The following is a 144,179-nucleotide window of genomic DNA, read 5'->3' as shown; positions in this document are numbered from 1 at the left end:
GGTCAGCTGCCAACTTTATAGACTATGATATTATGCAGGAGAACAGAGACGCCAAAAGGATAAAAGGAAGCTAAATGAGCTTAAAAACCTAATTCTTGGTAAATAGAGGAGGTAGTAGCCAGGCAGGCTCTTCTACTGACCACATATGCTATTGCCCCGTTGTTATTGCCTGATAAAGCGGGATCAAACCTGCGAAACGCGTTGCATATTTGGAGTTCATAAATAAAATATATTGACTGTGTTTACTACAGTCGTTGTGTGTCTACTTGGAGGAGGTAAGTCCACCACTACCTGCTCTATTTACCAAGAATTTGGTTTTTAAGCTCATTTAGCTTCCTTTTATCCTTTTGGCGCCTCTGTTCTCCTGCATAATATTGAGTCCACCCTGGGTGGAGGGTTGAACCACCTTTTTCTCATCTACAGAGAGCGACTTCTTATTCCTGAGTGGGGTCTGGAAAATCTCCCCACCTGCCTTTACAGTGGTTGCCTAATGGTAACCCTGGTTTGTGAGTATTAATATTTACTCTATCTAGTAACCATTTACCAGTACATATTACACTATTGGGGCTCTTGGTGTTCCTTGATTTTATAGACTATGAGTTTGTGGGGGGTTGGGAATTCCCATACATCCCTTGGATCGGCAAATAGTGGTTACCGCAATCGACGACTCCCCATTACAGTATACACAACCCCTCATTCAGACTCCGATCTTGTCCTGCACTATAGGCATTTTACACAAAGAAAAGTTACAATTTCAATTTCTTGTTCTGCGCATGACAACCTCCACCATTGTCCTCGGAATGCCCTGGCTGCAACTCCATTCCCCGCAGATAGATTGGGCATCTGGTCAGTTGCTTAGTTGGTCACCTTTTTGTCATCGCCATTGTCTAGAGAAAGTCGCTATCTGTGCCACCAAGTTAGAGGTAAAAGGGGTCCCGATACAATACGCTGAGTTCTCTGACGTATTTTGTCCTATGTCAGCGGACAAACTCCCACCACATCGGAGTTTTGACTGTCCCATAGACTTAAGATCAGGTTGTATGCCCCCTAGAGGACATCTTTATAATTTGTCAGGGCCAGAGAAACTAGCCATGTAGGAATACATTAAAGAGAATCTGGAAAAAGGGCTTTATCCGTCCTTCCCGATCCCCGGCTGGGGCCGGATTCTTTTTCGTACAAAAGAAAGACGGTGGTGGTCTCAGACCGTGTATTGATTACAGAGGTCTAAACAAGATCACCGTAAATAATCGCTACCCTTTGCCTCTGATAGACGATCTTTTCGCTCAAATAACCCATGCCAGTATTTTTTCAAAAGTAGACTTGCGTGGGGCATACAACCTGATCCGCATCAGGGACGGTGACAAATGGAAGACGGCCTTCAACACGTCCGACGGGCATTACGAGTTCCTAGTTATGCCCTTCGGGTTGTGTAACGCCCCGGCCGTCTTCCAGGAGTTAATAAACGTGGTTTTCAGGGAAGTATTGGGAAAGTTTGTCTTAGTTTATCTTGATGATATACTGATTTTCTCTCCAAGCCTGGGAGAGCACCGTAGGCATGTCAAGTTTGTTCTAGAGAAATTAAGACAGAATTCATTGTATACCAAAATAGAGAAGTGTCTCTTTGAGGTCACTCGAGTTCCTTTCCTGGGTTATATTATTTCGACTGCAGGTCTCTCCATGGACCCAGAAAAGGTCTCGGCTGTTTTGGAGTGGCCTCAACCGGTGGGCTTGAAGGCACTCCAGAAATTTCTTGGTTTCGCCAACTACTACCGGAGATTCATCAAGGGATTTTCTTCGGTAGTAGCCCCTCTTACCAGTCTTACCAAGAAAGGGGCTGACCCATACCATTGGTCATCGGAGGCTCAGGCAGCCTTCAATACCCTGAAAAAATCATTTTGTTCTGCGCCCATACTGAGACACGTCGATGTCACTCTCCCCTTCTTGGTAGAGGTAGATGCCTCAGAAATCGGGGTGGGGGCTGTGTTGTCTCAGCGTTCAGGTCTGCAGGGCAAGACACATCCTTGTGCCTATTTATCACGCAGGTTTTCCCCCACAGAGAGAAACTATGATGTGGCAACCGGGAACTTCTGGCCATCAAACTATCCTTCCAGGAATGGCGTCATTGGCTTGAAGGTGCCGAACACACCATTACTGTATATACTGACCATAAGAACTTGGAGTACATTGAAGGGGCCAAGAGGCTTACTCCTCGACAGGCTCGCTGGTCGTTATTCTTTTCGCGTTTCAGATTTGTCATCACATACACTCCAGGTTCTAAGAAGAAGAAGAGTTAGCAGATCTCTTCATACAACACATCTTCCTGTTACACGGAATTCCGGATGATGTGGTGTTGGATAGAGGAGTCCAATTTGTATAAAAATTTTGGAGGGCCTTTTGCCGCAATCTGGGTATGAACCTGTCCTTTTCATCTGGGTATCACCCACAGACAAACGGGCAGACCGAAATGGGTTAATCAGGCACTGGAACAATTCCTTAGATGCTATGTGATGCTATGTGGCAGATGCGCAAACAGAATGGGTTAAGTTTTTACCCTTTGCAGAATTTGCACACAACAACCTGAAAAGCTCTTCAACGGGCTTGTCCCCTTTTCAGGTTGTGTCAGGAAGGTCACCTAAATTTTCCCCATTGCCGGTGTGTTCCTCGCCCTTCCCAGCCCTGGAAGATTGGCAGAAGGTTTTGAGGGAACATTGGGGACAAGTAAAGAAAAATTTAGGAGCAGCCTTTCAGAATCAGAAGAAACAGGCCGACAAGAGACGGTCTGTTGAGTGGCATTTTGCCCCAGGAGACATGGTGTGGGTGTCGACGAGACATTTGGCACTTAGACAACCATCTACCAAGTTGGGTCCTAGGTTCATAGGGCCTTATCCGGTGGTCAGAAAGATTAATAATGTCTCTAATGTGGTCAGTCTCCCATCCAGCATGAGAAGTGGGAGATCCTTCCATGTCTCTTTGTTGAAGCCAGCAGTGTATGTGGATTCCCCCCCCCCCCCAGTGGTAGTAGAGGGCCAGACAGAGTATGAAGTTGGGAAGATTTTGGATTCTTGTCTGGTACAGAATTCTGTGCAGTATCTGGTTCATTGGAAGGGGTATGGGGTGGAAGATAGATCTTGGGTACCAGAGGATCGCATGCATGCTGAGAGATTAAGAAGGAGGTTTCATCAGTTACATCCTGAGAAACCGGGTAGGAGGTGTCCGCAGTCCACTCCTCAAGAGGGGGATACTGTGAGAGATAACGGAGCTGCCGCCACAATGCACATGGTGGCGGACTCCGCATCTCGGACAGGGGCCTCCGTACTCCTGCCGGCGGGTGGAGTAGGGCAGGCGGCGGAGTCTGTGAGCTCGGCGGACTCCGCCGCACAGTTGCTGTCTGGGGGGTCGCCCGCTCTCTCGCCGGCTCGGAGTCTGCACATTACGCGCGCACGCGCGAGGAGACAGGAAATTTATTGTTCCAGAAGAAGAGTCAGCTGACCAGGCCGGTCAGCTGACTCCAGCAGTACTCTGGATTGGCTGGGGCTCTGGGGCGGCTCTGAGTAGCTCTCTGGCTACAAATAGGACTTGCTGGTCAGTAGCAAGTTGTCTGCTGTCGTGAATACTTGTGTAAACGCTCAGACCTTAGCTCAGCTCCTAGGTGTTGATACCAAGGACGTCACACCTTAGTTAGGATTATATTGTATATTTATCTGTGTTTTGACTCTGGCTATCCCTGACTACTCTCTTCTCTTGCCGATCCTGTACCTCTGCCTATCTGATTCAAAGTTGCCGACCCTGCCTGTTTACCGACTCTGAATCAGCCTTCCGTTCCTGTACTGTTGCCGTCTCTCTGTTGCCGACCCTCTGCTTGTCTGACCTTTCTCCCTCCAGTGGAACGTCTCCCACTGGTGGGCTATCTCTGAGGCTTGCCTCTCAGAGACGCCGTCCCTAGCAGACGATTACTGCCAGGGGCTGAGAATCCTCTCTCTGCCTGCCTGAGGATCTCACACACGGGGTTCCCATTCAGAGGTAACCACACCTCTGAGGAATTACCGTGTGGTGGATATTTTCACATACGTATGAATTATTATTATTGTTGTCTCATTTTCAATTGTTGTATTGGGCGTCCAGAGGTTAGCTGCGCTTGTATTATTGGTGATTCTGCAGATCATCAATAATCAGGTGACATCTATATTGTTGGTGATACTGCAGATCGCCAACAATCGGATTCTCTCTGGTTGCTTACACCGATCCTTACAAGCGCGGCATAAATGTCAAAGTAGGCCTCCCTCTACCTAAAGCCTTCTGTTTTACTCACCAGAACCCAAAATATTTAAGCAATGTCATCATACTGACCTTCTGAGTGGGTACCTGTATTATTAAATCTAGTGACAAGTGATCCAGTCATTCTCTTTGCCTCTACATGTGTTGGAAGATTCTCATTTTGATTTGTACATTGGTGGGCCAGAACACAATGGGGGTTAGTGCCTCTACATTGGTGGGCCAGAATATGATGTGGGTTAGGTGCCTCTACATTGGTGGGCCAGAACATTAAATGGGTTAGGAGCCTCTACATTGGTAGGCCAGAACATGATGTGGGTTAAGTGCCTCTGCATTGGTGGGCAAGAACATGATATGGGTTAGGAGCCTCTACATTGGTGGGCCAGAACATGATGTGGGTTAAGTGCCTCTACATTGATGGGCCAGAACATGAAGTGGGTTAAGTGCCTCTACATTGATGGGCCAGAACATGATGTGGGTTAGGAGCCTCTACATTGGTGGGCCAGAACATGATGTGGGTTAAGTGCCTCTACATTCATGGGCCAGAATATGATGTGGGTTAAGTGCCTCTACATTGGTGGGCCAGAACATGATATGGGTTAGGTGCCTCTACATTGGTGGGCCAGAACGTGATGTGGGTTAGGTGCCTCTACATTGGTGGACCCTTTATCTTTTAAATCATACATGATATGGGTTAGGTGCCTCTACATTGGTGGACCAGAACATGATATGGGTTAGGTGCCTCTACATTGGTGGGTCAGAACATGATATGGGTTAGGTGCCTCTACATTGGTGGGCCAGAACATGATATGGGTTAGGTGCCTCTACATTGGTGGGCAGGAACGTGATGTGGGTTAGGTGTTCATGAACACTTTCACTAGTTGGTATACTGTCTAGTAAATGGGACCTGTTGGGAATTACTGCAGTGCTAATTTGCAGGTGTGCTGTCATACTTTATAGCTTTTATCATTAGGCTCAGTAGTAGAAATAGAAGCATATTGGTTTCAAATATTCCAGGTTGAAATTCAACAGCCTGTTATATTTATAAATTGTTTTCATTATATGCTGAATTCGGGCCCTCAAATTGTTTTGAGTGTGGTGGATTATCTCCTCTGCTCCTGATTGCTGCTCGTGTAACCTCTAAATAGATCAATTCAGAGGAAGAGTCGCCTCAAACTTTTATCCTTTATCAAAACCATTTTCTGCATTCCAGCTGCTGCTGGAGAGATATGCAAAGAGCGCACTTCTCTTACATCAAACTGGCCGTGACTGGCAGAAGTGATGGGACCCGGTACCGAAGAGGGAGAAGACTGAGGATGGCAGCGTGGGAGCGATCCATGCGCATGGAGCTGGAGGAAGCCCTAGGTATGTATAAAATTTTTAATTTAATCCAGCTCTGGTACACTTTAAGCCACCAGCAACCAAGAACATTCTCAAAATAATTTTGACAATACTCTTTCACCTACTTTGTGGTACTTTTTAAATTGCAGACTGCTGAAAAGTTATTTTAAACAGAAGATGAAAAATGATCTCCTAGGAGAAAACTTACGAGAAAAGGTGAATTGAATCTAGCCCTTTATCTTTTAAATTATACAACATTTGTGTGAGAAAACGCGGAAAAGCCGGTGTGTGTACTAGCAGCAAGGCGGCTGATTTCGCGTCCAACGCGGTGGTCTGCACGCAGAAGCGTGCATCTAGTGACATGGCAGAACGCGGAAAAGCCGCCGCATGTATTGATAGCGAGGCGGCTGGTAGTGTAGCTGAGCCTGTTAGTTCACATAGGTTTAGGAATACACGTGCGTGCACTGAAAGGCAGAACTTTTATGATGGCCAAGGGGGGATCAGCTGACCAGGCCGGTCAGCTGATCTCAGAGCTGGTAACCATTGGTTGATCACTTTAGGGCGGCGTCAGAGAGCATTGCTCTATATATGGTTACTGCTGGCCACTCTCAAATTGTCTGCCGTTGCGATCTCTACGTGGAAGCACTTAGACCTTAGTAAGATCCAACAGTGTGTTTGAACCAGGAGGACCTGGGAATTCACACTGAGCCAGATTACTTGTGTTATTATTCTGTTATACATCAGACTAGTTCCAGGGTGTAGAGACCACGGACCTCACACCCAAGACTAGGGAACTTGTGTTATCATTCTGTTATACTTCAGACTAGTTCCAGGGTGTAGAGACCACGGACCTCACACCCAAGACTAGGCATTGTTTGATATTTGTTATGACCTGTTGCTTTCCTGACTATCCTTCTGCTTTCTAAATTCGGTACCACGCATATCTGATTTCCGTTGCCAACCCTGCCTGCCCTGGATACCGAATCAGTCTTCTGTCTTTGTACTTTGTCTGTCCGTGTGTTGCTGACCTGGCTTGCCCGACCTCGAGAGCTATCTCTCTCCACTAAAGAGATAGTCTCCAGATCTGTCAGTGACATCCACCTCCAGGTGTCACTCACTCTCTGGTCCTTCCTACCTTCAGCCTGACTCCACCCCTTGGAGAGTCTCAGGCTGCTGGAAGGTTTCTGTACTCTCTATAGCAGTACTTCCTGTTTTGCCTAGGGCCACCTGTTCTTCAGGTGGGTTACTCAAAGTCAAAGTCATACTGTTACACCAAACACTCAATATATATATTTAGAGGTGTCCAGAGGTTAGCACTATATCTGTATTAGTGGTGATTCTGCAGATCATCCATAATCCGGTATAGATCTGTATTCTTGGCGATACTGCAGATCACCAATAATCAGATTCTCTCTGCGAGCTGACACCGATCGTTACAATTTGGAGTGTGTTTGGAGCATGTCATGCTGGCATAATATTAAGCTCTTTGATTCAGTTAGTTATTGTATGCAGACTTTTTCCAGTTTGTTTCTGTGCATGTGGGATGTGAATGTTCCCATTTTTCTGCCCGCTAACCCAGGCTGCCTATTTTAGCTGGTCCTGGAAGTACATCAGTGTAATCAGAGTCACCAGGGTTGCATTTACCGTAAGGCACTGTAGGCGCATGCCTACAGGCGCCTTATGTGGCAAAGGGCCTTCCTAAATGTCCCCTCTCTCAGCAGAGCCAATGGGTGATGTCACTCAACCCCCAGCTCCAATCCGGCAGCTGCAGGCACATAGTTAGGGGCAGAGGTCCGAGGCTTAATCGGTGCTTCCTGTGAAAGTGAGAGTAGTGTGGTGGGCTGTGCAGGTTTTGAATCCTCCTTGCACCTCACCAGCTGTAGCACAGATCAGCTATGCACTCTGGTCACACACACTGCCATTTGCCACCTGCTCTTCTCATCTTGGTGGAGGTGGGCTTGAGGCAATGTAAGGTGATGACTTAATTGTGTGTAGCCCTGCCCCCAATTTTGTGGTGCCAGTTTTGTGTGGTAATTAGGGCCAATTTTGTATTATTAAAGTAGAGGGGACATTGTCCAAGATTTAGCTGGGCAGGCCCACTTTTTGATTTACACTGCTGCTAGGTTCATGTACATTTAGCTCTTTATGTGATCAGAAAATAAGGGCCAGGATTGAAGGTGTGGCCTGCGTTGAGGGGCAGAATTTAGGACGCCTGAATCTCTGTGCCTACAACCTCCTGAAGTGTAAATCTGGCCCTGAGAGTCACACGGATATCTCACTGCTCATCTTACCAACCAAACACACTATAAAAGAGTCATACTCATGCAGTTTGTGGTTTGAGGAACAGAGTAACCAAGCAGCTTGGGGTGACCCAAAACCACTATCATGTCAAACTTCTATGCATCCCATTTAATTCAGCTAGGGAAAGTTGTCTACTCATTATCTACTGTCATTATGAGTAACTGAATACGAGACACATAGCAAGCTGCACTTTAGATGTCTGGATATTATTAGTAGCATGGCAACTGGAAGGATTGTGTGTAATATCCCATAACAACAAGCCAGAAATCACATATTCTTCGTTTCCCATCTGATGTTTATACATAGCTTAATTCATAACTCAGTAATGATGAGTACTTACACAGCACAATCCCCACAAACCAGTTTTGGTTTGAAACTCATAAAGTGGCATGTTTAATCTGATGGTGCTGTGTGCATGCAACTACCATGTTAATTAAGGCAGCAATGATATAGCTCTATCATGCACAGATGGTCACCTCATTTGCAGAGCAATATATTCTGTTTTACTGGATGAATGAATATTGCCACAGGTGACAGCTGCAGCTACAGTGCTGTACACCAAAGGTTCTCAGTACATGGCACGTGTACCCCAGAGGGTACTTCTTATGAGTTTAGGGGGTACTTCCGCTTGTCAGTTCATCATAACAAGTTTTAATTTATGAAAGGCAAAGAAGCATATGGAAATCCAACTAAGCAACCCTTTGTAGGGTTATCAAAGCCTAAAGGAAAGTGTTTAGACACAGTTAGTCAGTACTATCATAAATATATATTATCATGGGATGGTTGAGATAATGTGAGCCACACCAGGGGGGAAACTTAGGAAATTCTGACTTGTATAAAAAGTTGTGCAATTAGCAAATGGTGAGTAAACAGTTAGGGCTTGATTCACAAAGCGGTGCTAACCTACTTAGCACGTGTAAAGTCTTTAGACGTGCTAACCAGGGTGCTAAGTAGGTTATTTCTCAATCAGATCGTGCGCTAACTTTGCGTGCGCAAAACTTTACGCGCGCAAAATCCTATGCGCGCTAAGTTCCACAGGCAATGGACACTTCGCGCGGAGCGCCCTGCGCTCTGTGCAGTGCGCGCGTAAAGTTTTACGCGCGAAAAGCTCGTTTAGACGTGCTAAGGGGGTTTTCACAGGCGTGCTAACAGTTAGCACCGCTTTGTGAATCAAGCCCTTAGTGTGTCAGGAATTCAAATGTGACATTGGAGACAAGGGTGGCTTATAGAGAATATGTACTCTAAAATTCTTACAATGCAAAGCATACCATTCTATTTATTATGTACTCCTGGGCCCCTCTGTGCTGTTTCTGCCACTCCCTGCTGCGATCCTGGCTTGTAATTGCCAGTTTTAGGCAGTGTTTACAAACAAAAGAGGGTGATAGGCTGAGAGGAGCTCAGTCTGTGACTCACACAGAGCCTGCAGGGGGCGTGGAGAGGGTGTGTATAGCTTCTATCCTATCACAAGCAGACCAGCACATTCCTGCCTGAGTGCCTGAGCCCGACAAAGCCGTCAGAGGAAAGAGGATTAGATTATATAACAGAGATAATACAGCCACTGTGCAACTAGGAAAGGCTGCAGTAAGACAGACCACATTAGAACAGGTATAGGAACTTATAGGATAGAAGAAATAAGGCTGAAAAGTTTGTTACAGAGTCTCTTTAAAGAGGAACTCCAGTGAAGATAATGTAATAAAAATGTAGTTTATGTTTACAATAATTATGTACAAATGATTTAGTCAGTGTTTGTCCATTGTAAAATGTTTCCTGTCCCTGATTTACATTCTGACATTTATCACATGGTGACATTTTTACTGCTGGCAGGTGATGTCAGTGGAAGGAGACACTGCTTGTTTTTGTGGCAGTTGGAAACAGCTGTAAACAGCTGTTATTTCCCACAATGCAACAAAGCTCCCACAGTGTGATGTCAGAACCATGGTCCTGACATCACACTGTGGGAGGGATTTCACCACAATATCAGCCATACAGAGCCCCCTGATGATCATTTTGTGAAAAGGAAAAGATTTCTCATGGGAAAGGGGGTATCAGCTACTGATTGGGATAAAGATCAATTCTTGGTTACGGTTTCTCTTTAAGTAGTGTAGTAAAATTTTGATGGGGCCCCAACTAGGTAATGACACCCTCCATTTCCACATCTCCAGATTCTGTATCTGTGCATATCAATTAAATTCCCATTGCCAACATTGCATCCATTCCAGACTAGCCTGCCTGAGCTCCACCACTTTATTTTAATACAAGTATCTGGTCATCACAGGATAGAGAAAAACTAAAAAAATAAATTGATGAATTAAATGAACTCATTAAGGACTAAATGGGGCCCATAACAGCTGCTATGGCTATTGCTACGCCTCCAGATGGTGACTCGAAGATGTTTTAAACTATTAAGACAAGACAAATAGCATTTACATTGTGCTTTTCTCCTAGTGGACTCAAAGCGCTTGAGCCGCAGCCACAGGGGCATGCTTAGTAGGGAGGGGCAGTGTTACGGAGTCTAGCCCAAGGACTCCTTACTGAATAGGTGCTGGGGTGGGGGGTAGGGCATAGGTGAACCAGAAAAAAGTTTGGCTGTGGTGGTCTGGAGGGTCTGTGCCTCCTCACTCTAGAGTGAAGATGTGAATCAGCATTGGTGGTGGGGCCAGTGCCAGCCTAGCTCTACCCCCCCCCCCCCACCAAATGAGTGCCAGTTTAATATCGTTATTACGTGGTGCTCCATGCTCCTAGAGGAGATCAAAGTGTTGAACTTTGTCCGACACTTTGATCCACATGGGGGTCACCATTGTGCACCTGATCCGGCAGGGGCACCCCTACAATGGAACAAAATGCTGTGGAGCGCTGGGGCGGGATGACAGGCACAGGAGCAGGAATTGGCTGGTGGCAATCAGAGTGTTGGATACAGATCTGTACAGGATGGCCGTACCGGATTTTATCCGGCAACAGTGTCACCTAGCGGCAGCAAATGTTACTGTGTTGAAATATGTCCTACATAGGAGCTAGCAGGAAAATGGCGATATTGGACACAGTCCAACACAAGAGCATAAAGGGTTAACTATGTGGGCCAGTACAATGAAAAAAGGAAATACATAACTATCTTTGTGTGGCAATTGAGTGTGATCCTTAAATATGGTTGCATACTTTGGAAAAATTAAGACATATGAGAGGTCTGTCAAAGACTGGAAGACTTATATAGAAATACACTGATGATGTACCTTTAGGGAAACATGTGGCAGCTTTGTTTAGTATGATTGGGGGGGAAACATACAGCTTTCTGCATAGCCTAACAGACATCTTCTAAAACCTTGAAGTAATAATACAAACTGTGCAGGGGCAGCTATCGCTGAAGGCTTTCATCATCATAGCCGTAAGGTTCAGATTCCAAAAATGAACCAAAGAATGTGACTGCTTCTGTTTTGCAGGAGTACATTGTCATTGCAAAGAGGGACTGAATGGTGCACATTAGACTCAGATTTGATTGTGGGTTACGCAGTAAGAGGATATAGGATGAAATGGGATGCTGATGGGATATAGTATTACTGTTAAGAGAACTATTGAAACTGCACTAGACTAAAGACACTCAGAAACTAGAGAACAAAAGTAAAGTTAAATCGGAGCTGACAATGACTACAGATTTATTTTCACTAAATCCAGTGTGGGCCACAGCAAGGACTACAAATCAGAATACTGCTACAGATGTAGAAAAGACTTTTTCAGTTTTCATACATGACCTTGATCATCACATTCTTGCTAACTATGATGAACCAGAATTACTAAGTACTGATGTTTACAAAACATGCTGCTGCCAGTGACCGTTCTATTGTCTCCCTGACATCAAAAGTACCCATAATTTCTATTTAGATGGAGTAAGATTCTACATCAGCAGTCTCAATAATTAAATATTCAGAATAAACAAAAATAATTTGAAGACCTATTATTCCCCCCAAAAAAACTAAACTGTTCCTAAATAAATATATTGGGGAGAAAATACTATCGCAGGGTGTGGCAGAATACAGCTATTCCAAATGCACACTGGATTTCTGCATCATAGTGCTTGTTATCCCTGCATTGTGGAGTCGGGAATAGTCAGAGAAAATAGAAATCATCTGTAAATTTACTAAAGTACACTTGAAGTGAAAGGAACCAGAATCAGAAACGTTTATTTCGCCGAACACGACTGGGTCATGCCCAGAATTGGGTTTGGCATATACAGGGCTAGTGTGGAACAGGACATACAATTGTAACGATTGTGGAACTTTCTCCGTGATCAGCGCACAACGCGTGCGCTGACACGACGGAAATCCTCCACAAGCGTGTAATTGCAGTCACCCAGCAAAAGGTGCTACGCACCTGTAGAGGGAAATTCCTGTCGGCAGATGGCGCTGGGGAGTGCAGAGGAACCAATCCTCTGTACCTCCACAAATGCCAGAAAGGAATTGTACGAAGCGCAGAACGCAATCGCAAGAGAGGCGATTGCGAATGAGAACGAGCAAAGGGACAGGTTGTATGTGTGTGCGCCAATCCAGTCGCCACCCCGCGACCGCGCACACACAACAGCAGATATGAAATAGGAACGTGATCATGAGAGGTGCGATCGCCAGACGTGACACAAGGCAGATCAGAATAGAATACGAGGGTAGCAAAGGCACAGCAAATAATACAATGAGAAGATGCGGAAAATAACAAACGCTAGCTAACCGCGAACACCGCACTCATTCGCAACAGTGCACGCGGTTATGCGCGGTCTCCACGTGATAAGCACAATAGAGACAAGCACGCCTAAATAACCATCGACAGACAAACATGAAACAGGGGACGCGAACGCTTGCTTAACGGTTACCTCACCGAGCCTCCAGCAAGCGGTCGTAGCAGACAAGACAGACACACGAAAACAGGGACAAGCGAGAGATAGGATCCACAGCACTAGCGAAAAGTGGCTAGCGCGATCCAGGTACAGAGTAGCAGAACAGAAGGATCCACAGCACTAGCGAAAAGTGGCTAGCGCGATCCCAGGAGACAGAACAGAAGGATCCACAGCGCTAGCGAAAAGTGGCTACCGCGATCCAGAGAGGCAGAACAGAAGAGATAGCTGGTAGCAACCACTGCACCAGCTATGCTCCAAGAACAGAGATCAGAACGACTTCCTATCGACCACCGCTGGGACAGGACAATCGCAACAGACAAACAAAACAGATAAACAATCCTAACTGCACTAGGGAAATCTGCCTAGCACAGTTTCCAGGAATTACTCTAAGCTGATCTTCAAACAGAGAGTAAGGCTGACACCCCACCAGGAGTGTTACATAGGACGAAATCCTTATGACCAGCGAAGCATTGTGGGAAAGACATAGTACTTATAGTACATGCCTCCAATGAATGTGGCCAGGCAATTTGCATGACAACGTATGCAAATTCCTCTGCAAGCACAAGCTGCAAAACTGACAGAAGCTCTTCTTTACAGAGTCCTGCAGCATGCAAACCTACACAATGGTCAAAAGGCTGCCTGCCTGCACAGGCAGCTGAGCAAATCATCACAACAATACAATAAGACTACAAATACAGCAGTTTAACCATAAACATTAAGATAGAGTTCGAGCTGAAGTATGTAAAGTGTCCAGCAGTGCGATCACGTGTTACCGAATGCTACTTGTAGGGGGTGGATGAAGAGAGTTCATAGAGTTCAAAGAGTTGACAGTAAAAAAGCAGTTCCTGTGTCTTGCGGTCCAGGTGTAGATGGACCGGAATCTCCATCACAAAGGGAGCTGACTGAAGAAGTGGAAGTCTGGGTGAGACAGATCATTGAAAATCCTCAGAGCTCTGGAGCACAGTCTGGAGCTGTAGAGTTGCTCCAGTGAGGGAAGTGGTTTCCCGATGATTCTCTCCGCTGATCTTATGACCCTCTGGCCCATATGCAATTCACTTTTTCACCTGAGTTTTCATCTAGGTGAAGTTTTCAAACTTGTCAATAAAATGCCCTTTAAACTACCAGCAAGCAAACAAATGCTCAAAATAATTTTGATAGTACTTTTTCTTGCATTTTTTGGTACTTTTTCTATTGCAAAGTGCTAGAAAGTTATTATAAATCGAAGATGAAAAATTATCTCCTAAACACAACTTAAATTGGAAACTTTAAGGCTAGCAACTACTGACGATAAACTGTCTCATAATAATCTATTGCAATTATAGTAATCTGCTCATGATGGAAATTTCTTTTGGCTACATAATCTATCATTGTTTATACTCTGTTTCTGTTTCTTTCCCTTTATTTCGTTGTTTCGTGTCAATCAGGTTAGCAAAGATAAGGTTATACTTTACTATTCATTGTTCCATTACTAGGTACCACGGTTTTCTTTTATATACGTATTAGCACTGAACTGGAGAAGGCCCTATGGGGGCCACCTGCTTCCACCAGTTAATGTATTTGCTGTGCACCTCACTGCCTACCTCCACGGTCTAGTAAACGGCAGGTAAGAGGTATACTTGGTACATAGGAAGTTACTCTGATTACTGTAAAGGTTATTTATAACAACCGTTTGGAACAATTTATGTTATGCATATGTTATGTACACCTTCTTTCAATAAAAATTATTTTGATGGAAAAAAAATTATCTCCTAGGAGAAAACTCAGGAGAAAAAGTGAATTGTATACGGGCCTCTGTATTCTGTGTCTGTCGCTGGTGGAGGAGCCAGCGTACCAGACCAGGATGAAGGAGCAGAGGAGAGATTCAATTGTGGCAGTGCAGAAGCTCCCGGGCCATCCCAAACTTCTTCAGTTGGCGTAGGAAAAGTAGCCTTGCTGGGCTTTCCTCTGGCTGGAGGTTGTGTTGGCTTTCTAAGTTAGGTCCTTGGAGATTGTAGTGCCTAGGAAAGGGATGTGGAGGCTTCCATATTTATGTTGTGTTTCTGAATGACGTCTGACTGGATTTGCTGCATGCTTGTTTCTTGTGTGTTTCAGACTCTACTGCAGCCAAAGAGATCAGCAGGGCTGCCAGACAACTGGTATTGTTGAAAAGGAAATAAATATGGTAGCCTCCACATACCTCTCACTTCAGGTGTACTTTAACTACCATTGCTTTGAGTTATAATTTGTAATTATATTTGTGCATATAAACAACCATATTTGCTGATTACAAGAAAGCTTGCAACATATTTTGGTGTTATCTTCATTTTCATGTAAAATAGACTCTTGCTTTAATTGTACAAGATATATATTCCCTACCACACCCCATGAGCCTTCACATTTATGCTTACGGTGGAAAAAGAAGAATGCAGGATTTACGACTCACCAATAACAGTCTTTAAGTTAAACACAGCTAATGCATATCAGATACAATATTGTACACCTGAGGAACTAAACTGTTTGAAATGTTGGTAACATAATAAGTGAAAATAACGTACAAGATGTTGAATTGTATGTGTAGTACGAGTGATGAGTAGAACATTAATAATATAGAAAAGAGTCTGATATTATTATTTTCAGTTTTAAAGGTTAATAGACTGTCATAGTTGCCGTTTATAATCAAAACTCTGCCTTAAAAGTTGAAAAAGAAGCAGAAGTAATGATACTTTGAACTTTCCTGCACTAAAACGTTATTATTTGTCTTCTCTCTGTAACGATTGGTGTCAGCAAGAACAGATTTCTCTGATTATTGGTGATCTGCAGTATCACCAATAATACAGACGCTATACCTGATTATGTGTGATCTGCAAAATCACCAATAATACTGGTATAGCCAGGACCAGGACATCCAATGTGAGGGTATGTGTTTGGTGCAACAGTAATGATATACATACTTGCTATTCCCAGAGGAGCTGGGAGATAGGAGTATATCTATGTAACACAGGAATGCACACTCCAGCAAGCTGGAGATACAGACAATAGTGAGATAGTCCACCCGAGGAGCGGGTGGAACTATGTTACAACAAGTGTACTGATCACCCGAGGAATGGGTGATTCAGACTGTACTGTAGCTATTACCTGAGGGGCAGGTAGAGAGGATAGTACTGTAGTGACTATTCACCTGAGGAGCAGGTGATTCAGACTGTACTGCAGCTACTGACCACCTGAGGAGCAGGTGATTCAGATAGTACTGCAGCTTGTAATCTCCTGAGAAGTAGGTGATTCAGACTGTACTGCAGCTACTGACCACCTGAGGAGCAGGTGATTCAGATAGTTCTGCAGCTAGTAATCTCCTGAGAAGCAGGTGATACTGGCAGAGAATCCCTCACCAGTGACTAGGCTCACTGGTGAGGATAGGAGAGTCAGACAAGCAGGTTTGGCAACGAGCGGACAGATACGGTACAGAGACAGAAAGCTAGATCAGAGTAGTGTTTCAGGCAGAGTCGGAAACTATATCAGATAGGCAAAGGTACAGGATCAGTAAACAGAAGAGTAGTCAGGCTAGCAGAAGGTCATAACAAATAATACAATTCAATTAGTACTTTAAGCTATCAACAGAATCTGGCTAAGTGTGGATCCCCAGCTCCAGCTGGTTCTAGCACACTTTGGGATCTGACTAGGTCTGAGTGCTAACACATAGCATATGCAAAAGCAGACGCGAAACAACTGACAGTCAGGTCCTATATATACTAAGTGTGCTCTATAGCGCCGCCCCAGTCACTCAGCCAATCCAGAGCATAGCTGGAGTCAACTGACCGAGTGATCAACTGACTCCCCTTCTAGATGCATAAAGGTCCTTTCACTCGGCAGCCCTTAGTCTATGAGCGATAGAAGGACCAGGCAAAGCACCAGCATGTAACTGTGCGGCGGAAACTGCCGGCTGCGACGCGGAGATAGCCACCATGCCGCTTGCTGTTGCGGCGGTATCTCTGCTATCCATTACACTCTCTAAGATTTAACAGGCTTTCAGTTTCTATTTACTTTTTGTGAGAAAACGCGGAAAAGCCGCCGCATGTGCTCAGAACAAGGCGGCTGATTCCGCGTCCAACGCGGCGGTTTGCACGCGTGGGCCTACATCTGTCAGTGTGGCTGAACGCGGAGAAACCGCCGCATGCCTTGATAGCAGTGCGGCTGGCTCCGCGTCCAGCTCGGCGGGTGGTGCGCAGGACATGTCTGGTGTGGCTGGGACTGATAGTCCACACAGGTTCAGAAGGACGCGCGCGCGCGTTGAGAGGCAGAACTTTTATGACAGTCAGAAGGGAGTCAGCTGACCAAGCCAGTCAGCTGACGATTGTACCAGTTCCCATTGGTCCAACACTTAGGGGAGGCACTGGAGAGCGCTGGGCTATATATACTGGGTGCTGGTCATTCGCTGGTTGTCTGCCGTTTCGATCACTACGTGGAAGCACTCAGACCGTATTGTCAGAATCTGTGTTATCATTCTGGTATACTTCAGATTAGTTCCAGGGTGTTGATGATCAAGGACCTCACACCCAAGATTAGGAATCTGTGTTCTCATTCTGTTATACTTCAGACTAGTTCCAGGGTGTTGATGATCAAGGACCTCACACCCAAAATTAGGGACTTGTGTTATCATTCTGTTATACCTCAGACTAGTTCCAGGGTGTTGATGATCAAGGACCTCACACCCAAGATTAGGGACTTGTGTTATCATTCTGTTATACCTCAGACTAGTTCCAGGGTGTTGATGATCAAGGGCCTCACACTCAAGATTAGGGACTTGTGTTACCATTCTGTTATACTTCAGACTAGTTCCAGGGTGTTGATGATCACGGAGCTCACACCCAAGACTAGGCATTGTTTATTATCTGTTATGACTTTCTGCTTTCCTGACCACTCTTCTGTTCACTGATTTGGTACTTCGCTATATCTGATACTCTGTTGCCAAACCCTGCTTGCCTTTGGATTACCAAATCAGCCTTCTGTCTTTGTACTGTGTATGTCCGTGTGTTGCCGACCTGGCTTGTCCGACCTTGAGAGCTATCTCCCCAGTTAAGAGATAGTTCACAGACCAGTCAGTGTCAGCCTCTATTGGTGTCACTCTCGCTCTGGTCCTTCCCTCTCCCAGTCTGACTCCTCCCTGCGGGAGAGTCTCAGGCTGCTGGAAGGTACTTACTCTAGCAGTATTCCTTACTGCCTTGTACCTGTCTTCCTGGTATTGTTCTCAAAGTATTACTGTTGCACCAAACACTCATATCTCTCAGGTGTCTAGAGGTTAGTAATATATCTAATTATCGGTGATACTGCAGATCATCAATAATCAGGTATATATCTGTATTTTGGTGATACTGCAGATCACCAATAATCAGATCCTCTCTGTGTTACACCGATCATTACAGAACGGCACACCACCAAAAAATGCAAATGGACGCACTCACCAGCCGTCTGGGCACACTTACCACTTCTGTGGAAAACATCAATATAGTGCTGGGCATTCACCAGACGGTAATGGATGCTTTGTCTGGATCTTTACAAACCCTCCAGATGGCAGTGAAGGATGTGCGGTCTCCTCTTAGCACAGACATATGTATGCCTGTACCTGAAAAATTTTCTGGTCACAGATCTGACTTCCGAAATTTTAGAAGTAGAGTGTTATCATACTTTGAGTTAAGACCTAATTCTTCAGGAACTGTGGCCCAACGGGTTACCTTTATAAAAACCTTGTTATCTGGCGATTCTCAGACCTGGGCGTATAGCCTTTCCACCAGTCACCAGGCCCTGACCTCTGTAGAGGATTTTTTTTTAAAGCTATGGCTATAATTTACGACGATCCAGACATTGCCTCGACTTCTGAGCGGAAGCTCAAACTTTTACGTCAAGGCAAGAGTCCGGTTGAAGATTATGCTGCTGAATTTAGGAGATAGTCAGTATCGGCCAGGTGGGACACATTTGCCCTTTTTGATTGTTTTTTATCAGGGTTGTCAGACGAGGTCTCCAATCTTATGTTAAATCAGCCGGAACCTAAGTCCATCGATGAAGCCATTTCATCAGCCATCAGGATAGATCGTCGGCTGCGATATCAGAGACAGACCCGGGGTAAAAACCATGTGAGAATGGTGTCCCACACTGCTCCCCCAGTGAATCCACTTCCACCCGCTTCACCTCCACCGGAGCCAATGCAGATTGGTCGGTCAAAGTTGTCTCAAGTGGAGCGGAAACGCAGAATCTCAGAGCGTCTCTGTCTTTATTGTGCAGAGGGGGGCCATAGAGTACAGAATTGCCCTAAGAAGTCGGGAAACGCTACTGCCTAGGTGTAGTCGGGGGTAATACTCTAGGCATGCAATTTTTACCCCTAGATGATAAACGTTTGCTTCTTCCCTGTACTATTTCATGGGAAGATAGGTCTGAAGTCACTGAAGCCTTCATTGACTCGGGCTCAGCGGCTAATTTTATGGATTTTGAATTTGCAAAAAAAATGGGTATCCTGGTCACCCCGGTAGAACCACAGATACAGGTTACTGCAGTAGATGATTCCCCTCTGCAGGGTAACAGTCCTCTGTCACAGACTCCAGAAGTGGGGGTCACTATCGGGGTGTTGCATAGGGAAAATTTGTTTTTTTTTTGTGTTACGTATGACAACCTCCACGATCATTCTTGGCATGCCTTGGTTCCAACTTCACTCACCTCAGATTAACTGGGCCACTGGTCAGCTAACGAGCTGGTCTTCCCAGTGTTCATCATTGTTTAGCGAAGGTAACCTTGGGTGAGACCAAGATTCATGTGGAAGGATTGCCAGATCAGTATTCTGAGTTTGCAGACGTGTTTTGTCCTAAATCGGCCGATAAACTTCCTCCACACCGCCCTTTCGATTGTCCTATTGATCTCCGGTCTGGTTGTATGCCTCCTAGAGGTCATCTCTACTATTTATCTGGGCCCGAAAAATTGGCAATGCAGGAATACATCCGTGAAAATTTAGCTAAAGGGTTCATTCGCCCTTCGCGGTCGCCTGCTGGTGCAGGTTTCTTTTTTTGTAAAGAAAAAAGACGGAGGCCTTCGGCCGTGCATTGATTATCGGGGCATGAATAAAATCACAGTTAAAAATCGCTATCCATTGCCTTTGATAGACGATTTATTTACTCAGGTCACCAATGCTAAGATCTTCTCAAAATTGGATTTGCGGGGTGCATACAACCTGGTACGGATCAGAGAGGGCGATGAATGGAAGACGGCCTTTAACACACCCGATGGGCATTACGAGTACCTGGTGATGCCCTTCGGGTTGTGTAACGCCCCGGCCGTCTTTCAGGAACTCATTAATGAGGTGTTCAGAGAGGTTTTAGGCAAATTTGTCCTAGTATATTTGGATGATATACTAATCTTCTCAGCCAATCTCTCAGAGCATAGGGATCATGTCAGGTTTGTGTTGCACAAGCTAAGACAAAACATGTTATATGCCAAATTGGAGAAATGCATTTTTGAGGTAACATCTGTCACCTTTCTGGGGTATATAATTTCTACCTCAGGCCTTTCTATGGACCCTGCCAAGGTCTCTGCTGTTCTGGAGTGGCCTCAGCCCGTGGGTCTGAAAGCTCTCCAGAGATTCTTGGGGTTCGCTAACTATTATAGAAGGTTCATAAAGGGGTACTCCACAGTCATCGCACCCCTTACCAGTCTCACAAAGAAAGGGGCAGATACTAACCACTGGTCCTCCGAAGCTCTGGCTGCTTTCTCCACCCTGAAGGAATTGTTTTTTACTGCACCCATTTTAAGACACGTTGACATCTCTTATCCCTTTATTGTGGAGGTAGATGCCTCAGAGGTTGGGGTAGGGGCTGTGCTGTCTCAGCGTTCTGGGTTGCAGGGAAGGTTACACCCGTGTGCCTATTTCTCTCGTAGATTTTCACCCACAGAGAAAAACTACGATATAGGCAACAGAGAGCTCCTAGCCATTAAATTGGCCTTTGAGGAATGGCGTCATTGGCTAGAGGGAGCAGAACATACGATTACAGTTTACACTGATCACAAAAATTTGGAATACATCGAGGGGGCTAAGAGATTGAGTCCCCGACAGGCTCGGTGGTCACTGTTTTTCTCGAGATTCAGATTTATATTCACGTATACCCCGGGTAGTAAAAACATTAAAGCAGACGCTTTATCCAGATGTTTCGAGCCAGAGACAGCACAGCCCTCAGACCCAGAGACTATTCTCCCACAGAAAATGGTGTTGGCAGCCACAGAGACCTGGAGGAATTGGACTGAAACTTTAAGTCCTTTCCAACAGGGGTCATGTTTGTACCGCTGCCATTCCGCCTCCAGATTTTGCAGATGTTCCACTCCCACAAGAATGCTGGACATCCTGGTGCCATCAGAACACAGGATCTTGTTGCTAGGTGTGCATGGTGGCCTTCATTGGCAACTGACTGCAAGGAGTATGTGAGAGAATGTGCAGTATGTGCAAGAAGTAAACCCTCCCGACAGGCACCTGTTGGAGCATTGCAGCCTTTACCCACCCCGAGTGAACCCTGGACCCATTTGTCCATGGATTTTGTGGGCGAACTCCCGAAGTCTGAGGGCATGTCGGTCATTTGGGTGGTAGTCGACAGATTCAGTAAAATGGCACATTTTGTGCCCCTGAAAGGACTCCCCTTGGCCCAGGAGTTGGCCGATCTTTTCATCCTGCATATTTTCCGGCTACACGGTATTCCGGAAAATATAGTGTCTGATCGGGGAGTCCAATTTGTTTCTAAATTTTGGAGGGCATTCTGTCATCAGTTGGGCATGGAACTGTCGTTTTCGTCGGGCTACCACCCACAGACCAATGGTCAGACCGAGAGAATTAATCAATCTCTGGAACAGTTTTTAAGGTGTTATGTGGCGGATGCACAGACTGATTGGGTCAAGTTCTTGCCGTTTGCAGAATTTGCACACAATAATTTGAAAAGCTCTTCTTCTGGATTCTCTCCATTTCAGGTGGTAACAGGAAGGTTGCCTAGGTTCTCCCCATTGCCAGTAGCTTCTACTCCGTTTCCAGCTCTGGAGGCTTGACAAAAGTAATTTAAAAACATTTGGGGAATGGTGAAAAATAATCTCTACAGAAGGCTTTTCAGAGTCAGAAAGGACAAGCTGACAAGAAACGTTCCATAGAGTGGAAGTTTCAGCCAGGAGACTTGGTCTGGGTGTCCACTCGTCATTTGGCCCTAAAACAGCCTTCACCCAAGCTAGGACCCAGATTCGTGGGCCCTTTCCCAGTAACCAGGAAAATCAACAATGTTACTTATGCCATTGATCTTCCTGCCAGTATGCGGGGTGTGAGATCATTCCATGTATCCCTGCTTAAGCCAGCAGTGCAGGTGGATTCCACTCCTCCTCCCCCTGTGATGGTGAACGACCAACCTGAGTATGAAGTGGAAAAGATATTAGACTCACGTATTGTACAGAACTCAGTACAGTATTTGGTTCACTGGAAGGGTTATGGCATTGAGGAAAGAACATGGGTACCTGAGTGCCGCATGCATGCAGATGAATTGAAGAGGGAGTTCCACACCCTAAATCCTGAGAAACCGGGTAGGAACTGTCCGGAGTCCACTCCTCGGGGGGGGGGGGGGGGAGTACTGTGAGAAAACGCGGAAAAGCCGCCGCATGTGCTCAGAACAAGGCGGCTGATTCCGCGTCCCACGCGGCGGTTTGCACGCGTGGGCCTACATCTGTCAGTGTGGCTGAACGCGGAGAAACCGCCGCATGCCTTGATAGCGGTGCGGCTGGCTCCGCGTCCAGCTCGGCGGGTGGTGCGCAGGACATGTCTGGTGTGGCTGGGACTGATAGTCCACACAGGTTCAGAAGGACGTGCGCGCGCGTTGAGAGGCAGAACTTTTATGACAGTCAGAAGGGAGTCAGCTGACCAAGCCGGTCAGCTGACGATTGTACCAGTTCCCATTGGTCCAGCACTTAGGGGAGGCGCTGGAGAGCGCTAGGCTATATATACTGGGTGCTGGTCATTCGCTGGTTGTCTGCTGTTGTGATCACTACGTGGAAGCACTCAGACCTTATTGTCAGAATCTGTGTTATCATTCTGTTGTACTTTAGATTAGTTCCAGGGTGTTGATGATCAAGGACCTCACACCCAAGATTAGGAATCTGTGTTCTCATTCTGTTATACTTCAGACTAGTTCCAGGGTGTTGATGATCAAGGACCTCACACCTAAGATTAGGGACTTGTGTTATCATTCTGTTATACCTCAGACTAGTTCCAGGGTGTTGATGATCAAGGACCTCACACCCAAGATTAGGGACTTGTGTTACCATTCTGTTATACTTCAGACTAGTTCCAGGGTGTTGATGATCACGGAGCTCACACCCAAGACTAGGCATTGTTTATTATCTGTTATGACTTTCTGCTTTCCTGACCACTCTTCTGTTCACTGATTTGGTACTTCGCTATATCTGATACTCTGTTTCCAAACCCTGCTTGCCTTTGGATTACCAAATCAGCCTTCTGTCTTTGTACTGTGTATCTCCGTGTGTTGCTGACCTGGCTTGTCCGACCTTGAGGGCTATCTCCCCAGTTAAGAGATAGTTCACAGACCAGTCAGTGACATCCTCTATTGGTGTCACTCTCGCTCTGGTCCTTCCCTCTCCCAGTCTGACTCCTCCCTGCGGGAGAGTCTCAGGCTGCTGGAAGGTACTTACTCTAGCAGTATTCCTTACTGCCTTGTACCTGTCTTCCTGGTATTGTTCTCAAAGTATTACTGTTGCACCAAACACTCATATCTCTCAGGTGTCCAGAGGTTAGTAATATATCTGATTATCGGTGATACTGCAGATCATCAATAATCAGGTATATATCTGTATTTTGGTGATACTGCAGATCACCAATAATCAGATCCTCTCTGTGTTACACCGATCGTTACACTTTTCAGGAAAACAGATTGAATTCGGCAAGCTTTTTGACAAGCTCTTTTGCATAAATACCAGAGAGGGAAGGCTGGTACTGCTGTTCAAACATTTATTGAAAAGATGCACTTACCGTTACTTGTAAATGTTGCAAGCAAGGCACCAGGATCTTCTGTGAATAAACGCCGAGGGCACGAAACAGCTGATTGCAGGGGATCATTTGGCGCCCACCTAGCCACTGATTGCAACATTTACAAGTAACTGTATCTTATTCTCTTCAATAAATGTTTGAAGAGCAGTGCCAGCTTTCCCTTTCATCTTCTAAGTAATACATATATGTATTTGTTTCTTGAGCTTGAGCACCCCCCATCAGTTCATGTACCGCACTCCAGCAGGCATTGTGGTAATATGGAACAGTCTGGTCTCCTGCATTAGAGACTGTGGTGTGCCAATATGCTTTTTGCCTTTCCTCAAAGTACCTGACTCAAGTTTTTTCTTTAACTCTTGCTGTACCGGAAAACCGAAAGGGACTTCAGATATTTTAATAGTAGGGCTTTTACTATAAGTGTATAGGTTTATCTTATTGTCACAAGTCACTTCAAGTATGCTGCTTAGATGTGATTTCTGAATGAGTTTCAGATCCTCATTCAACAGAAAACTCTTATCAGCAGCATTAACAGCAAAATATTATCAAAGGCAGCAGCCAAAAGCTTTGCTAGGTTCAGTTTCAGTCTATTTTCGAATCAGTGGAGATTTGCATGTTAGCAGAACTCTTTTTGCTGATTACTATGTGATTTCTTTGTGATTCAGATGAGTACATAAGTATAAAAGAGGAGAAGGGGGGCACACAGTGATCGTCATGCTTAAGACTTTATTAAAAAACTAGATATAAACAGGTAATTTAGAACATGACTTAGCCCATGTTTCAGTCAAAAGCATCAGTGTGCATACATTGAGATACAGCCAGGCTCGGACAGAGCCGCCGAACCACCGACGGTTCCATCGGTGGGCCCCGACCCGACTGCCCCTCCTCCTGACCTGGGGGCCCCTAGAAGGCGTGCGCTGCATGGGAGAGCCGGGGAGGGCAGCCCGACTGGTTTTTTTTTTTTTTATGTCCCTTAAAAAAAACTCTTTTCCCCGGGGGGGCCCCCTCCTATCCTCCCCCTCCCTCACCTCGGAGGGCCCCCCTCCTGTTACGAGCGGCGGGTACAGCAAACTTCCGGAGAGGTAAGGCAGAAGATAGAGGTCCAGCTGCCTCTCGGGCTACGCTGTCTCCTCTATGCCGCTCGCACTGCTTCCTGGTTTAGTGCGAGCGGCATAGAGGAGACAGCGACTGGGAGGCAGCTGGACCTCTATCTTCTGCTTTACCTCCCCGGAAGTTTGCTGTACCCGCCGGCGCCGCTCGTAACAGGAGGGGGCCCTCCGAGAGTCCGAGGTGAGGGAGGGGGAGGATAGGAGGGGGCCCACGGGGAAAATAGTTTTTTTTAAGGGAAAAAAAACCCCCAAAAAAACAGTCGGGCTGCCCTCCCCGCGGCTTGTAAGGAGGGGGGACACCCAGGTGAAGGGGAGCATAGGAGTCGGGGCCCCCACTGGCTACCCACCCGGCTACCTAACTGCCCACCCTTCTGCCTACCCTCCCACCCGGCTACCTAACTGCCCACCCGGCTACCTAACTGCCTACCCTCCCACCCGGCTACCTATCTACCCACCCGGCTACCTAACTGGCTGCCCACCCGGCTACCTATCTACCCACCCAGCTACCTATCTGCCTACCCTCCCACCCGGCTACCTAACTGCCCACCCGGCTACCTAACTGCCTACCCTCCCACCCGGCTACCCTTCTGCCTACCCTCCCACCCGGCTACCTAACTGCCCACCCGGCTACCTAACTGCCTACCCTCCCACCCGGCTACCTATCTGCCCACCCGGCTACCTATCTGCCCACCTGGATACCTATCTACCCACCCGGCTACCTAACTGCCTACCCTCCCACCTGGCTACCTAACTGCCCACCCGGCTACCTATCTACCCACCCAGCTACCTATCTGCCTACCCTCCCACCCGGCTACCTATCTGCCCACCCGGCTACCTATCTACCCACCCGGCTACCTATCTACCCACCCAGCTACCTATCTGCCTACCCTCCCACCTGGCTACCTAACTGCCCACCCGGCTACCTAACTGCCTACCCTCCCACCCGGCTACCCTTCTGCCTACCCTCCCACCCGGCTACCTAACTGCCCACCCGGCTACCTAACTGCCCACCCGGCTACCTATCTGCCCACCCGGCTACCTATCTACCCACCCAGCTACCTATCTGCCTACCCTCCCACCTGGCTACCTAACTGCCCACCCGGCTACCTAACTGCCCACCCAGCTACCTATCTGCCCACCTGGCTACCTAACTGCCTACCCTCCCACCCGGCTACCTAACTGCCCACCCAGCTACCTATCTGCCTACCCTCCCACCCGGCTACATAACTGCCTACCCGGCTACCTATCTGCCTACCATGCCATGGGCGTCCCTACATAGGGCAAAATGGGGCATGCGCACTCCCCTGGCTAGCTGCTGCCCCCCCCTAGCTACCCGGACGTGGCTGGCCCGCCCGCCCTGGGGTGGCAGCGGAGAGAGAAAAGAAGCGGCAGGCACAGCGGCGCTGCCTGCCGCATCACTTAATTCTAAAGGGGGGAGCGAGAGAGGGGGAGCCCCAAGGTGAGGGAAGGGGGAGGGGGAAACGTCCTCCCTTCCCCACCGCTTCTCTTCTCTCTCCGCTGCCACTGAGGACACCTATAGATCTGGCTATTTAAACTGGGGACACCTATAGACCTGTCTATCTATACTGGGGGGCTCCTGTCATACCTAAACTGGGGGTACCTGTCACTAACTGAACTGGGGGGGCGCCTGTCAATACCTGAACTGGGGGCACCTGTCACTACCTGAACTGGGGGGCACTGTCACTACCTAAACTGGGGGCTCCTGTCACTACATACCCTGGGGGGCACCTGTCACTACAAACACTGGGGGCTCCTGTCACTACATACCCTGGGGGGCACCTGTTACTACCTTAACTGGGGGGCACCTGTCACTACAAACACTGGGGGCTCCTGTCACTACCTAAACTGGGGGGTATCTGTCACTAACTAAACTGGGGGGCTCCTGTCGCTACCTAAACTTGGGGGTCCTGTCACTACCTAAGCTGGGAGGCTCCTGGTGCTACCTAAACTAGGGTGCACCTGTCACTACCTAAACTATCCAGGCCAGCCCAGCATCACCACCAGCCAACCAGCCCAGAATCACTGTCAAAAAGGCCACAGCATCACCACCAACAGTCAGGCCAACATTTACTTCAACCAGCCAAGTACAGCCCAGCATCACCGCCAGGCCGGCCACAGCATCACCGCCAGGCCTTTCAGCCCACACATCATCCCCAATCCAGCCAAAAACAGTATTGCCTGGCACAGCAGCCAGTAGAGGAGAATTCAGAAGCCAGGTGAGAGGTGTATACCATATTAAGTGGGCATTCTGCCTATTTATGTGAAATGCTGTTTATTTATGTGCCTCATGACTGCTGAATTTGTCTTGTTGGGGGCCTCATGGTTACTGAATGTCTTGTTGGGGGCCTCATGATTGCTGAATTTGTCTTGTTGGGGGCCTCAAGATTGCTGAATTTGTCATGTTGTCATATTTGTCATATCTAACCTATGCTGAGGGAAACTATTCTGGCTACCTATATTAGCCCACTGCCTTACTGTTACAGTTACATTACAATTACCCCCCACCCATGTGATGTCATGTCCACACCCATTTTTTTTGTCGCTGCGCGCTTTGCTTTTTTTGGGGGGGGGGGGGGGGGGTGTTGGTAAATTATCCGCACCGGGTGTCAAACACCCTAGCTACGCCACTGGAGGGGGGCACAGCTTGGAAGGGGGGGAATTGGGCACAGAGCGGCGGGGAGGGGGGGAAGCGTCCCCCCCTCCCTCACCTAGGGCCCCCCCCCCTTCCGCGCACCCCCCTCCTCCAGAAGTGCAGCCAGCAGCGAGCGGAGAATAGCTACAGAGATGATGCTATCTCCGCTCCGAGTCCGCATGCCGCTGCCCTGCTGGTCTCTGACTGTAGTGTGTGACGCTGTCCAATCACGTTCTCGCAGTACTTCCTGCTAGAGCGTGATTGGACAGCGTCACTACAGGAGACAGAGACCAGCAGGGCAGCAGCGGCATGCGGAGCGGAGATAGCATCATCTGAAGCTGGTAAGCTATACTCCGCTCGCTGCTGGCTGCACTTCTCGAGGAGGGGGCTGCGCGGAAGGGGGGGCCCTAGGTGAGGGAGGGGGGAGGCTTCCCCGCTGATCTGTGCCCTCTGCCCCCCCTTCCAAGCTGGGGGGGACTTGCATTGTGTGGGGGTATCTCTGCCACCAACCTGATTGCATTGTGTGGGGGTATCTGCAGCCAACCTGATTGCATTGTGTGGGGGTATCTGCAGCCAACCTGATTGCATTGTGTGGGGGTATCTGCAGCCAAACTGATTGCATTTTGTGGGGGTATCTGCAGCCAAACTGATTGCATTTTGTGGGGATATCTGCCGTCAACCTGATTGCATTTTGTGGGGGTATCTGCCGTTAACCTGATTGCATTGTGTGGGGGTATCTGCCGTCAACCTGATTGCATTTTGTGGGGGTATCTGCCACCAACCTGATTGCATTGTGTGGGGGTATCTGCCGTCAACCTGATTGCATTTTGTGGGGGTATCTGCTGCCATTTGACTACTTGATGAATGATCATGAGGCATGTAACTACTTGAATATACAATGTATCTGGTCGGACCTAATCTCTGTGAATAACGCCGCTACTTATTTTGTGTTTTGTATTTTTTTTTTTTAAGTCTGCCCATGACTCATCATGACCACGCCGATGTTCCAGTGCATGGTGACACCCATTTAGTTTCGCATTTAGACATATCCCTATTGGAGACTGTCCTCAGAATTGCTCACAATCTATTCCCTACCATAAAGTCATGCAAAATTTCTAAAGTACATGTGTATGTGAGCCCAAAATGGGGGGGGGGGGGGGGGGGGAGGGAGTAGGAGGAGGAGAGGGGGGTGGGCCCCAGGCTGAAACTTCCTTGGTGGGCCCTTGGTGTCCCAGTCCGACCCTGGATACAGCAGTGTGATATTTACCAGAGGTCACTATCTCAGGGCATTAAATTCTCTAATCGAAAAACATTAAAATCAAGAATGAACACAGATAGCCTACCAACAGCATTCCTAATGGTCTACAAGGAATGTCATACATAATCTGTGCAAGATTCCGTCAAGTTAAATCATATCATTCAATGTTCCAAATCATGACACAACACAGATGGAACTGAGATAGATGCCATTTGCAGCCTCTCTGGTCATACTCTGTTCATTTACTTTTTTTTCACTTTTAGGAAAGTCGGGACAATTCTGAGTTTACAATTTTTTTGTAATCACTTTTATGGTTATTTATTGCAATCAGCGGCGCTCTTTTAGACGGCTAAAATAGTTATTTTTTCACAATTTGTACTTTTTATGGCCATATCTACACATATACATATACAAAATGGACAATAGTAGGAAATGGACCTGGGATTTGTATTCACTGTCTGAAAAAAATGTACAATGGACAAATCAGACACAGTGAAAATGGGACATGTGTGAAAGGGCTCATGGGGAAGCATAGGTCTGTTCTGCATGTCCATTGGTCAACTGCTATGCACTCCAGTGGACCTGGTGTGAACCAAGCCTGAGGCTACGTTCACAGTGCTGCTTTGCGGAGTGGCATAATGACTGCTTTGTAACGCGGTTTTCTGCACTGCAATGCACCACCTATGTGACGTTCACAGTACTGCTGGTGCAGTGCGGCACAAGTACTGCATGCATGCAGTGTGTTACCACAAAACTTAGTCCTACTTGGCGCTAAAAATACTCAACACTAAGGGCCCATTTCCACTAGGGTTGAAAATTCTTGATTTCATGAACACAAATACGGATCTGGAATCTCAGCCTATTGAAATCATTAGGCTGCTTCTGAATTTGTGCGCATGGAAACATTATGAAGCACTGCTTCAGAATTCTGGACAATGCGTCTGAATCCCCACAGCCGTGGCACGGCTACAGGGATTTGTATGCATAATTGGCATGCACAGGTGCCAGCATCCGTCTCGGAGACGGGTGGCGGGTAGAGATGGGCCGAACCTCTGATTTTAGGTTCGCGAACTTCCGCGGAAGGTTCGGTTCGCAGAAAAGTTCGCGAACCGCAATAGACTTCAATGGGGAGGCGAACTTTGAAAAATAGAAAAAATTATGCTGGCCACAAAAGTGATGGAAAAGATGTTTCAAGGTGTCTAACACCTGGAGGGGGGCATGGCGGAGTGGAATACATGCCAAAAGTCCCGGGGAAAAATCTGGATGTGACGCAAAGCAGCGTTTTAAGGGCAGAAATCACATTGAATGCTAAATTGCAGGCCTAACGTGCTTTAAAACATCTTGCATGTGTATACATCAATCAGGGAGTGTAATTAGAGTACTGCTTCACACTGACACACCAAACTCACTGTGTAACGCACCGCAAATAGCTGTTTGTTGTGTGTTGTGACGGCCGTGCTGGACTACTACGCAACATGGCGAGATTGCTCTTCCTCAGTCACTCAGTGATGTCAGGTAATGTATGACTTCCTTCTCAACTTTCCATGGCACTGTTAAAAAGCTTACGTTTTGTTTTTAAATTACATTTTCTACTTGCTGTGTACTTGTTCAGTACCGCTACAATGAGAATCCTATGAAGTCTGACATTGTGACCCCGGGTAAAGGCCGGGGAATGAGGGATGGAATCCGGTGTGGAGCCTGAGCAACGCTACACATCCAAGGAGGGCAGCAGGCAGGCATGCACGCCCACCCCGAGGTAGTGACCAAAAATAACAATACAGGAGGTATATATGCAGTGAGGTGAGTTCACTCTACAGAAAAGGTAGATATGCAGTGAGGTGAGTTCACTCAACTTAAAAGGTAGTTATATGCAGTGACGCAAGTTCACTCAACACAAAAGGTAGATATGTGCAGCGAGGTGGGTTCACTCAACACAAACGTAGGTGTATGCAGTGATGAGGTGGGTTAACTAAACACAACAGGTACTAGTAGTAGGTAAATGCAGTACTGGGTAGGTAGTACAATGTGCAGCTCCCTGTCACACACACAGGTGTCACTGAATGTGTTGCTGAATGCTGGTGGGCTGCTGGCAGTGGGACACACACATTATGAATTAGCAATGCTGTCTAAGCAACACAAGTGTATTACACACACAGGTAGTAGTCACTGAATGTGCTGCTGCTGCTGGCAGTGCCAGTGGGACACACAGTATGAATTAGCAATGCTGTCTAAACACCACAAGTGTCAGTTTCAAACACAGAAAAAAAAATTGATCACAGCAGGATGAGCTCTGAAAAGAGCTTTTCTGGGGCGCTATTATAGCAATAAGATTCAGCTAAGCAAGCTAAGAAGGCAAGAGCCTGACTTATCTGTCCCTAGGAGAACAAGTCTGCAGCAGCTGTCCCTATTCTGTCTCTAGCAGGCACACGAGTGAGGCTAATGGCCGCCGGAGCCTGCCTTATATAAGGGGGGGGGGGGGGGGGGGGCTCCAGGGCTTAGCGTAGCCTGATTGGCTACAATGCGCCTGCTGACTGTGATGCAGAGGGTCAAAGTTGACCCTCATAGAGCATTATGGGGCGAATCGAACTTCCGGGAAAGTTCGCCTTCGCCAGTGAAGGCGAACCACCCGATGTTCGCCTGGAACCGTTCGCCGGCGAACCGTTTGGCCCACCTCTAGTGGCGGGCACTAGTGGAAACCCGTCCTTGTGGGACTATTGTGGAAGACAGCTGGTGTATGCCAAAACAGCAGCTAATTAAGAGATTTCTGTAATCTGAATAAAGATATTATGCCATACTTACCTTGCATAATTCATGTTTTTTATTTTTATATTTATTTTTTTATCATTATTTATTTTTAATTTATTGCTGTATTATGTTATTCTTTGACAATTCTTTAAGCTGGCTGAAACAACAGAATTGATTGGTTCGTGGTTTGTCAATTGTCTTTTTTACAAACTGGCTTTAGTATGTAGGACGTGTTTGTTGGGGGAGGGAGGTGCCACTGCAATATTGAGCAATAAAATAAGTGCAATTTTTCTCCCTTCCTTCCTTCTCCTTCTGCCATAATCACCGGCAAGAACTGATGGCCAACCATCCTGGGCCACATTTTCCGGATCATATATTTTGTGCGCTGTCTTGCAAACAAAGTCATGTTTGTTTTGAAAGTGGGATAACAGAATTTCTAACCAATAAATAATAAAACGAGCACAAGTGCGGTACGTCATAACATCCCAGTGCCACAGAGATTTTTTTTGAAAGCGAATGAAAGCATAAGCAGTTTTATAGCTATAGAAAAATTCGATTTAATATATTGCTTTCAATTGCACCCTTATTTTCTCATGTGGTTGCAATATTTCTTGCGAACATCATATCGGCTTTCAAAATGATTTTCAGAGTATATAAATAAATCATTTCTTTCTTCCCCTGTTTTCTTTAGAGCCATTCCACATCATATCCTTTGCTTAAAGTCCATGTATACCCAATAGCGCATTTTAAGCTGAAATAGACTAATTGTCCTGGAGCTCTGAGGCATGGTTTGGTATAATATGCCTGAGTCGTTTTGTCTACCATTGATTTTATGATCACTGGTTTATTTGTTCTGTAAGTCAGTGGTGAAGCTAACTATTTTGCTTCCTCTAAAAGCATGACGGGGATAGCAAGCTGGCAATAAAACATTGTAGTGTAAAATAACATCCAAGCTTATAAATTGCACTTTGCCAGAACTGGGAATCGGGCAGTTTGCTGTGTGCACACCCCACGTTGGCTGCTGCCTGCCTCAGCTGCTCAAAGCACTTTGAATCCTATGGGAGAAAAGCTTTAGACAAATGTTAGTAGTTAAAAAAGGATTGAAGAGTCATCTTTCCCAGATGTAAACTTGTCACTTTAGTTTGATATTAAATCTCAGCTTACAAACGTCAGGCTAATCCAACATGTATATAAGCTGTGTCATTTCCCCCATACAGTGCATTGAAGGCTATGCAGAACTCCTGGTTTAGTTACCATTTGGAGATTCAGCAGATGACAGTGTGGAGGGTTCCTAGGCAAATAACCATAATTACCTGATTTTGCCTTTGAAAGCTCTTCTTTAATGCTTATCTGAAGTTTAAATTTCTCATGGGCCTTGTGTGGATCTGATGGCTTCATAGCTTGCCAAAGAAGGCCATGCATGTCTGCCATTTCTTAAATGAGGTGTCGTTCATCCCTTAGTGTAGTAGAGTGTATTACCTAACACTGGTGAACTCAAACCACCTGAACCTACTCCTCTTCCTTCCTTTTCAGAGGGCAATTAACCACTTCAGCCTGTGGGTGGGTTGTTTTCACCTTAACGGCATAAGCAATTTCCCCCTGTCTGCACTCCTCCCTTTTATTCGACAATAACTTTACCACTACATATCACATCTAAATGATGTATATCTTGCTTTTTTTCCACCACAAATTAGGCTTTTGGGGGTGATACTTCTTTTCAGTAATTACTTTATTTTCTATAAATTTTATAGGGAAATACAAGGAAAAATGAAAAAACACACCATTTCTACAATTCCATCCCCTATAGTCTTAAAATAAACAATCCTATTATAGATAAAATTCACACATTCTATTTGCCCCTTTGTATCACAACATCGAAATGATGTTCCTACTACAATGGTAACACTACTTATCTGGAAATGAAGATGTATTTTGTTGTGCTTGTACCCTATCAATAATTACAAGTACTTATTTGCTAAAATAACAGTAATATACCCTCATGACATACATATAAAAAAACCTCAGACCCCAAAACTTTGCGCGCGGGAGTTCGCGCGAATTCCTTCAGATCACGCCTAAATTAAAGGGCTTTTCACAGGCGTGCAAAGTGTTTGCACGGCTTTGTGAATCAGGCCCTTTATATTGTTCTGAAAATGAAAAGGTGGAGGACTAACTCAGAGAAGAAAAGCAGGGTGGGTTAATGTCTGAAGTCAGCCCCCCAAAAGCCATGCCAGCAGACGACAACTGCATTTTTGCACTAAGACAGATGTCAACTTCTTTTGATTACTGTGATAATAAGGTTAGTTAGGTAGAGGAGAACCAGGATGTAGTAGATGACATGGTGATTGACACAACATAGGGTGAAGGTTCAGACCAGTAGAGCAACAGGATGGGGGAGGATGAGGAGGAAGTTGTGCAGCAGCAGTATTGGGAGAAAGGTGAACTAAAGCATAGGGGTCACAGTGCTGTAGTAATTAGTTAGCAGCCACAGCAGGCAGTCCTCATTTGTCAACAAAGATATGCAGGTGTGACCCCTGACAGGATTTATCATAGGGCTTCTACCATCTGAGACTTGGCATCTTACAAAAGCCTTGTCATTTAGAACATCTATCACAGCATTTAAAATAGTGCAGGCGCATGTACAACCAGTGCACCCATGTACAGTAAAAGCAACCATGAAGGGCCCATTTCATTTGGCCAGAGACTTAAGCAGCAGTCCCCATTAACTCTTGCACCACTGTGGCTGTATTTTTCTCTTAACCTCTGTTCTGTTCAGACAACCTTGCCTATAGGGTTTTGCAGTAATGTGTTGTTCTTTACCTCCAGTAGTAATGAGGAGTAGAGAGGAGCAGATTTAGAAATCCAGGTATGGGAAGTGGATGCTGGAAATGGAGCAATAGCCTTCCCCAACATTGTCTTCCATACCAAAATCTGCTGTATCACTGGTTCATTCCTTACTTGATTGAAATGGAACAAAGCTCAGTCCTAACCACCCACAAATCCAGTATCTCTAACCAATGTTGCACAGCTGCCAACTTGGCAATTGCTGCCATAACGTCTAGTGGTTGTTTGTCATGGTCAGTTACCTGTCCAGGTGAGGTGGCTGGCACAGACAGATGCTAGCGGTCGTCAGGGGAGGACTGGCCAGGGGGGAAGGAGTGAGATTTCCCCCCAGGCTGCCTCTCCCTTAATGATTTAGGGCTGGCCGTTCCACTAACTGCTTCGATAATTATCCAATCGGATTAAAATCTATGCCGCCACAAGCATGCCCAATCAACAATTTGACTTATTTCAGGTGGAAAGTAGTTGAATGTATCAATCTGAGATCCTGGGAAATCTCGGGCCGATGTATTCGATAATAACAAACTATGTACGCAATGGAAACCCTGGCGTTTTCCCTCAAAATGTATTATGTACCCCACGATGCCTGTGCATTTATACTTTACCTGTCATGCTGTCCCTCGAGTATCCTTGCTGTATTTCTGCATTGGCATGACCATGTGACTACCGGTATATAGCACATTGGGCGCATGTGACGTCATTTGGGCTGGGGCTGCCGTGAAATCGGGCCTCTAGTTTGTGTTTTCCCTCCAGGCCAAAAGGTCCCAGTCCTCCCCTGGCGGTCGTCCTGGGGGGCCTTGGCGGCATGCCTTTCGGGGTGGTCTGTCGGCGCTCACCAGTGCAACGCGCACTGGTGAGTGTTGCACGGTGGAAACATTGGTGCTGCAAGATGCTAGTGTGAATGCTGGGCACGCGCAGGGACGGCTGCTTTATGCATATCTGCTTGTTTTGCGTGTGTGCGCGTGCGTGTGTTTGCGCATGCGCACGTGACACGTTGCGCTGTGCGCACGTGACGCACTACGCTGTGTGCGCGTTGCGCGCCAAGAGGCCTATTTAAGCCTGGAGAGCCATAGCAGCTTTGCTGTAGTATTGCAGCTAGTTGGTTCCCGTGACCTGACACTTTGTTTGCCTGTTCCTGATCCTGCTCCATGCTGCCCTTGGCTCGTCTGACTTCCCGCTTGGCTTTGACCTATGCTATGTACGACTACCCGCTCTGTTGCCGAACCTTGCTTGTCTGAGAACCCGCTCTGTTGCCGAACCTTGCTTGTCTGAGAACCCGCTCTGTTGCCGAACCCTGCCTGTCTGACTACTCACTCTGTTACCGACCCCGGCCTGTCCAAGGATCTGCTTCTGTGTTTAGTCTCTACAGAATCTGCGTGTCAAGACCATCTGCAGTCCTACTGGTGGACGGGTTATTGCACTACCAGACCCGTCCTGCGGGAGTCTCCAGTTCCTGTCTGCTCCAGCTACTGGTTCTGCGAGCACTCCTGCCCCGTGTTAACTGGAGGACCCTGTTCCCAATCCAGGGCCTCTGGTTGATAAGTCGCAGGGGTTGCTGCCCTCAGCAAATCGGTCTCCTCCGCTACAGGTATGTGACATTGCTGCCCACTTCTGTCACTTTGAGGCTTGTGCCATTTCCTAATACCTCATGCCAAGCTACCCTTTATTTTCCACTCAAGCCGGCCCTGACCTGCACAGTCACATACCAAGAATATGAATGTCTAATTGGCCACTATGCTGCCTGTTAAAAATTATAAAATGTTTCCATAAAAATGCATTACAATTAAGAACAACTCTTGAACATTACAGATGATACTATCTGAACATTATTTTCTATAAAAAGACTAGAAGTTAGCGGGTTGGCACTACTGCAGATGCAGGAAACGAGCTTAGCAAAAGGTGGTTTGTTCAGCTGGCCCTTTAAATCAGCTATAAGCGTGCTCTGGTGTGATAGTGCATAGCATTTCCAAACACAAAGAGCAGGAGGAACCGGCACTGCTAAAACGCTGATTTATGTATTGTCAAACAATTCTCAATCTTCACATACATGTACAAGACAATCCAGTGCTGACTGGTGAAACATAAATAAAGGCTTGGCACCCAGCACCCACCGCACCCTATCTTCAGCTTGCACCCCAATGGTATGTTATTTCAAGTCAGCATTGGACTGCATATTTATGTTTTACCAAGTCAGCACAGGATTGTCTTGTACATCTATATGAAGATTAAGAATTGTCTGACAAAAAATAAATCAGCATTTTAGCAGTGCTGGTTCCTCCTGCTCTTTGTGTTTGGAAACATTATTTTCTATTGTCTGATATATCAGTAATGACACACTAGCTTTATAATTATGTCCTCTGTAACCCCATTTCTTAAAACAAAAGAGGCACTATTTTCTCTGTGCTGGGGTCACATGATTATGCCTACAAGAAGTTACCAACTCAGATGCATGCTGGGATTTAAGTACAGTGTTAACATAGGGTAAAGTTCTTTTCCAGCATGCAATTTAGACACAAAATATATAATGACTAGAGTTACTTTTTAAACTGTTTCCTAAAATCCATGATAAATTTGTCAAAGATATCTGATATTTTTTGTACCACATCATAGAAAACTCCTCATAGACTGAGATTATGTTATTTTAACAACATCCAGTATTTCTTCCAGAGTAAAATGAGTTTCAGAAAGTTTATAATCTATATAATCTCAAAAGTATTTTCATTATTCAGATCATTTTGATATTTTGTTTCTCATAGCATTCATGTTCAGAGTACCTGGTCAAATTAGGGATTACCATATTTGTTTTGGCCTGAAGAGCCCCAGAATCCCAGTATTAAAAAGAAATGCTAAGTAATATGTTGCTTGCTTAGAACTGAAGGCAATTTTTACCTTCACAAGAATTAGAAGTAACTCTAATAAAGCATCACTTCAGGATCGTGGTTTGAATGTTCACATTAAAGGCGTAAAATAATAATTAGCATATTCCAACCACCTTCCTAAAGAGAAGCACCATGGGTGATACTTCCTGTTCATGTAGCACTTAAAACTGAAAATACACTGACCCATATGCAATTCACTTTTTCTGCTGAATTATCGCCTAGGAGATAATGTTTCATCTTCTCTTTAAAATAACTTTTTCAGTACTTTGCAATTGAAAAAGTACCAAACAGTAGATGAAAAAAGTATTATCAAAATTATTCTGAGTATTTTCTTTCTTGCTGGGGGCTTTAAGAGCATGTTATTGACAAGTTCTGAAAATTTCACCTAGGAGAAGACTCAGGAGACAACGTGAATTGCATATGGGCCACTCACTCACTGTGTTTTAAAAAGGGAAAGGTATACTATTTTTCTTGGTTTTCCATAGACTTACAACAAAGGAATCCTAGTGACTCTGGTTTTCAATAACTTAAAGGGACACATATGGCTCGAAAAAAAAAAAAGTTTTACTCACCTGGGGCTTCCACCAGCCCCCTGCAGCTGTCCGGTGCCCATGCAGTCTCCATCAGAGTCTCCAAACTCATTGGCCTCAATTCACTAAGATCATGCTAGAGATAATAAAGCAAGAGAAAACTTACCTCCACACGTGAGAGAGTTATCTTACCTCTTCATTCCTTAAGTTACCTCTCCTGTAGTTAATGTACCTCCTCTGTAGTTAATTTACCTCCTCTGTAGTTATTTTCACACACAGTTAATTAACAGCCTGTCTTTAACTCTGGAGTTATTTTAAGGATTGGAGAGTTAATTTAAAGACAGAAGAGTTAACTTTAGGCTTGCCTGAGGTAAAATGTTTCCTGAATACTACATGCCTTATCACCATGGTAACAACTCTAGAAGAGTTATTAAAGACAGGAGATAAGCTTAGTGAATTGAGGCCATTGGCCTCAATTCACTAAGATCATGCTGGAGATAATAAGGCAAGAGAAAACTTACCTCCACACGTGAGAGAGTTATCTTACCTCTTCATTCCTTAAGTTACCTCTCCTGTAGTTAATGTACCTCCTCTGTAGTTAATTTACCTCCTCTGTAGTTATTTTCACACGCAGTTAATTAACAGCCTGTCTTTAACTCTGGAGTTATTTTAAGGATTGGAGAGTTAATTTAAAGACAGAAGAGTTAACTTTAGGCTTGCCTGAGGTAAAATGTTTCCTGAATACTACATGCCTTATCACCATGGTAACAACTCTAGAAGAGTTATTAAAGACAGGAGATAAGCTTAGTGAATTGAGGCCATTGTTTTTTTTGAGTCTTAAGTGTCCCTTTAAAGTGTACTTGCGATGTGAATAATGGGTGTATTTATACTTACCTTGGGCTTCCTCCAGCCCCATGAGGTGCGTGGGCATCCTTGCCATCCTCTATGGCCCTCACTGCACTCCTGTGCCTGGGAGCATTCTGCTCCTGCACAGATGCAGAATGGTCCCAGCTGCGGGAGCACGATGGGGAATGTGCATGTGGTCTGAGCTGCACATGTACAAAAGAGCACGGCCAGCCAGATTCCCGGGGGGATAGCAAAAGAACGGAGTGCCTGGAGATTGTATATAAGGAACAGAGGCGCCAAAAGCATAATATTAGATTAAAGGATCTTAAAAACCAACTTAATTGGCAAAAATGAAGGAGGAAGTGGTGGTCTTACCTTCCTCAAGCAGACACGACAACGACTGCGATTCAGACAGTCAAACACATTTATTAGAAACTCCCAAAAAAATTGCAACGCGTTTCGCAGGCTCAATCCCGCTTCATCAGGCAATACAGGGAGGAGTATCAAGCGATCTGCACAAGGATTCAAGTTAAGCGCTTAACTTGAATCCTTGTGCAGATTGCTTGATACTCCTCCCTGCATTGCCTGAAGTGGGATTGAGCCTGTAAAACGCGTTGCAATTGTTTTGGAGTTTCTAATAAATGTGTTTGACTGTCTGAATTGCAGTCGTTGTCATGTCTGCTTGAGGGAGGTAAGACCACCACTTCCTCCTTCATTTTTGCCAATGAAAGTGTTTTTTAAGCTCATTTAACCACTTAAGGACCACAGTCTTTTCGCCCCTTAAGGACCAGAGCCTTTTTCTCCATTCAGACCACTGCAGCTTTCACAGTTTATTGCTCGGTCATACAACCTACCACCTAAAGGAATTTTACCTCCTTTTCTTGTCACTAATACAGCTTTCTTTTGCTGCTATTTGATTGCTGCTGCGAGTTTTAGTTTTTATTATATTCATCAAAAAAGACATGAATTTTGGCAAAAAAATGACTTTTTTAACTTGCTGTGCTGACATTTTTCAAATAAAGTAAAATTTCCTATACATTTGAGCGCGAAAGTTATTCTGCTACATGTCTTTGATAAAAAAAAACCATTCAGTGTATATTTATTGGATTGGGTAAAAGTTATAGCGTTTACAAACTATGGTGCCAAAAGTGAATTTTCCCATTTTCAAGCATCTCTGACTTTTCTGCGCACCTGTCAGGTTTCATGAGGGGCTAAAATTCCAGGATAGTACAAATACCCCCCAAATGACCCCATTTTGTAAAGAAGACATCCCAAAGTATTCAGTGAGAGGCATGGTGAGTTCATAGAAGATTTTATTTTTTGTCACAAGTTAGCGGAAAATGACACTTTGTGACAACAACAAAAAAAAAAAAGTTTCCATTTCTTCTAACTTGCGACAAAAAAAAATTAAATCTGCCACGGACTCACTATGCTCCTCTCTGAATACCTTGAAGTGTCTACTTTCCAAAATGGGGTCATTTGTGGGGTGTGTTCACTGTCCTGGCATTTTGGGGGGTGCCTAATTGTAAGCACCCCTGTAAAGCCTAAAGATGCTCATTGGACTTTGGGCCCCTTAGCGCAGTTAGGCTGCAAAAAGGTGCCACACATGTGGTATTGCCGTACTCAGGAGAAGTAGTATAATGTGTTTTGGGGTGTATGTTTACACATACCCATGCTGGGTGGGAGAAATATCTCCGTAAATGACAATTGTTTTATTTTTTTTACACACAATTGTCTATTTATAGAGATATTTCTCCCACTCAGCATGGGTATGTGGAAAAATACACCCCAAAACACATTATACTACTTCTCCTGAGTACGGCGATACCACATGTGTGGCACTTTTTTGCACCCTAACTGCGCTAAGGGGCCCAAAGTTCAATTTAGGATTTCACAGGTCATTTTGAGAAATTTCGTTTCAAGACTACTCCTCACGGTTTAGGGCCCCTAAAATGCCAGGACAGTATAGGAACCCCACAAATTACCCCATTTTAGAAAGAAGACACCCCAAGTTATTCCGTTAGGAGGATGGTTAGTTCATAGAAGATTTTTTTTTTTGTCACAAGTTAGCGGAAATTGATTTTAATTGTTTTTTTTCACAAAGTGTCATTTTCCGCTAACTTGTGACAAAAAATAAAATCTTCTATGAACTCACCATACTCCTAACAGAATACCTTGGGGTGTCTTCTTTCTAAAATGGGGTCATTTGTGGGGTTCCTATACTGCCCTGGCATTTTAGGGGCCCTAAACCGTGAGGAGTAGTCTTGAAACCAAATGTCGCAAAATGACCTGTGAAATCTTGAAGGTACTCATTGGATTTTGGGCCCCTTAGCGCACTTAGGGTGCAAAAAAGTGCCACACATGTGGTACCGCCGTACTCAGGAGAAGTAGTATAATGTGTTTTGGGGTGTATTTTTACACATACCCATGCTGGGTGGGAGAAATATCTCTGTAAATGGCAATTGTTTGATTTTTTTTACACACAATTGTCCATTTACAGAGAGATTTCTCCCACCCAGCATGGGTATGTGTAAAAATACACCCCAAAACACAATATACTACTTCTTCTGAGTACGGCGATACCACATGTGTGACACTTTTTTGCAACCTAGGTGCGCTAAGGGGCCTAACGTCCTATTCACAGGTCATTTTGAGGCATTTGTTTTCTAGACTACTGCTCACGGTTTAGGGCCCCTAAAATGCCAGGGCAGTATAGGAACCCCACAAGTGACTCCATTTTAGAAAGAAGACACCCCAAGGTATTCCGTTAGGGGTATGGTGAGTTCATAGAAGATTTTATTTTTTGTCACAAGTTAGTGAAAAATGACACTTTGTGAAAAAAACAATAAAAATCCAATTTCCGCTAACTTTTGACAAAAAATAAAATCTTCTATGAACTCATCATACACCTAACAGAATACCTTGGGGTGTCTTCTTTCTAAAATGGGGTCACTTGTGGGGTTCCTATACTGCCCTGGCATTTTACGGGCCCAAAACTGTGAGTAGTCTGGAAACCAAATTTCTCAAAATGACTGTTCAGGGGTATAAGCATCTGCAAATTTTGATGACAGGTGGTCTATGAGGGGGCAAATTTTGTGGAACCGGTCATAAGCAGGGTGGCCTCTTAGATGACAGGATGTTTTGGGCCTGATCTGATGGATAGGAGTGCTAGGGGGGTGACAGGAGGTGATTGATGGGTGTCTCAGGGGGCGGTTAGAGGGGAAAATAGATGCAATCAATGCACTGGGGAGGTGATCGGAAGGGGGTCTGAGGGGGATCTGAGGGTTTGGCCGAGTGATCAGGAGCCCACACGGGGCAAATTAGGGCCTGATCTGATGGGTAGGTGTGCTAGGGGGTGACAGGAGGTGATTGATGGGTGTCTCAAGGTGTGATTAGAGGGGGGAAATAGATGCAAGCAATGCACTAGCGAGGTGATCAGGGCTGGGGTCTGAGGGCGTTCTGAGGTGTGGGCGGGTAATTGGGTGCCCGCAAGGGGCAGATTAGGGTCTAATCTGATGGGTAACAGTGACAGGTGGTGATAGGGGGTGATTGATGGGTAATTAGTGGGTGTTTAGAGGAGAGAAGAGATGTAAACACTGCACTTGGGAGGTGATCGGATGTCGGATCTGCGGGCGATCTATTAATGTGGGTGGGTGATCAGATTGCCCGCAAGAGGCAGGTTAGGGGCTGATTGATGGGTGGCAGTGACAGGGGGTGATTGATGGGTGGCAGTGACAGGGGGTGATTGATAGGTGATTGACAGGGGATCAGTGGGTTATTACAGGGAATAACAGATGTAAATATTGCACTGGTGAATTGATAAGGGGGGGTTTGAGGGCAATCTGAGCGTGTGGGCGGGTGATTGGGTGCCCGCAAGGGGCAGATTAGGGTCTAATCTGATGGGTAACAGTGACAGGTGGTGATAGGGGGTGATTGATGGGTAATTAGTGGGTGTTTAGAGGAGAGAAGAGATGTAAACACTGCACTTGGGAGGTGATCTGATGTCGGATCTGCGGGCGATCTATTGGTGTGGGTGGGTGATCAGATTGCCCGCAAGGGGCAGGTTAGGGGCTGATTGATGGGTGGCAGTGACAGGGGGTGATTGATGGGTGGCAGTGACAGGGGGTGATTGATAGGTGATTGACAGGTGATCAGTGGGTTATTACAGGGAATAACAGATGTAAATATTGCACTGGCGAATTGATAAGGGGGGGTCTGAGGGCAATCTGAGCGTGTGGGCGGGTGATTGGGTGCCTGCAAGGGGCAGATTAGGGTCTAATCTGATGGGTAACAGTGACAGGTGGTGATAGGGGGTGATTGATGGGTAATTAGTGGGTGTTTAGAGGAGAGAAGAGATGTAAACACTGCACTTGGGAGGTGATCTGATGTCGGATCTGCGGGCGATCTATTGGTGTGGGTGGGTGATCAGATTGCCCGCAAGGGGCAGGTTAGGGGCTGATTGATGGGTGGCAGTGACAGGGGGTGATTGATGGGTGGCAGTGACAGGGGGTGATTGATGGGTGATTGATAGGTGATTGACAGGCGATCAGTGGGTTATTACAGGGAATAACAGATGTAAATATTGCACTGGCGAATTGATAAGGGGGGGTCTGAGGGCAATCTGAACGTGTGGGCGGGTGATTGGGTGCCCGCAAGGGGCAGATTAAGGTCTAATCTGATGGGTAACAGTGACAGGTGGTGATAGGGGGTGATTGATGGGTGATTGATGGGTAATTAGTGGGTGTTTAGAGGAGAGAAGAGATGTAAACACTGCACTTGGGAGGTGATCTGATGTCGGATCTGTGGGCGATCTATTGGTGTGGGTGGGTGATCAGATTGCCCGCAAGGGGCAGGTTAGGGGCTGATTGATGGGTAGCAGTGACAGGGGGTGATTGACGGGTGATTGACAGGTGATTGACAGGTGATCAGGGGGGATAGATGCATACAGTACACGGGGGGGGGGGTCTGGGGGGGGGGTCTGGGGAGAATCTGAGGGGTGGGGGGTGATCAGGAGGGAGTAGGGGGCAGATTAGGGACTAAAAAAAAAATAGCGTTGACAGATAGTGACAGGGAGTGATTGATGGGTGATTAGGGGGGTGACTGGGTGCAAACAGTGGTCTGGGGAGTGGGCAGGGGGGGGGTCTGAGGGGTGCTGTGGGCGATCGGGGCAGGGGGGGAAATCAGTGTGCTTGGGTGCAGACTAGGGTGGCTGCAGCCTGCCCTGGTGGTCCCTCGGACACTGGGACCACCAGGGTAGGAGGCAGCCAGTATAATAGGCTTTGTATACATTACAAAGCCTATTATACATGCGTGTAGCGGCGATCCGGGTGCTAGTAACCCGTCGGCGCTTCCGAACGGCCGGTTACAGCGAAAGGTGGGCGGAGCCAGTCCCCGGCGGCTGATCGCGTCACGAATGACGCGATCGCCGCATAGCCACTCCCGCAGCCGCCCCCGCCGATGGGCGTATTGCGGTCGTTTGGGCCCGGACTTTGCCGCCGCCCATCGGCTGGGGGCGGTCCTCAAGTGGTTAATCTAATTTTATGCTTTTGGCGCCTCTGTTCCTTATATACAATTTTGAGTCCACCCTTGGTGGAGGGTTTCTACCCTTTTTTCCTGTCTACAGAGAGCGACTTCTTAATCCTGAGTGGGGTCAGGATAATCTCCCCACCTGCCTTTACAGTGGTTGCCTGCTGGTGACCCTGACGTGTGAGTATATAGCAATACGAATTTATTGCCACCTTATCCAGTACGCACAGGGAGTGCAGAATTATTAGGCAAGTTGTATTTTTGAGGAATAATTTTATTATTGAACAACAACCATGTTTTTAATGAACCCAAAAAAAACATTTATATCAAAGCTGAATATTTTTTATTGAAAGTAGTTTTTAGTTTGTTTTTAGTTTTAGCTATTTTAGAGGGATATCTGTGTGTGCAGGTGACTATTACTGTGCATAATTATTAGGCAACTTAACAAAAAACAAATATATACCCATTTCAATTATTTATTTTTACCAGTGAAACCAATATAACATCGCAACATTCACAAATATACATTTCTGACATTCAAAAACAAAACAAAAACAAATCAGTGACCAATATAGCCACCTTTCTTTGCAAGGACACTCAAAAGCCTGCCATCCATGGATTCTGTCAGTGTTTTGATCTGTTCACCATCAACATTGCGTGCAGCAGCAACCACAGCCTCCCAGACACTGTTCAGAGAGGTGTACTGTTTTCCCTCCTTGTAAATCTCACATTTTATGATGGACCACAGGTTCTCAATGGGGTTCAGATCTGGTGAGCAAGGAGGCCATGTCATTAGTTTTTCTTCTTTTATACCCTTTCTTGCCAGCCACGCTGTGGAGTACTTGGACGCGTGTGATGGAGCATTGTCCTGCATGAAAATCATGTTTTTCTTGAAGGATGCAGTCTTCTTCCTGTACCACTGCTTGAAGAAGGTGACTTCCAGAAACTGGCAGTAGGACTGGGAGTTGAGCTTGACGCCATCCTCAAACCGAAAAGGCCCCACAAGCTCATCTTTGATGATACCAGCCCAAACCAGTACTCCACCTCCACCTTGCTGGCGTCTGAGTCAGACTGGAGCTCTCTGCCCTTTACCAATCCAGCCCCGGGCCCATCAAGACTCACTCTCATTTCATCAGTCCATAAAACCTTAGAAAAATCAGTCTTGAGCTATTTCTTGGCCCAGTATTGACGTTTCAGCTTGTGTGTCTTGTTCAGTGGTGGTTGTCTTTCAGCCTTTCTTACCTTGGCTATGTCTCTGAGTATTGCACTTCTTGTGCTTTTGGGCACTCCAGTGATGTTGCAGCTCTGAAATATGGCCAAACTGGTGGCAAGTGGCATCTTGGCAGCTGCACGCTTGACTTTTCTCAGTTCATGGGCATTTATTTTGCACCTTGGTTTTTCCACACGCTTCTTGCGACCCTGTTGACTATTTTGAATGAAATGCTTGATTGTTCGATGATCACGCTTCAGAAGCTTTGCAATTGTAAGAGGGCTGCATCCATTTGCAAAATATCTCACTATTTTTGACTTTTCTGAGCCTGTCAAGTCCTTCTTTTGACCCATTTTGCCAAAGGAAAAGAAGTTGCCTAATAATTATGCACACCTGATATAGGGTGTTGATGTCATTAGACCACACCCCTTCTCATTACAGAGATGCACATCACCTAATATGCTTAATTGGTAGTGGGCTTTCGAGCCTATACAGCTTGGAGTAAGACAACATGCATAAAGAGGATGATGTGGTCAAAATACTCATTTGCCTAATAATTCTGCACTCCCTGTATTACACTATTGGGGCTCTTGGTGTTCCCTGTTTTTATCGCTTTGGGAGTGACTGGAGAGGACGGCAAGGGAGCCCACAAACCTCGTGATGGTGGAGGAAGCCCAAGGTAAGTATAAGTTCACCCATTATAAACAACTCAAGTTTTTATTAAAACGTATCTATATATATATATCTTTTTTAATTCCCCCTCCAACACCCTCTTCATTACGCTCACTTAGAACCCAGAAGTTCCAGCAACAATGGATGTCACACTGGGGCTTCTGTTCTGGTGTCCATCATCTTCTGTGGTTGGCCCCAGTGTTATTGCGGTGGTCTGGTCTCCCTTAATGCCTCCTTTACCACTAATTGAAGGAGGACATGGCTATTACTACCATTCATTATCCACTAGTACAGTGATTAGCTGGGGACAAAGTTCCATCATATGATTGTGTGACACAGTAATGTTGGAATAAAGCATAACCACTATAAAGGAATGATAGTATTCAAATGACTATCCTAGAGTGGTGCATTGTAAGAGTAATTTCTCATTCACATGATAGTGAAAATTGCTAATACCTTCTGTTTTCTAAGGCAAAATTGCACCATGTAGTATATCGGTAACAGTGACAGGAGCTAGCATAATCCATTCCTCCAGTAAGTGTGAAAGTAGCTTTCCTCATAGCTTCATAGAATCAAGTTCCTTTCAAAATCAAAGTTAGAACACTCACACTGCAGAGTGTATGGAGTAGGCGGAAACGGAAAGGGGATACACCACGCTCAGTTTTGCTGAGCCTGTAATGTATCTGTGAAAAGTAACCCCAGACAACAAGTAAAGTCAATCAGCGGAGGACTAATTTAATCCAGCAGTGTTGGAGAGAAAACTGTGTACCAAACTGATTTTGCATTGAATATACATTATTAGATTAATTGAAGATTCATACTGAATAAGATAGATTAGATATGACAGGTGAATTGGATTCCCTACCCAGTTAATCACCAAGGAAGATCTTAGAATATCCTTTGAATCCCTGTACCAATTCTCAAATACACCCATACACAGAAACTATCATTTAAATGAAGTTAAAGTCAAAGGCGTGTGTTAAAGGGCCAGCAATGAGAGCTGGTATCCAGGAGAGAGCAGGCTTTTGCTTCTAAATAAAGGGACAACTAAACTTAACTATTAAGTGCCTGCAGGAAACTAAAGAACTCTATCAGGCAAGATATTAGGGTGAACAATTATAGCACCTACTGTATATAGGCTGTGTGTTTTAAGTAAAGGTAGCTGTGACACCTTCGTGTACGATAGTAAAACTACCTCTACAACTATCTTTTACTTATTTTAAATGTAAAAGTCTGCTGCAAATATTTAAAAATGTCAGGGGAAATTTGGGCACAGGGTGAGGCTGAAAAAAGTCTCACCCTGCTCTAGTTAATCTCCTTCCTTTTTTAGAAAACTATTCCCCTACTGTCTACCTAACTGTTCTGTCCCTATTGCTGTTCCGTGCTATTGCTGGCGGCCAAATTACACAGTTTTCATAGTAATTTGATCTCTTTCTATTGCCAGTGTCCAAATTACTCAGCTCAGCTGCTACGGCCATAATTCATATCATGGTCTATGGCGGCACCAAAATTGCGGGGCACCGTACAGCGCCAAATTACCTGTCTAGTGGAAAAACATTTTTCTTTACCTGATACAATTAGTCTTACACTATTTTAACTTTTTTAATAGAGTACTGCAGCAAACAGAATGGGCCCCATGGGCCATATCCTACTGCTGAACTCGCTAACACTAAGCGCTGGCGAGTTCTTAATTTAGGCAATGAGAGCATCGTCTTATCCTATTTAACTTAAGACCCCCCGGGTGGAAAAGAACTCGTTTGGGCGATATAATCGCCCATGGAGTTCTTTACACGCTATCCAATTGCCTTTTCATGCCTCTGGGAAGCGATGCTTCCTGGCAGATGTGAGCGTTAGCTTAGACCTGCAAAGAGCAGATCTAAACAAGCGCACGTCATCGCCGCTGCATCTGGGGGTCTCCTTTAATAAGGAGACCACCAGAGCTCTCAGTTGGGCCGCTGCACATCTCTGAAGCCCCCCACGTAGCTGCACCATTACCCCTGGCAATATACAAACCACCGCTAATCCCCTGCCGCCTCTCGCCGCAAGTCCCGACGTGTAATTACAGTGTATGAGTCACTGTAATTACTGTGTATTGGAGCCCCGGCAACCCATCTTTGAAGCTCGTACCGGGGCTACCCATTGGTCCACTGTCTGAGCCTCTCCCTTACTGATACAGCAGAATGATGACTAGTGAAATAGTGGTGGGGTAATGTACAGCACAAACAAGTCATTGCACTTAAATACATTACATAGGGCATACACAAGGGAGCAACATTATTATAATGTACTGTATATATACAGTACTGACAATGATGGCTCAGACAGTGAACCAATGAGGAGCCCCGGTGGGAGCTTCAAAGATGCTTTGCTGGTGCTCCGATACGCAGAAATGACAGTGACTCATACACTGTAATTACACGGCGGGTCTTGCGGCGGTATGTATATTACCAGGGGTGATGGCGCAGCTAAGTGGGGCTCTTCAAAGATGTGCGGTGCCCTGATGGGGAGCTCTGGGGGTCTCCTTATTAAAGAAGACCCCCAGATGCAGCAGGGGAAGATGGTGGCGGATGTTCAATGGGTGTGGGCATGTGTGGGGAACACAGGCTGTGGTGCTGAAGGACAGCACCACAGTGCAAAACTTCGCTCCCCATCACCCGGAAAAAGGGAGCATTGCTTAGGCTTTCACCTGAGAAATGTGAGAAATGCTCCCTAGCGATTGGCAAATTAGCAATAAGATTTGATGGTAATCCTGGTGCGATGGAAAGGTGGTATGTAATAATCTGATCCGAATAATCCGCATCCGCAAGCTACTTATCACCTGGAATAGAATATGGCCCTCTGTATCCCAGCAATGATCTCTAGTGTTAGATGGGACTGAGAGTTCATGCCATCACTTCACTTATTGGAATTTTAACATTTTCTGACATAAAAGAACACATGAACTTAGAAAAAAGAAAAAGAAGTAAGATTTAGTCACCTTGTTTTTTGTTGTGTTTTTTTTTTCTTTTAGTTCTTTAAGAAGAAAGTTGGAGGTTGTGATGCCCAGGTCACCCTTGAATAATAATGTAACCTTCCTTCCCCCCCTTTTGCCTCTCACTTACTGATACAGTACAGTGATGACTAGTGAGATAGTGGTGGGGTAATGTACAGCACAAACAAGGCATTGCATTAAATACATTACATAGGGCATACACAAGGGAGCAACATTTTTATTTTGTATGTATACAGTACTGACATCTGCAGCATTTTATATAGTACATAGTCATGTCCATAAGAGGAGCTCCGAATCGAATCCTTACCATAGTCGTATGTCTCTGTCATAGTCTAAGGCCAATATGTCTAAGGTCTATTATCAATATGTTTTGTGACATGGGAGGAAACCAGAGTGTCCAGAGAAAACACATGCAATAGAGGGAGAAGACAGAAGCTACATACAGATAGTGTCGAGGCTGGGACTCTAGTACTGTGAGGCAAGAGTGCCATCCATTATGATGGTTCTACATTTTCAACCACTTTCAAATGGAACTCTGATAATAACTTCCCTGAAATGTTATATCATGTCATATATAAAATATTTTCTAAACTTTTACAGAAGAAGCCTTGATTGGACATTTGAAAATATACTTCATGTTGCTCGACGCAGACTCCCATCCTAGTTCCACCACTGCACTTCAGTGCATATGTCTGGCTGCTGCTATTAGGAAGAGGGGCAGTGGCGTAACAATAGTGGGGCACAGAGGTTGTGACTGCATCAGGGCCCCCTGACCATCAGGGGACCACACAAGGCCCTCCTCTAGTGCACCAGGGCCCATATCTCTGTAGCTTCCCCACTGTGGAGGGGGAGCTACTCATTAAAAACTAGAACAATATTGCATGACAGGTATTGCCTCTATCCCCTAAAATGGGTCATCCATGACTTTGGGTCTAAGGTGATTAATGCTAAATAAAACCCCAGTTGGCATACGGTACAGGGCATGCATACATGAAAAAAATGCGCCTGGAAGAAATAATGCAGGGGATTGTCACTAGTAGCTACAATTAGATATATACTACTGCTGGATTCCAGCAATAAAACATAGGTAATGTTATCAATATTTTACTATAGCTAAACCTAACCTTACTCTCACACAGAACCTTCCCTCTACCGATGCCTAACCCTAACCCCCCTTGGTGGTGCCTAGTCCTAAGACCCTCCTGGGGGTGCCTAACCCTAAGACCCCTCCGGTAATGCTTAACCCTAAGACCCTCCTGGGGGTGCCGAACCCTAAGACCCCCCCCGGTGGTGCCTAACCCTAATAACCCTTTTGGTGGTGCCTAACTTTAAGAACTCCCCCTGTGCCTAATTCTAAGAACTCCCCTGTGGTGCCTAACCCTAATCCTCCTTAGGGTGCCTAAACCTACCCGCCCTTTCCTAAACCATAACCCCACTTAATCCCCAATATGCAGCGGGCAAGGTAAATTTCAGCACCCAGAGGAGCATGATTAGCGGCAGTAAAGGATAATTTGGGTGCCCGCTATGCAATGCCACAGTTAGCATTTCCACAAGCCCCCAGGGCCCACGATGCCATTGGGCACCCAAATTAACTTTAAGTGCTGCTAATCAGGCACCACCGGGTGCCAAAATTTACCTCACCTGCCGCATATAAAAGCCGCTATTTGCAGCAAAGAAGGTAAATTTTGGTGCCAGGAGGCGCCTGATAGCGCATGCCGCCGTGCGCCCATATTTCCATCTTTTGCTGCAAATAGCAGTGTTTACAATAGGCGCCTATGGCGGCACCGTTTTTTCTGTAAGGGCTCCTGCACCCTTTTTACATTTTGTTACAGGGCGCTACAGTATTTTAAAGCTGCTGCAATGACCATTAAATCTGTGTAGCGAAAACAGTTTATAATTACACTTATCTTTTAAAAGCTACCCATCAAAAATCGTAACCTTTACTGGCTACAGACACAGTTTCAAGGTGAAGGCTTGTTTTTTTTTTCCAAAAGTGGTGCCCTATAAAGCATCGTTACAGGACTAGAAAATGCCACCATAAGGAGATGTGTCGTTTTTCATCTCCCTTGTAGCTGCGCCTGCTGCATGATCAAGTGATCAGTATACAGCTGAGAGTCTCAGAAGCCGAAATACAACGTTCCAATGGGCTCTGCCAGAAGTAAGTGGCTCACAAAGCATTTCTTTAAGAGAAACACAGAAAACTAATATAGAATAAAAACCAATTCTCCCAGCATGCCAAAAGTGTAATGCTCACTTACACTGCAGTAAAGTCTATGCTGCCTGGCTTTTTATTGGCTGTATAATTCCATTTGGGGAAACTGAATTTTCTTGAAGGTGACAGATGGTATTAATGAGAAATGTGCATTTAACAATGCTACTAATTCATTCTAACTCCTAGGGGTCAAATTAGTAAAGGGTGTGAAAAACCTGCATAATTTTCAGGCTGCTGCCTTGTAGCCGCTCACCAGGATTGAATGCTGAAAAGTCTGGAAGATTTATCAAGATGTAGACCGAGCTTGTTTTTGTTGTGTCTGAAGCAGATGTGAACAGATGTTCAAAATGGCAGCTCTCTGTAAATGCTTATTGTATGATTTTTATTGTTTACGTGACGAGAGGGTGAAACTCATCATTTCGGTGGTATTTCAGATGGAAAGTGGAAATTAACCCGTCCCCTGGAATATTAGGTTTCTAGCCTTGCAGACTCTACCTGCCTGAAATAGATTAGGCTTAGTAACGTGATGTAAATCTCCCTCTATGAGCATCTGTTCCCATCTGATGCGCTGGCCACTGTCACAATACACCAGAGGATTAGTTAAGAAGAATGATTTTTCCAGAATATCCTGCTGCTGCCATTAATCCTGTAAACAGGTATATATTTATTGGTGACCTTCAACCGCTGAGCGCCTGTTTAACGTGTAATTCCACCATTGTAACGGTGTTAAAAAAAACAACAAAAAAAACAAATGCAGTAAAATAAAAACATAATGACCTAAGTACTGTAACCATTTCCATCTTTTTGTGCATGTGGTAGTGGAATCACTGTGCCTGCCTACTGTATTTTTCTGCAAACATGTCTGTCTATCAAGGGTATTTCGATGTGGTTTGTAAACCATTTATCACACATTTCTCTTGTTCCTTTCACCTCTGACTTTATCTCTCCAGGGGGAATTTATGAAGCAAGGTTGCCACAGGATCGAGTGCTTTTCTAGTGCAAATCACGCTGCTTCCTATTTATGAAAGGATTTGCAATGCTGTCTTTTAAGGGCATTTATCAAACGTGATAACAGCAGCCAGTGTAAGCAGCAGATTTACAGCACGCTTTGTGTGAGAAGTGTTATTGACAACATTGTATTTTTGCACGTTTCAGACTAAATTGCCATCAATAGCCCATCACATATTTTTGTTAATATAGTCAGTGAACTCTAGTGCTAGAGATGGAAGGCCACTGAAAAAGCAGCAGTCATGCTTTAACTGTGTGTGCTGAAATGGCCACAAGGTGGCAGATTTAGTATTGTTAATGTATATGTTTAGTGTTACGTGTTCGTTTGTTACTCCCTTCTGTGGTGAGATGCATAGTAAAATGAGCACCAGCAGTTATTTGTAATTTGGGCAACACGGGCGGTCCCTCTCCTTTGGAACTCTCTTTCACATCATGCTCCGAGCCTGGAAACCTTCAAATGCACTCTGAAAACACATCTATTGAGACAAGCCTATAATTTACTACAGGTAGCATTGGAAGTTCACAGCCCCTTCCCCTATGTTTACTTACCTATTGTTTCCACCCCACTACCCTCTAAGGGCAGAGAACTCCTTCTATTGTTTCTTATTTTGCTGTAATTCACCATATGAACACTTACCAATTATAGTGATATCTCAATCCACACATTAACTATATATGTATTTGTACTTGTATTACCGGATGTCATGACTGTACAGTGTCTTGAACCTCTCATTCACATATGTTGCCCAATATTTGTTTTGTAGTCTGTACAGCACTACGGAAGATATTGGCACTATATAAATACAAAATAATAATAATAATCATGATATTCAAATGATGGTGATACCCAAATTACCAAGCACAATTTTATATGGCTGGCTCTGGGGTGTCAAATCTGTGTTCCAGAATGTCAAATTGACAAGTTCTCTCTTTTGTTCTGTGTGAAGCTCACAAGTAAATCCTTACTTATAAGATTGCTGAGCCCAGTGTTCCCTCTGCAATCATCATAAAGACTATATCTGTCTAATCTAAAAGTTTTATACATACCTAGGACTTCCTCAAGCCCCCTTCATGCTGATGTGTCCTTCACCACCATCCTCCACCACCTCATTCCTCTGCAATTTGAGCGTCGGGGCTTACTACGCATGCTCGGCCCAGCCACATGAACGCCCCCCCTTCACGCTCCTGCCGTCGGGTGAGTTCTGTGCCTCCGCAGTACCACTGCGCAGGCGCAGAATGCTCCCGGCCATGGGATCACGTCAGGGGAGTGCGCACGGCTGTACTGCACCTGCAGAATGCAGAGGAACGAGTCAGAGGAGGACGGCGATGAGGGACACATCAGCGTGAAGGGGGCTAGAGGAAGCCCCAGGTATGTATAAAACTTTTATTATCCTTTGTCTCAGGTACACTTTAAGGAAGTGAGAAAAACATTTCTAGTAGTTTAGAATTTAAAGGACAACTGAAGCAAGAGGGATATGGAGGCTGCCATATTTATTATCTTTTGAAGTGCACCTGAAAGGAAAGAAGGTGCCCCAAATGAGTACTTACCTCAGCAGAGCAGCAGAGGGAAGCCTCTTGATAAGCCATAGGCTTCCCCTGCCCCCTTCACTGATCCAGCGCTGGGAACAAAACCCTTTTTCAAAGCGTGTGCGTGGCCGCTCTACCTTCTAAGAATGAGCATGGCTACACTGCACAGGCGCCGCATGCCTCCAACCTGTGCAGTAGCTTTGAGCCGATTGGGCTTGGCTTTTTTCCACTGAGTCCAAGCAAGCTCTGTGCTACTGTGCAGGGGTGAGGTGTCCTGCATTGCTACTGTGCAGGGGTGAGGTGTCCTGCATTGCTACTGTGCAGGGGTGAGGTGTCCTGCATTGCTACTGTGCAGGGGTGAGGTGTCCTGCATTGCTACTGTGCAGGGGTGAGGTGTCCTGCATTGCTACTGTGCAGGGGTGAGGTGTCCTGCATCTGCACAGTGTGACTATGACCGTCCACAGACGGGAGCACGTCCCCAAACATCCAGCTGGTCCTAGTATTCAGCGGTGGTCGGGAAGAGGATGTGGGAAGCCTCTGGAAGATGTAGAGGCTTCCCTCTACCAAGGTAAGTATCTAATTTTTTTTCTCCTAAGGATCTCAAAGGTTTGCTTTGCCTGGCTGCTCTACTGATCCTCTCTCTATATATATTTTTAGCCATAGATCCTGAACAAGCAGATCAGAAGTTTGACTGTAATGATCTGCTCAGCTGTCTGCACAGGCAGACAGCTATTTGACCATTCCTTAAGTCTGAGGGCTGCAGGTCTCTGGAAAAGAGACCTGTCTTCACTTTGCAAGTTTCAGACCTGCTCTGCTGCTGAGGAATTTGCATATACTTGTTATGCAGATTGCCTAGCTGCCTCCTTTGAAGGCTGGCAGTATAAATACCATGTTCTCCCAGAATCCCTGGCTGGTCATTTTCATGGTTTGTTACTGATAAATAGAGATGTCGCGAAACTCCGATTTTCGGTGGAGGGTTCGGTTCGCGGAAAAGTTCGCGAACCGCAATAGACTTCAATGGGGAGGTGAACTTTGAAAAATAGAAAAAATTATGCTGGCCACAAAAGTGATGGAAAAGATGTTTCAAGGGGTCTAACACCAGGAGGGGGGCATGGCGGAGTGGGATACATGCCAAAAGTCCCGGGGAAAAATCTGGATGTGGCGCAAAGCAGCGTTTTAAGGGCAGAAATCACATTGAATGCTAAATTGCAGGCCTAACGTGCTTTCAAACATCTTGCATGTGTATACATCAATCAGGGAATGTAATTAGAGTTCTGCTTCACACTGACACACCAAACTCACTGTGTAACGCACCACAAATAGCTGTTTGTCGTGTGTTGTGACGGCCGTGCTGGACTACTGCGCAACATGGCGAGATTGCTTTTCCTCACTCAGTGATGCCAGGTAATGTATGACTTCCTTCTCAATTTTCCATGGCACTGTTAAAAAGCTTACGTTTTTTTTTTAAATTACATTTTCTACTTGCTGTGTACTTGTTGAGTACCGCTACAATGAGAATCCTGTGGAGGCGGGCAAGTCTGCCATTGTGACCCCGGGTAATGGCCGGGGAATAAGGGGTTTGAATCCGGTGTGGAGCCTGAGCAACGGCTACCACTACACATCCAAGGAGGGCAGCGGGCAGGCATGCACGCCCGCCCGCACCGAGGTAGTGACCAAAAATAACAATACAGGAGGAGGACTTTCGAGGCCCTGCTGTGTATTTGAAATGAATGTACTTTAAATCCTTTAACGAGAACCATTTATGGCAGGCAAAGATGACACCACATTCCTTTCACGAGAATCATATGGAGGCGGGCAAGTCTGCCATTTGTGACCCCGGGTAATGGCCGGGGAATGAGGGATGGAATCCGGTGTGGAGCCTGAGAAACGGCTACCACTACACATCCAAGGAGGGCAGCAGGCAGGCATGCACGCCCGCCCCGAGGTAGTGACCAAAAATAACAATACAGGAGGCGGACTTTCGAGGCCCTGCTGTGTATTTGAAATGAATTAACTTTAAATCCTTTAACGGGAATCCGTTATGGAGGGCAAGTCTGCCATTGTCACCGCAGGGAATGAAGGTTGGATTCCGGCCCGAAGTGGGAGCTTGCTGAGACCCATGCTGTAGCTGCCCTGACCGTGCTTTGCAGAAGAGGCATCTGTGGTCAGGACCCTTGAGCCAGCGGAAGACAAACCAAGTCAAAAGCATTTGCCAAGAATGTTTTACGGAAGGCAAGTTTTTTTGCCCTTTTTTTAAATTTTTTGAAAATGATAGATGGTTGTATTTTTAAATTGTTTGAAAGTTTAGATGGTTGTATTTTTAAATTGTTTAAAAGTGTATCCATTATTCCTCCCCCCAGCCACGAACAATACCATGGGAACGTGGAGCAGCAGAAGCCCCCTGTGACGGCTGCCACGGTTGTTCTCCGCGGCTTGTCTTTTGAGGGGTGCTGCATTTCTTCAGGTGTTCTTGCCATAGCTGTTTGTGCCGTCTCTCCAGGTGACTTCGTAAAGCACTTGTCCCTACGTGACAGCTGGCCTTTCCACGGCTCAATTTTTGCTGGCAGAGACAACAGATGGCTTTGCTCCGATCTGAGACACACACGTTAAAAATTTCCAAACCGCTGAGCCCCCCTGGGCTGATGGCGCTACGGTGGCATCAGCAGTTGACGTTGAAGGGCATGTTGGCTGTCTGGCCATAGCGGGCGATACATGGCGCCGGACACTGCCCCCAGCTGTTTCTGAGGACAAGCTCCCTCTTGTATTGCGTTCCGGAGTTGGAGCCTGATCAACGTCTACCTCCACACATCCAGGCAAGGAGGGAGGAAGGCAGGCATGCACGCCCGCCCCGAGGTAGTGACCAAAAATAACAATACAGGACTCAGGAGGACCTTTTGTGGCCCTAATTGAAATGAATTAACTTTAAATCCTTTAACGGGAATCCGTTATGGAGGGCAAGTCTGCCATTGTCATCGCGGGGAATGAAGGTTGGATTCCGGCCCGAAGTGGGAGCCTGCTGAGACCCATGCTCTAGCTGCCCTGACCGTGCTTTGCAGACCAGGCATCTGTGGGTCAGATGGACCCTTGAGCCAGTGGAAGACAAACCAAGTCGAAAGCATTTGCCAAGAATGTTTACGGAGGGCAAGTTTTTTTTGCCCTTTTTTTAAATTTTTTGAAAATGATAGATGGTTGTATTTTTAAATTGTTTGAAAGTTTAGATGGTTGTATTTTTAAATTGTTTGAAAGTTTAGATGGTTGTATTTTTAAATTGTTTAAAAGTGTATCCATTCAAGTGCAAGTTATGCACTGACTGCCAGGTATAATGTGCAGTCACAGATGCAGTGAAAGGTATGCAGTGAATGCAAACAGCCGTTTGTGTAGTGACGGCCGTGTTGGACTGGTGCGCACCATGACGAGAGTGCAGGTGATGGTGGCTTTTCAGCCCATATGCTCGCCCGGCTGATGTAGCTGAATGACAGAACAGTGACTGTCCAGCTGATCAAATTTGGTCTGACCACAATGAAGCAACGACCTTATTATCTTTTGTGTGCCACCCCCACCCGAGACACTCAAATAGCCGGCGGTCATTGCTTCATTGTGATGCGCAAGCCCCTTCACCACGGCAAGGTAATGATCACGAAGGGGGATGAGCACATGTACACGCACCAGAAAAATTAGTGTAGCGGCCGCTGCTAGCAGCGGCCATAAAAATTCGTGAATCCGCCTAGAGTCCTCGACCCTGTTGGTAGTGGCGGAGAAGGCAGTCAAGCAGCCTGCAGGCAAAGATGCTGTGTGTGGGGACTGACTTAGTCTTCGGTCGTGCAGTAGCCCTCCGTGATCCATTCCTCATTCATTTTGATAAAGGTCAGGTACTGAACACTGTCGTGAGTTAGGCGACTTCTCTTCTCAGTAACTATGCCTCCAGCTGCACTGAAGGTCCTTTCTGACAGGACGCTTGCGGCAGGGCAAGAGAGAAGTTGTATGGCAAATTGGGACAGCTCTGCCCACAGGTCAAGCCTGCGCAACCAGTAGTCCAAGGGTTCATCGTCGCTTTTCGCAGAGTCTACATCCACACTCAAGGCCAGGTAGTCGGCCACCTGCCGGTCCAGGCGTTGGTGGAGGGTGGATCCGGAAGGATTATGGCGAGGAGTTGGACTAAAGAACGTCCGCATGTCCGACATCACCCTGAGATCGCTGGAGCGTCCTGTCCTTGCCTGCGTGGACTTGGGAGGAGGAGGGTTACTGCCAGTGGTACCTTGATTGCGTTGTGCATCCACATCACCCTTAAATGCATTGTAAAGCATCATCGACAGCTTGTTCTGCAAGTGCTGCATCCTTTCCGCCTTTTGTTGAGTTGGTAAGAGGTCCGCCACTTTGTGCCTGTACCGAGGGTCTAGTAGCGTGGCCACCCAGTACAGGTCATTCGTCTTGAGTTTTTTGATACGGGGGTCCCTCAACAGGCTGGACAACATGAAAGAGGACATCTGCACAAAGCTGGATGCAGACGTACTCTCCATCTCCTCTTGCTCTTCCTCAGTGACGGGACGCAACTCCTCTTCCTCCCACCAGCCACGAACAATACCACGGGAACGTGGAGCAGCAGAAGCCCCCTGTGATGGCTGCTGCGATTGTTCTCCTTCCGCCGCCTCTTCCTCCTCCACAGAAACACCTTCCTCATCATCAACATCATCAGAGTCTGACTCCTCTCCTTCCCCACACGACTCCTCTTCTTCCTCCTCCTCCCCCCTCTGTGCTGCCGCCGGTGTTGTGGAAACATCGGGTTCGTGTGTAAATGGCTCCCACGACTCCTGCTGCCCTAACTCTTCTTGTTCACGCTCCTCCACTGCTGTATCCACCACTCTACGCACGGCACGCTCCAGGAAGTAGGCGTAGGGGATCAAGTCGCTGATGGTGCCCTCATCGCGACTCACCAGTTTGGTCACCTCCTCAAAGGGCTCCATGACCCTGCATGCATTTCGCATCAGTGTCCAGTTGTTGGGCCACAACATCCCCATCCTCCCAGATTGTGTCCTTGTACTGTAATGATACAGGTACTGGGTGACAGCTTTCTCCTGGTCTAGCAGGCGAGAGAACATCAGCAGGGTGGAATTCCAGTGAGTCGGGCTATCGCAAATCAGGCGTCTCACCTGCAAGTTGATTCTACGCTGAATCTCTGCAAAGCGTGCCATGGCCTTGTAAGACCGCCTGAAATGCCCACACAACTTCCTGGCCTGCTTCAGGACGTCCTCTAAGCCTGGATACTTGGACACAAATCTTTGCACGACCAGATTAAGCACATGTGCCATGCAGGGTATGTGTGTCAGCTTTCCCAAATTCAACGCTGCAATGAGATTGCTGCCGTTGTCACACACCACGTTGCCGATCTCAAGCTTGTGCGGGGTCAGCCATTGCTCCACCTGTTTGTTAAGAGCAGCCAGGAGAGCTGCTCCAGTGTGACTCTCAGCTTTCAGGCAAGACATGTCTAACACTGCATGACACCATCGCACCTGGCATGCAGCATAGGCCCTGGGGTGCTGGGGCTGTGTAGCTGGAGAGGAGATGGCGGCACCAGCCAAGGAGGAGGAGGACGAGGATGACGACAGCGAAGCGGTGATAGCAGGTGGAGAGGAGGTGGCTGGAGGCCTGCCTGCAAGCCGTGGAGGTGTGACAAATCGGTTCTCTGCGCAGCCACGTACTCCCTGCTTGCTGCCATCGGTCACCAGGTTGACCCAATGGGCTGTGTATGTAATGTAGTGGCCCTGCCCGTGCTTGGCAGACCAGGCATCCGTGGTCAGGTGGACCCTTGACCCAACGCTGTGTGCCAGAGATGACACCACTTGCCTCTCAACTGCACGGTACAGTTTGGGTATGGCCTTTTGTGAAAAATAATTGCGGCCTGGTATCTTCCACTGCGGTGTACCAATGGCCACAAACTTACGGAAAGCCTCCGACTCCACCAGCTTGTATGGTAATAGCTGGCGAGCTAATAGTTCCGCCACGCCAGCTGTCAGACGCCGGGCAAGAGGGTGACTGGCAGACATTTGCTTCTTCCGCTCAAATACTTCCTTCACGGACAGCTGGGTACTGCTGTGGGCAGAGGAGAAGGAACCGCTGAAGGGAAGAGGCGGTGTGGAGGAGGGTGGCTGTGAAGGTGCAAGGGAGAAAGTGGATGAAGACGATGCACCTGAAGGAGGAAGAGGAGAAGGAGGGTGGCTTGTCTTTTGAGGGGTGCTGCTTTTCCTCTGGTGTTCTTGCCATAGCTGTTTGTGCCTTCTCTCCAGGTGCCTTCGTAAGGCACTTGTCCCTACGTGAGAGTTGGCCTTTCCACGGCTCAATTTTTGCTGGCAGAGACAACAGATGGCTTTGCTCCGATCTGAGACACACACGTTAAAAAATTTTCAAACCGCTGAGCCCCCCTGGGCTGATGGCGCTACGGTGGCATCAGCAGCTGATGTTGAAGAGCATGTTGGCTGTCTGGCCATAGCTGGCGATACATGGCGCCGGACACTACGCCCAGCTGTTTCTGAGGACGAGCTCCCTCTGCTTCGATCATGGAGTCGTCTCCTCCTAGTCCTCTCTGAATCCTCCTCTGAACTGTCCCCCTGGTCATCTCCTCTACCGGGAACATATGTGGTATCCGTATAATCGTCATCATAATCCTCCTGGCCAGCTGCGCTTTCCTCAGAAACCTCCTCAACTGCACCAACTTCAGGTGGTCTATCATCCACATACACACTCAGACGTAGGAGGTGGTGTACCTGCGCCTTCTTCTTTTTGTTGCAGTAGTGGCTGTGAATCGGTGATTTCACCACCACCACCACCACCAAATAACTCCTGCGAAGTGTCAAATGCAGTGGATGTGGTGCTTGTTGTAGCGCTGGTGGCTGCGGGAGATGAGGTGTTCTGTGTTAAATACTCAATCACCTCCTCACAATTTTGGGAAGTGATGGCACGTGCCTTCTTCTGAGCACTGTATTTTGGGGCAGGTCCGCATGAAATCACAGCAACACCACCTCGCACAGACCTGCCGGTGCCTGGTGGCCTTCCTCTGGGTCTGCCTCTACCTCTTCCTCTACCTGGTTTGTCCATTTTGTCCATCTCGGGGGATGGTAGGTATATGCAGTGAGCTGGGTTTACTCAACACAACAGGTAGTTATGTGCACTGATGAGGTGGGTTAAGTAAACGCAACAGGTAGTAGGTATATGCAGTGAGCTGGGTTCACTCAACACAACAGGTAGTAGGTGTATGCAGTGAGCTGGGTTCACTCAACACAACAGGTAGTTATGTACAGTGATGAGGTGGGTTAAGTAAACACAACAGGTAGTAGGTATATGCAGTGAGCTGGGTTCACTCAACACAACAGGTAGTAGGTGTATGCAGTGAGCTGGGTTCACTCAACACAACAGGTAGTTATGTGCAGTGATGAGGTGGGTTAAGTAAACACAACAGGTAGTAGATATATGCAGTGAGCTGGGTTCACTCAACACTACAGGTAGTAGGTATTTGCAGTGAGCTGGGTTCACTCAACACAACAGGTAGTAGGTATATGCAGTGAGCTGGGTTCACTCAACACTACAGGTAGTTATGTGCAGTGATGAGGTGGGTTAAGTAAACACAACAGGTAGTAGGTATATGCAGTGAGCTGGGTTCACTCAACACAACAGGTAGTTATGTGCAGAGATGAGGTCGGTTAAGTAAACACAACAGGTAGTAGGTATATGCAGTGAGCTGGGTTCACTCAACACTACAGGTAGTAGGTATATGCAGTGAGCTGGGTTCACTCAACACAACAGGTAGTAGGTATATGCAGTGAGCTGGGTTCACTCAACACTACAGGTAGTTATGTGCAGTGATGAGGTGGGTTAAGTAAACACAACAGGTAGTAGTAGGATGCAGTGAGCTGGGTTCACTCAACACAAAGCTAGGTATATGCAGTGATGAGGTGGGTTAAGTAAACACAACAGGTACTGGGTATATGCAGTACTGGGTAGTACAATGTGCAGCTCCCTGTCACACACACAGGCAGTCAGTCACTGAATGTGCTCGGCTGCTGGCAGTGGCACACACACACTATCAATTAGCAAGGCTGTGCCTGCAACAAAAGTGTCAGTTTGACACACAGTAAAAAAAAAAAGTACAGGATGAGCTCTGACAAGAGCTAGGGTGCTATAAAAGCAATAACAATCAGCCAGGAGCAAACTAAGCAGCCAAGAACCTAACTAATCTGTCCCTAGAAGAACAAGTCTGCAGCAGCTGTCCCTTTCCTCTCACTAGCAGGCACACGAGTGAGTGTAATGGCTGCCGGACCCTGCCTTATATAAGGGGGGGTGGGGCTCCAGGGCTTACTGTAGCCTGAATGGCTACAATGTGCCTGCTGACTGTGATGCAGAGGGTCAAAGTTGACCCTCATAGTGCATTATGGGGCGCAGGCGAACGCGAACCCCCAATGTTCGCCTGGAACCGTTCGCCTGGCGAACCGTTTGCTACATCTCTACTGATAAACTCTCCTAGAGTTTGAGCCTTGTTTGTTTGTTAAAGTTTACCTTAGAGTAATTCCTTGGGGCTGCACTAGGCAGCTCTTCTAGTGCAGTCAGGTTGCATTATCTGTTTTGCCTGTGTTGTCTCTCTGCTGCGATTGTCCTGTCGCCAGCGGCGGTCGACAGGAAATCGCTCTGTCGGTCTGGGAGTGTAGGCCAGAGCAGCGGTTGCTACTGGCTGCTCCATCTGTCTGGATCGCACTTGCCCTAGTGGTAGTGGCAGTGCCTTTTTCTGTATTCTGCCTTAGAGGTGCTAACCAGAGCAGCGGTTGCTACTGGTAGCCCCATCTGTTTATCTGTCTGGATCGCACTCGCCCTAGTGGTAGTGGCAGTGCATCCTTCTGTATTCTCCCTTAGGGGTGCTAGCCTAAGCAGCGGTTGCTACTGGTAGCCCCATCTGTTTGTCTGTCTGGATCGCATCCGCTCTAGCGGTAGCATCGGTGGTTCCTTCTGAACTCTGTCTAGGAGTGTAGGCCAGAGCTGCGGTTGCTGCTGGCTGCTCCTCCTCTCTGTCTTGTCTGATACGAACGCTTGCTGTAGGCTCGGTGAGGTAACTGTTTAGCAAGCGTTCGCGTTCTCTATTTCGTGTTGTGTGTCATTGGTTAGTTAGGGTGGCACGCTTATCACTGGGCGCCTAACACGCGGTGATCGTGCTTAAACGCGTTCGCTGTTGCGAATGAGTGCGGTGTTTGCGTTTAGCTAGCGTTTGTTATTTTCTTTATCTTCTGATTGTTGTTTGTTGTGCCTTTGCTCCTCTCATGCTCTGTTCTGTTCGGCCTTGTGTCACTTCTGGCAATCGCCTCTCTCTTGCGATTGCATTCCCGCTTTGTTTCTGCGAATGTGTGTTCGCCGTCGCTGGGTGGCGACTAGATTGGGGAACACACATTTAGTCTGTCTCTGTGCTCACTCTCTTTGAGGGCTATCGTGCCCTACTTTGCCTTTATTCGTACAATTCCCATCTGGCATCTGTGGCCGTGCAGAGACTGTGCTCGTCTGCACTCCACAGCTCCATCTGCCGGTGGGAATTGCCCTCTACTGGTGCATTGCATCCAAGCTGGGTACTATCTAATTATACGCTTGTGGAGGATTTCCGCTGTGTCAGTGCGCATCTTGTGCGCTGACCAAGGAAATAGTTCCGCAATCGTTACATTGACATAAAGAGAACCAAAGACGGCTGTAAGTAAAGATTTTATTCTCACTTGGAGTTTCCTCCAGCTCCATAAGCACGTGCGAGTTCCTCCCCGCCCTCCCGCGGTCTGCCTTTAAGCCGCAATCAGCTCCGGTAACTGGTTCAGTCGCATCAGTCGTGGTCTTCTGCGCATGCATGGACCTCCCGTGTTAATTTTTGCCCAGGGCCCCATTGTAGCCAGAATCCGGCCCTGCTTATCCGTAAGATGACTGGCAACCAAACGACTAACTGTAAATTCAAAGGTGATCAATGTACTATCCAGAATGTAGTATATATGGCAGCCGAATCTAAAGGATATAAGTGCCTATATCAATTGAACACGATGAGGAAAAAGACTACTAAAAAGGGATGTCTACACCTCCAGAACAAATAGTTGAAGCTGCAATGAATTAGGCACCACAGATTAACAAACACCAGAAAGTACTGCCACCAAACCGCAGCTTTCACTAGCAAGCCCACACCACTGGCTAATACAAAGTAAACACAGTCTGCATGTTGGGGAGACATATCTCTACTCCCACAAGGGGAGGCCAATCAATAGAAGCCAATCAATAGAAAAGAGCTGCTGGAGAGGAAATTAAATTTCTCCATAACAACCAAACCTGGAAGCTCACAAAACTACCAGCAGGGAAAAAAGCTATTGACTTTAAATTAACTTTTCAAGGTCAAGTATAGCACCGATGGCACAGCTGATCAGCACAAAGCAATAATAGAAGTCAAAGGACACTCTCAAAACTTAACATTTTCTTGCCTCACAGTAAAACACTGGCAATGCTGTCTTGCATGACTCCGCTCTTACTAAGATGGAAGTGATTACCCTAAAATGATGTATACCCCAGTGGAGGGGGAGGAGGGATGTGGAGGCCTCCTCTTACCTGTACCCACTCACATGCAGTATAGCCCAAAGAGCGGCACAATATTTACCTGTTCTGGTGCTGCGATTGTCCTCCATGGTTCACAGCCACCCTCTCTCCGCTGCCATTCACCTGCTCCAGATCACATGATCATTGTGAGTCACATGTTCTGGAGCTAGAGATGACAGAAGCATGTGGCTGTGATGCATGGAGGAGACCTGCAGCGCTGGAGAAACAAAATATTACAGTAGACAGTATACAGTAGACAGATATTAATTCCCTTTCCGGTATAAGTATTGCAAAAACCATCAAATCTCTACTGCCTCTAGTGGATGCAAAGGTCCCACCTTGCCCCCAGCCCCACCTTCTCTAATGCACAATGTCTATGCCACTAATTTGTGAGCCTAGGCATTGTCAATTGGAATTGGCAACAGCTGATTAAAGGAGACCTGAGATTTTGAAAAAAGATTTTTTTTTTACATACCTGGGGCTTTCTCCAGCCCCCTCCAGGCTGATCACTTCCTTGTTGTCCTCCTCTGCCTCCTGGGTCCTCCGCAATTTCACTCTAAAAGGCCCCAAGTCTGGAGTGTTCTGCGCATGCGCCCCTATTGTGCTCCCATTCCCGGGAGCATTCTGCACCTGTGTAGTACTCCTGGCCACGGGAGCACAACAAGCAGCGCATGTGCCCGGACTACGCTGACTGGCCTCGAATGAGGGGCTGAATTGCGGAGGATCCAGGCAACGGAGGGGGCAATCAGCCTGGAGCGGGCAGCAGGAAGCCACAGGTATGTATATTTTTTTTAAATCCACCAGTCTCAGGTCCTCTTTACATTTTTCAGCCCTAAAGTTTCAAGAGTTGCATCCGATACTTACGAGGCACTAGCCAGCGGGTTATGAGAAGCAGGGAGGTTGTGTATCTGTGCTAGCTTACACTTGATTTTAAAATCTTATATTTAAATGGCCTTCCTTACTATCTCATACGCTAAACCAGGCATGGGCAAACTCGGCCCTCCAGCTGTTAAGGAACTACAAGTCCCACAATGCATTGCAGGAGTCTGACAGCAACAGTCATGACTCATAAAGGTAAATGCATTGTGGGACTTGTAGTTCCATAACAGCTGGAGGGCCGAATTTGCCTATGCCTGCGCTAAACCAACTGACATGGATTAAAAAAAAAAGTTTAAAACAGTTGTTTTGTGTATATGCATTTAACATACCCTTTCACGTGGCTTATACAGCACACAAAGACATAAGACATTTACAAAGGCAGACTAACTCACTTTTTTTTATGTATTAAGATGCAGATGTACATTTTAAGGAAGCAAATCTGCTGGAAGATGCTATATAGCTATATTCCCTCCTGTGCACAGTCCTCCAATCCCTCCACTTTTTTTTTATTAATGACAGCGGGATCCCAGTCTCATCACAGCACAAATACCAGATACTACAGGGAGGAAGTGCTTGGTCAGATAGTAGACAGCGGTATATTGCAATATTTTTTTTCTGCTGTAGCAGCATGGAACACAGTGGTTTGTTACAAGCTGACATAGAAGCCTGTTATTCTGTACTGACAAATATTATAAATACCGTAGATGAAAACCATGAAAGACACAAGAACCCACGAACAGGCATATTGCTGAAAAAGTATTGTTTTTGGATGTTATAATTTCCACTTGGATAAATGCCAGTCTAGATGTATGATTTTGGCTAATTATAAACCTGCAGCTGGAATGTTTGAAATGTACTTACTTTAAAGTGTACCCGAGATGGTTAAAATAAAAAATATATATACATACCTGGGGCTTCCTCCAGCTCCCTTCAGGCTAACCGGTCCCTCGCCGCCCTCCTCTGCCACCTGGATCTGCCGCAAAGGGTCCCGGTAATTTGGCCAGTCGGTGCCGGTGCAGTCAGGCATCGCGCACTAACTACCCAGTCGCACTCTTACAGCTGGGAGCGTTCTGAACCTGTGCAGAAGTACTGCGCAGGTGCAGAACGCTCCTGATCTCGGAGCACATGCATGCAGCCGAGCTGCTCAAGCACACTACGCCTGCAACTGGCTGAATTACCCGAACCGATAGCGGATGATCCAGGTGGTGGAGGAGGGTGGCAAGGGACTGTTTAGCCTTAAGGGAGCTGAAGGAACCTCCAGGTATGTATAATTTATTTTTTAACTCACAAATTTTTATTGAATTTTTCTTTTCTTTCACATACAAAGATATGCATCAATACATGAGAAATGTCCGGTATACAATCAGTGCGTTATAAACACACTACATAAATTCATGTATCTCATGAATCCCATAAAGAACAAAACAAGGGAATGAAACCTGCATATTCTACGTAGTGACCTTTGGCAGTTCCAACACAGACATAACATATAAAAGAAAATAATGGGACAATCATAGCCCTCTAATAAAGGGTTAACCAACACAGCTAGTAATAAGTCATTCTTGTTATTTAATCATCTCAGGTTTCCTTTAAATTGTGTTACATAATACAGAGAGCTGTACAAAAAAAACTATAACGTTTCATACATTAAATTATTTCCATGTAGTGGTTTGTTTTACCAACTGACTAATGTCTGTTTAAGCCTCTGTTGCACACTTCCAGCCCAGGGGAGACATGATTCTGCTGAGGCACCAAACACGCATGTATGTGCTCACATAACATGTCACTGGGTCATGAAGAATGGGAGCCAGTGAGGATGAAGGTAGCGCATCGGCTGGACAGGTGAGAGTACTCTATAGGGGCCCCAGGGGAGCACTATTAGCTTGGGAAAGGAGACAGCTTTGGGGGAGACCTAGAGCCAGCCCTGCTGGAGCCATCGGCTCTGCTCCAGAAGACATGGTTTAGAAGACGCACCTGGTTCAGAATATTTTATTTCTTGGCTTTCTTCCTCTAAACCTAGGTGCATCTTATGGTCACATGCATCTTATGGAGTGAAAAATACAGTATAATAATTTTGCATTTAAAGACTGTGACATTCACCTTAGGAAATAAAAACAATAAATGTACATATTTTAACCTCTGAATACAAAATATAATTGTGGGTTTCTAGAAAAGTCCTATTTAGGAGTAGGACTATACATACAATTGTTTACAGTATGTCATCAGTTTATTTTCAGTTCCTGTTTACTTTAATAGAGTCAGTCGCAAGAGCGCACAGCAACTCCAGTTAATAGTGAAGTCTAAAAAATGTTTCCAAGCATTTTTCCTGTTGCTGGTAGCGATAAAGTTTACTGAATCACTATGTGGTTTTTTTACAGCTGTTTTCATCAATACATCAAAACATGCTATAAATGAGGTAAAATAGTATTCAAAGACTACTTCCAATAAATAAAACAACTAAGTGGATGCTTTTCCTTTTACATGCTGGAATTTCCCTTTAAAATTTTGATCATATTCTACTGGGCAAAGAGCAATGTGCTTAAAGTGTACCAGAGCTGATTAACCACCCTGGCGTTCTGATTAAATCGCCAGGGTGGCTGCGGGAGGGTTTTTTTTAAATAAAAAAAAAAACTATTTCATGCAGCCAACTGAAAGTTGGCTGCATGAAAGCCCACTAGAGGGCGCTCCGGAGGCGATCTTCCGATCGCCTCCGGCGGCAAGAAATAACACGGAAGGCCGCAATGAGCGGCCCTCCGTGTTTCGCTTCCCTCATCGCCATGGCGACGAGCGGAGTGACGTCATGGACGTCAGCCGACGTCCTGACGTCAGCCGCCTCCGATCCAGCCCTTAGCGCTGGCCGGAACTGTTTGTTCCGGCTACGCTGGGCTCGGGCGGCTGGGGGGACCCTCTTTCGCCGCTGCACGCGGCGGATCGCCGCGCTGCAGCGGCAATCAGGCAGCACACGCGGCTGGCAAAGTGCCGGCTGCGTGTGCTGCTTTTTATTTGGTGGAAATCGGCCCAGCAGGGCCTGAGCGGCAGCCTCTGGCGGTGTTGGACGAGCTGAGCTCGTCCAGACCGCTCAGCAGGTTAAAAATAAAAGTGTCATACATACCTGGGGCTTCCTCCAGCCCCATCTGCACGGATCGCTACCACGCCGCTGTTCTCTTCCTTCTCCTGCTACCGGGTCCCGTAACTTCCTCCAGTCGTGGCCAGTCTGACACAAGGGAAGTGCTATCTTTACGTATCTCTCCAGCAGCCTCCGGAGAGATACATAGAGGGCGCACGTCTCTTGCGCAGACTGGCCGCGACTGGAGGCAGTTACAGGATCCGGTACCAAAGAGGGAGAAGACTGAGGATGGCGGCGTGAGAGCGATCCGTGCAGATGGGGCTGGAGGAAGCCCCAGGTATGTATAACACTTTTATTTTTAATCAGCTCTGGTTTCCATTAAAGGGAACCAGTACCAAAAAACTGAGTCAGGCACTTACCTGGGTAGAGCGAAGCCTCTGGATGACCTAAAGTCTTCTCTGGTCCTCCTCCAGCCCATATCTACTAAGCAGGACCCTCTTCTTCACGGCAATTTCTCCCAAACATGTACAAGCTCAGCCCACAGAGAAGGCACAGTGACGGCCTACGCTGTAGCACGGGGCTCTGTACTAATGCGCAGACATGAGGCTTCCTTGCGCCTGTGCAGTGTGGCAACGCTGGTACATAGATGGGAGCGTGGAACATATTCACCAAGGCTTGTTGAATATGTTCAAAAGGTCCCGGTGCTGGAACAGTAAAGTTGAGGGGGATGGGAGAAGCCACTATCTAAGTATCTTTCTTTAACTTTTATTTTATCACAGGTACACTTAAAGCGAACATAAACCAAGAACTTTCTATCTGCATTAAAAGATAAGCAACAGCATAATAACGGTTAAACAAAAACATGTCTTTGTTACAGCTTACAGAACTACTGCAACAAATTTGCAGTGTCTACATCCTGGTTTCATGGGAGCACAGAAAGAGTTTGCTTATGTATTAACACAGATCAGACAAAGCTGACAGCTAAAATTACACTGGATCATTACCTCCAAATAAGGAAGAATTAGACAGGCTGTTCTCTCTAAACACACACAAGGTGGAATTCTCTCTCTGTTTTACTTGTCTTTTGTGCAAGAGTTTATGTCTGCTTTAAATATAGAAACACAGAGCACTCAATGAGAATCTGCCTTTTCTGTTCTAATTGATTGTATATGATTGTATATGATTGTATATATGATATGTATATGATTGTGTATATACACAATCATATACATATCACAATACTACATATTGACAAGTGTAAGTACATTTTGATCTATCTATCTATCTATCTATCTATCTATCTATCTTTCCATCCAACTCATCAGCAAACAATTTTCACATACCAAAACCTTATTATCAAGTATCAGCACTGTATGTAATTGCTCTGTTCTGGGACCCGCGGACAGGAAAAAGGCAGAATCTGTCTTTTGTTACAAGTTAATGCCTGGATGAAAAGTAATGAGAAATAATGGACAAAAATCTCTCAGGGCACTTTAATATGATGAGGATCAATAGACAATGATGTGCAGTAATAGGCAGTGATCTCTCAGGGTCCTTTTTATTTGTAACCATTTCTTGATGGCATTTCTGCTATAGAGAATCGATGATAGGTGGAATATGCTCTTTTACTGTGCACAGCTAACTACAATCCTCAGGTGCAGGTTATTATGGGATGGTATTTGTAAGGTATAAGAAGCACTTTCAGCCATGTATATATATTATGTTACCATGATAATAGATAGAAAGGACACAGGTTCCCAATTGAAACACATCACACACTATATCAGACCATTAACAATCAGTGAAGCACTGTCAACTTTTGAAAAGTTGAGGTATTCACAGTGGATTTTCATTTTGTTTTTACAGTACTAAAGCTAGCCATACACTTATAGATTTCCACCCAATGTTCCAAAACATTCAATTCCTTTCTGAAAAGAATCAATTAAAAAATAATCGATTCCTATCATACACTGCTCATCTGTCAGGAACTGTGCCTCTGCTGTCCTGCTGGTGACTTTATTAAAGAACTTTGCTTTGGACTTCCACCGTCAACCAGCAGATGTCTCCCCTGTTGCTGAAAACTGTGTAGTTCCTCGGCTCACGAGCAGGTGGAACTATGTGAACTTCCTGATAGATCACCTGATCAATGTGCTGGTATATAAGGCCGGACTTTCTAGCAGCACATTGCTAGGTCATTTTGTTTGCTCGCTGCAGTTGTGACTCTGGCCATTGATCCTGTGTTCTGTGTTTCCTGCCTTGCCTTGCATTAATACTCTGAATTCCTGGTATCGATCCTTGCTAGCCTGACCACTCTCTGCCTGATGTTATTGCCTGATGCTGATTTCCTGGTTTGACTCCTGCTTGTATGACTTCCCTTTATGTATGCTGATTCGGATTATGCACTGTTGTATATATTCTGATATTTTGTGTGTTGCTGTATATATTTTGTATAGATAGATAGATAGTTAGTAAGGATTTCTGGTATTTGAGGTGCACCACGTATTGTTTGATTGTACGGTTGTATATGTATGGAGGTTTGGGACGATGTCATACTGCATATTTGTAAATAAACACATTTATTATTCTACTCTGTTGTGCAGACGTCAGTATTTCAATTGTGATCTTCTGGTTTTGTTTAACCTAAAGGATTGCCATGCAGAGATCGTGGATCTGCCAGTCTGGTTTCAGTCACGACCACGATCTGCATGATCAATCCTTACATCATCAATTTCCAATAGATTCCAGCAGGTGATCTATTGAAAATTGATCAAACTGCAAAGTTGCACTGTTCAATGCAGTTCAAAATTATAGACCATCGATCTGCCAATACTCTTGCCCCGCCAACGATTGTTTTAAATTTTCTTTCAATCGATTTTTGTTTAAAATGGATCAAAACTCATTCTGACAATTTACTAAATTGATTCCCAGCAGATGAATTGAATCTGCAAGGAATCAAATAGGAAAGTCATTGAGTGTAAGGCCGCCTCAAGATTTGAAACTCAAAACTATCAGTGTGACATAATACAACATGTAAAAATTACCAAAAAAAAGTATTTATTGGACAGCCCTACTGATAATGCTCAGGATCCATACCTGCACACCAAGAAACAGATATATATGTAACTGTTTTGTGGGGTATTTTTTATTATCAGGTTCCATTTTGATTAAAGGAGCTTTAAAGGTAAACTTATATCAAAACGGACATGTTACTTGATATTTTACTTATTTTTCCTGCTGTGAATAAATGGGCTGGACCTCCCACTGGCATGTTATTTCTCAGACAATCCAGCAAAGATATTTTTTCTGCAGTAGTTTATCTCTCTATCTCCTGCAAGGGTGTCACTCAGTGATTTCACTGTACTGTACAGTGTTTTGTTTAGTCTAACGGATGGATTAAACTATCAGCTTGTTTACCAGGCCAGCATTTCAATTTGAAATATATTTTAAGTGATTTTAACTGAAAAATAAGTCCTGTTCTGCATTATAAAATTATGATATTGACAAATGTTTACCAGTTTTGAAGTCACGAGCCACTGATGAAGCTTCAACGTTTGCAAAAGGTATTTGCGTATGAACCTCTGACCACTTCATGAGCGCATTAAGGACTATGTACTAAAGGTGGCTATACACGCATTGATTTCTCCCATCATAATCCATCCAATTCAATTACTCTGCTCACATCGGCTAGAAATTGATGCAGCGGGTGGCCCGATTGATCATTCAAACGATTTTTGGCCAGAGGGTATTAGACAGCCTATGGGGGAATTAGGTTAAACTCTCTAAATACATACAGGGTGCATTTCTCTCTGTTTTGCTTTTGTCCTGTTGAAGAGCTTAGGTCCACTTTAAAGCAAGTCTGAAGTTAAAATAAAAAAATACAGATACTCACCTAAAGAGAGGGAAGACTCTGGGTCCTATAGAGCCTTCCCTTTCTCCTCATGGTGTCCTCATTCTCCCACAGGCTCCTACATTGGAATCTGCTGCTGCGACCCGTGGATCGTAAACTGCTAACGGAGGAGCCTGCGGGGGAATGCGGGGACCATGAGGAGACTGGGAAGGCTCTATTGAACCCAGAGCCTTCCCTCTCCTTAGGTGAGTATCTGTTGTTTTTTTTTTTTTTTTAATTTTCACTTCAGACTCCCTTTAATACAAAGCCTGAATGCAGCGAGTTAGAATAACGCAATCAGGTACAACTCAAAACTGTGAACAGGCCCATAGGATTGTATGGATATTGAGCTGACATGCAGAATTATTCTGCAATGCAACTGAGCCCGGTGAGCATTTAGACTGAATTATTACTTCTGGGAGGGCATAACCATATAATTGTGATTTGGGATTTGTCATATAGGAGGTGCTGGGGGGTTTTCATCATGTTATCTTACAATGGGCATTGTAAATGAGATCTCTGCACATTGCTATATTTTATGTAACTGCTCATTGGCCACAGGTCACAGGAGTATCTGTACAGACAAGGGGTGAGGGGTATGGGAGGAGAGAGAAAAGAGCGCACTCAGAGGTAGCAGTTTTCCCTGGCAAGCCTGCTGGGGAATGATCTTTGGGACTGACTGACTAGCCCATATGGGTCTGTCAGCAGTCTATGATAATATTATAATTGGGAGTATGTCTTTTTGGCAAATGGAAGAAAGACTAAAAAACCATAGCGTCCCTTTTGGTGTGATCCACTTCACCCCAGACAATTCACTGTATTCATAGAAAGGACCAGATATATAAAGTACGAAGTCTCTCAGTTCTTGTGGTACAAAAGTATCAAAACATCTTTATTGACATAAGTACAAAAATTCTTGGTTTAAAAAAAGGAGGAAATCTCTGTAAGGTGCTCCTCATAGGATAGTCACAGGAATATTCAATAGTAGCAAGAGCTTAAGGTATTCAACAATATATCAATTAACGGTATATAAATTGGCGACGACACGCTCGTTTCGGGCAAAAATACCCTTCATCAGGCCACTGTATTAAGCAATTTCTACAAAGAAAACCAAAAAAGGACAACGGTTAAAAACATTAATATAATGTATCAAAATTAAAAAAAGAGACCAACACCCTACAGAGAGAGTATAAAGAGAAAAAGTGTAGACGGAGTGTGTTTCACACATAAACCCAAAATCAGGGTTTCCACACAGCGTCTCAGAATATAGTGTCAGAAGAAGACATGAGAAAATAGTGATTATAATATAGAGTTAGATCTGTCTAAAGGCAACATAAGACTCAAAAGTTGCACAACCGCAGAATAAGCAAGAGCTGATAAGAAAAATAGAATAAAATCACCATAGCTGAAAAGTAGCATATGCAGCAACCACATGGGGCCTGTAAATACTGGTTCCCAAAAGCTGCGTTGAAAAAGAATAGAGACACCCATAAGCGTGACCACAGAGCATTTAAATAGATGATGTACAGACACCAACCTATTTATCCTGTTGGCGACATATGGCAGGAGCAAGAAACAAAACGGCATCTAACTTAGCAGACGCATATCACACCTAGTAGAAAATATAAAGCATAAAAATGACATATACTCTAGAGTATCACACAGCCTGAAAGATCCATTTAGCCTCAGCAGCACTACCCCACAAAGCATAGTGTCCATTAACTACACCTCTCCATAAATGATAGTATAAAGAAGTGAAGTACAAAATGGGGTGGACATAAATAGAAATACCTCCTCACCTATCAATCGGAGATGGACATAAAGAATACTTAAATATATGTCAAACAGCCCGCATAACACACCCCATCTCACATGGGTTATCCTTACCCTAGATAAAAAAGGTCCACAGCTCCAACAAGTCTCCCATATCTTTAAACTATTCACACTGATATAGGTATTGTTTATCCAAACAAATATATAGAGAAAGCTAACAGATACTTACCATCCTGACGGCAGGTATAAAGAACCATGCGGCTAAAGGCAGGAGTGTAGCATGTAATGGCGATCAAGCCATTTAAATACGAAGTATCCGGCGTCCCCAGAGCACCAGCACGCCTGACAGGAAGTGTGTCATGCGGCCAATCATGGGGCACTATAGGAAATGCATCAAGCCCGGCCAATAGCGTCCAGCGTGTGTACGTAACCACGCTGGAACGCAAACCCGGAAGTGACAGGCGGAGAATTCCGCCCAACAACAGCCAATCACTGGCGAGACAGGGAAACTACGGAGCGCTTGGCTTGTATAGAGCCAAGCCAAAGCACAAATGTAAACAAGGGATTATGCGGAAGGGAGGCGGATTCTATGTAAATTGCCCCCATGAAGACACCACAGGTATTATGTAAATTACACCCCTTACAACACCAATACAATAGGACAGCCCAGAGGGAGAGGAAAAAAGGCAAGGGCAACATCAGTCACATTGTAACTAATGTTTACATTGATATTAAACACATAGGTGCCCAATCTATACCTAACCAACCTCATCCCCAACAAGGGACAGTGTTATCAAAAAAAGAGGGGGGGGGGGGGGGGGGGAAAGGAAATATAGAGCCAACGGACAGGATTGTGCGGGTAGGCTGCATATAGCCCATGGAAATAGATAAAAAATAAATAGAAAAATAAATAGAAAATACCCAAATGGTCGCGTTCCAGCGGGGAAAAAAAGGGGGCAAAAGTTCACATGATTAAAGGGCCCTAAAAAGAGGACATTCAAATGAAAATATTCCCCCGAAAGAAGGCGACCAAAGGCTATAAATCGTGTAAACTCCCCAGAGTACATATCATCAATACCAAGTTTACCTTATCACCATGCCATATGGGCCAACAATCGGTGGATATAGTTGATTCAGAGGCATCATAGGCTGAGAAGAAAAACAAAAACAAAATCAGACAAAACTAATTACATATACTTATCATCAAAGGGCAAGTCACACACAGAGGGGAAGTAAATCCAAACTTAACAACACTCTATTGTGGCTTATATTCTATATTTAAGCCAAACGGGGTAAGGGTCTGCAGTGATCTAATCCACTGGGCTTCCTTATGTAACAGGAAAGCCTCTCTATCTCCACCTCGTCTCAGGGGTGCAACAATCTCCAGCACAAAAAAACGTAACTGACTTGCCGCGTGGCCTCTTTCCACAAAGTGTTGTGCTACAGGTGAGGCTATCTCATGGACACTCAGGATTCGGCGCAAAGCCACATTAATATTGGACCTATGTTCTATTATCCTTTCTTTCACAGGTCTTGTGGTCTCCCCCACGTACAATTTGCCACAGGGACATTTTATGCCATATACAACATATGATGTTTCACATGTGGCATAATGTTGGAATTTAATCTGATGGCCTTTCATAGGATGATTGAAGGTTTTACCCTTCATCACCAACTGGCAACACGAACAGTTAAGACAAGGAAAAGTTCCTTTACGGACAGGGGCAAGGACTGTTTGGGAATTGGCCCGACCAGAACCTATATCTGCCTTAATGAGATGGTCTCTGATTGATTGTGCCCTTTTGTAAGCAACCATAGGTGGAGTTCTAAATAGTGGCACTTCAGACCCCATTGATTTCAGAATAGGCCAGTGTCGTTTAACCACAGAAGTTATTTGTGGGGATATGACGTTATACGATGTGGCAAGAATCATACGATCGACTTCCCTCCTAGACCCAGCTTCGCGTGTTCGTAGCAATTCAGACCGTTCACGGTCCAGGATTTGCTTTTTAGTACGCTCCACCAGGTTCTTGGGGTAATTTCTATCAACGAACTTAGATGCCATACCGGACATACGATGAACACTCTGTGTTTGATCACTTACAATGCGTCGAACGCGCATAAACTGCGATTTAGGTAATGATTCGCGAAGACTCTTTGGATGAAAGCTCCTAAAGTCTAATAACGTGTTTCGATCTGTCGGTTTAGTGTAAAGATCAAAGGACAGTAGTCGCCTCGATCTACACACGTCCACATCCAAGAATGCAACTCTTTCTGTTTCAATATTGCATGTAAATTTCAATGACGGCGATGCCCCCTGTAGTGCTTTGTAGAAGAGCTCAAAGGAGGGCCTGGGTCCAGACCAGATCATAAAGATATCGTCAATATAACGACGCCATATACAGGCGTGATGTTTAAATAAATCATTCTGGTAGACCCAGTCCTCCTCGAACTTCTCAACAAAGATATTGGCGTAAACAGGTGCAACATTGGATCCCATAGAGGAGCCCCTAAGCTGTAAATAAAAGGTATCCTGAAAAAGAAAAAAATTCTTCTCCAGGACCAACTCAAGTAAGGACATAATAAAGTTAATCTGTGTATTTACAATAGTCTCGTCTCTTAATAAAGACTGTCTAACAGCTTCCTTCCCCTCTGTGTGCGGGATACAAGTATATAATGATTCAATGTCCAATGTTACCAAAAAGCAGTCATCATGAGGCAAAACCAGCTTACTAAGCTGACTGATGAAATCAGACGTATCCCTGAGATACGATTTTTGGTTAATCATATATTTCCTCAAGACTTTATCAAGGAATATGGCCGTGTGACTTAAGATCGAATCACACCCGGCTACAATAGGGCGGCCTGGTGGTTTCTCTAGTCTTTTGTGGATCTTTGGAAGGCAGTAAATGACTGGAGTAATTGGTTTGTCATTATACAAATAATCGTATAGTTTTTGATCAATAATACTGCCCTCCAATGCATCATCTAACACCGCCTTAATCTCTTTAAGAAATTGAAAAGTGGGATTGGCGTCTAACTTTTTATAGACTCTATCATCAGATAATTGCCTCAGGATTTCCGCAATATAGTCACATCGGTTCATAACGACAACCGCTCCCCCCTTATCCGCTGGCTTGATCAAAATAGACTGATTACCCTTTAAATCATACAAAGCATCTTTTTCGGCCTTGCTTAAATTATGTTGCATGAATGGAAAACGTCCTCTCCTATATTCCCTTTCTAACTGCACCATATCTCTCTTCACTAACCTAATATATGACTCAACCCGTTCATCATTCTGGGGTGGTCTATTACCTGTTGGTAGAAACAACTTTAAATCTTTGGCATTATACATGGTTTTATTGGATTCCAACCTTGGTAAACCCATTGGTTTAGAAAAAAAAGCTTTCCACCTTAGTTGATCAAAGAATTTTTCAAACTCAACATCTAGATTAAAAAAATTTGGTGTAGCAGTGGGGCTAAATGAGAGGCCCTTAGACAACACAGATATCTCATTAGTAGAGAGAACATAATCAGAAATATTAATCACAGGGGTTAGCTGTAGTTCTGGTCCAAAAGTTCCGTTTGTTATGTGCGATCCCTGAAGTAGTAGTCTCTCCTCGGTATTTGTTTGGGTGTCGGTTTCTTCCTGGGGACTTTGGGAGGCACCTGTCCTGGTACCCCTAAAAAAGAAGAGTCTGAAGCAGATGATCCAGAGGATGGTGTGGGTGAATTTGGGGCATTTGGCACTTGTTTTGGATGTCTTTTTCTTGATTTTGGATGACGTCTCCCACCACCTGGTGTATGTGGATGGTTCTTCTGTTGCCATTTATATACGTAGCCTGACGTGTAGTCTCGACAGTCTCTTTGAAATTTTTCCCTTTTTGTTTGCAACACCTCTTTCTTATATTTCGAGAGGTTTTCCTCCAGGGAAGCAACTTTTGCATCAAATGACTCTTTAGAAACTTGGCTAGAAAGTTTTTTGCGCAACTCAATTGCCTCTGCTTTAAATCCTGGCAGCTTCTTATATATCCACTCAACGTACAATAACAAGATATCAAATGATGATTTATTCAAAATGCCCTCAAATCGGCAAAGAAACTCACTATCGTCCGTAAAAATATTGGGACGTATGTGTGACCGCACCCCTCTCGGAATTTTCAGATTCTTATAATATTCTGCCAAAGTTTGGCCATGTAGTTCAAGATCTATAATATACTTTTCGATCTTTTCAAGCTCTTTCAAATCTACGGTTGATTTATCATAATCACCCAAGATTCTGCAGCATCCCTCCACATTACTCAGAATCCTTTTGATGTCTTCATCTACATAGGAAAAGATGGCTGTACCAGCCGACTGTGCTGATTCCTCCGTAAGAGGAGTTAGATCGTTAGATGACATGAAAAACACAAAGTGTGACCGTCTCAAAAGAGGTTACAAATTATTTGGTTCTCCCCAGTGGAACAATCAATGATAATATTATAATTGGGAGTATGTCTTTTTGGCAAATGGAAGAAAGACTAAAAAACCATAGCGTCCCTTTTGGTGTGATCCACTTCACCCCAGACAATTCACTGTATTCATAGAAAGGACCAGATATATAAAGTACGAAGTCTCTCAGTTCTTGTGGTACAAAAGTATCAAAACATCTTTATTGACATAAGTACAAAAATTCTTGGTTTAAAAAAAGGAGGAAATCTCTGTAAGGTGCTCCTCATAGGATAGTCACAGGAATATTCAATAGTAGCAAGAGCTTAAGGTATTCAACAATATATCAATTAACGGTATATAAATTGGCAACGACACGCTCGTTTCGGGCAAAAATACCCTTCATCAGGCCACTGTATTAAGCAATTTCTACAAAGAAAACCAAAAAAGGACAACGGTTAAAAACATTAATATAATGTATCAAAATTAAAAAAAGAGACCAACACCCTACAGAGAGAGTATAAAGAGAAAAAGTGTAGACGGAGTGTGTTTCACACATAAACCCAAAATCAGGGTTTCCACACAGCGTCTCAGAATATAGTGTCAGAAGAAGACATGAGAAAATAGTGATTATAATATAGAGTTAGATCTGTCTAAAGGCAACATAAGACTCAAAAGTTGCACAACCGCAGAATAAGCAAGAGCTGATAAGAAAAATAGAATAAAATCACCATAGCTGAAAAGTAGCATATGCAGCAACCACATGGGGCCTGTAAATACTGGTTCCCAAAAGCTGCGTTGAAAAAGAATAGAGACACCCATAAGCGTGACCACAGAGCATTTAAATAGATGATGTACAGACACCAACCTATTTATCCTGTTGGCGACATATGGCAGGAGCAAGAAACAAAACGGCATCTAACTTAGCAGACGCATATCACACCTAGTAGAAAATATAAAGCATAAAAATGACATATACTCTAGAGTATCACACAGCCTGAAAGATCCATTTAGCCTCAGCAGCACTACCCCACAAAGCATAGTGTCCATTAACTACACCTCTCCATAAATGATAGTATAAAGAAGTGAAGTACAAAATGGGGTGGACATAAATAGAAATACCTCCTCACCTATCAATCGGAGATGGACATAAAGAATACTTAAATATATGTCAAACAGCCCGCATAACACACCCCATCTCACATGGGTTATCCTTACCCTAGATAAAAAAGGTCCACAGCTCCAACAAGTCTCCCATATCTTTAAACTATTCACACTGATATAGGTATTGTTTATCCAAACAAATATATAGAGAAAGCTAACAGATACTTACCATCCTGACGGCAGGTATAAAGAACCATGCGGCTAAAGGCAGGAGTGTAGCATGTAATGGCGATCAAGCCATTTAAATACGAAGTATCCGGCGTCCCCAGAGCACCAGCACGCCTGACAGGAAGTGTGTCATGCGGCCAATCATGGGGCACTATAGGAAATGCATCAAGCCCGGCCAATAGCGTCCAGCGTGTGTACGTAACCACGCTGGAACGCAAACCCGGAAGTGACAGGCGGAGAATTCCGCCCAACAACAGCCAATCACTGGCGAGACAGGGAAACTACGGAGCGCTTGGCTTGTATAGAGCCAAGCCAAAGCACAAATGTAAACAAGGGATTATGCGGAAGGGAGGCGGATTCTATGTAAATTGCCCCCATGAAGACACCACAGGTATTATGTAAATTACACCCCTTACAACACCAATACAATAGGACAGCCCAGAGGGAGAGGAAAAAAGGCAAGGGCAACATCAGTCACATTGTAACTAATGTTTACATTGATATTAAACACATAGGTGCCCAATCTATACCTAACCAACCTCATCCCCAACAAGGGACAGTGTTATCAAAAAAAGAGGGGGGGGGGGGGAAAGGAAATATAGAGCCAACGGACAGGATTGTGCGGGTAGGCTGCATATAGCCCATGGAAATAGATAAAAAATAAATAGAAAAATAAATAGAAAATACCCAAATGGTCGCGTTCCAGCGGGGAAAAAAAGGGGGCAAAAGTTCACATGATTAAAGGGCCCTAAAAAGAGGACATTCAAATGAAAATATTCCCCCGAAAGAAGGCGACCAAAGGCTATAAATCGTGTAAACTCCCCAGAGTACATATCATCAATACCAAGTTTACCTTATCACCATGCCATATGGGCCAACAATCGGTGGATATAGTTGATTCAGAGGCATCATAGGCTGAGAAGAAAAACAAAAACAAAATCAGACAAAACTAATTACATATACTTATCATCAAAGGGCAAGTCACACACAGAGGGGAAGTAAATCCAAACTTAACAACACTCTATTGTGGCTTATATTCTATATTTAAGCCAAACGGGGTAAGGGTCTGCAGTGATCTAATCCACTGGGCTTCCTTATGTAACAGGAAAGCCTCTCTATCTCCACCTCGTCTCAGGGGTGCAACAATCTCCAGCACAAAAAAACGTAACTGACTTGCCGCGTGGCCTCTTTCCACAAAGTGTTGTGCTACAGGTGAGGCTATCTCATGGACACTCAGGTTTCGGCGCAAAGCCACATTAATATTGGACCTATGTTCTATTATCCTTTCTTTCACAGGTCTTGTGGTCTCCCCCACGTACAATTTGCCACAGGGACATTTTATGCCAAATACAACATATGATGTTTCACATGTGGCATAATGTTGGAATTTAATCTGATGGCCTTTCATAGGATGATTGAAGGTTTTACCCTTCATCACCAACTGGCAACACGAACAGTTAAGACAAGGAAAAGTTCCTTTACGGACAGGGGCAAGGACTGTTTGGGAATTGGCCCGACCAGAACCTATATCTGCCTTAATGAGATGGTCTCTGATTGATTGTGCCCTTTTGTAAGCAACCATAGGTGGAGTTCTAAATAGTGGCACTTCAGACCCCATTGATTTCAGAATAGGCCAGTGTCGTTTAACCACAGAAGTTATTTGTGGGGATATGACGTTATACGATGTGGCAAGAATCATACGATCGACTTCCCTCCTAGACCCAGCTTCGCGTGTTCGTAGCAATTCAGACCGTTCACGGTCCAGGATTTGCTTTTTAGTACGCTCCACCAGGTTCTTGGGGTAATTTCTATCAACGAACTTAGATGCCATACCGGACATACGATGAACACTCTGTGTTTGATCACTTACAATGCGTCGAACGCGCATAAACTGCGATTTAGGTAATGATTCGCGAAGACTCTTTGGATGAAAGCTCCTAAAGTCTAATAACGTGTTTCGATCTGTCGGTTTAGTGTAAAGATCAAAGGACAGTAGTCGCCTCGATCTACACACGTCCACATCCAAGAATGCAACTCTTTCTGTTTCAATATTGCATGTAAATTTCAATGACGGCGATGCCCCCTGTAGTGCTTTGTAGAAGAGTGTTCATCGTATGTCCGGTATGGCATCTAAGTTCGTTGATAGAAATTACCCCAAGAACCTGGTGGAGCGTACTAAAAAGCAAATCCTGGACCGTGAACGGTCTGAATTGCTACGAACACGCGAAGCTGGGTCTAGGAGGGAAGTCGATCGTATGATTCTTGCCACATCGTATAACGTCATATCCCCACAAATAACTTCTGTGGTTAAACGACACTGGCCTATTCTGAAATCAATGGGGTCTGAAGTGCCACTATTTAGAACTCCACCTATGGTTGCTTACAAAAGGGCACAATCAATCAGAGACCATCTCATTAAGGCAGATATAGGTTCTGGTCGGGCCAATTCCCAAACAGTCCTTGCCCCTGTCCGTAAAGGAACTTTTCCTTGTCTTAACTGTTCGTGTTGCCAGTTGGTGATGAAGGGTAAAACCTTCAATCATCCTATGAAAGGCCATCAGATTAAATTCCAACATTATGCCACATGTGAAACATCATATGTTGTATATGGCATAAAATGTCCCTGTGGCAAATTGTACGTGGGGGAGACCACAAGACCTGTGAAAGAAAGGATAATAGAACATAGGTCCAATATTAATGTGGCTTTGCGCCGAAACCTGAGTGTCCATGAGATAGCCTCACCTGTAGCACAACACTTTGTGGAAAGAGGCCACGCGGCAAGTCAGTTACGTTTTTTTGTGCTGGAGATTGTTGCACCCCTGAGACGAGGTGGAGATAGAGAGGCTTTCCTGTTACATAAGGAAGCCCAGTGGATTAGATCACTGCAGACCCTTACCCCGTTTGGCTTAAATATAGAATATAAGCCACAATAGAGTGTTGTTAAGTTTGGATTTACTTCCCCTCTGTGTGTGACTTGCCCTTTGATGATAAGTATATGTAATTAGTTTTGTCTGATTTTGTTTTTGTTTTTCTTCTCAGCCTATGATGCCTCTGAATCAACTATATCCACCGATTGTTGGCCCATATGGCATGGTGATAAGGTAAACTTGGTATTGATGATATGTACTCTGGGGAGTTTACACGATTTATAGCCTTTGGTCGCCTTCTTTCGGGGGAATATTTTCATTTGAATGTCCTCTTTTTAGGGCCCTTTAATCATGTGAACTTTTGCCCCCTTTTTTTCCCCGCTGGAACGCGACCATTTGGGTATTTTCTATTTATTTTTCTATTTATTTTTTATCTATTTCCATGGGCTATATGCAGCCTACCCGCACAATCCTGTCCGTTGGCTCTATATTTCCTTCCCCCCCCCCCCCCCCCCCCCCTCTTTTTTTGATAACACTGTCCCTTGTTGGGGATGAGGTTGGTTAGGTATAGATTGGGCACCTATGTGTTTAATATCAATGTAAACATTAGTTACAATGTGACTGATGTTGCCCTTGCCTTTTTTCCTCTCCCTCTGGGCTGTCCTATTGTATTGGTGTTGTAAGGGGTGTAATTTACATAATACCTGTGGTGTCTTCATGGGGGCAATTTACATAGAATCCGCCTCCCTTCCGCATAATCCCTTGTTTACATTTGTGCTTTGGCTTGGCTCTATACAAGCCAAGCGCTCCGTAGTTTCCCTGTCTCGCCAGTGATTGGCTGTTGTTGGGCGGAATTCTCCGCCTGTCACTTCCGGGTTTGCGTTCCAGCGTGGTTACGTACACACGCTGGACGCTATTGGCCGGGCTTGATGCATTTCCTATAGTGCCCCATGATTGGCCGCATGACACACTTCCTGTCAGGCGTGCTGGTGCTCTGGGGACGCCGGATACTTCGTATTTAAATGGCTTGATCGCCATTACATGCTACACTCCTGCCTTTAGCCGCATGGTTCTTTATACCTGCCGTCAGGATGGTAAGTATCTGTTAGCTTTCTCTATATATTTGTTTGGATAAACAATACCTATATCAGTGTGAATAGTTTAAAGATATGGGAGACTTGTTGGAGCTGTGGACCTTTTTTATCTAGGGTAAGGATAACCCATGTGAGATGGGGTGTGTTATGCGGGCTGTTTGACATATATTTAAGTATTCTTTATGTCCATCTCCGATTGATAGGTGAGGAGGTATTTCTATTTATGTCCACCCCATTTTGTACTTCACTTCTTTATACTATCATTTATGGAGAGGTGTAGTTAATGGACACTATGCTTTGTTTGGTAGTGCTGCTGAGGCTAAATGGATCTTTCAGGCTGTGTGATACTCTAGAGTATATGTCATTTTTATGCTTTATATTTTCTACTAGGTGTGATATGCGTCTGCTAAGTTAGATGCCGTTTTGTTTCTTGCTCCTGCCATATGTCGCCAACAGGATAAATAGGTTGGTGTCTGTACATCATCTATTTAAATGCTCTGTGGTCACGCTTATGGGTGTCTCTATTCTTTTTCAACGCAGCTTTTGGGAACCAGTATTTACAGGCCCCATGTGGTTGCTGCATATGCTACTTTTCAGCTATGGTGATTTTATTCTATTTTTCTTATCAGCTCTTGCTTATTCTGCGGTTGTGCAACTTTTGAGTCTTATGTTGCCTTTAGACAGATCTAACTCTATATTATAATCACTATTTTCTCATGTCTTCTTCTGACACTATATTCTGAGACGCTGTGTGGAAACCCTGATTTTGGGTTTATGTGTGAAACACACTCCGTCTACACTTTTTCTCTTTATACTCTCTCTGTAGGGTGTTGGTCTCTTTTTTTAATTTTGATACATTATATTAATGTTTTTAACCGTTGTCCTTTTTTGGTTTTCTTTGTAGAAATTGCTTAATACAGTGGCCTGATGAAGGGTATTTTTGCCCGAAACGAGCGTGTCGTTGCCAATTTATATACCGTTAATTGATATATTGTTGAATACCTTAAGCTCTTGCTACTATTGAATATTCCTGTGACTATCCTATGAGGAGCACCTTACAGAGATTTCCTCCTTTTTTTAAACCAAGAATTTTTGTACTTATGTCAATAAAGATGTTTTGATACTTTTGTACCACAAGAACTGAGAGACTTCGTACTTTATATATCTGGTCCTTTCTATGAATACAGTGAATTGTCTGGGGTGAAGTGGATCACACCAAAAGGGACGCTATGGTTTTTTAGTCTTTCTTCCATTTGCCAAAAAGACATACTCCCAATTATAATATTATCATTGATTGTTCCACTGGGGAGAACCAAATAATTTGTAACCTCTTTTGAGACGGTCACACTTTGTGTTTTTCATGTCATCTAACGATCTAACTCCTCTTACGGAGGAATCAGCACAGTCGGCTGGTACAGCCATCTTTTCCTATGTAGATGAAGACATCAAAAGGATTCTGAGTAATGTGGAGGGATGCTGCAGAATCTTGGGTGATTATGATAAATCAACCGTAGATTTGAAAGAGCTTGAAAAGATCGAAAAGTATATTATAGATCTTGAACTACATGGCCAAACTTTGGCAGAATATTATAAGAATCTGAAAATTCCGAGAGGGGTGCGGTCACACATACGTCCCAATATTTTTACGGACGATAGTGAGTTTCTTTGCCGATTTGAGGGCATTTTGAATAAATCATCATTTGATATCTTGTTATTGTACGTTGAGTGGATATATAAGAAGCTGCCAGGATTTAAAGCAGAGGCAATTGAGTTGCGCAAAAAACTTTCTAGCCAAGTTTCTAAAGAGTCATTTGATGCAAAAGTTGCTTCCCTGGAGGAAAACCTCTCGAAATATAAGAAAGAGGTGTTGCAAACAAAAAGGGAAAAATTTCAAAGAGACTGTCGAGACTACACGTCAGGCTACGTATATAAATGGCAACAGAAGAACCATCCACATACACCAGGTGGTGGGAGACGTCATCCAAAATCAAGAAAAAGACATCCAAAACAAGTGCCAAATGCCCCAAATTCACCCACACCATCCTCTGGATCATCTGCTTCAGACTCTTCTTTTTTAGGGGTACCAGGACAGGTGCCTCCCAAAGTCCCCAGGAAGAAACCGACACCCAAACAAATACCGAGGAGAGACTACTACTTCAGGGATCGCACATAACAAACGGAACTTTTGGACCAGAACTACAGCTAACCCCTGTGATTAATATTTCTGATTATGTTCTCTCTACTAATGAGATATCTGTGTTGTCTAAGGGCCTCTCATTTAGCCCCACTGCTACACCAAATTTTTTTAATCTAGATGTTGAGTTTGAAAAATTCTTTGATCAACTAAGGTGGAAAGCTTTTTTTTCTAAACCAATGGGTTTACCAAGGTTGGAATCCAATAAAACCATGTATAATGCCAAAGATTTAAAGTTGTTTCTACCAACAGGTAATAGACCACCCCAGAATGATGAACGGGTTGAGTCATATATTAGGTTAGTGAAGAGAGATATGGTGCAGTTAGAAAGGGAATATAGGAGAGGACGTTTTCCATTCATGCAACATAATTTAAGCAAGGCCGAAAAAGATGCTTTGTATGATTTAAAGGGTAATCAGTCTATTTTGATCAAGCCAGCGGATAAGGGGGGAGCGGTTGTCGTTATGAACCGATGTGACTATATTGCGGAAATCCTGAGGCAATTATCTGATGATAGAGTCTATAAAAAGTTAGACGCCAATCCCACTTTTCAATTTCTTAAAGAGATTAAGGCGGTGTTAGATGATGCATTGGAGGGCAGTATTATTGATCAAAAACTATACGATTATTTGTATAATGACAAACCAATTACTCCAGTCATTTACTGCCTTCCAAAGATCCACAAAAGACTAGAGAAACCACCAGGCCGCCCTATTGTAGCCGGGTGTGATTCGATCTTAAGTCACACGGCCATATTCCTTGATAAAGTCTTGAGGAAATATATGATTAACCAAAAATCGTATCTCAGGGATACGTCTGATTTCATCAGTCAGCTTAGTAAGCTGGTTTTGCCTCATGATGACTGCTTTTTGGTAACATTGGACATTGAATCATTATATACTTGTATCCCGCACACAGAGGGGAAGGAAGCTGTTAGACAGTCTTTATTAAGAGACGAGACTATTGTAAATACACAGATTAACTTTATTATGTCCTTACTTGAGTTGGTCCTGGAGAGGAATTTTTTTCTTTTTCAGGATACCTTTTATTTACAGCTTAGGGGCTCCTCTATGGGATCCAATGTTGCACCTGTTTACGCCAATATCTTTGTTGAGAAGTTCGAGGAGGACTGGGTCTACCAGAATGATTTATTTAAACATCACGCCTGTATATGGCGTCGTTATATTGACGATATCTTTATGATCTGGTCTGGACCCAGGCCCTCCTTTGAGCTCTTCTACAAAGCACTACAGGGGGCATCGCCGTCATTGAAATTTACATGCAATATTGAAACAGAAAGAGTTGCATTCTTGGATGTGGACGTGTGTAGATCGAGGCGACTACTGTCCTTTGATCTTTACACTAAACCGACAGATCGAAACACGTTATTAGACTTTAGGAGCTTTCATCCAAAGAGTCTTCGCGAATCATTACCTAAATCGCAGTTTATGCGCGTTCGACGCATTGTAAGTGATCAAACACAGAGTGTTCATCGTATGTCCGGTATGGCATCTAAGTTCGTTGATAGAAATTACCCCAAGAACCTGGTGGAGCGTACTAAAAAGCAAATCCTGGACCGTGAACGGTCTGAATTGCTACGAACACGCGAAGCTGGGTCTAGGAGGGAAGTCGATCGTATGATTCTTGCCACATCGTATAACGTCATATCCCCACAAATAACTTCTGTGGTTAAACGACACTGGCCTATTCTGAAATCAATGGGGTCTGAAGTGCCACTATTTAGAACTCCACCTATGGTTGCTTACAAAAGGGCACAATCAATCAGAGACCATCTCATTAAGGCAGATATAGGTTCTGGTCGGGCCAATTCCCAAACAGTCCTTGCCCCTGTCCGTAAAGGAACTTTTCCTTGTCTTAACTGTTCGTGTTGCCAGTTGGTGATGAAGGGTAAAACCTTCAATCATCCTATGAAAGGCCATCAGATTAAATTCCAACATTATGCCACATGTGAAACATCATATGTTGTATATGGCATAAAATGTCCCTGTGGCAAATTGTACGTGGGGGAGACCACAAGACCTGTGAAAGAAAGGATAATAGAACATAGGTCCAATATTAATGTGGCTTTGCGCCGAAACCTGAGTGTCCATGAGATAGCCTCACCTGTAGCACAACACTTTGTGGAAAGAGGCCACGCGGCAAGTCAGTTACGTTTTTTTTGTGCTGGAGATTGTTGCACCCCTGAGACGAGGTGGAGATAGAGAGGCTTTCCTGTTACATAAGGAAGCCCAGTGGATTAGATCACTGCAGACCCTTACCCCGTTTGGCTTAAATATAGAATATAAGCCACAATAGAGTGTTGTTAAGTTTGGATTTACTTCCCCTCTGTGTGTGACTTGCCCTTTGATGATAAGTATATGTAATTAGTTTTGTCTGATTTTGTTTTTGTTTTTCTTCTCAGCCTATGATGCCTCTGAATCAACTATATCCACCGATTGTTGGCCCATATGGCATGGTGATAAGGTAAACTTGGTATTGATGATATGTACTCTGGGGAGTTTACACGATTTATAGCCTTTGGTCGCCTTCTTTCGGGGGAATATTTTCATTTGAATGTCCTCTTTTTAGGGCCCTTTAATCATGTGAACTTTTGCCCCCTTTTTTTCCCCGCTGGAACGCGACCATTTGGGTATTTTCTATTTATTTTTCTATTTATTTTTTATCTATTTCCATGGGCTATATGCAGCCTACCCGCACAATCCTGTCCGTTGGCTCTATATTTCCTTCCCCCCCCCCCCCCTCTTTTTTTGATAACACTGTCCCTTGTTGGGGATGAGGTTGGTTAGGTATAGATTGGGCACCTATGTGTTTAATATCAATGTAAACATTAGTTACAATGTGACTGATGTTGCCCTTGCCTTTTTTCCTCTCCCTCTGGGCTGTCCTATTGTATTGGTGTTGTAAGGGGTGTAATTTACATAATACCTGTGGTGTCTTCATGGGGGCAATTTACATAGAATCCGCCTCCCTTCCGCATAATCCCTTGTTTACATTTGTGCTTTGGCTTGGCTCTATACAAGCCAAGCGCTCCGTAGTTTCCCTGTCTCGCCAGTGATTGGCTGTTGTTGGGCGGAATTCTCCGCCTGTCACTTCCGGGTTTGCGTTCCAGCGTGGTTACGTACACACGCTGGACGCTATTGGCCGGGCTTGATGCATTTCCTATAGTGCCCCATGATTGGCCGCATGACACACTTCCTGTCAGGCGTGCTGGTGCTCTGGGGACGCCGGATACTTCGTATTTAAATGGCTTGATCGCCATTACATGCTACACTCCTGCCTTTAGCCGCATGGTTCTTTATACCTGCCGTCAGGATGGTAAGTATCTGTTAGCTTTCTCTATATATTTGTTTGGATAAACAATACCTATATCAGTGTGAATAGTTTAAAGATATGGGAGACTTGTTGGAGCTGTGGACCTTTTTTATCTAGGGTAAGGATAACCCATGTGAGATGGGGTGTGTTATGCGGGCTGTTTGACATATATTTAAGTATTCTTTATGTCCATCTCCGATTGATAGGTGAGGAGGTATTTCTATTTATGTCCACCCCATTTTGTACTTCACTTCTTTATACTATCATTTATGGAGAGGTGTAGTTAATGGACACTATGCTTTGTGGGGTAGTGCTGCTGAGGCTAAATGGATCTTTCAGGCTGTGTGATACTCTAGAGTATATGTCATTTTTATGCTTTATATTTTCTACTAGGTGTGATATGCGTCTGCTAAGTTAGATGCCGTTTTGTTTCTTGCTCCTGCCATATGTCGCCAACAGGATAAATAGGTTGGTGTCTGTACATCATCTATTTAAATGCTCTGTGGTCACGCTTATGGGTGTCTCTATTCTTTTTCAACGCAGCTTTTGGGAACCAGTATTTACAGGCCCCATGTGGTTGCTGCATATGCTACTTTTCAGCTATGGTGATTTTATTCTATTTTTCTTATCAGCTCTTGCTTATTCTGCGGTTGTGCAACTTTTGAGTCTTATGTTGCCTTTAGACAGATCTAACTCTATATTATAATCACTATTTTCTCATGTCTTCTTCTGACACTATATTCTGAGACGCTGTGTGGAAACCCTGATTTTGGGTTTATGTGTGAAACACACTCCGTCTACACTTTTTCTCTTTATACTCTCTCTGTAGGGTGTTGGTCTCTTTTTTTAATTTTGATACATTATATTAATGTTTTTAACCGTTGTCCTTTTTTGGTTTTCTTTGTAGAAATTGCTTAATACAGTGGCCTGATGAAGGGTATTTTTGCCCGAAACGAGCGTGTCGTTGCCAATTTATATACCGTTAATTGATATATTGTTGAATACCTTAAGCTCTTGCTACTATTGAATATTCCTGTGACTATCCTATGAGGAGCACCTTACAGAGATTTCCTCCTTTTTTTTAAACCAAGAATTTTTGTACTTATGTCAATAAAGATGTTTTGATACTTTTGTACCACAAGAACTGAGAGACTTCGTACTTTATATATCTGGTCCTTTCTGTCAGCAGTCTAGCATTGTCCCTCTCTATGCTGGGATGCAGGCAGCGGTGGTGCTCTCAAGCAGGATCGGTCGCATCAGCTGATCTCCATAAATGGCCGCTCGCTGGGATTCACTGGATGTAGTGCCTGAAGGCAGTTTGTGCAAGTTTGTTAGCCACACTCTGAGCCTCCTGTGTGTGGGGATAGAACATGCAACTGAAGATTTCTGGAAGGTGCGGTGCATGTGGAAAGGATACATGGCGAAGTCCGTGTTTGGTTAAAAAACCTATAAAATGTTTATTGTGCTACTCTATCTCTCCTCCCATACCCCTCACCTTTTGTCTATACAGATACTTGCACCACTATCTAGTGGCTTCCAGAGAGCTGCACCAACACCATTTTGATCCTCAGCCCACACACTGTATAACACCACTACAGGATGCTCCCCCTGTATATACAGGAGTCTTCTATATACACACTGTCCAGTGTATATGGTACACTACCTACTTCGAGGTCACAGGAGTGACCCTAGCCTCAGCCTCTCTGCCAATTTGAGGGGGAACAATAACCCTTTTAGGAACATAAAGTAGGGCATCCCAGAAAAATGGGCAACAATCAGCTCTACAATCAAATCTACTACCCAAACAGCAGTGTATGGGTTGCTGAATAAGGAGTTCTCCAGTGTACTACCCAGTAGGGATGACCATGTCTAGGATATCTCATGGAGAAGCATGTGATCAATTTGGTCAGGTGATAAATATGTAAGTCTCTGATTTGATACTAATGGTCATGTGCTTTGCATGATGTGATCACAGCATACAATATTTGCAATGGTACGGCAGGGCTGAGGCAGAGGCAAGAGAGGCTCCAGCCTCAGGGTGCAGTGTAGGTGGGGGTGCACAACTCACTCAGCTATCATTCCCCTATTGTGTTTGAAGCAAAGAGAAATAAGAAAATTGGATACATAGCAGTGACTGCAAGCCAGATAACTAGAGATTAAGTTGTTGGGGGCCCTGAGGCGCCTCTTACTCTAATAGCAATGAGTGTGTGACAGCTGGGGTGGGAGGGGCACACTTTGGTGTCACAGCCTTGGGTGCTGGAGGACCTTGTCCCAGCTCTGTGGCACGGTAATTATAAAAATAATGATGGTTCTATTTTTTTTTATTCCCCATTTGTAAGGACAAGAAGTGAGGAAAATTATTTCAGGTGGGGACATAGACCCTTTTTTTTTTACACAAGAATTGTATTTTTTCTACACTTGAGCTTTAAGTGAATAGCTAGGAAATCTAACTGCCTTTAGAACAACTTTGTGAAAGAAAGAAGGAAAAATTGATAGACTACGAAGATTTTTAAATTGGAGCTGGAAATGAATCGGCTTTCAGACAACATCTTGGTTCGGTGGATTCTAGACAACACAGCAGCCATTAAACGCATTGCAATTTTTTTCTGACATACTGTAGAATCCTCCGTTCCTTTCCTCTATTCCATACATCTGAGCACAAGTTGAGCTTCATTAATTTAACGGAGACAATGTACTGACAGCTGTGGTGCTCTGGCATACACTGATGGCACTTAACAGAGAGAGACTAATTTAAAGAATAGTTGGTTGCCATGCAATGGGGCATGCCATAATGTTTTTTTAAAATAATAGATTTTGTTGTTAATTGAAATACTGAAGTATATATTCTCCAGTATCCGCTATAAACACATGCACAAACCTTTACAGTTTACAGTCAAGTGCATAAGGTTGAATGATGAAAGTACTGACATAGATCATATCTTTTAGTGAATTTGTCATATGACTGGTAGTCCACAGAGGTAATGACATATCTCAGGGGACAGAGGGCTAAGGTCATTTCCTGGCAAAGAAGTATCAGTTGTCAACACATTCCAGACAAGTTATTAAAAACCCGCAGATGGCATCTTAAGCAGCAATGCTTAAGGCTGACGAGCTAGCGGAGGACAATACATATATAAGGTAATTCTACTGTGCATTGACTCATTACACAATTCATCTGTTTTAAAATTTAGTACTCTTGTGTATCCAATCTATGGTCTGAAACATTCTAACATCCAATGTAAGTAATTTATTCTAAAATGCCAACCTAGAGTCAGTTTTACAATCAATGTTTTTTCTTTTTAATTACCATTTATTATTCATAAAAATGCTGTTTAGATTAAGAATTGTATTTGGCAAAAATAGTCAAAGGTCCTTATTCAATTTGCCTTTGTTCTCCTAAGTTTTCTCCCAGGTGATATTTTCCCACCTTATCAATAGAATGCATTTTAAAGGGAAGGTTCAGGGTGGCTCTTAAAAAAATAAAAATGCCCATCCACTTACCTGGGGCTTCCTCCAGCCGTGGGCAGCCAGGACGTGCCCTCGGCGCCGCTCCGCAGGCTCCTGGTCCCCTCCGGTGGCCGACCCGACCTGGCCAGGCCGGCTGCCAGGTCGGGCTCTTCTGCGTTTCAAAATGCGCCTCACGGGGGCGCGCTGACATCATCGGACGTCCTCTGGGCTGTACTGCGCAGGCGCAGAACTACTGCGCCTGCGCAGTACAGCCCGGAGGACGTCCGATGATGTCAGCGCGCCCCCGTGAGGCGCACTTTGAAACGCAGAAGAGCCCGACCTGGCAGCCGGCCTGGCCAGGTCGGGTCGGCCACCGGAGGGGACCGGGAGCCTGCGGAGCGGTGCCGAGGGCACGTCCTGGCTGCCCACGGCTGGAGGAAGCCCCAAGTAAGTTGATGGGCATTTTTATTTTTTTAAGAGCCACCCTGAACCTTCCCTTTAAGCCATCAGTAAGCAAGAAAATACTCAGAATAATTTTGACAATACTTTGTCACCTTCTTTTTGGTAGTTGTTCAACTATATATTATGTATATTCTGTGTATATCTTGTATATATTCCCAGTGTATACTGTATATAGTTGGGGCTTTGGGGTGGTGTGTCCACACTGCTTTTCCTTCTACGGTGGTTTCCTTGTATATAGAGTGTTTATGCATGTGGTTGCATTTTCCTTGCATTATACTTTAGTTATACTTTTATGCAAGTTTTTGCATGTTACTGTATTGCCTTGCAATGAACACTAATTCTCCTAATTTCCTTGTCTCAGTGTCTCTATTGCTGCAAACTGTGGTTATCCCCTGGTCTTCTGTATAGTTTTGTAACATAAATGCACTGTTTTATTTTGATTTTTTTACTTTTGGTTTCCTCTCCCTTTACAATTATATAATTATATAATTATAGATTGATGGTATACCTTGAACTGAATCAGAGCACTCAGTATATGATTTTATATAAAAAATTGTATTTGCTTATTATACAGCATATATACAAAATATGAACAGTTCCAAGTAGTGTTTCCTTCTAACAGTATTCCATCTTATCAAGGCCTTTATAGCCAAGCGTTCATCAATCTTCTAAGTACATTCAAAAAAGAATATAACAGTTGTGTTATGTAGAATAAGATTAAAAATAGTCTCATCTGTATCCATAGCTGTGTATATAATAGCTGTGTAAAACTTTGTAGTAATCTTCTTAAAGAAATAGCATAAAAATAGCTTCTAAAAAAACTTCTTGATAACATCTTAACAAAACTTAATGCTGAAAAATGAATAAAGTAAATCACCAGAATATTAAGCATATTACCCCTTCTCTGTCATCTCTTCAGCATCTAGAACCACGTGTGGGAAGGTAGCTTCTGTCTCATGTGTCTTCTCAGGAGATTGTTGGGTTTCTGCAAACTATGAGCTTTCAGCTCCTACTTTTATAGGAATAGGGTGCAATATGGCTGCCTAACCAGTAAGGCGAGGTTTCCACTTGAGCAGCACCTAAAATGGCGAGTGGGAGAAGACAGTGTACTGTGCACTCTGATGATCTGTTGTGGTTTGGTTGGAGTCCGGGGCAGAATCTGACAAGTGTAAATGACTTATATTTACACATCTCCCAACTTTTTGAAATAAGAGAGAGGGACCCTTTAAGACATGCCCCTGCCATACCACTAACCACACCCCAAACACACCCCTCACCATGCATATTACAAAGAATTCAGAATCAAAAGATGTAGTTTTATCATTCAAACCACACTGGTCCTTTCTAATTATCATTAGTTTTTCGTTATTCATTAGTATATCGATGTAATTAATGGGATGGGAGTACAGTTAATTTCATTTAAACACATTTTCAGTAGACATATATTAGCTCAGATCTGTACAACAAGTCTTCAAAAAGGGGCATATGAGGAAGAAAGAGGGACAGAGGAATTTGGTTCCCAAAGAGGGACTGTACCTCTGAAAGAGGAACAATTGGGAACTATGTATTTATAAAATAGGATCCATTTGCTGTCAGTTTTCAAATGCAGCAAACGGACAAAAAATGTAGTGGGAACACAGCCTAACACACAATTCTTATTCCCCACCATGACAGGCCTCCAGTAACACACAGCCCCCATGGCAGACCTCTAGTAACAGACAGCACCCCTGTAAACAAGCCCTCTGCTCTCTATACTCCCAACTAGCTATTACTATGGCATGGCACTAATCTGTCTCAATACTGTTTAACCCAGTCACAATTCATATCTGCTGCGTGGTATCTCCCAGCCTCTAGTCCCACACGCATGTCCTCAGTGACTGGACAGTGGGCCCAGGAAGCTGGGAGATATCACGCAGGCTATATGAATGTTGCCTAGCTGCACTGAAGATTACTGGGACACAGAAGTGCCATCATCCTTTCCAGACATATTGACAGCAAGCACCGAGCAGAGGTGTACATAGTAAAGGGAGACAAAGATCTAGGAGGCGTCCTGAAGCTACCTGCCTCCCCCATGTGTTCAGCAGTGCAACAACCAGGACAAAATTCATTCTGTGGCTGTGGCATACCTCAGCTACACCTCTGGAAAGTGGAATGCAGGCCAGATAGCAGAAATCCGCACACTCATGCAGGAATTGCAGAGGCGTAGATATGGAAGGGCAAGGGGGGGACATATGTCCCCTGGCGTATCACCATGAGGGTGCTCAGCACAGTCGCTGTATCCCCGTGTACGTAAGAGGAGGTTTGCTGGCTGCCTGAAGTGCCCCTGCTTCTCTCCCCGCTTTCCATTCAACACCATCCCCAAATAACCCATATATGTTTTCATACTTATAAGCAGGGCCGGATTTGTGGGCAGGCCTCAGAGGCCTGGGACTAGGGCGGAGCTTAGGGAGGGGCGGGTTAACAAGCAGGCAGTGTCCTAACAGCTGTCCAATCCATGCCAGCCCCACAATAACGGCAATGTTGTCCGCAGCCACCCCCAAAGTTCCCCCGCTTTGCACTGCACACAGTACTATGTCTGTGTGTGCATAAGCGGCGCTGGCAGCATAAATCAGGGACCGATTTAATTTTGTGACAGGAGCAGCAGCCACATCATTGCAGCTCTGCCCGCTGTCAGTCACTGGTAATCCCTCTGCCCTCCGCCCCCATATTCAGTGTCAGCCAATCACTGCTGAGGAGGCAGCATGAGGAAGTGCCAAAGCTGGGCAGAGATTGGTGGATGGCTGGTGCTGGGAACTGATTGGTGGTGAGTGACTGCAGGCGGGATTTCTGGTTGCTGGATGTGATGGGGAAGCTCGTGGACAGGACTCCGGAGACAGTGAAGAAGGTACAGGATGGAGGGGAATGGGAGAAGGGGGTGGCTCTGGCGTCGGGATCACCCAAGGGGAAGCCTGGTCCTGGCTGCCTTTGTTTTAATTAGCCCACATTATACACTGTCCCCACTGCCGCTCAACCCTGCAGTTCCAGGTGCTGCCCAGCGTCATTGTTGACATGGGGTTTGTGTCAGAAGTCCTCCTTTCAGGAGTCCAGTAGCTGTATAGATAAGCTGACTTCCAGATGCTGCTGAATGTTTTGTCTTAGCTTGCCTGATTTATTACCCATTCCCAGTAACTCTCCAAATGCCTAACTAACGTCTCCTTCCCTCCTCCACTCTTTTCCTCCGATCTCATTCCCCCTCTCTTGTTCTCTCATCCTGAGGTCTATTTCTGTCCTTTTTCCTACCCTCTTCCTCATCTTGTTCCCTGTCTGTCTTAATTCCTCATCATATGCCGTCTATCCTTTCCTCCACTTTCTCTCTCTCTCTCTCCCCCCCCTCTCTCTCCTTTCCCCCCACAAGTATTTATATAGCACTGGCATCTTCTGCAGCACTGTACAGAGTACATAGTCATGTCACGGTCCTCAAAGGGGCTCAGAATCTAATCCTACCATAGTCATAGTCTAATGCCCTACCATGTTGTTGTTATTATGTATTTATATAGCACTGACATCTCCTGCAGCACATTACAGAGTACATAGTCATGTCACTGACTGTCCTCAGAGGAGCTCACACTCTAATCCTACCATAGTCATAGCCTAATGTCCTGCCATATTATTATTATGTATTTATATAGCACTGACATCTTCTGCAGCACATTACAGAATACATAGTCATGTCACTGACTGTCCTCAGAGGAGCTCACAATCTAATCCTACCATAGTCATAGCCTAATGTCCTACCATATTATTATTATGTATTTATATAGCACTGACATCTCCTGCAGCACTGTACAGAGTACATAGTCATGTCACTGACTGTCCTCAGAGGAGCTCACACTCTAATCCTACCATAGTCATAGTCTAATGTCCTGCCATATTATTATTATGTATTTATATAGCACTGACATCTCCTGCAGCACATTAGAGTACATAGTCATGTCACTGACTGTCCTCAGAGGAGCTCACACTCTAATCCTACCATAGTCATAGTCTAATGTCCTACCATATTATTATTATGTAGTTATATAGCACTGACATCTCCTGCAGCACATTACAGAGTACATAGTCATGTCACTGACTGTCCTCAGAGGGGCTCACACTCTAATCCTACCATAGTCATAGTCTAATGTCCTACCATATCATTATGTATTTATATAGCACTGACATCTTCTGCAGCACATTACAGAGTACATGGCCATGTCACGGTCCTCAGAGGAGCTCACAATCTAATCCTACCATAGTCATAGTCTAATGTCCTACCATATTATTATTGTGTATTTATATAGCCCTGACATCTCCTGCAGCACATTTTAGAGTACATAGTCATGTCACTGACTGTCCTCAGAGGACCTCACACTCTAATCCTACCATAGTCATAGTCTAATGTCCTACCATATTATTATTATGTATTTATATAGCCCTGACATCTCCTGCAGCACATTTCAGAGTACATAGTCATGTCACTGACTGTCCTCAGAGGACCTCACACTCTAATCCTACCATAGTCATAGTCTAATGTCCTACCATATTATTATTATGTATTTATATAGCCCTGACATCTCCTGCAGCACATTACAGAGTACATAGTCATGTTACTGGCCTGTCCTCAGAGAAGCTCACAATCTAATCCCAACCATAGTCATAGTCTAATGTCCTACCATATTATTATTATGTATTTATATAGCCCTGACATTTCCTGCAGCACTTTACACAGTACATAGTCATGTCACTGATTGTCCTCAGAAGAGCTCACACTCTAATCCTACCATAGTCATAGTGTAATGTCCTACCATATTATTATTATTATGTATTTTTATAGCCCTGACATCTCCTGCAGCACATTACAGAGTACATAGTCATGTCACTGACTGTCCTCAGTTGAGCTCACAATCTAATCCCTGTCATAGTTTAATGTCCTATCAAATTATTATTATGTATTTATATAGCAGTGGCATCTTCTGCAGCACTTTACAGGCATGTTACTGACTGTCCTCAGTGGAGCCCACAATCAGTGATATAATATTGTGTTTCCGTGTACACACGTGGTGGTGGTGAGGGGAGGGGGGCGGTTTGTTGATTGCTGGCCTAGGGCGGTAAAAAGTACAAATCCGGCCCTGCTTATAAGTCCTTCTGATGTCACCACTTGTGCAAGAGTGGATGGTGACAGCCTGGTACAGATGCAGCCTGTCAGCTCCAGTGGCTTCTTCTGATTAGCATTCTGGCAGCAGGGGAAGAATGCATTGCTGAGTGGTGCAGGTCTCTACTGTCTAATTGTTCTGACCATGGCTGCATTGTTTCAAATGCACTCCTTGAACCTCTCATCCTCACTGAACCCAAGGAATAGTCTTATTTTCCATCTTTCCCAGCCAAGTGCATAGCCATCTGTGTTAATAAAGTTTAAAGGTGGCACACACACAAGTGCACACACACACACACACGCTACAATTATTTTTTATTTTGTTTTTCAATTTGACCAATCTGATCCAGTTTTTCAATTGATCAGAAGTTTTGAAGAAATTGTTCATTTTAACACACACGTGTTCGAGATTATCACAATTTCGGGAAACAAAATCGTAAAGGTTGAAATAGTTATTTGGTTAAAAAATCCTCCTGCATGACAACCTTTCACTAAATAATCAACTTTTGATCGTTTTGCATTTTCATCGAACTACATTTTCTACTGTGACATTTACCACCACTTTCCGTCTCTATTCATCTATCAGTTGGCTGTCTGCCATAGAGGCCTGCATTGGGTCGGGTACCCGTGGGTACCTGAAATACGAATCAGGTTTGGGTACCCGGTTTTTAATTTTAAAAGGGTTGTCGGTCGGGTGCAGGTATCAGGTCTGCGAGTGCGGGTCGGGTGCGGGTACCAGATTCACTAGACAGAGGGTTGTGGGTCGGGTGCAGGTAGCAGGGCTGCGGGTCAGGTGCAGGTCTGAAAATTAGACCCACGCAGGGCATCAGGTCGGGTACCCGCGGGTTACCCAAAATGCAGGTCGGGTTTGGGTACCCGTTTTGATTTATTCGGGTTGCGGGTCATGTGCGCGTAGCGGGTCTGCAGGTACGAGTCGGGTACGGGTACCAGATTCACCAGAAAGTGGGTTACGGGTCGGGTGCGGGTTGTGGGTGCGAGTCTGAAAAATTAGACCCGCGCAGGCCTATAGTCTGCAATAAACTGCATTTAGAAGAATTATAGGAGTAAAGTTTTACCGCACAATGAATAGAGCGTAATACATTGTATACATGTATTCTATTCTGGTCTACTCGTCAGACTTTACACATGTAATTCTGCTTAACACAGTTTATTGCACACAGCTTGTAGGTCTCTCATGCGAGCATCATTTTACAATTACCACTGAACACTACATTGCTACTTAGGCCTCGTTCATACTATACGCGCTGCTGTGTGCATTTTGGCATCACGTATAGTATGCAATCAGTAAGAACATCAGAAGTGCATAGAGGGTACTTCTGACGGTCAGACTTTGCGCGCTGCGCAGCAGTGCGATGCACTAACGCACTGTTGCAGGCATTTTTGCCAAACCGCATTGCTGATCCTATTTGCTGTAATGAATGGGATCAGCAGCGCGATACATGGCGACGCGGATGGCGTGCGATCGGGTGCGCTTGCGTCCTGAACGCACGGCCATATGTGTTGCCTAATGTGAACGAGGCCTTAGTCACAACTGCATTTACAGTACCACACTTTGCTTTGTTCCAAACACTCAATGATTTCTGTTTATAAATTGCTTAAATAAATAAAGTACAATACAGTTACATATTATGATAATTGCAAGAAAAAAAACACAATTCCATATATAGTATTTTCACATTACATACGGTACTCTTTCCATCATTTCATTATATACACATATATACATACACACTCTTTCATAATTCCATCCTTTTTGTTGTTTATACATTAAACAAAGTTTGGTATGTACTGGATAGTTATATACAATTTGACAATCCAGCACACACCATGCAATACAATACACAAAACGTGTCCAATCTCAAAAAATTTAGAAAAACAGGAAATTCAATTAGATTTCTCAATTGAAAACAAACAAAAAAAATTCGATTTTTTTTATACAGCCGATTGTTTTAATCAAATTGTGGTAGCAAGAAGTTTTGAATCAAATTGTGGTAAAATCAAACAGAAAAATTGTAACGTGTGTGGCCACCTTAAAGGATACCTGAGTTGTAAAATATTTAGAAAACAGGGGAGCATGCATATATAGGTAGCAGTCTTCATGCCCACTGCCCCCCGTTCTCCTCCGTCCCTCTCTGTTCTCTGCAAAATTCTTTCCGCAGCCACTTCCTGGTCGTCGAGGTCGTAACTAGTGCGCAGTGTGCTGGCCCAGTGCCGCGTGCCATTATTCACGTGCCTATGGCCTAGTGTTGTCCGGATCATGAACGATTCGGATCTTTGATCCAAATCTCTTTTGTGAGTCTAATCATCCGGATCATCAAAATGAACAGATTCGGATCAAAAGGGGTGGAGCCAGGAGCGGCACGCCCCCTCTCTCAGCGGGCAGGGGGGTCCTGGAAGCAGGTCGGAGATGGATCGCTCAGTTGGAGGGGAGTCAGCCAGCCTTGCAGGGACAGGTAGTTGGGAGAGGGGACATGGGTGCCACTGCCAGATATGTGTGGAGTACACTACTGGCTGCAATGTGCTGCTGATTATAGGCTGGCTGTTGTAGTTGTGAACAAATGGGAAACTTTTGGCTGAGAAGCACAGCTCAGTAACTCTGCAGACAGCTTGGAACACAGGCACTGTGATTGCTGTGCAATATGATCCTCCTGCACTGCTCTAAACAGCTGCACTTATCTTCTCCCTAAATGTATGTGTTCGAGGTGAGAAAAGGGGAATGCTTTCTTTCACTGTGAGACGTTTGCATTCAGAGTATACAGATGAACATATAGGTGAAATATATGTAAAGCATATGATTGCAATTGGGTATTGTGTGCAAAAAAGCATTTCTGCTCTCTGCTCACCCCTCTTCGTTCACCTCCTCCCTTCTGTTCACTCCCTGCCCGTCTCTGTCCACCATTCCCCCCTTCTCTATCTGTTCACCCCCCTCCCCTTCTCTGTCCGTCCGTCCACCCTCCCCTTCTCTGTCTGTCCACCCCCCTCCCCTTCTTTGTCTGTCCACTGCAGGGAAAGTCATGTCCTGCTAGCCATTTCACCCCCCCCCCCCCCCAGTGTTGCCAACTCATTCCTTTAATTACTGACACATCTAACTTATACAGGTTCTGGGGCTACTTGCACATAATCAGTGCCTTAACTGCATCTACCTAGCCACAAAACCTGTATAATTCATATGTGTCAGTAATTAAAGGGGTGAGTTGGCAACACTGCCCCCAAAAATGCTTCCCTAGTAAAATGATCCGAGTTTCGGATCAAAGATCCGGATCTTTTCAATGATCCGATTCGAATCATCTGAATCATTGAAAAGATCCAAACTTCGCATCTCTACTATGGCCAGGAGTGCTCTGCGCATGCGCACTACGTTGTCATGATGTCACAATGTAGCCACAGAAGGGATTTTGCAGAGAACGGCAGGGGATCGGAGTAGAACGGGGGAAGCAGTGGGCATGAGAACTGCTACCTATACATGCCTGCTCCCCCATTTTCAAAATATGTTACAACTCAGGTATCCTTTAAGGCCCGGTTCACATCTGCGTTTTGGCCCTCCAGCTGTTAAGGAACTACAAGTCCCACAATGCATTGCAGGAGTCCGACAGCCACAGTCATGACTCATAAGGCAAATGCATTGTGAACCTTGTAGTTCCGTAACAGTTGGAGGGCCGAGTTTGCCCATGCCTGTTCTACACCATGCTTCGCAATAAGCATAGCGATGGAAAACACCTGCAAAGTGCCCCCAGTATAAATGGAGCCTTTGTAATTATTGCACTATTCCAAGGACATGGACTCCAGCCCAAAGGCGTCCCAGCCACCAGGCAAGGACAGACGGTGGCCTGGAGCGCCGGGTGGGGGAGGGGCGCCGCCGCGCTGGGCTTGGGGGAAAGCAGGCTCGTACTGGTTCAGAGGGAGCTCAGGGGCCTTTCAACAACTGTGTGATGTCACATGTCACGTAATGGTGGTGGCGCCCCTCTCCTCTCTGCGCACCTCCGCTCAGGGGAAAACATACAGCGGCAGGGCCCTTCTACAACTCTGTGCTACTTCCTGCTCCTCTGTGCCGGCCTCCTCCCCCCCCTCTTTCCTGCAGAGCGGCAAGTTTGGATGAGAATGAGACAGAGCGGCACACAGTCAGCCTCTCATTCTACAATACATCTGCACAGCAGGGGGGAGAGAGATCGGAGTGCTGCAGCTGGAAGCTGGGAGAGGTGACAGCCGAGCAGAGCACTGTGTGGTGAGCTGGACGATTACAATTATAGTCTGGCTGACTTTGATTCTTATCTATGCCTCTGCTGTGTTACCGTCCCTGACCCCCTCCCCCTCTTTCCCTTCTTACATTGACAGTGCTTGCATCTCTCAAGGGGAGAGGACTGGAGCACTGCACTAGTGAGCCATTATTCATCTTCCCCCAAGCTCTCATCTACCTATTTATCTTCCCTTCTTTCTAATGTTCCCCTTCTGTCTTTCCAACATCTATCTATCTGGACTCTCTCTATTTACGTGCCTCTCTCCCTCTCTCTTCCACACAGTCCCTATTACTGTTATTTTTAAGGTGCCCTTACATGGGCAGATTCGACAAAGCGACAGATCCCTCTCTGATCGGGAGAGATCTGCCAGCTGCCCATACACCACAGGCGATTCTTTATCGATTTCAGAATGAAATCTCTCAGGAATCAGCTTTGTGACCCCGTCCCTCCGATGTATTTTACCTGTTGGTGTCTGTCGCTGGCTCTGTCTTCGCACTGCCTTTTAAACACATAGCCCATGTGGTAGCTGACATATACGCGGGCACATGTGTGTGACGTCACGCATGCACCCACGTGGGACGCGTGTATGAAAATGGAGCCCGAAGCCAGCGACGGACACCGACAGGTAAAGTATACTACACAGTGCCGCGGGGGAGGGAGGGCACATTTTACATTGGAGGACAGCTTGGGGTTTCTTCCCTCAGCCTGATATTGTATGCTGGTACTAACGTGCACCTGATCGAGCATGCCAGCCCAACACCTTGCAGGTGTATGATTTATAGATGTGGTGAACTGGCCGTGGCATCTAATAGATGCCGTGCCAGTTCATCCCCGCAGCTCATTGCTCCAGCCTGCATAGTCTTCCGGCAGGCAGAGCAGGGCTACGGCAAGATGGCGCCCGAAGCCCTGCACTAGAGACTTTGTTTCTCCAGTACAGGGCTTCAGGCGCCATCTTCCTGTAGCCCTGCTCTGCCTGTCAGCACGGGACTTTCGGAGGCTGGCTGCGCTGCTGCAGGAAGATGGTCGGGGAGCTGCGCCCAGGGAGAGAAGTCTTCTGCAGGTGAGTAAATGCTTTTCTTTTCACAGGTAATTAAACATTTTTAGTGAAACGCTGCACGCATTAGGATAATTTTCTGGTGAACGTTGGCCACATTACGATTATGTTCTGGTGAACGCTGGCCACATTACAATTATGTTCTGGTGAATGCTGGCCACATTACGATTATTTTCTGGTGAACGCTGGCCACATTATGATTATTTTCTGGTGAACGCTGGCCACATTATGATTATTTTCTGGTGAACGCTGGCCACATTATGATTATTTTCTGGTGAACGCTGGCCACATTACGATTATTTTCTGGTGAACGCTGGCCACATTACGATTAGTTTATGGTGAAAGATTGCCACATTACAATTACTTTCTGGTGAACGCTGGCCACATTACGATTATTTTCTGGTGAACGCTGGCCACATTATGATTATTTTCTGGTGAACGCTGCCACATTACAATTATTTTGTGGTGAATCCTTGCTTCGTTACAATTATTTTATGGTGAACCACTGCTGCGTTATGATTATTTTACGGTGAATCATTGCTGCGTTATGGTTATTTTCTGGTGAAAGATTGCCGCATTACGATTATTTTAAATGAATCATTGCTGCGTTATGATTATTTTCTGGTGAAAGATTGCTGCATTATGATTATCTTATGGTGAAACATTGCTGCGTTATGATTATTTTCATCAGGGGGCACCACACCGGGGGGGCGCCACAGGTTTTCTCACCTGGAGTGACAAAATGGCTAGAGACGCCCCTGCTCCAGCCAAATAACCACAGCCTGGAGCTGTCACTGGAACTGAAGGACAGTAGGCAATACTTTACTAGTCTGCTAATTGCCAGCCGTTCTTTACAGCAAGGAAGATATCACATCTATAGTCCATGCAGGTAGTGCAGACACATCAAGGAGATTCACTATCAAAGTGCTCAAAAAAATCCTCTGACATCAAACGAACTAATATTGACTAGTTTGTATCAAAACTAACGCGTGCTGTTCTGTTCTGCTCATGTGACAATAAAGCTATGGTTGTTTGACAGTCTTCCTGTCTTGCCGCGGGGGTCGCTGGGAGTTGTGGTCTGTTTTCCTAGTCCCGCTCCTCCTCTCATGGCCGGCTCTGTGGGGCCGCACGGAGCAGCGGATTGGGTCTATGTGAGGGGCTGGAGAAGGCCTGGCACGGAGGGGCACAGAAAGCAGCACAGACCGGCAGGAGGTGAGGAGAGGGCCCGGTCCTGGTGAGCTGGGTAGGCCGGAGAGGAGACGCCGCAGGGAGGGTGTGGGGAGAGGCTTTGTGCTGATCAGAAGGCCTGCAGGGCTGGGGAGAGAGTGGAGGAAGTAGTGAGAGTGGAGACAGGAGGGGGTGGCATACGTGTGGACCTGTCCTATTATCACAGCAGTACTGCTGGCCTTGTTTGTGTCTCTTTTCCCTGGTACAGCTTGCTATAAACGGCTTTATAGAATAATTCCACTCTACAGGCTGTGAGCAAACACCCCAGCCAATGCCCTCCCCATGTAGTGTCAGTGCTATGTGGTGAAAGGTGCCCACTAATGAAACAATCTTGATTGTACAATCTTATCACCTCTGCCATATGAAAAGTATCCATTCAAAATGCATTCACTCTGTTTACCTTTCTACAACAAAGGTTTGATAAGATTGTATCATTAGTGGGCAACTGATTACAGATGCCAAATGCCAACACTAGAGGTGCCCGTTAATGATACAACCTTAGCACTTCTGTGTATTATGAGGAACTACCTATAAGGTCCATTCTAAGTATAATAACCCAGTTCAAACTTCTACATAAGTTCTAATGTAAAACAGGTAGCGCTCCAGATCAACAACACAATATTTCAGCACTTGGAAACACTCTGCATTGACATTCCGTATGTTATCACACTCACCCCGTCAGTTGACCACTGCTAGACTGGTCATCAATCGCTTGTGTGATATCCTGCACCGCCTGTGCTGTAGTTGCTCATCCTTCTTCTCCGCTTTGACTCTTGTTGTCCCCTCCACGTTAATAGCACCTCATAATATAAAAAACTCACATAGTACAGCTCTGTAAAAAAATTAAAACTTTTAATAATGTTAAAAACACTCACAAGCGTATGTTGGGTAAACAGCGTGCAGAGTATTGTGAACGGGCTCTCCCCCGTGCCTCCCGGACAGGCCGATAGGATAGACCACGCCACCGCCACTAGTTTCCCTCAACGTCCCGTATTCGGCGTTACCGATCTCCGCTCTTCCTGATCGGCTGATAGGCTCCACCCGACGTGTTTCGTCACTCTGCGTGACTCATCAGGGGATCAGGAAGAGCGGAGATCGGTAACGCCGAATCCGGGACGTTGAGGGAAACTAGCGGCGGTGGCGTGGTCTATCCTATCAGCCTGTCCGGGAGGCACGGGGGAGAGCCCGTTCACAATACTCTGCACGCTGTTTACCCAACATACGCTTGTGAGTGTTAACAGCATTAAAAGTTTTAATTTTTTTACGGAGCTGTACTATGTGAGTTTTTTATATTATGAGGTGCTATTAACGTGGAGGGGACAACAAGAGTCAAAGCGGAGAAGAAGGATGAGCAACTACAGCACAGGCGGTGCAGGATATCACACAAGCGATTGATGACCAGTCTAGCAGTGGTCAACTGACGGGGTGAGTGTGATAACATACGGAATGTCAATGCAGAGTGTTTCCAAGTGCTGAAATATTGTGTTGTTCTGCAGCGCTACCTGTTTTACATTGGAACTTTTGCATGAGGTGGAACTGACACCTTTTCTGGAAGCGCAAACAGACTGTTACTAAGAATCATACAAGGACTGTATTTTAGTTGTGTACGCTAGGAGCACATAGAATATATCCATAACTTTGTGCGCTGTCTTTAGAAATAGCAACCTTCTACATAGATTTGGTAATATTGTATAATGATCAGGGCTTTGGAAACGGAGACAAAGCAATTTTGGGTACCTGGAGTTGGAGTCAGTGGTTTCATAAACCGAGGCGTTGAGAGTCGGATGGTTTTTGTACCAACTACACAGCCCTGATCAAAATTGTACCATTGATGTGCATCATGGTTTAGGGTTTGGAAGTGTGGAAAGGGTTTTTACTGCAGTCTGTAGCTTCATTTGGGGTGGATTTCCACCCTCATTTCCCATCTCTAGGGGTTTATGTGAGGACAGACTCACATAAATCCTATTGAAAATCTGTGCCTAGTAGTGTGTGGCAGTAATAGATCCCTCTCAGACCAGGCATCTGATGGTTGAATCTGTTGGCCGTACATCAGGCGATCTTTGTGGGACAACCTAATTTGATTATATTGAATCGGAGGAAAATCTGTACCACAACATGTCTGCTCTAATCAATGTTTTGTTTGATTTTGGTCAAGAGACTCAAACATGCTGGGAAATCTCGGCAGCAAGTGCACGATCAGGTGCGTGGCAGTAATGGTGTTTGATATCGCAATGACTGACGTGCCCCCTCTTGCTCGTGTGCAACGTTTTAAAGTCTCACTTTTCTGCTGGTGTGGTTTCTAGCTATGTCGGCAGTCACCACAAGGTCCTGTACAATGTGGTACAAGGCGTATGTGACGTTATAATGTGCCTGGTGCCACATGGTACAGGCGCTCGCAGTAATGGTGGAGGAGGCCAGGAATCACGATAAGGAGACATAAGATTTTACAGAGCATGGGCAATATGGGACACTTTTATCCTTGGGAAGTGCTGGCGTTAGGTTGATTTCTGATGGGTCATAAATCGGTTTGTGATGTATTGACAGGCAACAGATCTTCTCTAATCAGTTTAGATCAGAGAGGGCTCTGTCTCATGCTTGATCTACCCATAAATTATTTAAGTGTATGGGCCACCTTAAACCCATGCACTCTCCATCTTGAGATTGGGTGGGAGGATCTAAAAACAAATAGGCCAGGGGCCCACTTAGAGCAGCGTTTGCAGCAAGTGCAGCGTTTTTGGCCAAGTTCTATGGTGGGATTTCACCTGCAATTGCAAGAGCTGTACAATCTACTGCCTGCATTTGCAACTACATCGTTTGCATTTTTTTCCTTTTTAAATATAGTTTAAAGTGTACCTGGAGGGAAAAATGTGCCCCTGGGGGTACTTGGCTTGGGAGGGGGAAGTCTCTGGATCCTTAAAGAGAACCCGAGGTGGGTTTGAAGAATGTTATCTGCATACAGAGGCTGGATCTGCCTATACAGCCCAGCCTCTGTTGCTATCTCAAACCCCCCTAAGGTCCCCCTGCACTCTGCAATCCCTCATAAATCACAGCCACGCTGCTGACAAACAGCTTGTCAGAGCTGGCTGTGTTTATCTCTATAGTGTCAGTCTGCTGCTCTCCCCGCCTCCTGCAGAATTCCAGTCCCCGCCTGCATCCCTTCCCTCCCTGCTGATTGGAGGGAAGGGACGGGGGCAGGGACCGGAGCTATGCAGGAGGCGGGGGAGCAGCTGAGACTGACACTACAGATGTAAACACAGCCTCACAGCACGGCTGTGATTTATGAGGGATTGCAGAGTGCAGGGGGACCTTAGTGGGGTTTGGGATAGCAAGAGGCTGGGCTGTATAGGCAGATCCAGCCTCTGTATGCAGATAACATTCTTTAAACACACCTCGGGTTCTCTTTAAAAGGCTCCTCTGTCCTTCTCAACAGAGGGGATCCAGCGCTGGGACCGTTGAATATCCAACCTTAAGGGCTTGTAAGCTGTGGGTGCAGTAGAAGCTTTCCAGTGGATTCTAGCGGAAATAGTCGACACCGAGTCCACTCAACTGCACAGATGGTTCGCGCCTACGCAATACAGCGGACCTGTTTGGGTTTGGCTATTTCCACCGGAGCCTGAGTGGAAAGCTGCTAGTGTGCCTATGCGCACTGCCAAAGGTAAATATATGGTCTGTGTCGCTGCTGGGAAGTCGGCACTGGAATGAGACTGTGCAGGAGAATGGGGGAAGCCTCATTATGATTCAAAGGCTTCCCCTGCCAAAGGTAAGTACCCCCCAGAGCCACTTTTTATTCCCTAGAGGTTTACTTCAAACTACCTTCTTCGTTTCCAGAGGTCCATGTCTGCCGACTTCCACTACATAGAGGGGCATTTGGTTATGGTAAAAATGTTTTTCATTATTGCTGTCAGTAGACTTTTAAGGGCCCGTTTCCACTGGCCGCATTGTTGCGGTGCGATCAAACCCGCATGCGCTTCCGGTCACGCCGCGATGCATACCAGTGTGGCTCAATACAATCCCTATGGGACACGCATGCGAACTAAGGAAAACTGCAGCATGCTATGCTTAAATTTAGCCACACCGCTACACATTGCAACTAAAAATTTGCATCAGTGGAAACGGTTCCAATGGTCTACATTAAATGCAGTTTGAATGCAATGCGATCGCACCGCGTGTTGTGGAAACGAGCCCTTAAAAGACCTGTTGAGACAGGAAATACAGTTTTGGTAAGGGATTTAGATTTAAGTTATTCAGAAACAGAAAGTGATGACCACCAGACACGTCAACCTTCATCAGTGCATGGATACAATGCCTTGTATGCTGGGGTTGGAACTACTTGGGTACCATGCAGTTAAAACCTCCCTGGCGGTAGGATTACTTTCCAATTTTAGTGTCTAAAAGCGGAGTAATTTTTTCACAAGCTTTTAGACCCTAAAAATCATACCGTTAGATGGATATGCGGCAGCCCCGCATATTACACACCTCCCTCGGATCCAGCTCGGGGTTATGGCTCTTAGCTGCGGATTTCCACCCCAGACTGACTTGGAGTTACCGCTAAGGAGGTTAAACAGCCTGACTGCTGCTTGGAAGTTGTGCCCGGTACACACCATACAATTTCCCGTCAGATTTATTATTTCTAAGAGGTCCGATTTGGATTCCCTTTTTTTGTATAGAAGTGATCGGAAATAATAGATTTGGCCTGTCTATCTGACAGGAAATTGCAGTTGAGTAGGCTCATGTATTTGGAGTCACCCAAAAGTAATTAAAGAGAACCCGAGGTGGGTTTGAAGAATGCGATTAGGACACAGAGACTGGTTCTGCATACTATCACCAGCCTCTGTGTCTGTATTTTGCCACCCCCCCCTCCCCCCCTGTGCTCTGCTGTCCCCCATAAAAAACCGCCATGCTAGCGACATGCACCTTGTCGCTTGTTGCCAGGCTACCTTAATGCTGTCAGTCACCGCCTCCTCTGTATCGCGGCTCACCGCCTGCATCCCTTCCCTCTCCGCAAGCTGATTGGAGGGAAGGAACGCAGGCGGGGAGCCGCGATATAGAGGAGGCGGGGGAGTGGTATTCACTGGCAGCATTAAGGTAAACAGCCAGCTAGCAACAAGATGCATGCCGCTAGCCTGGTGTTTGTTTTTTTTTTTTCTATGGGGGACAGCAGAGCGCAGGGTGGGCCTGGGGGGGGGGGGGGGGGACAGTACAGACACAGAGGCTGGTGATAGTATGCAGAACCAGTCTCTGTGTCCTGATAGCATTCTTCAAACCCACCTCAGGCAACCACACGCTGCTGTGACCCCCCATCCCCCCCCCCCCCTTGCCCTGCATAGCAACACAACGCATTGTCAGCTGCAAAGATGACTCGCGTCTGTGTAGCCTGCCCAGCAATGTTGCTCAAGGGGATCTGGTCCCGATCCCCGACAGGTGACTTTGCTCAAAGGTGAGTATACAGACTGATGCTGGTACATACACACTTGACATTTGTCACTTGTAACAATTGCTCATGAGCATCTTGGGTGACAACCTAGCCTCGACACGTGCGTCCATCTAAGTTTAGAGATCTGCTGTGAGGGCTTGTTCACATCTAAAATCGAAATAGGCTGCCTGTCACTTATCAGGATACATGACAGGCAGCCTATTGGGCCAATCCAAGTGCGGGGATAATGTCCTTTAAATTGATTGGACCCGCAGGGGCTCAGGGCAGGGCGAGTGGAGCTCTCGTCATTGCCCATTAGCAGGCATAAGCTTGTAGTGCTTGCAATGCTACTCTGATAAAGCGTGCTTAGAGGACAACTGAAGTGAGAGAGATGTGGAAGCTGCCATATTTATTTACTTTTAAGCAATACCAGTTGCCTGGCTATCATGCTGATCCTCTGCCTCTAATACTTTTAGCCATAGCCCCTGAACAAGCATGCAGATGATCTGGTGTTTCTGACATTATTGTCAGATCTGACAAGATTAGCTGCATGCTTGTTTCTGGTGTGATTAAGACACTATTATAGCCAAATAGATCAGCAGGACAGCCAGGCAACTGGTATTGTTTAAAAGTAGATAAATATGGCAGCCACCATATCGCTCTCACTTCAGTTTCCCTTTAAGGGGCCCATACACTGGTCGATTTCAGCGATCAATTCGATGGAATTGATTGGAAAGTGATTCTATTGAATTAGCAAATCGATTTGTGGCCGATCTCGATCAATTAGCGGCCGATTTGATGTGACTGGGTGGAACATCTAGGTCGATCTGCTGCTGGCACCAGATCGATGGCCCATAGAGTTGCATCGGATCTAATGGTCCAATAATGCATTTAGATCGATTTCCAATAGATTTCATTCTGAAATGTATTGGAAATCTGTTCCTAGTGTGTGGCACACATAAGATTGGACTCGACATGCATCTGCCAGAAATCTATCTTATAGTGGAATCTGCTGCAAATCTATAAGTATATGGCCACCTTAACTCTGATAAGGCATGCAATTTGTTATAGTGAATCAACCCCAATGTATTTATTCAGGAAAGAGCTGGGGAAATCACTATGCAAAGCGCTTTGAGATTTCCCTATACCTTCCATTGAGGCAAATCGTAACAAAAATGGTACAGGCAGTGCTTTGCTGAGTGGATCGGAACCGCTGATATGTGAAAACTCTCATAGGGAATCATTGTACAAGTGCTTTTAGGCCCCATTCACACTTGAAATTGCAAAACGCCGGTGATTACCGCCGGCATTTTGCGGGAGTGATTTTTCTGCGATTACACAGAAATCGCTAAGCACTGAAACGCGATCACCGGGAAATCGCCTAAAAATGGTGCAGGCTACGCGTTTGCATTTGGCAATTTGAATTAATCGCCATCAATTCACGCAAATCGCCCAAGTAAGAACGGGCCCATAGGGAATTAAAGCACTAGCGCTTGAGCGGTTTGCCGAAATCGCCGGCAAATACTCTAGTGTGAATTGGGCCTTAGGGCAACACAACACCCTAGGTGTGAACAAGCCCTGACAGATCAGTAAATGAGGAACAAGTGCTGTTGTCCTACTGTTGTATTCCAGGGTACCTTTTGCTTGTCCTGCTTGTCCTCTTTGTCCTAGCCATCTTATCAATTACTCAGTGATCAATTAATGATACAGAGTGTGTGTGTGTGTACACTGCAGGTGGCTGTAAAGATTTGTTCACATGTGACAACTGATGTCGCCTATCAGGGATTTGGATCAGATTTCCCCCTAGGGCGGCATCACTGGGCCAGCGTCCGACGACTTTAGTCAGCCGTGTGTACGTGGCTTAACCACTTGCCGACCGCACGCTCATAACGTGCGTCGGCAAAGTGGCAGCTGCAGGACCAGCGACGCAGTACTGCGTCGCCAGCTGCAGCCTAATTAATCAGGAAGCAGCCGCTCGTACGAGCGGCTGCTTCCTGTCAAATCACGGCGGGGGGCTCCGTGAATAGCCTGCGGGCCGCCGATGGCGGCTCGCAGGCTAGATGTAAACACAAGCGGAAATAATCCGCTTTGTTTACATTTGTACGGCGCTGCTGCGCAGCAGCGCCGTAAGGCAGATCGGCGATCCCCGGCCAATCAGCGGCCGGGGATCGCCGCCATGTGACAGACCACATCCTGTCACTGGCTGCACAGGACGGATAGCGTCCTGTGCAGCCCCGATCTCCAGGGGGAGGCAGCAGGTAGGAGAGGGAGGGGGAATTTCGCCGCGGAGGGGGGCTTTGAGGTGCCCCCCCCCCCCCGCCACCCACAGCAGGCAGGAGAGATCAGACCCCCCCAGCACATCATCCCCATAGGGGGGAAAAAAGGGGGGCAATCTGATCTCCCTGCCTGCACCCTGATCTGTGCTGGGGGCTGCAGAGCCCACCCAGCACAGATCAATCAAACCAGCGCTGGTCCTTAAGGGGGGGTAAAGGGTGGGTCATCAAGTGGTTAAGGGGAAGCAAATGAGAAGTTGGCAGACTGAAAAGGGAGGTATTGGTGCAAACATGCACATTTCTAAAAATATGAAACTAAAGCCTCTTACACACTTTAGATTACTGTCATCCGGAAGTTATCGGAAACTCGATCTGTTAGTCTACAGTTTGTAGCTGAAGCTGTACAGATGTGTCAATAGGTATGTTAGTTACTGTATTTTCTGTGGTATAGGACGCTCTAGAATATGACACATCTAGGTTTAGAGTGCAAAAACGAGAGAAAAAAAACTAAACCTGGTACGTCTATATTCCAGGAGTGCCTTGTACATGTTATCCCTCAAATGGTATCCTCCTGTGTCTCCCAAATGTCCTTCTGTACTAGGGCTGCACGATTTTCGGTAAAAATTGAAATTGCGATTTTAATTGTGATTTCGATTTTTTTCACGATTTTTTTCCCAAAACAAGCTTTAGCTTGTCCTAGTGTACAGTGTCGTGCGCAGCGGGTTTTGGGGGGAGGGGGGGGGGAGGACTGGGGTGCAGCGGCATAGCTAGCATAGTAGCCCCAATATAGGGAGTTTAGTTGCCCCAGTATAGCCAGCATGTTGCCCCAGTATAGCCAGCATGTTGCCCCAGTATAGCCAGCATGTTGCCCCAGTATAGCCAGCATGTTGCCCCAGTATAGCCAGCATGTTGCCCCAGTATAGCCAGCATGTTGCCCCAGTATAGCCAGCATGTTGCCCCAGTATAGCCAGCATGTTGCCCCAGTATAGCCAGCATGTTGCCCCAGTATAGCCAGCATGTTGCCCCAGTATAGCCAGCATGTTGCCCCAGTATAGCCAGCATGTTGCCCCAGTATAGCCAGCATGTTGCCCCAGTATAGCCAGCATGTTGCCCCAGTATAGCCAGCATGTTGCCCCAGTATAGCCAGCATGTTGCCCCAGTATAGCCAGCATGTTGCCCCAGTATAGCCAGCATGTTGCCCCAGTATAGCCAGCATGTTGCCCCAGTATAGCCAGCATGTTGCCCCAGTATAGCCAGCATGTTGCCCCAGTATAGCCAGCATGTTGCCCCAGTATAGCCAGCATGTTGCCCCAGTATAGCCAGCATGTTGCCCCAGTATAGCCAGCATGTTGCCCCAGTATAGCCAGCATGTTGCCCCAGTATAGCCAGCATGTTGCCCCAGTATAGCCAGCATGTTGCCCCAGTATAGCCAGCATGTTGCCCCAGTATAGCCAGCATGTTGCCCCAGTATAGCCAGCATGTTGCCCCAGTATAGCCAGCATGTTGCCCCAGTATAGCCAGCATGGTGCCCCAGTATAGCCAGCGTAGTGCCCCAGTATAGCCAGCGTAGTGCCCCAGTATAGCCAGGGTAGTGCCCGGCAGTATGGGTAGGTAGTGCCCGGCAGTATGGGTAGGTAGTGCCCGGCAGTATGGGTAGGTAGTGCCCGGCAGTATGGGTAGGTAGTACCCGGCAGTATGGGTAGGTAGTGCCCCAGTATAGCTAGTGTAGTACCCAGTATGGGTAGGTAGTGCCCCAGTATAGCTAGTGTAGTACCCAGTATGGGTAGGTAGTGCCCCAGTATAGTTAGTATAGTGCCCCAGTATAGCTAGTATAGTGCCCAGTATGGATAGGTAGTGCCCCAGTATAGCTAGTAAAGTGCCCCAGTATAGCTAGTAAAGTGCCCCAGTATAGCTAGTATAGTGCCTGGTATGAATGGGTAGTGCCCCAGTACAGCTAGTAAAGTGCGCAGTATAGGTATGTAGGAAGGTACTCACGCCGTTGTGGCCATGCCCGCGCCTGGCCATGATCCGCTTACCACAGCCGCTGCGCCGTGCCACAGAAGCAGTGCATATTTATTGATGTTAATGAGCCGGGCAGCGGGGGGGTGGAGAGATCAGTACAGAGCGGCACACAGCTTCTCCAATCGCTGGATACCGATGGTATGACGGCAGCTGTAGGCGGAGCTGTACTAGAGCGTACAGCTCCGCCTACTGCCTCCGTCATTCCATTGCTATCCAGCAATTGGAGAAGCTGTGTGCCGCTCTGTACTGATCTCTCCACCCCCCGCTGCCCGGCTCATTAACATCAATAAATATGCACTGCTTTTGTGGCTCGGCACAGCGGCTGCGGCGGTAGGCGGATCATGGCCATGCGGGCAAGCACTAAAGACCGAAAACCGCCGGATCCAGACGATCCCAAAATCGTCTTCACAGGAACCGCGGTTTCGGGTTAAAACCGAGAAATCGTGCAGCCCTATTCTGTACCCCTCATGTCTGCCCCATGTGTCTTTCTTTGTCTGCATGTCTTCCCCCCCCATCCCCCCCCCCCCCATGTGTCCTCCTGTATCCCCCATGGTCCTCCTGTCTCCCCCACCATGTCTTCATTCTCTTCCATCTCCCCTATGGTCCTCTTGTCACAACCATGTCTCCTCTGTCTAGCCAATGGTCCTCCCATCTCCCCACCATGTCTCCTTCTGTCTCTGTCTCCCTCTTGTGTCCGCGGCTCACCCCGCCCCCTCGCCTTGTGTTGTCTGGCCCCACTGGGTGTTTAGCGGCAGCTGTTCACCTAATGACACGTCATTGGAAGCTGCACACAGAAGACGAAGGTCTGCAGTCCCCGCGGGCAGGATGGCAGAGGTTAGCAGCCACCGCTAAAAACACGGAGGGGCCAGACAACAAAAGGGGAGGAGGCGGGGGGAGCCGCAGACACATGCGGGAGACAGTAGGACCATGGCGGGGCAGAATAGACAGGAGGAGACATGGTGGGGGAGACAGGAGGACGCACACAGGGAATTCCCGATGTGACGGCAGGCGTTCGGAAGTCGGGGATTCCCTGCATTTGCTGTATAAGACGCAAGGAAATATGGTATGTGTTCCGTTATGGAGGGGAAGGATGGACGATGAGTGCTACACAAGACAGCTAGTGGGATAAGGAAGGAAAATAACAGCGTTGGGGCGGATCTCTTAGGCCTCGTTCACATCAGGGCCGTTTCTGTGCGCTTTTTACAGCGCACTGCCCTGTGCGATCAGCAAGGTATTTACTTTCCCATGTAACTAAATGTAGCTGGTTCACATTTATGCGCTGCGCTGAGCAGCGTTACAGAAACGTAGGGTTGCATGCATTTCTGTGCGCTGAGCTGGAAAGTGCACATCAATGCAAGTGAATGGGTGCGTTTTTTTAGTGCATAGAAGCGCATGCGGTTTTTTACCCCTAATTGGAGAAAAAAAAATACATTTACATACAAAAACAAAGTTTTATTGACAACTGCTGCTGGTACAACAAGCAAAACCTGCTTTAAAGAAGCGCAGCGCAACGCACAGAAACGCGCACTGCGGTTTTTACCACGCGCTTTCACACGTTTTTCAGCGCAGCAGATGTGAACGAGGCCTTACAGACACTGTAGGGACACTGTGCACACACTAAATTGTATCTAATAATCCTATAATTTGTATAGCGCTTTTTCATCTGAGCGCTACGGACACGAAGGGCATACTTCCTAACACCCTGTAGTGTTAGGAAGTCTTGCCCAAGGACTTCATACTGAATTGGTATCGACCCAGGATTCAAACCCTGGTATCCCATGTCAAAGGTAGAGCCCTTAACTAGTACACTATGCAGCCACTAGTGTGTGTACTAAAGGGGCCCATACACTCAGCCGATTTTCTGGCCGATTGATCGATTGAAAGTCGGTTGGCCAATCGACCGATCGATGGCCGATTTCGATGGATTTCCATCGAACTGGCAGGGTGGAAAATTTAGGTCGATCTGATGAGATTGCTTATCAGTTTGCATTGGCCTTAATGGAAATCTGATGGCAAAAAAATGCCATCAGATCGAATTTCAATAGATTTCAAACTGAAATCTATTGGAATTCTATCCTGGTAAAAAATGTTCTAAAAACGCATCAGATAGATCATCAGATGCATTTCTTATCTATCTGCTGCCAATCTGACGAGTGTATGGGCACCCTTAGCCTAAGGGCTGGTACACACCAAGAGCGCTTTTAAAATCGTCAGCACTTTGAAAAGTGCTTGGCTACTGATGGTGTTCCTAGAGCATCGTTGCGATTTTTTTTTTTTTTTTTTTTTTTTTTTTTATTGCAATTGCGCTAGCATGTAGCATTTTTTTTTTTTGGAGATATTCAGCATGAATGAATGTGCGGAAAACCTCATTCATTCAAAAAAAATCGGTATCACTTACGATTGCAATTGTGATTTTTGGACTGCACTAGCCTAAACCCAGTTAATAAACCAGCTGCAGCTAAATGCTTGTTTCCACTAAGGGCTCTTTCACATTAGGGCAGATTTTCTGCGTTTCAACGCAAAGGATAAAGTTTGCGTTACCCAAGGTGAAATGAAAGTCCATAGACTTTCATTTTAGCTTTCACATATAACGCAGCCTTTTTGTGCGTTGCGTTCCACTGCACCCAGGCGCAGTTTTTTGGCCAACGCTAGCTTTATGCGTTACAATGTTAGTCAATGTAAAACGCACACTATGCGCGTTTTTAATCCGTTAACGCAGGCAATCAGTCCCAGAATGCAACAGAGGAACAATGTAGAAAGTTGACAACTAAAAGAAAAAAAATTACCTGCGTTTTTCTATGTGCAGTAACGCATTGAAAACGGATTAAAAACGCACACTCACTGCAGTGCAACGCATATCAAAACGCAGTAAAAGGCATACAACAAAACGTATGCTTTGAGCGTTCTCCAACGCAAGCTCTGATGTGAAAGAGCCCTAAATGCAGATTTCTGTGTTGTTTGGCACACATTCGCACAGCAATGATTTCCTATGGGCCTGGTTCGAAATTTTCATCCAGAAAAAAAAACTGACAACCATATTACTATTTTTCAGATACTGCATGCAGACAAATTGATGCGATTTCTATGGGTTTGCAATGCATGCGCGATCAATAGTAACAATAGGATTTATTAAAAAAAAAAAAAATCACCCCCCCACCCAAAAAAAAAAATCGCATGTAAACATTGCATGCATATGCTATTTCACATGCAAATGTTGCATGGTTCTATTGGAAACATAGCCTGATTAGCAGCCACTGGCATTTGATCAGCTCGGTTTGAAATTCATAAAGATTTGAATGCAAAGTTGAAATTGAAGCTTTGCACTCGTGACAATTCACACACAGGAGTGCTGTAAGCAAGCGATTTGGCAGAAGAAGCTTGTGACCTTTCAGGAAGATGGAGCAATAATGATGCAAACAAGGTTCTGTTGCAATTGTACTAAGAGAGATGTGTATGTGCAGAAGTCCTGGCAATGGAGTCTTCTTTCTCCATGTGTAAGGCCAGAAACCCACTAGGAGCGCTTTTCGATTTAAAAACTCTTGCTAATGTAATGCTATGGGTGTGATCTCACTTTGAGCGATGTGATTTTATAAAAATCCCCCATAGCACTGCATTAGCAAGAGCTTTTTCAAATCACTAGCGCTCAGAAATCTCTCCTAGTGGGTTTCTGGCGTAAGGTCTTATTCACACTGTTTACCGCTGGCAAATTTTAAAAGCACTTTAAGGCCTCTTTTAACAGTGCAACGTTAAAGTCGCACACTAGAAAATGTTGTAACGTGGACTAACGCACAGCAATATTAAGTCTGTGCAACATTCACAGTGCACACGTTGCCTTGTGTGTAACGTGTAGCAATATTTGGAAAGTGCTGCATGCTGTGCTTTTAGCAATAAATCTGCTGCGTTGTGTGTTGCACATGCTCAGTAATGTTTTTCTTTAATGTAACGCATGCGCCGTTTTCGTTCCATCACTGTGCGACGAAAACGGTGCACCAAACGCAGGGTTAAAGAATGTACTATAACGTCCAAGTTATAGTCTTTCAATGCGTCGCATTAGGGGCACGTTATGCGACCTTAACTTCGCATCAAACGCAACATCCCACTGTGAAAGAGGCCTAAAAGTGCTTGAGCAATGTTATTTAATGTGAGTGTTCTCACATGAGCTTTCTTTCCAATCACAAACATGGGTCCTGCACCATTTTCTGAGGGTCTGCGATTCAATGGAAGGTATAGGAAAATCTCTAAGCGCTTTAAAAAGTGCTTGGCTAAGCGATTTTGTGAGTGCTTTTCAAAAAAAATAACATTATAGCAATTTAGTTCCAGGTACAAGAGTTAATTTCCTGATTTACTGCACACAAAAAAAGTGCTTATCGACCAAAAAAAGTTTACAAAAGTGCTTAGCTAAAGTGCAAATCGCTCTGAAAATGCAGGAAACATTACTTTAAAAAGCGCGCTTACGATTTATAATCTGAACTAGGAGTCAAGCCTAGTACTTGCGCTAGATGGAGTGCCGAGAATCTAGCATGTTTGCATTTTTCCCATGAGGCTGCGTTTTGTAGATCACGCACGCTGGAGCGAGAGACTGTCGAGTGTCTTTCCCCCCCCCCCCCCCCCCTACTTACCATGCCGCACTACGTCTGTTAGAAGCCGCACCACACTGTCCCTCGTTCCCCCCCCCCCCCCCCCCTCCATATCTGCATCTGTGGCGCTTATGCCAAGAACTGTTGCTCCCTGCAGGCAACATTTTAGGGCTCTTTCACAGTGGGACGTTGCGTTTGAGTCGCACAACGTGCCCCTAACGCAACGCATGTTAGTTTAGAAGTTGGACGTTATATTGAACTGCGTTATGCGTCTCTTGATGCGCCGTTTTCATTGCATACTGATAGAACGAAAACGGCGCATGCGTCAAATTAAAAAAAAATCCCAAACAATCCTGAGCATGTGCAAACAGTCCAACGTAGCTAATAACGCATATAACGCACAGCATGCTGCACTTTCTAAATGTTGCTACACGTTACACACACCGCATCGTGAGCACTGTGAATGTGGCACATACTTTGCATTGCTGTGCGTTAGTCTGCGTTATTCCTTTTTATAACGTGCGACTTTAACGTCGCACTGTAAAAGCAGCCTTTGGCCTGGGACTCACTAGCAGCGCTTTTCTAAGCCCTTTGTAAGCACTTGTGATTTAAAAAGCTCTTGCTAATGTAATGCTGCGAGTGTGATCCCACTTGAGCAATTGGATTTTTTTCAAAAATCCCCAATAACCTTACATTAGTAAGAGCTTTTCCATTCTCAAGCGCTTAGAAAAGTGCTGCTAGTGGGTCCCAGGCCTTGTGTACACAGGTAATTCATGTTGATTCTCTTATCTATGCTTTCTTTGAAATCTTTGATTTGAGTCAATTATTCCTAGGAATACTGATAATATATAGTCATAAGGGCTCATTCACATTGTGTGGTGCTGTCAGTTCTGATGCACCGCACATTGGCCTTAATTCACTAAGCTTATCTCCTGTCTTTAATAACGATTCTATAGTTATCACCATGGTGACGAGGCATGTAGTATTCAGGAAACATTTTCCCTCAGGCAAACCTAAAGTTAACTCTTCAATCCTTAAAATAACTCCAGAATTCTAGACAGGCTGTTAATTAACTGCATGTGAAATTAACTACAGAGGTAATTTAATTATAGAGGAGATAACTTAAAGAGGAACTCCAGCCCAAACAAGCATACTGTCATTAAGTTACATTAGTTATGTTAAAGAGAACCCGAGGTGGGATTTAATTATGTTAGTGGGGCACAGAGGCTGGTTGTGCACACTAACACCAGCCTCCGTTGTCCCATGGTGTGCCTCCAGGACCCCCCTGTGCACCGCTATACCTCCCGCAGTGCTAGCGACATGCAGCGTGTCGCTAGCACATTGTTTACCTATGCGGTGTCATTCAGCGCTGCTCCCCCGTCTCCTCCGTATCGGCGCTACCCGCCCGCGTCCCTTCCCTCCAATCAGCGGGAGGGAAGGGACGTGGGCGGGTAGCGCCGATACAGAGGAGGCGGGGGAGCGGCGCTAACAGACACCGCATAGGTAAACGTGCTGGCGACACGCTGTGTTCCGCTAGCACTGCGGGGGGTATAGAGGCGCGCAGGGGGGTTCATGAGGCAACGGAGGCTGGTGTTAATGTGCACAACCAGCCTCTGTGCCCCACTAACATAAATAAATCCCACCTTGGGTTCTCTTTAATTAAAATAGATAGGTAATTTAATCTCTTACCCACCCTGTTTTAAAAGAACAGGCAAATGTTTGATTTCGTGATGGCAGTCATCTTTTTGGTTGAAAGGAGGTGACAGGAAGCATGAGACACAGTTCCAACTGTCCTGTGTGCTGATCACCCCTCCCAGTTGCTAGGCAACTTGAATAACATATGAAATCCCATCATGCTTTGCACAGTATCAGGGTAAAAAAGCCTGGACCGTTTTCTTTGATGGGTGGAGCTTAGCTAAAAATGCAGCTAAAAATTATGCTTTGGTAAGAAAAACAAAGTTCTGATGCTGTGAAACTGTTAAACACCAAGCCTTTTCCGTTCTGCTGAGTAGATTTTTAGTCTGGAGGTTCACTTTAACGTTAGAATTCTGGAGTTATTTTAAGGATTGAAGAGTTAACTTAAAGACAGAGGAGTTAACTAGGTTTGCCTGAGGAAAATGTTTCCTGAATACTACATGCCTTATCACCATGGTGATAACACTAGAAACGTTATTAAAGACAGGAGATAAGCTTAGTGAATTGAGGCCAAAGTGTGGTCCCCATGGTAACATAAGTCCTTAGACTTTCATGGAACTTTTCACAGTACAGCTGTGCATTGCAATGTGATGTGACTGGGAACATTTTGTCATAGAATGCAATTTCCCATTGGGTTCTATAGTGTTGGGGCCACCGACATTCGCGCTATAACACACGGCGACATGCATGCCATGCGTCAGGAATGCTTGCTTGAAGTTGCATTTGTCCATGCGTTGTGTACTTGAAAAAGCTCTAATGGGATGTCTGAGGCAAGTGTTGCCAATGAAGGTAACGGACCAATAAATTTATCTAAGTGAACCTCATCTTGCAGGCAAAATGGACACGAATTATTCAGCTAGGATGGTGGCTTGCAGATATCTATTATTCATTTAATGGAAATATACAGACAGTGTGAATGGGACACGCAGAGTAAATTGTTTAGAGAGGAATTAAAATGTACTTTCATAGACTGTTTGGAAAGCTCAGAGGGTTGATGCTAGTTCTGGGTGGAGTGCTTGTTGTCACACAGTGGAAGCATGAAATACTCAAGCTCAGAAGGTGACAGCCAAGTTGGGGTGTGGAGCATAAAGTCAGACAGCATGGAGACTGGAAAGCTTAGAGGGTACCTCATTGGATCCTTCTTGCTGGGAGTGATATAAGAAGGGAGTTCTGCTGTACAGCAATCCTGCTGTAATAGACTATACTTTGAAGCAGGCTGGATTTCTTGCTTGTGTGCTCAGCCGTGCATCTTGTATATAACACCAGTGGAGAACCTAGTAGGAAGGTGACAATGTAGGACACCTTTCAAACTAAATGTTGACAGTGACTTTTGTAAGGCAGAACTAAAGTAAAAGAAAGCAGCCCAGGTTACAGCAAATAAATTCAATTTGTACAGTTTTACAATTACATTTTTTCCCCCTCTGCAACAGTTAATAAGCTAGTACTTTTATCTAGGGAAATGAGACAGTTGAACTTGAAGGGCCCGTTTCCACTAGACGCGTTGCTATGCGGAAACCGCTCCGCAACGCAAGGAAACTGCAACCAATTCATGGAGTAGTTTCCATTGACGCAAATTTACCTATGCGATCCGGTACGATGCAGCGCGGGGGAAATTATGGATGACATGCTGCAGTTTTAAGCATCACATATCTGAGTCCCCATAGCCACCGACTGGAAGCCGCAGGACGCCGTATCTGGTTGTTCAGATGGCAACCGGAAGTACCTGCGGGGGGATGCGAGGCAATGTGGCGATCACTCTCATCCTTTCCTACAAAAAAAATTAAAAAAGCCAATCCCTGCCTTAAAATTAAAGGAAACCTAAAGCAAAAAAAAAAGCCAATTTAACTTACCTGGGGCTTCTACCAGCCCCCTGCAGCTGCTCTGTGCCCGCGCCAGGTCAAACTGATTCTCTAGTCCCCCGCAGTGACCCACTTTAGTTTTCGGCGACTTAGCCAGGCGATGGCCACCGCGCCTGCGTGGCCCTGGCCGCACACGTCCTCTACGCCCTAGCAGGGATAACAGCTGCCAAATGGGGTAGATTTCAATTAGCGCTGTCGAAAAGCGCTTACATTTATCTTGCACCAGTCTAGATGAATCTGTTTTGTTCAAAACCGTTCTGTTATAAAGGTCGGTGCTCTCTCCAATTTTTTTTTTTCCCAGCCGGGTGGCATGAAAAAGTAGCTGGGTGGGCGTGATGGGGGAATGCAGGGCCGGCGCAACCCTGCTTACAGCATAGGATCAGGATGAGGAGGCCAGCCAATGACAACCGGATGCTTACCAAAGTAAGAGCCCGTCTGTATCCGATTGAGGCTTCCCCGTCGTCGGAAAGGCACTTCTAAATGTTTGCTGTCAGGACACTGATCAAAAACACACCAAGCATCGTGACCTGTGTTTTTCCTCTTGTGTGACTAGGAGCTGGAACATCACCTATGAACACTGCACATCTCAACACACAAAGCCTTCACTGAAACGAATAATAAAAACGTCTGTTTTTGTAGAAAGTGCTTCAAAGTATGGTGGTTTCACATCTTTAAAATACCACAAAATCAAGGCGTCCAAGTCAACAAAGCAGACTATTTTGGCATGGCTGTGCTGGTCGCTGTTTGCAGCCTCCATAGACAGCAAACCAAATTTGTGGCTACGTGGTGTTGGGTGCTTAGTTTGAGTGCAGGCACTCTGTTATGATCTAGCCAAGGACACAGATCAGTTCTGAGAGTTTTCCTACTGCGCCTGCGCTGGAGCCGGGGAAGGTAAATATTGCAGGTGCTGCTGCGCCACAGCCTCACAAGTTGTCGGCTGTAGCTTCGGGGGGGGGGGTGTGAAACCACCGTTGGACGGGGGGAAGCCTCAATCGGATCCAGAGGCTTTCCCCTCCTGAGGTAAGTACCCCCCCAGGAGCCCTTTTTTTTTTTTTTTTTTTTTTTTTTTTCTATAGCGTGTCTCTTTAACTTGGAGAGTAAAAGCGGATCGGTTACAACTTTAAAAGAAACATGACATGCAGATGAATGAAGTATAAATAGCTGAGTTCTGGCTGCTGATAATAATGAAGCACATATGTATACCAGATTTTATATAAAAATCTGAACATTTATATAGCGCTTTTCTCCTGTCGGACTCAAAGCGCTCAAAAGCTGCAGCCACTGGGACGCGCTCAGGAGGCCACCCTGCAGTGTTAGGAAGTCTTGCCTTGAACTCCTTACTGAATAGGTACTGACCCTAGCCAGGATACGAACCCTGGTCTCCCATGTCAAAGGCAGAGCCCTTAACCAGTACTCTATTCAGCCAATAAGGAGCATAAAGTTGGTCATCCACTGTTCACCATTAACATTTCTGGCAAATTCTACCTCGTTACCCTGCAGGCTGATCAACTTCTGGCAGTTTGGCAAACGGACATTGGGTTTTGTAGTATCAGCTGGGTAGAAGAATTTTACCTGAGGTTAGGCAGCCATGCTATGAATAATCTAAAAGGAAGGAGGGGCCACATATAAACAGATTTTGGTCTGTGCTGTGGTGAGTGATAGATTGGGTATGATGGGTAAAACTTTTACATTGTACTTCATCAGTCTGCTTTCTCGTTAGTGCTAGCGTTTTTTAATTTTCCTTTTCGTCTCTCTGGTTTCCATGTGTTAGTTTGTACTAATTGCATACCATGCTACAGCTGTGATAACTCTTTGAAGCAACTGTTGTTAACACGCTGATTCATCCAGTTCTTCTTTTGTGATAAGACACTGAAGAGAACAAAATATATTGTCCTTTTTAATTGAAATGCTTACTGCGAAGAGCGTGGTGCTTTGGAGACGGTTCTGTCATGGGTTATCTTTAGACTACTATAACTCTCTATTTCCCCATATAATGTATATTGAGCTTGTTGTTTTTACATTTGCATGACTGTCCTAATATATTTGATAAAATGTTTTATCAAGTATTAACCTCCCCAGCGTTCAATTTCCCCAGGATTTCTGTGCAAACAGTGATAAAATTTATTTTTAAAACTTTTTTTTTCTGTAACTTGCCAAAATGTGTCAAGCAAGGGTCTAGTATACAGTGCAGGAGAGTATTGATGTGTATGCATGTTTACACTGTTCACAGCATGTTTTTTTTGAACTGACATTTCTGTCCATACCGCTAGGGAGGTTAAGCCGCATCAACACGCATAGATGCAGCTCCAATCCTCCTTCTAATATATTTGATAAAATGTTTTATCAAGTATTAAGCCGCATCAACACGCATAGATGCAGCTCCAATCCTCCTTATCAATCGCGGCTCGATTGATGAGATCCGACAGGACGGATCTTGTTTCCGCCGATTCCCTGCTCGCTCCCCGCGAGGGGACAATGGCAGGGAATCGAGCGGAAGATAAGCGGGGACGAGCGAGGAATCTATTCCGGGGACGTGGCGGGCACGAGCGGGGATGCGGAAGAGGCGATCCGGCGGCTATTCGAGCCACTGGATCGGAGCCGCATCTACGCGTGTAGATGCGGCTTAATAGAATTGGTGCAATCGTAGTGCTTACTGCTTTATTTTCTTCACATTTTCTTAATTATCTGTATTTGTTGCTGCAATGTTTGGAAAGCAACTACATCCTATGTGATTTTCTTTGCTTTCAGCATTTATTGTGCAGATGATGTAATGAACTGCTTTTAGGGATTAGAAAGCGTCCTGGAGGGTGAGGAGATTAGCCTTAAGGTGGCCATACACTGGCCCGATTCGCGGCCATTTCGACAGCAGATTCGATCCTGGGATCGAATCTGCTGCCAATCGTTCGTGCTAAACGCACCCGCCGATCCGATTTCCTCCCGAAATCGGATCGTCGATCGCGCCGTGCGGGAAATTACCCTCGATCGCCCGCGGGTAGGGAGCGCATCGCTAGCGGCATCCGATCAGGTATACATTACCTGACGCTGGCTCCCGGGCGTCTTCTCCGTGCTGCACCCGCTCCATCCCGGCGCTTCCTGTCACTGCAGTGACCAGGAAGTTCAAATAATGGTAAATCGACCAGTGTATGGTTACCTTTAAAGTATACCTGAGATGACTGAGAGAAAAGGTCTTTTACTTGCCTGGGGCTTCTTCCAGCCCTCTGTAGTCTGTCTACAGTGCACCCTCGATGTTCTCCCGATTTCCCCCTCCATTGTGCCGCTGTTAGCTTTGTAAAGTCAACAACTTGGCTGAGTTATGGACTGCTGCACATGTGGCCGGGAGCATTCTGCTCATGAGCAGTTCATTAAGACTATAACCGCTCCTGGCACGGGAGGCCGAAGGAGAAGAAGCGCGACCGGAACAGTGCATGTGCAGTGGCCTGCAATCCAGCTGGATTGTTGACTTCCCTGTGACCGGGAGATCATTAATGGAGCAGATGTACTACAGTGGGCTGGAGAAAGCTCCAGGTAAGGAAGAGGGGGGGGGGGGAGGGAATTATTCCCCCCACTCGAGTACCACTCCTGCTATCTGAGTTCAGTTACACTGTTGGGAAAACTCAGAACTGATCCATGTCCTTGCCTAGATCATAACAGTACCTGCACTCAAACTAAGCACCCAACACCACATAGCCACAAATTTGGTTTGCGGTCTATGGAGGCTGCAAACAGCGACCAGCACAGCCATGCCAAAATCGCCTGCTTTGTTGACTAAAGGTGGCCACACATGATACAATAAAATGATCAGATTTTACAGTAATTCGATAAAAACGATCGGATCTCCCGAAGAAATCGAAAGCTTTTTTTTCAGTCGACTAAAAAATCCGATCGGATTTCCAGTTTTCTTTGATTTTAATCGATCCGGACTGCCAGATATTTTTCTTCAATTTTTCTAAAGATTGTATGGTGTGTTGGAATGTCAATTTATTAATATACACACCCTAGCAATTTTTTCAGAGTTTCCAATCATTTTTATGAACATTGGTCATATTTTTGAAATGTTGCAATCAGTCAGAAAAATTGATTGCAATTCTTAAATTGAACAGATATTTAAAACATTGTATGGTGTGTGGCCACCTTTAGACACCTTGATTTTGTGGTATTTCAAAGATGTGAAACCACCATACTTTGAAGCCCTTTCTACAACACTTAGGTCAGACGTTTTTATTATTCGTTTCAGTGAAGGCTTTGCGTGTTGAGATGTGCAGTGTTCATAGGTGATGTTCCAGCTCCTAGTCGCACAAGAGGGAAAACACAGGTCATGATGCTTGGTGTGTTTTTGATCAGTGTCCTGACAGCAAACCTTTAAAGAGAACCCGAGGTGGGTTTGAAGAATATTATCTGCATACAGAGGCTGGATCTGCCTATACAGCCCAGCCTCTGTTGCTATCCCAAACCCCCCTAAGGTCCCCCTGCACTCTGCAATCCCTCATAAATCACAGCCACGCTGCTGACAAACAGCTTGTCAGAGCTGGCTGTGTTTATCTCTATAGTGTCAGTCTGCTGCTCTCCCCGGCTCCTGCAGAACTCCAGTCCCCGCCTGCATCCCTTCCCTCCCTGCTGATTGGAGGGAAGGGACGGGGGCAGGGACTGGAGCTATGCAGGAGGCGGGGGAGCAGCTGAGACTGACACTATAGATGTAAACACAGCCTCACAGCATGGCTGTGATTTATGAGGGATTGCGGAGTGCAGGGGGACCTTAGTGGAGTTTGGGATAGCAACAGAGGCTGGGCTGTATAGGCAGATCCAGCCTCCGTAAGCAGATAACATTCTTTAAACACACCTCGGGGTCTCTTTAAAGGCGTCTTTCCGATTGCCGGTGATCAGAAAATGCTGCTAATGTGCCGCTAGTGGGCCCCAGCCCTAAATGTAAAAATTCTCACAGCCATAGAACAGATCTTGAAGGTGCCACCAGAAATTTTACACCTGGTAGGCATGGATCTGTTGGTTTACACAAGTCCTGTCCAAGTGAGTCCTGTAAGGATACTGAGTGTCCTGTATCATTTTTCCATAAATAGAACATCGAGATAACAACAAAATGTCCACACTTAAAGTGTGACTTTTGAGACTAGACAGTGCTGTGGAAGATGGCAGCCTTGTAAGGGCAGTTTCTGTTGTTTGTTATATGCCTACTCTCTGTTCTATTTATCTACCCTGAAAAATGCTTTGGCTTAAAGGGAACCTAAATTGAGAAGGATATGGATTTTTTTTCCTTCTAAATAATACCAGTTGCCTGGCTCTCCTGCTGATCCTATGTCTATAATACGTTTAGCCACAGCCCCTCAGCAAGCATGCAGATCAGGTGCTGTGACTGAAGTCGGACTGGATTAGCTGCATGCTTGTTTCCGGTCTGTGATTCAACCTCTACTGCAACCAAAGAGATCAGCTGGACTGCCAGGCAACTGGTATTGTTTAAAAGGAAGCATTATTATCCCTCTCAGTTTAGGTTCCCTTTAAATGACTGCTGTTGTAAGAAATTGTAAAAATTAAAATTCATTTGCTCACATATATAGTCCCAAAGTCAAATGCACTATGAATTACTTTCCCTCTGTTGCTACTTACTGTAGATATCATCTGAGAGGGTTCGGACTTCTCGCTTACGGCAGTTCTAAAGTAGAGCAAGAAAAACTTAATATTTTGAAGGCATTAAGCTAAGTAATCATTGGCCCAAGTTCCTCCATTCACTGTGTGTGTGTGTGTGTGTGTGTGTGTGTGTGTGTGTGTGTGTGTGTGTGTGTGTGTGTGTGTGTGTGTGTGTGTGTGTGTGTGTGTGTGTGTGTGTGTGTTTGTGTGTGTGTTAAAAGCGGAGTTGAAATTTTAAAAATTCCTGGAGTTTGGGTGCAAGCTTAGAAGCTAATTCTGTGTGCATGTAATCCTAATACCTTTTAAAACGTCTTATTCTTATTTTTAATAGCATTACTAATTTTCTGTAGTGCAGTGGAAAATGTATTGTCCTCCCAGGCAGACTTTCACATAGATGTGGGAAATTGCTCCTCCCTTCCCTGGCCAGCTGGGGGACACTGCTCCTCCTATCCCTGGCCAGCTGGGGGACACTGCTCCTCCCATCCCTGGCTAGCTAGGATCTCTGCGTCTTCCAGCCCAAAAAGAATTGTTTTGACATACAGTATACAGTAACATGCATAATACAAAACATGGCTGTATGTGTTGCAATAGACAATATTGTCGCATTACAATGCAATCATATTCCTCTGGGGCTATTACATTGATTACGTTGTGGCGGGCTCTGTCAGGATAATGCACAGCATGCAGTGTGTTTTCAGGGCAACATGCACGTTTACAGTGGCAATGATATACTTTGATTGTACTGATGCCTCACTGTATGGTCTCTCTGCAATGGTAACAGACAGTGGGACTTTTTGGGCTTGCTGCATGTGACTGCACAGCATTATGTCACAATTTGCATAGTGTTAAAAGAGCCTCTGGGGTGCATTGACGATATATCCATTGTATTGCAGACTAATTTAACATGTTATCTCACTGTCCATATAATCCTATGGGCCTATTCACGTCTTTGCTTTGTAAGGGATTGCATTAGTCTAACTTGCTGCATGAAGGCTTTGAGTAAACGTGAATGTTATAACAGTCCATTGCAATTCTCACATTATAAGGCACCTCGAGACATCCAAACCGGTCCTCAGGACTGTGAGGAAATGGACCGATGATGCTAAGCTGCAGCTACAGGCCTGCTTCGAATGTACCGACTGGGCGGCCCTGGAGGCACCCTGTTTGGAGCAATGGACTGAAAACGTCACCTCCTATATTAGCTTCTGCGAGGAGGTGTGCATCCCCAAGAAGACCTTTAAGGTCTACCCTAACAATAAGCCCTGGTTCAACGGCAAGCTACGCCGGCTCCGCAAAATCAAGGAAGCAGCACACAAGTCCGGCACCCCTGAGGAATACAAGGCAGCCAGGCACACCCTTAAACGAGAGATCAGCGCCGCTAAGAGTGTCTACTCCAACAAGCTGGGCCTCAGCCTCAGGTCCAACAATCCTCGGGAGGTCTGGAAGGGCCTCAGAGCAGCCACGAACCTTAAACAACCACCTCAACATGCGCCCCCAAGCCTCGAACTGGCCGAAAAACTCAACGAGTTCTACTGCAGGTTCGAGCACCTACCCAATCACCCGCAGGGCAAGGTAGTCACCCCTAGTGCTCCTCCCGCAGCCGCCCCTCCAAGAATGGTCCATGGTCTAGCAGAGCCGGTGGCAATCCAGGAGGCTGATGTACTAAGGCACCTCCAAAAGCTGAACCCCAGAAATCCTTCTGGCCCAGACGGTGTGTCCTCCTCCTGTTTGAGAACCTGCGCCAGCCAGCTTGCCCCTGTCCTCACCCACATATTCCAGAAATCACTGACGGAGGGAATAGTTCCCACCTGCCTCAAAAAGTCTATCATCATACCAGTCCCCAAAAAAACGGGCATCACGGACCTCAACAACTATAGACCTGTTGCCCTAACTTCAACCGTCTTGAAGATCTTTGAAAAACTGGTCCTCGCACATCTGAAAGGGGCCACTGACGCTCTCCTGGACCCACTTCAATTCGCATATAGAGCCAACAGATCCATAGAGGATGCCATAAACATTAGCCTGGCCTTCATCCTGGAACATCTAGACAGGCCTGACACCTACGCCAGAATCCTCTTCCTGGACTTCAGCTCCGCCTTTAATACCATTTGCCCTAACATCCTGTACGACAACCTAGTGCAACTTGGCGTCGATCACACTCTCTGCGGGTGGATCAAGGATTTCCTCACCAACAGGAAGCAACTAGTAAGACTCGGCGACTGCTCCTCCCAGGTGAGAACCACCAATACTGGTGCTCCCCAAGGGTGTGTACTGTCTCCGATCCTGTTCTCCCTGTATACAAACTGTTGTGTCTCAACCGCAGACTGCGTCAAGGTTGTTAAATTTGCGGATGACGCCACTATCCTCGGCCTGATCAGTGGAGGGGACGAACGCTCCTACCATAGCGAGATTGAGCGGATTGGCAACTGGTGTAGGAGTAACAAGCTTGTCCTAAACGCTGCAAAGACTGTTGAGTTAACTGTGGACTTCAGGAAGTGCCCTCCCCCTCTCAACCCAGTCATCATTGAAGGCACTGAAGTTGCCAGAGTATCTAGCGTTCGTTTCTTGGGCTCAACTATAACCGATGATTTGAGATGGGGAGAAAACATCACTAAATGCCAAAAAAAAGCCCAGCAAAGGCTGTTCTTCCCGAGACAACTGAAGAAGTTCGGTATGTCCCAGGAGCTGATGACAAGTTTCTACACGGCCACCATCGAGTCTATCCTTTGCTCCTCAATCATCGTATGGTATGCAGGTGCCACCGCTAGCGACAAGTATAAACTACAAAGAGTGATCAAGGCTGCAGAAAGAATCATCGGGACTTCCCTGCCATCACTGGACCTACTTCATGCCTCCAGGTTAAGCAGCAGGGCAAACAGGATTGCACAAGACCCCCGCCATCCCGGCTGTCGCTTTTTCAACCACATGCGCACAGGCCGCCGCTACAGAACTATTCCAACTAAAACTTCCAGGCACAGGAACTCCTTTTTCCCCCAAGCTGTGCTCGCCCTTAACTAGCACCTCCACACTCAGCACGCCCTCCGGGCAGGGCCTCACGGACACCGCGCTCTACAGCTTAATGCTATATAGACCCCTGTACTATGCCCTATACTGTGCACGTTTGCTTCTATATTGTCTGTGTTTTTTGTATTTCTGCACTATGACTGTTTTTTTGTAATCCTGCACTATGACCGTTTCCCTCGCTTTGTTTTCTTTTGCTATGTCCAATGCCAATGTGAACCAAAAATAATTCTGAGCGCGGCATCCGTCACACTTAGCGAAATAAATCTGATTCTGATTCTGAAAGTGCCCATGGTGAATTCACCCTTATATTCCATTCTTAGTTCAAAATAGGTCCTAAAGAACCAGCAGAAGCTAGTACGGATGCATTAAAGGGAAGGTTCAGGGAGGGTGGGGAAAAAATAAAAATCAATTTCCACTTACCTGGGGCTTCCTCCAGCCCGTGGCAGACAGGAGGTGCCCTCGCCGCCGCTCCGCAGGCTCCCGGTGGTCTCCGGTGGCCGACCCGACCTGGCCAGGCCGGCTGCCAGGTCGGGCTCTTCTGCGCTCCAAGTCCTTGTACTTCTGCGTCCCACGCCGGCGCTCTGACGTCATCGGACGTCCGCCGGGCTGTACTGCGCATGCGCAGTAGTTCTGCGCATGCGCAGTACAGCCCGGCGGACGTCCGATGAAGACGTGTCTGACACTTCCGCTGCCCGGCAGATCAACTGTTTACACATCTCCATGGCCCTACTGTCCCAGTTTAAAATGTATGGCTGTGTATGGCTCTCACTGAATTACATTTTAAAATATGTGGCGTTTATGGCTCTCAGCCAAAAAGGTTCCTGACCCCGGCATTAAAGCATACAATGACAAGTGTTTCATTTTCACTGTTAACATGTGTTTTGTGGCTATGCAGTGCGTTTGGATGCCGCACACACCATTAGACTGCACTGGCCACACTGAATACCGCATAGGCGTTGCAGTGCAGTGTGATGTTCCACATTAGGTGCCCCGTATTTGGCTTTTCAAATCATGTTAAGCCCTGATCAAATGGACCCCTTTCTATTATAGATGTGTTGCAAACTGCACAATTGCGTTACCTTCTGTCAAGGGGTTGGCTAAAGACATGTTTATATTACTGACCCGACATGGCTTCTGGCTGTTTTTCACTGGGATGGCATAGTGTTTTCATTGGCTGTTCTGTACTGCTAGTAAGATTCTCTTATATCCTGTGGAAGGTGTCGTGAAATGTCCCCGTAAAGTGGCTTCATTCTTTTTGGTTTCTGCACTAAAACATTACACCAAATGGCTGCATTATGAATTTGTGTTATGCAGACTCTTGTTTGAAGCCTTTGTATGCATATAATCAGGCATCTTTTTTGTTCTGGTGCAGGTTATTAAACTGCCAACATGCCATATATTTGCATATTTATAGCTCCAAAGGGTACTCATAAATGTTGGATTAGAAAACCTTTAAATGTAGCTTGACTTTACTTTTATTCCTAGTGTTCCTTGCCAGTATTTATCTACAGTATATGAGGCAGACTTATAATAGGCCCTTGATGCTAAATTCCAGGAATCGTGACTCAGAAGCGATTGCTGTCTCACCTTGCACAGCTTTTACAGCCACTCTTCTTCCTGCTGTCCCCTGTGGGAGGTGCCATATCCAAGACTGCAGCAGAGGTTATTAAGCCATCTCAGGCTGGCTTCACTAGAGCACTGGCCATGTGGTCAGTTATTTATGGACTCTTTTGGGCCCATTGTATGTAACCTCTAGGCCAGTGATGGCAAACCTTGGCACTCCAGCTGTGGTGGAACTATAAGTCAAGTCCCATGAGGCATTGCAATACTCTGACAGCTCTAAGCATAACTCGGAGAGGCAGAGGCATGAAAGGATTTGTGGTTTTGTCACAGCTGGATTGCCAAGGTTAGCCATCACTGCTCTAGGCTGTGTGAGAAGGGATGTCTAACTAAGAGGAGTGCCCGTGTATCAGGAATTCATCTTTAATGGGACTTAATAGTCAGTCAGGATAAGAACTGAACGTCATTCAACTGATAAGTCTGGTTTTGACAGATCCGCTTGGCGGATCGGTCAAATCCAGTGTTTTCAGCTGAATGGCCGTCTGTACACACGCCCCAATTTGACGTCCAAACGACCAGTCGTTTGGAAAAATCCGACTTGTGTATGTACCTTTAGGCATCAGCCTATGAGACCGATCCTTTTCTCTTGCCACTCCTGGGGACAGCCAAGTGACAGGGCCTTCCCCAGTACAGCACTGTGGTAGATCGCAGTAGTGTACAACGAAAATAACGTTTAACTTTTTCTTTTTTTTGTCTTCTAACGGCCTGCCAGCCGTGATCACGGGTTGGCAGGCTTATCTCAAAGCGGAGCTCCGTCATTCAGTGAGGATTCGCGTGCGATCGCCACTAATCTCCTTCCCCAGGACTTTACGCCAATCGGTTGCAGAGTGGTTAAAGGTTATTAAGCTGTTTCGTATATTTTGTTGCAGAAAGGAAGTTCTGAATAAAGGTCTGCTTTAGCTTACACCAGTTGCCTACTTGCCTGGCAACCCTGCTGACCAATTTGGCAGGTGTTTCTGATATTATTGTCAGATATGACAAGATTGGTCTGAATAACTCCAGAAACAAGCATGCAGCTAATCTAGTCATATCTGACAATAATGTCAGAAACACCTGATATGCTGGATATGCTTGTTCAGGGTCTATGGCTAAAAGTATTAGTCAGAGGATCGGCAGGATAGCCAGGCAACTGGTATTGCTTAAAGGACTTACGAGGCCAAATGAGCAAAAAAAAGTGAATTACCTGCATCATCTTTTAAAGGGAACCAGAGAGGAATGGGGGTGTGAAAAAAGGAAAAGATTTTATACATACCTGGGGCTTCTTCCAGCCCCATAAGCCTGAATCGCTCCCACGCCGCCGTCCTCCGCTTCCTGGATCCGCCGGTACCGGGCCCGTCACTTCTGGCGGCCGGTCGACTGGCGGTAATGACGGGACCCGGTACCGGCGGATCCAGGCAGTGGAGGACGGCGGCGTGGGAGCGATCCGTGCGTATGGGGCTGGAGGAAGCCCCAGGTATGTATAACAGCTGTACTTTTCTCCTCTCTGGTTCTCTTTAAGGCACGGAGGACGCCATTGCGCCCTCCGTGCCGATCCGCCGGGTCCCCCTGCTCATTAGGCCCCCCCCCCCCCCCCCCCCTGGGCCGGCTCCCGACCCCACGGCCCGGGCTCTCCTGCTTCTCCTAAAATGTCCGCTGGATCTGGCCGCGGCTGCGCAGTCCGCATAGCCGCGAGTGCGGCTGCGCAGCTCTAGGGCCAACCCCCGATCCAATCTACAGTAGCGTGGATCGGGGGTGAAATTGTATTGCAGTAGTACTGCGCATGTGCACAACACAACCGGCGACATGAGTGATCTGCAGATAGTACGCGCCCCCGTGTGTGCACAGAAACTGCAGACCCCGATGGGTTGTTGATCCATTACAGGCTGTCAGTGGGATGCTGGAGAAGACCGGAGCTGCAGCGAGTTACAGACACTTCTATGGGCTGGAAGAAGCCCCAGGAAAGTAACCTGGCAGCCTCCATATCAATCTCCCCTCAGGTTCCCTTTTATCCCACTTTAAGTCTTTTAAGGGAGGGTGAGATGCCTAAATATGTTGTAGATTGTTTCCATGCCTTTCGGTGATGTGCATATTGAGCTGCCTTTTAGCAGAATAACCTTTGTATTTTGCTGATAAGTTTACCATGTTTATTTATACCAGTATTACTAATTGCATTATACCAGTATTACTACTTGCATTTAGCTGTGTAGCTTCCTCTGAAATATTAGTGTAGTTATGCTTTCACATGCCATTCCTTCCAAGGTGATAAAATGTGTAAATGTAGTGTGATTATGAAGCGGTCACTACTCAGTTGCTCTTGCAAATGGAAATGTATTTGTTGTCAAACAGAGAAGTTCAATGTATCAGATAAAAACAGGAGTCCCCAAACTTTTTCAGTCAAGGGGTTAACATACTTCAGACTGCTGGGGGGCCAGAGTATACAAAAAAAAGGGATGTAAGAAAACATAACATTGAGCATAGGTATTGTAGACAGTGCCTATTAACATGGGCAGCCCTCATGTCTCCCATTTAACCAGAGCAGATGTTATGCCGCCCAACACAGCGTGTGCAGACAGTACACGCACGCACACACTATGTGCAGATAGTAAGCCCTCCAACACAGCAGTTATTGTGACCCTAACATAGCAAGTCATATGTAAGCCATGTCGTCGCCCAATGGCCTGCCAAAGCCTGCAGCACAATCTCACCCATACGCACACAATCTCTGTAGAAACCTATGCAGTGCTACCCTCCATTTCCCCTTCACAAAGAAACCATAACCTTTCTGCACAGCACTGACCAAAATATGTGACTATGCTTGCTACATGTAATTCCCTCGACCAGTAACCCAGAAGCTAGCAAATGACTGCTTTCTGGCTTCCATGTGGAAGGGTGGTGCCAGAACTGCTGTTCTATATACGGGCCACCAATATTGAAAGATGCAGCAGACCGCATCTATAAGTAATACATTTTGTGTGTGGGGGAAGGAGGGGTGGTAAAAAAGCCTCAGGGGACCGCATTTAGCCCGCGGGCCTTAGTTTGAGGACCACTGGATTAAAAGATAGAACGAACCTTAAGGCTGGTTTCACAGTGGAACGTTAAAGACCCACGTTACAGCAGCCAATAACGCAGCCTAACTCACAGCACTGTAAAATCAATTGTGCTTAAACAAAGTGCTGCATGCTGTACGTTATACCGGGCTAAGCAGCGTTAGACTGCTTGCACATGCTCAGTAATGTTGGAGGAGGAGGGCTCTCCTCCTCCTCTGCGGCCAGCCACATGGCTAATTAATATTCACTGCACTGCAGAGACTCTTGGTAGGACTGTAGTGTCGTCCGGATCATGAACGAATCGTTCATTTGATCTGGATCTTTTTTGTGAGTCGAATCATCCGGATCATCACAATGAGAGATTCGGTTCACAGTGGATGTCTGTCTGGAAGAAACAGGAACATACAGAATGTACAGTGCGGGGGAAGTCCTGTCCTGCTAGTCATTTCACCCAGTCTGCCTACCTAGTAAAATGATTCAAATGATTTGGTTCAAAGATCCAGATCCAGATCCAGCCCGGCGGATCGCTCAGAAACAGCCGTATCAGTCTGACGACAGAGCGTACACACGCCGGACTGTCGCTGGCACGCCCACCCAGCGGGAGGCAACGACGGACCCGTCGTTGCCTAAAGTCCGGCGTGTGTACGGACCTTTAGTGTCAAACTGATAGACTTTCAAACAACAAGTCGTTTGTACACATGTATAGACCTAACTGTTGTTTGAATGACAGTTAGTCCACGGATCCGCCAAGCGGATCAGTCAAAACTGCTGCTATCATTCTAACGACAGTTCGGACACACGCCAAACTGTCGTTCAAATGACCGGTTTTATTGTTGTTATTTAGTACCAACATCTCCCGCAGCGCTTTACAGAGTATATAGTCTTGTCACAAACTATCCCTCTAAGGGGCTTGCAATCTAATTTCTACTAGTGTCATATGTCCATCCTAGTCTAGAGCCGTTTTTGTTTTCCTTCGTCTTAAGGGGCCCATACACCTAATGATTTTCCCGCCGATATACAGCAGATTCAATCACTGAACGAATCTGCTGTGAAATTGTTGCGCAAACGCTGACAGAGCGAACAATTTCCGTCCAAAATCAATCGTTCCCGTCGTTCCGTCCGTGCGGAAGATTTTGGTTGATCGCCGGCAGGTCGGGAGTGCGTCGATGGCGGCGTTCGATTGACCGACGCTAGCGGCAATACATTACCTGCTACGGCCAGCACGAATCCCCTTATGTCCCCACTGCTTCTTCTCCGCGCTGGGTTCCGGACTGGCTGCAGCTTCATTGAACTTCTTGTCCCGGCAGGAAGTTTAAACAGTAGAGCGCCCTCTACTGTTTAAGCTTCCCCGGACAGGCAGTTCAATGAAGCTGCAGCCGGTCCGGAACCCAGCGCGGAGAAGAAGCCGTGGGGACAGAGGGGGACTCGCGCTTGCCGGAGCAGGCAATGTATAGCTGGTGGGGGGCGGCGGCAGCTTCACAGATTGTGATCGGTTTCATGCTGAAATCAATTCACAATCTGTTTGCAGTAAAGGCAGCCATACGATCCCTCTCTGATCAGATTCGATCAGAGAGGGATCTATCTGTTGGTCGAATCTGACGGCAAATCGACCAGTGTATGGCTACCTTTAGGCTCAACACACCACTTTCATGTCGTATAATAGCTTCTCCAGTCAATCATTCAAGATATTTTCAATCTGTTGGCCCTTATACTACATATATTTGGTAAATCTGTACAACCAAGATTGTATGGTGTGTGTTGAGCTTTAGGAGGAAGCCAATTAATTTGTTTTTGGAACATCCTGGCACCTCCCGTTGTAATAGGAATTACTGCTATAGCGGTGCTCTGAGTAATTTCGGCACTGTCAAAAGACTGAGCACAAACTACTATAAAAACACTAATTCGGCCACTAGCAATAGCTGGAAGTCAAATTGTGTCTTTCCCCACTATCCACGCCGACCTGGAAGGGGAATTGTAATTAAAGGGCAACTGAAGTGAGAATAATATTGAGGCTGCCATATTTATTTCCTTCCCTGTTAATTTGGTTGCAGTAGTGTCTGAATCACACCAGAAACAAGCATCCAGCTTATCTTGTCAGACCTGGCAATAATGTCAAACACCTGATCTACATATGCCAATTTGGAGTCTGTGGCTTTAAGTATAATGGCCCATACTCACGGGCTACTTTTGTAGCCTGTCGCTAGCACACGGGAGCGTGTGCGCGACAGCTCGTCACCAGGTCCCTCCGCATACACACGCAGAACAGGGATTAGTGAAGCAACGGAAGCTGTCGCCGACGTTCCTCCACCCAACCCCACCCCCCCCCCCCACCGCCGGAAACACCGTGAATTCTTAATTGGTTGCTGTCGCTAGTCCGCATACACACGCGGACTAGCGACAGTTGCGGCGGCAACTGTCGCCATGCGGTTGACCGCGCCAATCGCCTGGCGACAGCAGCGACGGTTCGGGTTGCGCGCCTCATACTCACGGGTGACCTGTCGCCGCAACATGCGCGCCTCGTGGTTGCGGCGACAATTGTAGCCCGTGAGTATGGGCCATTAGAGAGAGGATCAGCAAGACAGACAGGCAACTGGTATTGCTTAACCACTTGTCCACTGAGGTGTTTTTACCCCTTTAGGACCAGCACAATTTTCACCTGTCAGCACTCCTCCCATTCTTTCACCAATAACTTAATCACAACAAAATCATCTATATCTTTTTTTTCGCCACCAATTAGGCTTTCTTTGGGAGGTACATTTTGCTAACAATTATTTTATTCTAAATGCATTTTAATTGGAATAAGGAAAAAAAATCATTTCTCAGTTTTTGGCCATTATAGTTTTAAAATAAAAAGTTCTACTGTGGATAAAACCCACACATTTTATTTGCCCATTTGTCCTGGTTATTGCAACGTTTAAAATATTTTATTGTATTGTGTCAATATTTTATTTGGAAATATAGGTGCATTTTTTCAGTTTTGCATCCACCACTATTTACAAGCCCATTCATTAAAAAAATAACCGTAATATACCCTGTTATTTATTTATTGTATTTATAAAGCGCCAACATATTACGCAGCAGTGGACATTAGTTTAGGTTACAGACAATATTTAGGGGTGACATACAGCAAAATGACAATACATGAAAACAAGAAAGATCAGATCATGCAGCACAGTTAGAGTACCAGGTAATGCTTAGTCAGTCACTGGATGGAGCATGGAGATTAGGCAAGTTAGGTTCACTCAGATGCATAACATGGGTTCACAGTAATGGAGGTGCGTAATCAGGTAGGACACAAAAGGAGGAGGACCCTGCCCAAAGGCTTACAATCTAGAGACATACATATTAAAAAAAAGAGTCCCTAAGGTAACTATGTATTTTTTGTTTATGTAATTTTTTTTTCTATACAAAAACAAAGTTTGGGTACTATGTGAGAATGTGGGAGGGAAATAGTTAATTTTAGAAGTTAGCCTTGGTATTTTTAACTAAAATGCATTGTGATGTAGTTTTACTATTTGGCCACAAGATGTCCTCACTCATTATTTCCGATTCACGTACGTAGGTACGCGATTCGGAAGTAATGCGTGGCAGTGTAACACCAGGAAGATACAATGAAGCAGGCATCTAATAGTTGCCGGCATTCATTGACTCGGGGACTTAGATTAATGAATGGAAACTACGATCCCATTCATTCATCTCCCCGCAAATGGGCGGTGACGGTAGCACGGGAGCGAGCGGCGCCCGCCCGCCACTGAAGACGACGATTCACGGCCCAGGGACTTCAAGTGAAGTTTTCCCGGGCCATGTTTACACTGCACCTGGTGCAGTAAGAAGTTAAAAGGAAATAAACATGGCAGTCCCCATATCCCTCTTGATTCAGTTGTCCTTTAACCACTTCAGGATTCTGCGTACGCATAAGTACGCCCCTGAATCGGTTTCCATGGAAATGGCCGCTCGTTTGAGCGGCCTTTCCCTGTTAGTTCACGGAGGGTGTCTCCGGGAACACCCTGCGAGCCTCCGATCGCGGCTCGCAGGGTAAATGTAAACACATCCATACGGTGCTGCTGCGCAGGATTTCTGTCCTGCGCAGCCCATAATGAAGAGGGGAGGGAGGGAAGGAGGCAGAGGGAGGAATAGCGCTGCGGAGGGGGGCTTTGAGGAGCCCCCCCCCGCTAGGCACAGCAGCGCGGCAGTGATCAGACCCCCCCCCCCCCCCAGCAGGACATCCCCTAGTGGGGAAAAAAGGGGGGGGGGGGGGGAAAGTCTGATCGCCCTGCCTGCTATCTGATCTGTGCTGCGGGCTGAAGAGCTCCCCCAGCACAGATCATCCAAACCACCCGGAAGTGGTTAAAAGAAACTTGTAAGCAGACTTTTGTGAGTAAAAACCTGCTAACTGTGACCGAAAAATTTAGGCGTTTTCTGGTTTGCTGTAAGATTGTTCCATCATGGATTTTGTGTTGAAATGGACTATAGAAGCAGAATTTGTGGATTTTTTTTATTTTTTTTAAATTGCTGACTTCTGTTTGCTTCTTATTTCGTCTTTTTCTAAATTGTTAGTCAACACAGTACATGTGAAGAGTAGTGTACCATTTGGGTCTTTTGCAACGTTAGGATTCTTGTTTGGAATTTTTCTAACATTTCCTTTTTGTGTTTACAGGTGATGCTTACAGAAGCTAAATGCCGCCATCCACACAAAGAGGTGAAGCAGTGATTAATGGCAGTGTGTTGGGGCTAATCCGCCGGAAGAGTCCTAAAACAGGATTTGGTTGTTTGCCATAATGAAGAAAATTAGTCTGAAAACATTTCGCAAGTCTTTTAACTTGAATAAAAGCAAAGAGGAGAATGATTTTGTAATGGTACAGCAGCCTTCAATGACAAATAATTTTGTGAAAGATGACTCTCTCTTTGGCAGCTGCTATGGCAAAGACTTGACAGGATGCGATATCAACGAGGAAGAGAAAGGTGGCAAAAATAGGCCAAAAAGTGAGAGCTTAATGGGAACGTTAAAAAGACGTCTTTCAGCGAAACAGAAGCAGAAAGGAAAGGGAAGCACATCTGTTAACTCAGCAGAAGAAGACACATTTTCTTCTTCATCTGCACCCATAACTTTTAAAGATGTGAGATCTCAAAGATCGCTGAGATCAACATCACTTAGAACCCACCATTACAGTCCAACTCCATGGCCTTTGCGACCAACAAATTCAGAAGAGACTTGCATTAAAATGGAAGTGAAAGTGAAGGCTCTGGTCCACTCCACCAGTCCAAGCCCTGCACTTAATGGTGTCCGTAAAGACTTTCATGAGCTGCAATCAGATAATGTTTTTCAGGAACAAAGCAATGTGTTGAAAAGTACAGAATCTCACAATGGTGATCTTCATTTACATATTAACGAACATGTGCCTGTAGTTATTGGACTTATGCCTCAGGACTATATTCAGTATACTGTGCCTTTAGATGAGGGAATGTATCCTTTGGAAGGGTCACGTGCTTTCTGTTTAGACAGCTCCTCACCGATGGAAGTCTCTGCAGTACCTTCACAAATTGGAAGTAATAGCTTTCATGAAGAGGAAAGTCAGGTGGCCGCGGATGTAGTAGTGGCTCCGGACATCTTTGTTGACCAGACTATCAATGGTTTGCTGCATAGTAGTAATGGAGTACTTTTTCAGAACTCCAGAGGAAGTCACAATGATGTCCCTCCACTTTCACCATTACTACCTCCTATTCAGAACAGTCAAATCCAAAGGAACTTTGTAGGACTTAATAGCACAGATGCACACATGGCTGAAAACATGCGGTGCCATTTGAATTTTGATCCTAGTACTGCACCTGGGGTTAGTCGAGTATATGACTCTGTTCAAAGCAGTGGCCACATGGTAGTCACCAGTCTTACTGAGGAGCTTAAAAAACTTGCCAAGCAAGGTTGGTATTGGGGACCTATAACACGCTGGGAGGCAGAAGAGAAACTGGCGAATGTGCCAGATGGCTCATTTCTAGTTCGAGACAGTTCTGATGATCGTTATCTTTTAAGCCTAAGTTTTCGTTCCCATAGCAAAACACTTCACACTAGAATTGAACATTCAAATGGTAGATTTAGCTTTTATGAACAACCAGATGTAGAAGGACATACCTCCATAGTGGATCTTATAGAACATTCCATCAGAGACTCTGAAAATGGAGCATTTTGCTACTCTAGATCTCGAGTCCCAGGATCTGCGACTTATCCTGTTAGGTTGACAAATCCAGTATCGCGGTTTATGCAGGTTCGGTCCTTGCAGTACCTGTGCCGGTTCGTCATCCGTCAGTACACCCGAATAGACCTGATTCAGAAACTGCCTTTGCCAAACAAAATGAAGGATTATTTACAGGAAAAGCACTACTGAACTTGTGGGAATCTTGCAATTTTGCACTTTGGGAACAAAAAGATTTAAATACAGTTTACAAACTTTCATCGCTATCAGAATATTTTGCTGCCACACCAATATAGTTTGGAAAAATTAGTGTAATGCATTATTCTATTTTTTTTTTTTTTTAATTAGTAAAGGTTTTAAAACATTTTGTCTGAAATCACCATCTTTTATCAACATTCGAAATCACAATGTGAAATATTAGATTCTCCTATTTTTTTGATGTTTTTAGCTGCTATCCACTGTGATTATGCATTAAAAGCACATATTTCATGTTTTCTTTACCACCACTTACATTGAATTAAACCTTTAGATTTGAGCACTTTTTACCTGTTTGTGTTGAAAGTATGAACTCTCTGAACTGTAGGCTTCCCACTTGCCAATTCCTTTATCCAAATTACCAGGCTTTAGAGGAAACATGAACTTCGAGGTTACCTACTTGTCTGACTGTTGCACAGATCCTTAACCTCCTAATGACCGCGTCACGCCGATGGGCGTGAGCGCGGTGTCTCCCCCAGGACCGCCTAACGGTGTTTGGTGTCAAGTCCTGGGGGAGGGTTTTGTTAGAGACTGCGATCTCCGTCATCAGTCTCCCAGCGCCGATTGCCACTAGGAGACTGTTAGATGGCGAAACCTCCATCTATTTACAATATACACCACTGCGATCTAAGGCAGCGCTGTACTGTGGGCAGCCGTGTTATTTGGTTGTCCCCTCTAGAGGCACAGGAGCGATCAGTTGTCATAGGCTGATGCCTATGACGGCGGATCGATGTAATTGGCTAGCGGGAGGAGGATGGGCTTAATATTAAATACATTTTAAAAAAAGTAATATATTTTAAAACAAAATAAATAAACATCCCTGCAGCAATCAGAGCCCACCAGCAGAGAGCTCTGTTGGTGGGCAGAAAGGGGGGAGATCACTTGTGTGCTGAGTTGTACGACCCTGCAGCGAGCCCTTAAAGCTGCAGTGGCCCTATTAGTAAAAAATAGCCTGGTCACTAGGGGGGTGTAAGCCTATGGTTCTGAAGAGGTTAAAGTGGCACTGAAGCAGAAAAAAAAAAGTAATCAATTGTATGAGTAGCACAGATCATTAATAGAACATTAGTAGTGAAGAAGAGGTCCCTTTTTTATTTTCAGTTTGCATCATTCTGTCATATTTGCAATTACAAACTACACTATATTTTAAACTATGAATCAGAGCAGAGCTAATGACCCTTTGAACACCCCTACAGTAAAACCTTATCTGAAGCTGTGTCTCACTGTTTCTTTGATGTGTAAGTGCTTCAGAAAATAGGACTGCCTTCGACCCCAAGTTTTGTCAGAGAGCTCTTTAGCATAGATAACTACTGAAGTTTCTTAAAGTGAACCGAGGTGAGAGTGATATGGAGGCTGCCATATTTATTTCCTTTTAAACCATACTAGTTGCCTGGCAGTCCTGCTGATCTATTTGGCTGCAGTAGTGAACTGAATTACACCAGAAACAAGCCTGCAGCTAATTTTGTCAGTTCTGACAATATTGTCAGAAACCTCCGACCTGCTGCATGCTTGTTCAGGCTCTATGGTTGAACGTATTAAAGGCAGCGGACCAGCAGGGCAGCCAGGCAACTGGTATTGCTTTAAAGGAAATAAATATGGCAGCCTCCATATTCTCACCTTGGGTTCCCTTTAACTCTTTCTGTACTGGAAACAGTATAAGACTCTGTTCTTTGCTACTAATGCTCTATTTTTTTTTTTTTA

At 45.5% G+C, this 144,179-nt stretch overlaps 1 protein-coding gene across 6 annotated transcripts; it reads left to right on the top strand.

The window, feature by feature from the left end:
• The first annotated feature begins 26,332 nt into the window (after positions 1-26,332).
• On the top strand, positions 26,333-142,703 carry SOCS6 (suppressor of cytokine signaling 6). Of its 6 annotated transcripts, none has more exons than XM_068234682.1 (2): positions 26,333-27,168; positions 140,696-142,703. In XM_068234682.1, the coding sequence occupies exon 2, from the start codon at positions 140,817-140,819 to the stop codon at positions 142,416-142,418; it is 1,602 nt and encodes a 533-aa protein (XP_068090783.1). In that variant the 5' UTR covers positions 26,333-27,168; positions 140,696-140,816; the 3' UTR covers positions 142,419-142,703. The 6 variants fall into 6 exon arrangements, with proteins under 6 accessions (XP_068090783.1, XP_068090784.1, XP_068090780.1 ...); XM_068234683.1 differs by lacking the exon at positions 26,333-27,168 and adding an exon at positions 92,396-92,414; XM_068234679.1 differs by lacking the exon at positions 26,333-27,168 and adding an exon at positions 104,728-104,877.
• Positions 142,704-144,179: the final 1,476 nt, after the last annotated feature.

Source organism: Hyperolius riggenbachi, chromosome 5 (assembly GCF_040937935.1).
Source record: "Hyperolius riggenbachi isolate aHypRig1 chromosome 5, aHypRig1.pri, whole genome shotgun sequence".
Lineage (NCBI taxonomy): Eukaryota > Metazoa > Chordata > Amphibia > Anura > Hyperoliidae > Hyperolius > Hyperolius riggenbachi.
This window is presented reverse-complemented; position numbering and strand designations above follow the sequence as displayed.

Excerpts from the sequence above, each read along its gene's own strand:
- SOCS6 (XM_068234682.1), top strand. The coding sequence starts at position 140,817 with ATGAAGAAAATTAGTCTGAAAACATTTCGCAAGTCTTTTAACTTGAAT.